The sequence below is a fragment of the Zootoca vivipara genome, chromosome 7, assembly GCF_963506605.1.
Source record: "Zootoca vivipara chromosome 7, rZooViv1.1, whole genome shotgun sequence".
NCBI classification, from domain to species: Eukaryota; Metazoa; Chordata; class Lepidosauria; order Squamata; family Lacertidae; genus Zootoca; species Zootoca vivipara.
The window spans coordinates 33,464,785-33,566,462 of NC_083282.1; the positions used below are offsets into that span (position 1 = coordinate 33,464,785).

General features: G+C 43.8%; 2 protein-coding genes across 2 annotated transcripts; both read left to right on the forward strand.

Moving 5' to 3' along the window:
- The first annotated feature begins 23,628 nt into the window (after window positions 1-23,628).
- On the forward strand, window positions 23,629-62,522 carry WLS (Wnt ligand secretion mediator). Its single transcript, XM_035123294.2, has 12 exons — window positions 23,629-23,897; window positions 38,679-38,951; window positions 49,106-49,230; window positions 50,308-50,469; window positions 53,058-53,194; window positions 53,545-53,713; window positions 54,902-54,999; window positions 55,310-55,373; window positions 56,791-56,934; window positions 59,023-59,106; window positions 60,478-60,631; window positions 61,710-62,522. Exons 1-12 carry the CDS (start codon window positions 23,792-23,794, stop codon window positions 61,817-61,819), a joined length of 1,626 nt encoding a protein of 541 aa, XP_034979185.1. The 5' UTR covers window positions 23,629-23,791; the 3' UTR covers window positions 61,820-62,522.
- A 15,862-nt stretch (window positions 62,523-78,384) lies between these two features.
- On the forward strand, window positions 78,385-85,924 carry DIRAS3 (DIRAS family GTPase 3). The gene is made up of 2 exons (XM_035122864.2): window positions 78,385-78,941; window positions 83,493-85,924. Exon 2 carries the CDS (start codon window positions 83,559-83,561, stop codon window positions 84,153-84,155), a length of 597 nt encoding a protein of 198 aa, XP_034978755.2. The 5' UTR covers window positions 78,385-78,941; window positions 83,493-83,558; the 3' UTR covers window positions 84,156-85,924.
- Window positions 85,925-101,678: the final 15,754 nt, after the last annotated feature.

Here is a 101,678-nt window from a genome sequence, read left to right on the forward strand (position 1 = left end):
GTGGGTTGCTCTCCGGAATCTCCATGTGCGGGAGACGGCAGGTTCAAAGCTGTCTATACGTAAATCTCTATACAAATCGCTGCTTCAGCCGGGAGTGTCAATGCAGGACCATCTCCACGAACTGCAGATGAAGTTTGTGGCTCTTCTGGAGAGGGGTTGTAATTTAGCAGAGGAAGAGAAAGTCTGCATTATTTTAAGTTCACTTCCTGACAGTTGGGACAATCTTGTTCTATCGCTGGAGTCAATGCGAGAACGGGATTTGACACTGGACTACGTCACTGGCAGGTTGCTTGAGGAGTGGCAGAAGCGGGTGTGCAGACAGTCGAAAACTTCTAGTGTTTTGACAGGGAGTCGGTCTGTCAAAAACGCCAGCAGTTCTGAAGTGAAGCTGGTGTCTCAGCGTTCTTCAGAAGCTGTCAGCGAGGAGTCTGCATTTGCTGTGCGTCGCTGCTATAGATGTGGATCTTCAAAACATCTGCGTAAAGCGTGTCCAGAAGTGGCAGGTTCCGAGGATCAGAGAAGTCGTCAGCAGGAGAAACGCGGCAAGTCAAAGCAGACAGTGCAGTACGTCGCCGCAGTGGTCAAGTGTCCAGAAGATGAAAAAAGCATCGAGTGGGTGGTCGATTCTGGCAGTTCAAGGCATCTGGTTACATCAGAGGCTTTGTTTTCCAAGAAGTTGCCTAATCCACGCAAGCAGGTTGTGCTTGCAGATGGGAGAAAGTCTGAAGTGAAGTCTGCTGGATCTGTCTTTGTCCCAAGTCTGCGCACACAGTTGGACAATGTTCTGTGTGTACCTTCATTGCAAAGCAATCTAATGTCTATATCATGTCTAATGCAGTCTGGTTTTTGTGTGCAGTTTAATGACAATTGCTGTGAGATACAGAAAGACGGTAAGACATTGGGAAGGGCTTTGCCAGAGGGTGGTGTGTTTGTGCTAAAAGACAATGACAGAGTTGAGGATTCTGTCCTAGCTAGTGGTGTTTTACAGCAGAATTGTAAAAACAAGGCGTTACACCAGCATTGTTTACATTTATGGCACCGACGCCTAGGTCATTCTAATTGGCGAAGTGTAATTAAAATGCCAAAGCTGAGTGATGGCTGTGAGCTGCAAAGTTGTGACAAGTTTTTAGACTGCAATGTGTGCAAGCAGGTTAAGTGTCACAGAGGTCCGTATCCTAGCAGCCAAAGAGTAAGTGAAAAGCCATTTCAGCTGGTACATGCCGATGTATGCGGTCCTTTCAAGCCTAGCAGGGGTAATTCTTGCTATGCACTGGCAATTATTGACGATGCTACCAGATTTTGCTGGGTTTATATGTTAAAGCACAAGGGGGAAGTTTTTTCTAAGTTTAAAAGCTGGGTTGCCTATGTAGAAAGGCAGTTCTCTTGCAAAGTCCAGAAACTTCAGTCTGATCGCGGAGGGGAGTTTTTGTCTAATGCGTTTCAGTCTTGGTTGGCAAGACGTGGAATTGGACATAGAAAAACTAATCCTCATTCTCCGGAAGAGAACGGGATTGCTGAGAGGAAGAATAGAGCATTGCAAGAAATGATGCAATCTATGCTAGCAGATTCTGGTTTATCTTTTGGTTATTGGGGAGAAGCCATTCTGAATGCGTGTTATATTCAAAATCGCTTATTTCATAGTTCAATAAGAACTACACCCTATTTCAAGTTGTTTGGGAAGAAGCCCAAAGTGGATCATTTGCGTGTGTTTGGGGTACAAGCTTGGGTACATGTGCCAAAGGCACAACGCAGAAAAGGGGATGCCAAGGCACAACAACTTATTTTTGTTGGTTATCAAGATCAAGGAAAAGGGTGGCGGTTTGCAGTTGGTAACAACGGGTTAATAGTATCACGTAATGCAAATTTTTGTGAGCACTCTGGTTGGGAGAAAATCCATGCAAACACAGAGGTTTGGTTGCAATGTTCCAAGAGTTTTTCTGGCAATAAAGAGCAGTCAGAAATTGTCAGCTCTGAGGGGGACGATGAAAAGCCTGAAATGTTTCCAAACTCTGAAGCCAGACAGTTTTCGTCTACTTCAAAAGGTGTTTTTTCTGAAAGGGAGCAAGTGTCTGAGGGGGATGACAGTGCAGAGAAAAGTGATTTAACTCCCAGAAGGTCAGAGAGGAGAAACAAAGGAGTTCCATCAGACCGTTATTCACCAGGTGTATCTCATGTTTGCCATGTAGCTGTAGAGCCACAAAGCTATAATGAGGTGTTTAAGTTACCAGAAGAACAGGTTTTGTGCTGGAAAGAAGCAATGCAAGAAGAAATGAATTCTCTGCAAGAGCACAAGGTGTTTACTTCTATGCCTCTACCCAAGGGTGCCAAGGTGGTAGGCAGTAGATGGGTCTATAAACTGAAGCCCTTAGCTACTGGAGGTTTCAAGTATAAGGCACGGTTAGTAGCACAGGGTTTTTCCCAAAGACCTGGAGTGGATTTTGATGAGGTGTTTGCTCCTACAGCGAGAAGCGAAAGCATGAGGCTGTTGCTTGCTATCGCTGCAAAGCATAAATTGGTGGCCAGTCATTTCGACATTCAAACAGCTTATTTAAATGCTGGTCTCACAGAGGAGCTGTATTTAGCTGAGCCACAAGGTTTTGAGACTAGGCCTGGGAATGTTTACAAGCTGCACAAAGCTTTATACGGTTTAAAACAGTCTGCACGTAACTGGAACCGTTGTCTGGATGACACACTGGTTAAGCTTGGTTTTAAACATTGTGTGGCTGACAATTGTTTATATATAAGAGGGTCTGGAAATAATATAGAGTTCTGTTTAATTTTTGTGGATGACCTCTTATATGTGGCCAAGAGTAACAAACTGGTCAATGAGTTCTATACTCAGTTAGCAAAGAGGTTCAAGGTTAAAAACCTCGGCACAGTAAAAAATTATTTAGGAGTGGAAATGTACCAGGCGGTTGATGGAAGCTATTTGCTCTGTCAAAGTAACAAAATCAAGCAGTTGTTGGTAAAATTTGGCATGCAGGATTGCAAAGGAGCCAAAACGCCAATGGAAACAGGTTTTGTTAAAGACTTAAATACAGAGCAAAGCCAAGAGTTCGAAAGTCCTGAACTATATCAATCTGCTATAGGTAGTCTGATGTACCTAGCACAATGGTCAAGACCTGACATCAGTTATGCTGTAGGCATCCTGAGCAGGCAGGTAGCAAAGCCAACAATTAATGCTTGGAAAGCGGTCAAAAGAGTTTTGCGTTATCTGAAACACACTGTTGACAGCACTCTAAGGATGAGTTCAACAGGGGAAGAGGTTTTACAGTGTTATACAGATAGCGACTGGGGAAATCTACCTGACAGGAAATCTGTAACTGGTATTGTCATCATGTTTGGGAAGTCGCTTGTTGGCTGGAAATCCAGAAAGCAAAGTTTGGTCAGTATGTCTTCAACAGAAGCCGAATACGCTGCGTTAAGTGAGTTGTGTAATGAGATTGTGTTTTATAAACAGTTTTTGCTGGATTTGGGTTTTGAAAATGTTTGTCCTGTTAAAGTGTTTGTAGACAATCAAGCATGCATAACTCTGAGTGGGACAGAACAGTTCAAAAGCAAAAGTAAACATATTCATTTGAAATACCAAAACGTCAGGTTCAATGTACAAAATAATACCATTGTGTGTGAATATGTGCAAAGTTCTGAAAATGTTGCTGACATCATGACAAAGCCGTTATCATTTGTAAATTGGAATATGCTTTGTCAGAGCATGGGTTTGGAGATCAAAGTTGGAGATAATACTTTGTCTATGCTCAAAGACTAATTGCACTTTTGTAAGCTGTGAGGGGGTGTTGAAGTTTTTGTGATAAACTGCAGCTTTAAAGTAGACAATTAGTGAGTTAGCCAGAAGCTAAGTTAAACAAGGGAGTTTTTGCCTGGAGACAGGGAAGTATGTTGACAGGCTGCTGATTGGTTTAAACTCCCCCTATAGGGAGACAGAGAAGCATGGTGACAGGCAGCTGATTGGTTTAATGTCCCCCTATAGGCAGCTTGGCACTAGCAGTTCTATGCTGAGGTAAAATGGAGCTGTTTAGAGAAGGAGTTTGTGAGGAGAGTTCTGAGAGTCTGTGTATATAGTAACTTGTACAAAGCAGCTTATAATAAAAGCTACTGTTCATCAAGTTCTGTTTCCTGAGTCCTGGATTACACCACCACACTATTGCGCTGCCTGCTAAATTCTCTGCTACACTTCAATAGATCTATGGGTGAAGGGCAGTATACAAAGTTAATATATAAAGTAATAATAATAGTTTTTAAAAAACAAATCAGCAAACCTTGGAGTTCCCATAGCACGCTGATACCTCCCTCTTTCTTTCTTAGTGGTTCAGGTGTTGTTGTTTTTTTACAATATTCTCTGCATTCTCCAGCTGAGTTTACTATTAGATTTAGAGGATTATAATTACAGCAAAAGAACATACAGTACATACAAATGAGATGAATTTGCAGGTGTTAGAATACAACATACTAAAGTTGTATACAAGATTAAGCTTTGGTTTGGCCAGATGAAAATTTCATACTCCCAAAGGAAAAGAGACATTATGGCATAATTTTTCAATCCAACTTGCATTTCATTAATTGTCCTGTAGAGGTCTCCATGACTTACTAAGTAATTGGTATAGTATTTCTTACAATTTTATTTGGTCTGCTTCTAGATTGTTGCTGTTTTGTGGGTGAGATTCAACTGCATGCTAGTGAAAAGTTTTTGTGAACTCAGCAGGGAAAAGGCAATATCTGGTGTTGCATAATTGGTACCTTCATTGCACAACAGTATTATGCTGGATAAAATGAATGAACAGACACTTTCTATTCATTCTTGCTGTCAGTATAACTTGTAAAAATATGTACAAGGGAGAAGCACACATTAATATGAGTACTGTCTGAAATACTACAAACTCATAACTTGTTAGCTATGTAGGGGAGATGGCTTATCTGATTAATGAATAGCACTGGAGCTTAATTATTTCCTCTGGAATCCTTTTTGCCCCTTTAAATAGACCCAGAAGTGAATATGCAGTAGCTTAGTCACTAAAGAGCTTTTCTGAAAATTAACTAATATAGCAATGAGAAGTTACTTAAAAATTCCTAAGGCTAATTGAGCACTGACTAATGATTGATAGTCTTTGATAGTAAGTTATTAGAATGATATTGAAGGCTTTTTTTTTTTGTACCGTTTGGGTGCTCTCTTGTCCAGTCATGAAGTATGAAGAGTGCTTAGTTGTCTTGGGTTAGGGCTGACAGTGTCAAGTTTTTTTTTTCAAACAGGAGAGGCAAAGCAAATATGGGGTTAGTTAAAGAGGAATATGCCTCCCTTCTGTCATCTTTTGTTTTGTTTTCTTGCCATAGCCGGAAGACGTTAGGCATTAGATATTCTACATCAGGCTTCCTCAACCTCGGCCCTCCAGATGTTTTGAGACTACAATTCCCATCATCCCTGACCGCTGGTCCTGCTACCTAGGGATCATGGGAGTTGTAGGCCAAAAACATCTGGAGGGCCGAAGTTGAGGAAGCCTGTGCTACATCCTTTGAATAGCAGCAGTTCCTGTATTTGGGGGCAAATAATACCATACAATTCTCAAGACCCCCTGAGAGTCAACTAAAATAACACCATCTCTTTTCATCTGGATAACCAACCCACTGACATGTGGATATTTTATGTAAATATTTCTCTTCTTTCTGATGCTTACAAGTTTTACATCAGAGTTCTTCTTAATGTTGTATTTCCCATTAACATATTTCAGTTTAATTAAAAGTGTCAGTTGTGCTACTCTTTCATCCCGGAGGCAACACTGTTATCAATAAGCTACATACTGTACAATTGTCTACATACAAGTTGAAAGCAGAAAATACTGTGTAAGGATATTTTTCTTCTAATAAAATCTGTTAAATAAATATTTATTTAAATTTATTTAAATAAATTAAATTTTATTTATTTATTCATTTATAAATTAGCACAAGGCCACAAATTTTCTTCTTGAAAACATTCAAAATCTATGTGAATATGCAGGAAGCAATGATGTTTTTGGCCATGTTGCATAAAGCACAACCGGTTTCTCTAAAATTCGTTTCTATATTCACTTTCCATTTGTCCTCCAAATAAGAAGTCATTTATTATTATTATTATTATTATTATTATTATTATTATTATTATTATTTTATTTAAACCATTCTTTGCAATGAGGGCATAATGTTATTTTCCATTGTTGAGCCAATAATATCTGTGCAGCTGTTAACAAATAGGAAATAATTTCCCTAAGCTCTTTCCTTATACTGGGTGACATGGTTCAACAAAATGTAAATGGTTCAACTGTATGTAAATGAATTTCATATTTCAAAATTTAGTTGTTATTTTAATAATCCTCTTCAAGTATTTTTGTCTGTACGATAATAGGTTCCATTTTCTTTTTTTACTCTAACCAGATTTTTTTTAATATGTTCTGTTTATTGCATGGAGTCTTGCTATTTCCTTGAAACAATTTTCTCTCACATTTGCATTCAGTGAAAATTTATGATCCTTTCTTCATATTTTCTCCCATACCCCCATAGCTATGCTATTTCCCATATCATGATCCCACTTTATCACATATTCCTTTACTCATTCCTGTTCATCATATTGTAACAACAGAGCTTAGATAATGGGTGTTTATCTTTCTTTTTTATTATATTTATAAATTACGTTATCTCCCTCAGTACCTTATTCTCTCTTATAAATTTTTGTTCTGTATTTTGTACTTGTAGACATTCATACCAGTGCAGCTAGTCATTCTTTGTTGGCTTTTTGACTGCTGGAAATTGAATCAATATTCCATCTTTAATCAGTTCTCTGTAACTATATAAATCATATTTTTTTCCAAATGCTAAAACCATGGTCCTGCTTGATTTCATCTAATGCCAGCCGGAAAGGGCAGATAGTTGGGCTTATTAATCATTTATATCAATTCCATGTTTTAAACCAAATGAATACCAGAAAATTACTTTTAGCTGCTATTACTCAATTTGTTATAGGCCTCCACAGAGCTTTAAGTTATTTAATTGTGTACTATAACAATGAGAAGCAAATATTTATTTATGGATTAGAGTTTTGTTGGTTGTTTGATTATTGTTGATTATTGTTAAGAGTTGTCAAAAGTGGGGTGGTCTGCAAATTTGCTGTTTCAGTTAGGAGGAAGATGTGGACAGAAAATATACTGTATTAGACACAAATATTCCACTTATGGTCATGTAATTTACACAGTTTTATGGAATTTATGCAAGCATGTAGAGTTTGCATTTGGAACGCTGAATAACAAGTTGGAATGTGCTTGCTTGGAAACCTCTTTCCCCCTTCATTATACAGTATTGCATACAGTACTGTATTCTGCATACAGAAGAGGAGGTCTGGAGATAGCAAAATGAGAGACACTAATAAGCTTCTCCATATTTGCAAGACATAGTTAGTGTAACCATTGCTTCACTTTTATTTAGTAACCAACACAAGTACGGGCACTAGCTGCTATAGTGGAAAAGGACATTACAATATCTTGTAATGTTCTTATAAAGTTAAGCATATTCCTGCCAAAATCTACTCCAAGTTGCTTATTTAGAGTGTTTAAATTTAAAAACAAAACACCAAAGGCCTTTCAGTCCCCTCTGACAATAATTGCTTAGAAATTGTGTCTAAATTAGAGAAGAGTTTTGTTTGTTTACCAAGAGAAACCCCAAAACCACAGCAATTTTGGCTCCTTGAACTCTACCAAGCAGTCCACTCAACTGATTGTACATGAATGCAATAATGAAGATGTTTGCCTCAGGGCACTTGAAGGCTTGGCAGTACTGGAAGATGACAAAATAAGAGTGAAAAAGATGTGGCCAAGGACTCAAATCTTTCATATAGTGCTGCATGTAAGCAGCAATCGTTTTTGAAAATACATAGCGTATATCACGTGCAATTATTTGAATTATGCAGAACCAATCTAAATAAGGAATGTTCAGCAATTCTTAGCAGTCCATATCCAGGTTGGAAGATATGATGTCTAAGCAGGCAGTGGAATTCTTCAGTCATTCCTTCATATTTGTTCAGCGTACCAGTTCTATACCCGGAGGGAGTCTTAAAACTTCTGAGGGAGTCTTTATTTTGGGGTTCAAGCCCCACATTGGCCAAAAGATTTATGCATTGCAGGGGGTTTGACTAAATGATTCTCATGGTCCCTCTATGATTTGTATAAAACAATTTTAATAAAAAATTAAACAGAGGTTCTCAACCAGGTCCATAAATAAAATAGAAGCAAAACCACCACCATCCTGGGCAATCCTTTCCCCCTCCAACCATCCACTTCATCTGCCTGGAATTCCTTCCCAGAAGACCTCTATGGTTGAACCACCTCTTTCTTCAAACCTCAACTCACCTTTCCTTCAGCTTTGGCAACTAGTCCTCTTCCTGAGCTACAACAAAAATCTATTTACATGTAACTTCACTGGCTTGCATTCATCCCTTGCTAGCCTTGTCATTCTCAGGCTGCTTTGGCTGTCTCTTAGTGCAAAGACCCATGTCATCGGTTCGCGCCTGAGCTTCCACAGCTGCTGCTTGCCATGAACCACCATTGGCAAGATTGGCAGCATCAGCGGCAGATATGTTCTGCGCTTATGATCATATTTGATTTTGAAATCTTTAGGGTAATATTTTAATTTCCTGTTAATTATATTGCTTTGAATGCATACTTTATACTTGCCTATCTTCAGCAATGTTTTATTCTGAATTGTTTTATTTGATGCTTTAATGTAGATTGTAAAAATATAAAGCGGTACAGAAATGAAATGAATAATAACAATAACAATTTGTGATACCTTTGCTCAGAAAAGCTCAACTGGGGCTATTATGAAACAGCCCTTTAAATTTTAGTTGATGTTTAGAAAATATCTATAGTTTCCATGCAGCGTTGGACACCTCCTTGTAGGCTTCCAAATACATTGTTCTTTGCTTTTCCCCCTTTCACTCTGAAGAGCAGAGTGACAGTGGACTTGGGATAAAAAGGCAGCTGGCCTCTGACTCCCAAAGCTACAACCTTGCTTAATATTTGAAGAAATGAAACCATGGCACTAATGGACTTTTCTTGTTCTCATTTCATGGTTAAAACATCTCTGGCTTAGAGGCATCTAACGGGAGAGCCATTAGTTCTGGTCAGAGAGTTATGTGGCTTCTCTCACCACCACCCCCAACATAATACCTCTTCCTGTCACTAACAGACTAAATGATTAGTTATGGTCACGGATTGTTAATCTTTCATGGAGAATAATTTTTAAAATTAAAGCAAATTGTTTTGCAAACTCAAATAGTTTAATGGATACCACTGTCACCTTTGTAATTTCACTGGTATGAAATGCCTGGTATCCTATCTTATTTTTTAAGACTCTATTGTTACCTTGAATTACCCAAAGTTTGCGTTTTGGGAGCTGGTCATGTCACAGAATAGCTTGAGGGAACTAACTACAACCATCGGTCAAAATGAAGATCTAGCCAAGCAGAAACTAATTTTTATTATAAATATTTCAAAATAGTGGGCTGAGGTGTGCTATCTTGGTATGTCTTTAATAGGGAAACCAGCTACTTGGCAATGTAGCAATGACTGGATAATTTAACTTTTCACCTAATGTTTAGTCGTGTCCGACTCTTCGTGACCCCATGGACCAGAGCACGCCAGGCACTCCTGTCTTGCACTGCCTCCCGCAGTTTGGTCAGACTCCTGTTGGTAGCTTCGAGAACACTGTCCAACCATCTCATCCTCTGTTGTCCACTTCTCCTTGTGCCCTCCATCTTTCCCAACATCAGGGTCTTTTCCAGGGAGTCTTCTCATAAGGTGGCCAAAGTATTGGAGCCTCAGCTTCAGGATCTGTCCTTCCAGTGAGCACTCAGGGCTGATTTCCTTCAGAATGGATAGGTTTGATCTTCTAGCAGTCCATGGGACTCTCAAGAGTCTCCTCCAGCACCTAATAGCATCACTTAATAGTTTCTAATAATTGTATACAGATGGAAAATGAGTTCCATAAATGCTGCTACCTCTGATGTTGCTGGGAGCCAATGGATGAACAATTCAGCCATAGAAGGGAAATGTTCTACACATTTTAATGCCAATACAAAACATTTATTCTATAAGAATCTTCATTTTTATGGATGTTTCAGGGCCCATTTGTATATGTCATGACAGCTGCTGGCCAATAGTTCCTTGTTAGATGGATTGCTCCCTAATAGTCCAAAAGCGTCCATGACAGATGACCATCCAACCTGTGCTTAAAAACCTCCAAGGATGGAGACTCCACGTCATTGGAGGTTTTTAAGCAGAAGTTGGATGGCTATCGGTCAGGGTTCCTTTATCTATTATTCCTGCATTGCAGGGGATTGGACTAGATGATCCTTTTGTGCATTATTTGGATCATCCTGTTCTGGTAAGCTTGATACAATGGAAGTGGAGCTAGGCAAGCATTTGTCCATCGGTAATTGACAGGGGAAATTCTGCAGGGATCTTGCCAATTGAACTGGAATGTAATGAAATACAAGAACTGCAAGAACCGTGCATGAAGGTTCTTAAAACATAGCTATGGCTTTAATGCACTGCATAAGATACATTATATAGAGATGTGGGTTTGAACTATTTTTGAACAAGGGTCACCTGTGGTTTCTTTGCAGCACTTAGAAATCTTTGTTCAGTAAAGTGGGTCGCAAGGTTTTCCCTCAATGTACCACTGAAGATTCTTCCTTCTCTGCCTTCTCTTTCCAGATGGTTTTGTAATCTTTCTGTATGGTTTTGTTATCTTTCAAGATGTCCAGCAGAGAGCCTTCACTTTGGTAAAAGAAAATTTTTGCTTCTGCGAACAAATGACTGTGCTGAGATAGAATAAAACCATCAATACAGTTTTAACCTTTGCCCTTAGCCAGCAGTTTTAGGTAAGCAAAACGGTCTTGTTCTGCTGTACCTCCAAATGTCTGGTAGCTGTCAAATACTCCATTTTGTAACAATGGGAGTCTTGTTAATGGAGTTATTGACAGACTTCAACAATTTTTTCCTGCATTATGACTCATCCGAGTGCTTTTTTCCCTTTCTTTTAATCCACACAGATAATATAAGTATTAAGTAGAAATGGCTAAAACCCATTAAAACTGGATTAAACAGAAGGAACTAAGACTACTCTACAGGTAGAAATAAAAACCAAGTCAGCCACTGGTCCTGATAGCTTGCCAGAATAGGAGAATCATCCTTATGGCTCTCCTAAGATATCATATACTTACCTGGGAGTAAGTTCCATGGAACTCATTGGGATTGCATAGGATTGTGGTCTTAATTGAGAGCACTATAGAGACACACTATGGTTTTGGATAAATGGAAGGTTTTGTAACCATGACATAGAGTTTAATTTTATTGAGGTTTGCTAAAGCCTGTTTCGAATGTTGAGGTAACACAGTTATTCAGGCTTTGGTGTGAAAGTCTTATCATAAGGATTCTGCCATCAATGTCTTTAACAAATATAATTAGTGTGACTTCCTGTTCTGAGAAGCTTACAAGCAAGAGATTTCCTAACAATTTACTGTATTTTGTAAAATTTATATGCCGCTTGATTGTAAAAAGAACCTCAAAGTGGTTTACAAAGAGAATGAAACAATAAAATAAACAACCTGTAAAAATAGTTAAAAGCAGGTATTTAAACCATCCAAAAGATAATTAAATTCAGTGATATGCAAAAGCAATGTATCAAGTTTGTGGGCTAGAGTGAGAAGAGTTTGATTCCAGGACTGATTTCTGAGATAGAGTTTGAAGGGGGATTGATTGTACAGTAGTAGCATGAGTTTTATTTGAAAGCGTTTCCCGGTATAGATGATACTGCACAGGAAGACAAGCAAAGTTGATTGAGGAAATTGTGGGCATGGACAGTGGGAGTTCCAAGCACAGACTGCGTTTCTAGGGATGGTATTCCAGTACAAGTTGTCCTTCCCATATGACCCAGGCTCTGATAAGTACCTCAAACCATCCAAGCTGTTCTCTCCAACCTTCCAGAGCCTTTAGCAAATGTGCACCTTCAGTCTAAAAGAGAAAAGGCACCTCCATGACCCATCCTGTGAGGTGTATTCGCATAGATCACGGATCCCAAAGCAAAATGTCGAAGAAGATTGTGTCTGTTCTCCCATACACACAAGTCTGCTGGTATGTAAGCAATGCACAATCGAGATCCAGGTTCTGCTTAAAATGAGGTTCAACGACATCATTTTAACAGGTTGGCTATTTGCTCTCTGTATAGCTTCCCCCTCAGGAAACTCCAAGAAAATCAGGAAACCTCCTGCATGCAGCTATCAATGCCTAGCACTATTCATTCCCGCACAGCATGAAAACTGTGGATTAATTGGAGAGGGGATGTTGTGGATTCTGGAGATTTCTTTCTTTCTGCTGCACAGCTGGTGTCCGGCGAAGTTGCAGCATGAAAGCAGCCCTGTCAGTATCAATCCTTGTTACTTGGTGCTGTTACATTCCAGTCAATGAATTGGCCTCATCTGGTAACTTAACGTGGTTGCAATGCTGAATAGGGGTTCTCAGAATGGCTAAAAGACAAGTAACAGTCCATAAGATTATAACTTCTAAAACTGCTACCTCATTCATTTCCTATAGTTAAAGTTATCTTCACATGCTTGCAGCAGTGATCTGTGTGTTCTTATGCATCATATTCCCTCCATTTAAATAATAATAATTAGCAAAGAGTTGCTATCTTGAGAGTGAAAATATAAAGCTTTTGTTCAGGCCTGGGTAGGATCTACTACAGCTCTTTATTTAAACATGTCCTGCCTGTCTTTGCCTGTGTGCCTCCAATTTTGTTTTGTAAAATATATTTTAGCTATTTAATTGAGGACCGATCCCAAATAATAATGCCTTTAAAACCAGTATATATTTTTAAACCACATAGATCAAGTACAGTACGCATAAATTACTAGTATTACACTCATGTTATTTCCCTAAAACCAAACTCCATAAACCTGGCATTTTGCTGTATATTTGAAGCCTTTTGGAACTGTATGTTTTTCCTTTAAGCATTAGTTTATTTCATGGTCTTATTCATTCTACATGACTGTAACCCAAAATATATTTTGTGATCATAAGCCCTATTAATGTAGGACAGCAACTAAGAATTTTGTTGCATTTCCTCGGATGCTTCCAGGCAGGGGTGTAATATTGCAGAATAGGTAATTCAGATATCACAACCATGTTGACAACAGTTTTTTTTTAATAACTTCTTGGATTTCCCCCCCCCCCAAAAAAGAGTAAATCAGGATTAAATGGGAGTAAAATAACAACAGGCTGTTGTTTTGATATCATCATCTCAGTTTCCTCATGGACTTCAGATGAGAACAGGGCTTAAGGGGAATACCAGTTTCTAACTTTCAGCCTGATCCATAGGTCTCTATTCCAGCAAAGTAATTCTTAATTCTAAATGAGGTTTGTAAATAGCCCAGTAAAATTGGCATGCAAAGAAGAGTTGACCCTTTTTTGCTTCTTTTTATCTGTGTACTATAAATGACTAATGTAAGGATAAGTGTGGGCAAGTAGTCGAAACAAAATTTTAAAAAATCCTTCCAGTAGCACCTTAGAGACCAACTAAGTTTGTCATTGGAATGAGCTTTCGTGTGCATGCACACTTCTTCAGATACCGAAGTAGGCAAGTACCGGTAGGTTAGTAAATTTTGGGAACATGTTTGAAATACCTTTCAATAGAAAAACTTTAGATGTTAAGTTTTTTAAAACTAATGAACCAAGATCTCACACGCAGTTGCCAATTTAATAATACCGGCAGTAATTTGTCATTGGGGGGGGGGGAGAGACAGTCTGACCGAAGGCTACTCATGAGTCACAAAGCTTTCTGAACTCCACCCAATATGGCACAGTTATCCCTGCTTATTTGATTGGGGTCATGCAGACACTTAATATGTTTCATCCTTTGTGAGTTCAGAATCTGACAACTGTTCTGTGCTTCACTATCACATGAAGCAAGATGTGACTAGACTTATACGTCTTAAGAACAATGAGGTGTGTTTTGGCCCCTTCCATGGCTCACAGCTAATAATTTTTGTTTTTCAAATTAAGCAGTGTTTTACACAATCCCACCAACCTACCCTTGCACACACGCAACATAAGGAGGAGCAGAGGATTTTGTTATGAGACCTGTTGGGAGACTAATATTTTTGGTGGGCTTGACTTTGCCAAGACATTAAAATTTATGATTTGGCTCTGCTGTTTAAAGCATTTTGGACTGAAGGCATTCAAGGCAATTATTAAACAGTCATTTCCTTCTGTGTGTAACGAAACCCCTCCCAATGAGCAAAACAATGGTTTCTGGCTTCATCCACTAGATTGTCTCCAATATTTGCCAAAATGTAACTTAATTTGTTGCTCTTTCCAACTGCTGATTACAAGCATGGAACCTGATCTTCTGCTCAGTATAAATATAGCCGATTTTGTGGGTGCTCCAGGGACCTGGCAAGAGAGAGTTGAAGTCTGTTGAATAAGAAATCCTAGTTTCACGAACTTCTCGTCAGCGGCGAGAGAAATTTCAACAAGATGACTAAGTTCTGTCCCTACCCTGTCATGCAGCCATGACAGCCCCACTTCTGCAAAAGAGACCATGGCTTAGCAAGGAAAAGCACTGCCACCTTTGCTTCCATCAGCCTGAGCCAATGTGCAGCCTACACAAATAGATTCTGTACAATTGCAACGGTACCGTCACCTAGGAAGAGACAGGGAGAGAAGAGAGAAACACTATGTACTGTATGTGTAGGGAAAGGACTGCATCCCTTTGTTGTTGTTGTTGTTGTTTAGTCGTTTAGTCGTGTCCGGCTCTTCGTGACCCCATGGACCAGAGCACAACAGGCACTCCTGTCTTCCACTGCCTCCTGCAGTTTGGTCAAACTCATGTTGGTAGCTTCGAGAACACTGTCCAATCATCTCGTCCTCTGTCGTCCCCTTCTCCTAGTGCCCTCAATCTTTCCCAACATCAGGGTCTTTTCCAGGGAGTCTTCTCTTCTCATGAGGTGGCCAAAGTATTGGAGCCTCAGCTTCACAATCTGTCCTTCCAGTGAGCACTCAGGGCTGATTACCTTCAGAATGGATAGGTTTGAACTTCTATCTAGCAGTCCATGAGACTCTCAAGAGTCTCCTCCAGCACCATAATTCAAACATTTTTACATTTATATATATATAGATGCATCTTTGGGTTATTTGTGGGGCATAGGAATTCGTTCATTTCCCCCCCCCCCAATATAGACTGGTCCCCCACAGGGTCTGAGGGACAGTGGACCTGCCCCCTTGCTGAAAAAGTTTGCTGACCCCGGTACACCCCCATCGTTCTGCCTGGACACTGTGGTCCAGCTCTGAGGGCCTTCTGGCAGTTCCCTCACTGCGAGAAGTGAAGTTACAGGGAACCAGGCAGAGGGCCTTCTCGGTAGTGGTGCCCGCCCTGTGGAACACCCTCCCACCAAATGTCAAAGGAGAAAACAAGTACCAGACTTTAGAAGACATCTGAAGGCAGCCCTGTTTAGGGAAGCTGTTAATATCTGAAGGACTATTGTATTTTAATATTTTGTTGGAAGCCGCCCAAAGTGGCTGGGGAAACCCAGCCAGATGGGCGAGGTATAAATAATAAAATTATTATTATTATTATTATCATTATTATTATCATCATCATCATCATCCATCCTTCCTATATGACTGGCCTGCTTTACAGAGCAAACCTAAGCCCATGCACTTAGAAGCAAGTCCCTTCATTTTTTTATCAGACTTGTGAAGGAATTAGTCTAACTCATGTCCTATATACCGTACTGGGGCAACTGGAGGCACATTAAGCCCCCCCCCAAAAAAAAACCTTGTTGTTACTTTGGGAAAAGAAGTGTATATATATATATATATATATATATATATATATATATATATATATACATATAGCAGGTTGCTGCTGCCCTATAATGCTTTCTTCCTTTTAGCATCGGTTTCTGTCAGTTCAGTCTGCATTACATTTCCATTCGGTCAGGCTCAGCTGAAGCAGTGGCACAAAATAATCCAGCATGTCTCTGCATTTGGAGCTTGGGTGAGAGATAACTGTCTGTGGCTTAATTGAGGCAAGAAGGAGATAACGGTTGGTGTGTTGGAGGAATCTGCTAAGAGAGGTAAAGAGCAAAATTCATATTGGCAGCTGTGATGGAGCGAAATGCACAAAGGCTTGGAATGGAGTCTTAATATTCTTAGCAGCAGGGGGTGTTCACATCATTATCCATCGAGACCACCTCTTTTTCTTCACATGGCATTTATTATTTCTGTCAGCAGAGAAATGCATTTAAACTGCCTGCACCTTCCCAAACAACTGCATCCCCACACTGTGAAATCCTGTAACACTTGCTAATGTGAGTTCTCTTAAAGCTATATTATTATGAAAAAAAATTCAATTCAAAAGAGGCAGTGGAGTTTGAAAGCCCATTTCAGCCCCCCCCCTTACTGTATCAGAAAATGGCATATAATTTAAAGGAAGAAAAATGCAATTAATTTTTGCCATGCATGTTTTATTCAGCCTGTGTAATGGAGGGATTTAAGATGCCAATTCTGCTTCCAGTTGTTGTTTTTAACCAAAGCAACTTACAATCAAAGCTTTACCATTTAATTCACTGTTGAGATGCAGTTCCTCCCCCTGTAAAATTAAAATGAAATGATTTGACCTCAATGAAGACAACCCCACAGGGCACCAGGTTGGGAAATGCTGGCCTACCCCTTTCTTATGTTGAAATATTCCTAATGGGCTAATGTGGTGAGCTTCACTATTAGCTATAGCAGGTTTTGTCTGTTTAAAAGAGAATTTTAGTATAGTGATTTCTAGGGGAAAGGAAATTTATCATACTCGTTGGATTTTGGCTTTCACCATAGCTTGTGTTTCAAAAGCAGAGGTGGAACCTAAATATTTTGCTCTGTGTGGAGTTGCTTACCAAGCATTCATGGAAGGTCCTGTCCTTCCTTAGAATTGGTGCCCATCCTTTTTTTGAAGAGGGGGAAAGAGGCACAGAGAGGATGCAGCTACCGTGACTTTCATGTCGCTGGTCCCTTTCATCTCTCTCTTTCTCTCTGCTGTGGAGAAGCAAGACTCTTGATGTAGTCCCAGAGCAGATGGTCAAGAAAAGTGGGCGAAGAGCACACAGTGACTGCATTCCTTCGAGTCTTAGAGCTTTTAATGTGTCAAGTGTGGGGGATATGAATGAGTACCAGCAGTCCTCCTTGAGCTTCACCTTATTTATCTTTGGGGCATCTCAGATCTTTTTTTGTTGTGGTTGTTGTTGTTCATTATCCACTGGGCCACTCTATTCTAGACCTTGCTTTAGAGTCAGGTACTGCCGAAAACCTTCCCAAAGTGGTGTGGAAACAGCAGTCCTACTTGAGCTTCAACGCTGCCAAGCATTGCAAATAATTTCACATTTCCTGACAGTTGAAATAAAGTCCAGGTGTTTCCAAAAGCAATGGTGAAGCTACTAAGGAAGCCATAGGTATGATGCATATACTGTACATAATAACAAAGCAATAATTGCTTTGCTAGGTCAGGTCCATGGTCCCTGTTGCCCAGTCTCCCAACAATGACCAGCCAGATGGCTTTTAGAAATCTTAGAAATGAGGCACAATGGTGATGCAGTGTCTTAGACACACATTGGCCATAATGTAATAAGCCCAAATGTGCACAAACTTCAGGTACCCACCGCATATAGATGCTGCCTTTACACAAATAGCAAAACAAGTTGAGAGACCACAGTTAACTATAGCTTTCCACTGTATCAGAACTGGGGAACTATAGTTCATGGATTCTAAACAAGCCAATGCATGAAGCAATTGTTTCAAATTGTCCTTGTTTGTAAGCCATCCACTTTTGTTCCTAGTTTGGTGGTACAGTAATGGGAAGCTAGGGGGAAATGTAGCTTCTGGTTTGTTTTGCCACTCCTGTAAAGGGAGGAGAGAAGTGGATATGTTTGGGCGCCTGAAGCTCATGAATACTTAGGTGTTTTATGCTGAGACTCACTCTGGAATGCAACCAGTGTGAAGCAGCAAACAATCGCTGAACATGAGACAGTGAATTCTAAAGATTTCACCTGTATGAGATAAGTTATCCTTAGTGTTTCAGTGTACAGGTATCTAAAAGCCCAAACGTTAGCAAGTGACAGAGTTTATTTCCCTGCTGCTGTTAAAGGCACCAAAGCAGACCAGCCCCCCCCCATTCTCTAGTTTCTAGTTGGCAACTATAATATATGTTTTTAGGAAAAGAATACGGTATTTCTTTAAAATGACTATTTTTATTGAGGTATCAGTTATCATTTTATGTATTTCATTTTATTTACGAATCGCTTCCCATGAAACATCTGAAAGCAATTAACAATAAAAAAATATAAAAATAATTTCAAACCCAGTACAAACGGGCTGGAAAAATGATGACAAAAACAACATAAGCAACACAAACAGTAAACATACAGTGCATAGCTGTCAACCCTTCCTTTTTTTTGTGGGAAATTCCCTTATTCCAAACCACAGCTGTCAACCTTCCCCTTTTTTGCTGGAAATTCCCTTATTCCAGCATCGTTTCCTGCTGCTATCCTGGATTGTTAGATATACTGTAGACTACGGGTAGGCAACCTAAGGCCCGTGGGCTGGATGCGGCCCAATCGCCTTTTCAATCTGGCCCACGGATGGTCCTGGAATCAGCGTGTTTTTACATGAGTAGAATGTGTCCTTTTATTTAAAATGCATCTCTGGATTATTTGTGGGGCCTGCCTGGTGTTTTTACATGAGTAGAATGTGTGCTTTTTTTTAAAAAAGCATCTCTGGGTTATTTGTGGGGCATAGGAATTTGTTCGTCCCCCCCCCAAAAAAATATAGTCCTGCCCATCACATGGTCTGAGGGACAGTGGACCAGTCCATGGCTGAAAAGGTTGCTGACCCCTGACGTAGACTGTCCCCAGGACAGGTGAGGCTGCTGATCCCTTATTTTCAAATCCGAAAGTTGACAGCTTTGATACAGTGAATATTGGAGTATCAAGTACATCAATATCCTTTGACTTCTTGGATAGGTACAAAAGGTGTGAATGCAGAACAGAATCCTTCAAATGAACCAGAAAAAGTCAGTAAAAATGTTAGGTGTGTATAGCTTAGTTTCCAAAGTGTTCTGTTAGCGCAATCCTATTAAAAGTCTGAGATCTATGAAGAGGTGAGCTTTAGCCAGTAACTTAATAGCACATGGTTCATCAGTCAAGGTTTTGTACTGTGTTGGTGCTATATGCGTGCAAACTGTTCTAATGCTTGATGTTGCATCACTTAGGCCTTTGGGCAATATTGAAGTCAAGTTAACTGCATTGTTCTTGTTATCTGCTGTATTGGCATAAGTACTTCTAAACTCCTGATTTTATCTAATGTTCAGTGGCTAATGGTTTTATGGATTGTTGTGGTCATCTGTCTGTCTCGAGAGACAATGGAGCGTGCCTCCAAGGTGAAGTCAAAACTGCTCCATTAGCAGCACTGAAGTGACCTCCCTGAAGCTAGCAAGGACAGTGTGTATGGAGGTCTTGGGCTGCCCAGATGACAAGACCTCCTCTTAGTCTTGCTGATGTGGGACCAAAGAAAAGCAGATTACAGTAATACATTTGGCACCAGCTTGGCTGCAGAAGTTGTCAGAAAGGCGTACAAGATGCCCTCCAAATCTCTTAAGACTTCACTCTGGATATGTGATGGGGTTTTGCTTAGCCCTTTTTTCTCCTGAAGATATCTCACAAGGCAGTGAAGGTCCTAGATCAGGCATCCCCAAACTGCGGCCTTCCAGATGTTTTGGCCTACAATTCCCATGATCCCTAGCTAACAGGACCAGTGGTCGGGGAAGATGGGAATTGTAGTCCAAAACATCTGGAGGGCCGAAGTTTGGGGATGCCTGTCCTAGATGGGCTACCTTTCAGGATTGACACGGCCCATCTGCCTCTCATTTCCCTCTAGCGCATGGGTAGAAACCACCTTCTTGACCCTTGGACCCACTATTGGTTTCATCTGCTCAATCTGCCAGATCCCTTGTCTTTGCATGCAGGGGAAGTCCCTAACTCACTGAGGGTTTGAGACCCATCAGCTACGCTCATGAGATTTAGCAGGCCACAGGTGAGAGCTGAGTGCTGGGTGGGGACCAAAGGTAGACAAACTACTCCAGAAGGAGCACAACATGTCTCCCACTCCTCCCCTTAACACCCCATATTTTTAATGTTTTGCTGTTGTATTGTGAACCACACTGTGATGCCAATTAGAGTTGGTTTACAAATGAATCATATAAATGCACGACCAAATAAAATCGTCTGAGCAACATTACCCCACACTTTTGCCCTTTGTAAAATAATTGGGAAATGTGTAAAATGGAAATATTTATTAGCCTAATTTTTGCCTTCATTTTGAGCAGCTTTCAGAAAGGTCCACAAGAGTGGAAATTTCCTTCTTGTTTGGAAATCTTTTACAAATTTTAAGCTGCAATCCTATCCACACATATGTGGGGATCACTCTTACTGAAAAAAGTTAGATGTACACCTGAAATAAACAGATAAAGTGTAAGGCTGCAGTCTTGTGTACTGGGAGTAAGTGCCACTGAATTTAGAAGGACATGAACCAATTTGAGTGGGAAAGAATAGGGCACATAGAAAGGAGGGAGTGGAAGACTTGCTGCTGATTTAATCCACCTTTTTTATTTAGTGATGTTTTGACAGAGGGTTGTGTCTCTCAGATATCCTTCCTCCTGAAGTGACTACTTTTCTCCATTGCTGCCCAAATGGAAATTCCACAGCAGGAAAAAGAAGAAATCCTCTTTAATATTTGTCTAGGACCAAAACTTCTGTGAAAGATGTAATATTATTCTAGAGCAGGCATCCCCAAACTTCGGCCCTCCAGATGTTTTGGACTACAATTCCCATCTTCCCCGACCACTAGTCCTGTTAGCTAGGGATCATGGGAGTTGTAGGCCAAAACATCTGGAGGGCCGCAGTTTGGGGATGCCTGTTCTAGAGTGCTTGCAATTATTCTTGTATTCAGTAATCCCTTTTAACAGCATTGTTTTCTAACAATATCTTTTAATGTACAATCCTGTGCATGTATACTCAAAAGTAAGTTCCACTGTGCTCAATCCTAGATAATTGTGCATGGCATTGAGCTAGCTAAAAAAGTAAGATTATTTTGCATTGCCCGTCCTCTGCCTTAAAAACATTCTATGCAACAAGAAACCAAAAAATTCTCAAGGCAAATAATGACATCTCCTTGGCATAAAGCCAGTCTGGTGTAGCAGATGGAATCTTAGACTAGGGATACCAGCTTTGAAGTCTGGTGGGGGAGCTTTGGCCAATCATTTGCTGCCTCAGTTTCTTAGCTGTAAGAATTGTGATTCTTCTAATCTACTACACACAGCAGTGACTGTGACTAAGATAGTGTGTTTGACATTTTAAAAATGTATACACCACCCTACATCCATACATGGATCACAGGGTGGTGTACAAAAAAGTAAAATTATAAAACATAATCAACAATAAATTTAAGAGAAATAAAACCATTCAACCCTCTAAAACTACCAGTATCTAGAATAATGGCAGGTCTTCTTCTTCTTCTGTGGCGATCACTCGTAGCCGAGTAAGACTGTCTTCCATAAACACGGTTTTAACAATGAGTCCCTAAGTGACTGTGGAGGCCAATTCTGGATCCACACTTCCTTCCACAGTGGGGACATTGGTTTCTGGGCGGGAGTTGATCATGATGTGGATTTGCCAAGCGTGCCTTCCTCTTAGCACGTTTCTCCCTTGCGTCCTGAGTTTGAGTGTCTTCAAAGCCCATGACACCTTTGGTAAAGGCTGTTCTCCAACTGGAGCGCTCGCAGGCCAGTGTTTCCCAGTTGTCAGTGTTTATACTACTTTTTTTAGATTTGCCTTTTACATTTTTTAAAGACAGTCCTTAAACCTCTTTTGTTGACCACCAGCATTACGCTTTCCATTTTTAAGTTCAGAATAGAGTAGTTGCTTTGGAAGATGATATCAGGCATCCGCACAACATGACCAGTCCAATGAAGTTGATATTGAAGAATCATTCAACACTGCTGATCTTTGCTTCTTCCAGTACACTGATATTAGTTTTGCCTGTCTTCCCAAGTGATGTGTAAAAATTTTCAGAGACACCGTTGATGGAATCTTTCAAGAAGTTGGAGATGGCGTTTATAAGTGGTCCATGTTTCACAAGCATATAGTAAGGTTGGTAGTAGAATAGCTTTGTAAACAAGCATTTTGGTTTCCCTGCGAATGTCCCGATCCTCAAACACTCTGCACTTCAATCGGGAGAAAGCTGTACCCGCAGAGCTCAGGCGATGCTGGATTTCGGCATCAATGTTGGCCCTTGTGGAAAGATAACTGCCTAGGTAGGAGAAGTGATTGACATTTTCCAATGTTACACCACTGAGTTGGATTTGTGGCGCTGCAGAGGGGTTATTTTGTACTTGTTGATGCAGCACTTTGTTTTTTTGGATGTTGAGTAAGCTTCTGCAAAGATATTTAGGATGGTTCGGAGGTCATCCTCTGAGCGTGCACACACTACGTTGTCATCAGCATACTGAAGCTCTATGATGGAAGTTACGGTAGCCTTACTTTTTGCTTTCAGCCTGCTCAGATTGAAGAGCTTTCCATCTGTTTGATATATGCTTTCTACTCCGGTGGGGAGTTTCCCTTCGACAATGGTAGGTAAAATGGTTTTAACCTAGTAAAATGGTTTTAACACATCAGCAGCATCAGATGTACCTCCTTCCAGAGGCCACCACAGAGAGGGCCCTTTCTTAAGTTTGTATATAATGCACTTCTAAAGATAAAATAAGGAACTATTATTATTTTTTGCAATTAGTGAATTTGTTATAGGTGGTGGTGGTGGTGAACATTTGGAAATGTAACCACAGCATTTGAAATTTGATGGTGTCACTTATTGAACCAAGTTCATGACAGATTATTTGTGGACATTATTGTGATGTCTAGAGTGGATATCCTTTTTCACCACTACCATTTCCTGTTCTGTCACCTCACCTGTAGTGACTATTGTTGCTGGATTGTACCTCAATGTGGTTATGTGGCAAAAGAATATGACAAGTGTTGTGGTTTTTCTGCCTTTCAAGCAGCTTCGGAGGTAAGGCAGAAGTCACCAACCACACAAAACGGAGGGGTAGCTAATTTTGAAACAGAAAGCGCAAAGTTTTCTCCCCGCCCTCGCTGAACTTGTAATAAAATCGTTTTAAAGGACACATCTTAATAGCATCTTCGTGTTATCCTTCCTTAACATCCATCCCCAAGTCTGGTGAACTTTTCTGGGGGCTTTTTGTTCTCGCCGGGCTAGGCCCCGGGAGAGACCCAGAGAACCCTTTCTGGAGTTGGGGGGAACCCGCCCTGTCCTTTTTCCACTTGTTAATTCCAAGCCCCCTTCCTCCGCCTTGCCCCCCACTGCTCTGCAAGACTTGACACCAATTGCTGCTGAATAGCACAGGAAGGCGGGAGGAGGAGGCGGCGACGGAGGGAGGTGGGTATCATGTGATCCGCTTTCCTGCTCCTTTAAAGCAGCCACATGCAGCCGAGCGCCGGCCACAATCACAGCTCCCGGCAGAGCGGGATTCGGATCCGGACTTGCCCGGGCAATCAGTGCAGAGGCGGCCGCCGCTCCTCCTCCCCATCCCTGACAGCCTTAACTTTTGCCGCAGTAGCTTGTGCAAAGGGAGCAAGCTGCAAAAAATGGCAGGGGCAATTATCGAGAACATGAGCACTAAGAAGCTGTGCATTGTTGGCGTGATCTTGCTGATTTTCCAAATCATCGCCTTTCTGGTGGGCGGTCTGATCGGTAAGTGCGTTGCAGGGGCAAACTTTATCCTTCTTTTCCTTCGCCTTTCTTTCTTTCTCCCTCTTTCTCTTTCTGGCTTCTCTCTTCCCTCTTTTCGAGACTTTGCTTCTGTGATCTAATTAGCCCGGCTATTGTAGTTAAGAAAACACCGCGCCACGGGCCTCTTTGTGCCCCCTGCACTCGAGTGGCTGCAAAGGAAGGAGAAAGAAGGGAGGGAAGGAAGGAGGGAGGGGCGCGCGCAGAAAAAAGTTTGTTCGGGGTGTGTGTGTGTGTGTTTCGGCCTCGCTTCCAGGATCTGCTCCAAGGAAGCGAGTGGAAGGGCGAAACCTCTTAAGCATGGCGACTTGGTTTCTTCAAGAAAGCCGGCGGGGGGGGGGGGAGAGATTGTGTGAAACGCGAAGTTGATATTCCCTATTACTTCAGCCTCGTCCCGACTATCTCCCTCCCTTCCCCTTCCTCTCCGACTGGGCTGCAGGGAGAGAGCTAATCTCTTTCAATTGCAATGAGAAGAGGAGCTGCTCGAGCCCACGAAAGGAATGTTTGCGCATTGTGCCTCCTTGACGGGGATCTGCCTTTCTCTTGCGTGTCTTTCTCGAGCAAGGCTTACATTTGCTTAGGCAGTCTCTAAGTTTGGATTTAAGGGGGTAAGGACGCTCCCTCGGGGGAAGAAGGAAGTGACACCCCCCCACACACACACAAACCCGGAGGGTGAAGGGTTATTATTATTATTATTTGCACACACTCCCTTCGATTCTTTGCTCCTGTCTCGATGGAGGCGACTTACCACTTACCTGAGATCTTGCTGGGGGGGGGCGCACCTTTCTTTTAACATAATGGGTGGACAAAAGGTTTTTTTGTTTCCTCCTTCCTCGCGCCTTCCTTCCAGGCGAAGTAAAAGTTGTGCTGCATGGATGCACAGTTCAACTGTCTCCCTCATAACCCTCCCATTCCTGGGATATAGGAAGATTGGCCAGGAATTCCCCCCAAAAGCGTCCCTCTGTTGTGTTTGACTGTCTGAAACTTATGGGGTTGCTGCTCTCCCAAGTCGAAATTCCTATGTTTACAGATAACTAAATGGTAGGAACCGAGGAAATGCTTAATTCAACAACCTGTGTTAACAGCTTGGGGGCATGAAATGGCAAACTAAAGTGGAAAGCATGTTCCATTCTGTTTGAGGGCTTTTTCTTTTCAGATCCCCGGGTGCTAATCCTTGTTTCTAGCTCAGACAGGTACTCACTATTTTTTATTATCTATCAATGCCCCAAAACTTCCATTTATTCTGACATCTGTCGTACGGTACAGGGAAATGATATGGCAAATACTGTAGTCTAGTAACCCAGTGCCCTTACTTTGCTTCACAAATAAATAGTTCTGTTTAGGGTGTGCTTGTTTTTCTTTTCTTTTTTGTTTTAAATTAAAATCCAAATTGCTAGTTACCTGCACACACTGTATCTGTTTAAGATGTAGAAGAAGAAAAAACCCTTTCCGGGCAAATCTACTTATGTCTAAGAAAAATGAATATGGAGTGACCTTTGTGGGAAATTAGTTACAGGTAGGTAGCCGTGTTGGTCTGAGTCGAAGCAAAATAAAAAAATTCCTTCAGTAGCACCTTAAAGACCAACTAAGTTTATATTTTGGTATGAGCTTTCGTGTGCATGCACACTTCTTCAGACATTTGTGGGAAATGTTAGTGGAGCAAATGCTTAGTGGAAGAGAGACTACAGTACTTAAAATCTTGCTCTCCTTAGTGTGCTCAGCACTCTGAAAACTCTTGCTCCAGGCAGTTTCTTAAGCAGTGACGTAACCTTTAATTGTTATGTCTCTGGAGCAAGCATACCCCAAATCCTTTGTTTTATTTCTCAGTTTCAAGGTTCATCTCACGAAGGCTTTCCCCAACATGAGCCTGCAAGACACCACTAATGGGTTGTTACAGCAAATCTGAGGCATGTTGCAACAAACTTCACAGAGGTTTTTATTTCAAGGATCCTGCCAGTCGGTTATCCCACCTCATCTTAACTACGTCATGTGCTAGGCTTTTCACCTAATGTATTTTTATTTTTGCAAGTGGATTTAGTGTGTCCTAATGCACAGTGCTTGCTTAAAATGCCTTCCACCTTCAAGTTCTGAAAGCCTGGGAAATATTTTAAGGCACCATGTTAGAACACTTAGATGAGGGTAATAAACCTGCGGTCCTCCAGAAGTTGCTGGACTCCAGATGTTGAATGCCCAGTTGTCCCAACAACCATGGTCAATAGCCAGGGGTGATGGGAGTTGTAGTCAAGTAACACCTGGAGGGCCACAGATTCCTTTGTTTTGGAACTACAGTTCCCATTATCCCTGACCACTGGTCCTGTTAGCTAGAGATGATGGGAGTTGTAGTCCCAAAACAGCTGGAGGGCCAAGTTTGGCCATGCCTGCTTTAGATCAAATTGTAGAATAGCAGCTACATGATTTTGCTGTTGTATGCCATTACGTAACTCAGGTTTTCTGGTTCGGTATGTTTGAGCCATGAGTACATCCTTCAGAAGCATAGCTTCCAATTCAAATACAAGACTGTGGAATACTTTTGAATACTAAATTTCCAGATAAAATTCTGCGCGCTGTTATGTTGGAGGTTGGGGCTTGTTGTTGTTGTTTTACTACCAAGTGATGCTTGTGTTCAGGGAGGTTTCAAACCACAAGTTACTGGTTTGGACATCATGGCAAACAGTGGTTTTGCAAACTTGGAAGTTTAGTATCAAGGAGGGGTGGGAGTTTGCACATTCTGAATCCAACAAAATATGGTTAGCTCAGTGAGGAGTGTGATTTCTGATCCCAGACTATGTGACGATACTTAAGATTGTTGCTTAATGAATTCATAGTGGTAACCTTGCACCTACATTCAGTCCCCTAATAGTAATTTCCATTCATCATTTTTTCAGTCAACTGATAGTGGTTTATAGTGTGTTAGCGATCTCCCATAGAAGATCCATGTTCATGACAAAATCCTAGATAGATCAGTTTGTTCCAGCATGGTGTTGAGAATGCCAAGGTTGCAGGTTCGATCCGCATATGGAACAGCTGCATATTCCTGCATTTCAGCGGGTTAGGCTGGATGATCCTCAGGGTCCCTTCCCATTCTACAATTCTATGACTCTCATGGCCAAGGGTGAGGTAGGACTGGCTTCTTCTTTGATCCTTAAAAGAAAGTCCCTAGAAGTTAACAAGGTGGTGTTTTACCTTGGTCAACACTTAACAAGTTCTGTGCTTCATGGATGACCCTATGTCAGATTGCCTATCTTTATTCAAGATTAGTTTTGCTTATTTTATTCCGTCATGCAGTTTTAAACACTGGGATCCCTTGCCACATCTGTGGCTAGGGCTGCTCTGCTGAACAGGTACATGCTGTACTCAGGGTATGAACGCTGCATGGGGGCTCTTCTGCTTGGAAATATTCAGCCCGCAGTCTTAGCATAGATTCTTGAGATAGGAAATAGACAAGAAAGGTCATGTCTACTCCCTTCGTCAGTGAATATCTGTTAATTGCAGCTGAATGGGAAAATGCACTGGAAAATGAAACTACATGGCGCAAATCTGTTTGTTTTTAAGAGTGGTGAAGAATAGATAATAAGGACTTGAGGTGGAATACTTTAGATCCTACCCAAACTGCATTGCCTTGCCTTGCCTTTATCTCATGTAATGGCATAACTTGCAGTAAACGGCTTTACAGCTATAATGGTGTCTTTGCTTGGTTTTATGCGGTACAACACTCCGCTGTAGTCCTAATAAGGATTGTCAGAGCTATTACTAGACACCAAAGTAAAATGTTACTGCTGGTTTCTTTCTCAGTAATCCCCCTCACCTTCTGAAGCTGTTAGTGAATCTGATTTGGGAGTCTAATGGGTTTGGTATATAAAAGATCCCGATAAAAAGCCCTCCACAAAGTCGCTCTTTTGTAGCCTAACCTCTATCATGGGAGTGGTTGAGAAGATAAAACAAGACTAAAAGTGCTATGATAGTGTCAGAAACCCTAATCTCATTTTAAAAATGAAGATTTTCCCCTGCTTTAAGGATCTTGGCATGTTTGGTAAGGGAAATGGTTTCTCCTCCAGCGAAGAAGGCTTCTGTTTTGCCTGAAGCTAAAATTCAAACTCTTTCTGTAAGCTAGGAATGCTTCCCTTGAGATGAAAAGGCTCTGTGCACATACCAAGGATACTTTAGTATTCCTTCAGGCATGTATGTGGTAGATGCAGACTTATGTCTAGGTGGGATAGGCTAGTCTAAATAAACTGTTTTATGAGGTACCAGTAGTTACCTGCGGATTAGACACTGTAGAATTGAAATGTTACAGCTTGAAAGACACTGTTTTTCCTCTCAGAGCTGTGCTCTTGCCTCTGCTGTGAACAATGTTGGATCATCACTGCTATTTAGACTTGTGTTGTGAGAGATTTAATAGTCTGGCTGAAGGAGCAGGAAATGTGTTTTTTATCCAGAGTAAAAATTGACAAAAGGAGGGCTTGGACCAAGGCCCAAGTATGTGATGCTGCAATTAGCAAATGTTTCCCGTGTGTGTGTGTGTGTGTGTGTGTGTGTGTGTGTGTGTGTTGAATTGGCTTGGAGGGTCACAGTGAAAATATGCATGCTACAGAAGTCAAATTGCAGTACTGTAGTCATAGGCTGCTTCAAGAAGTATATAGTAGAAAACTTGCTATCTAATCCGAATGCTCTCCTCATGGAGATTTGTTCGCCACCTTCATTGTACACCTTTAGGTGCCAGGCAAAAACTGTTCCTTTTCAACCAGACCTTTGGCTGATTGACATCTAATGCCCTTTTAAATGTGTTGTGGGAGGGTGGAATTATTGGTTTGTTGTTGTTTTTATTCTTGTTATGTATTTTGTGGTTTTTATATTGTAACTTTATGTTGTGAATGGCCCTGAGATATGGATGAAGGGCAGTATACAAATGTAATTCTTAGCAGCAGCAGCAGCAGCAGCAACAACAACAACAATTAATGACATCATTCATGGTCAACAGTGCCTCTTTAGGAAAATTTCAAAATCAACTTTGTCATAATGATTTCTCTGGAGAAACAAACAACCTTGCCTTGTGCTTCTGGTTGGGGGCAGCATGTTCCAGGAGAAAAGGATGTAGAAAATTGCTGCCTTTTGATACTTTTATAGGAAAGGCACAAACATGGGGAAATAACTGAACTAAACGCAGCACTGGTTGAGAATTGGGAGAGAGAGGCAGCAGAAAAAAATCCTATTGCTGAATCCAGTAAAAAGTAAGTAGGCCACTCTTCCATAAGTTCAGTGTACCTTACATCGATAAGTCACACTCACGAAAAACAACATACATAAGCACAATCCTAAACCTCTTTACTGGGAAGCAAGATCTTCTGATTTCAGTGGGACAGACTCACATGTAAGGATGTGTAGAAGTGTAGCCAGACTATGCAAAAACTACCAAAAGGGAAGAGCTTCTGCTAAAAGTTTGACTTGGTTGTAAAGTGCTATGAACTGAGCGAGTTGCAAGTTAGTGGGGTTTTTTTTAATTCTTTCCACAGAAACAGATTTGTGATGTAGGCTAGCGATGTGAGAGTTGAGGATGGTAAATTAGCTTGTTTATGCCTGCCCTCCTGTTGGTTAGTGTAATGAAGCAGAAGCCTATTGTATGCACTCATTTGGTAGCGATAGCTCTGCACAGAAGGGGGTAATTGAACAGAAAAGCAGAGAGCTCTTGGAGCATGGGAGTAGTTAACATCACACGAGGTCACTAGGCTTCAAGTTTTAATCAGTGTGGACACCCTGCGATTCAGATTTTTCTGAACGATCCATTGGGGTGTGAAACAAAGATCGGTAAATAATGTGAAACGCAGAAAGGAGCTGTAAAAAATAAAAGAAGGGCAAAATTCCAGCTGCAGATACATTTTAAATGTTGATCTGGGAGCCTGTGATGTATTTAGATTAAACAGTACTTATACAGGCCATAGTGGTTTGTGTTTCACTATTGAAGCAAACATTCCCCCCCCCCCAAATGGTTGAAAGTTTCCAGAAAGGTGTCTTGAGGTAAAACGGCGCCAATAAATTGGCTGCAGACATGTGGTGGGACTCTAGCAAAGGTTCAAGGGGCCTAGTCAGAAGAATCTGCCTGAGCTTCCTTCTTGGGAGGCTATGGACTTCTGGTCGCAAGAACTGTCCCCTCCCCTTGCTATCAAAACCAACATTTAAAGACAAAACTAGGGTGGAGTAGGGTCTGAATCACATATACTGTAGCTTGTAAACTGTCTGCATAATGCTGTTGGGAGTAGGTGTGGAATGCCAAACACTTCACTCCCAGGCAGACCTCATAAAAACATAGATTTGAAAAGGAGTTGAGAAGCCGCTGTTCTTAGCACAGCTTTCTCAAGGAAAGCTTCCTTCAAGAGCTGTGGACTGCGGACCAGGAATCACGGCAGCAAAGATTGGTTGAGGGGGCTATGGTGTAAGAGTTAGTGCTGTGGAACAACTGTCTGCAGTACCCAAAATGCATTTTTGCATGCCAGGGCATGTTTGTGTTTAATTTGGAGCCCTTGGAAGCCTTCTGACTTCCATTTCAGGAAAGCACATGATAAATGCCATTATTAGGGGGAAGAAGAATTTTGTTGCACGTGTCTACAAACATTTAGACTGTGTCTCTGGTGAGCTGCTAGCAATCACTTGTTATGACTTTGTGGGTACCATCATCACCAGACTGTTACTGACCAAAAATGGACAGTAACACAGAAGTACTTTAAGGACCAAAGCCCTGGGTTCCTTCTCCAGAAAATGTACAACGTGGGCAGCCTATTGTGTATGTTATAAGAATTTTAAAATCACATATATATTAAAGATAAGTGTTCATGACTATATATAAACCACATGTCTGAAACTTCACAGAAAAAAAGTCCTGAACAAATTGTCCTCAAATGTTTCTCTACCCTGAGTGCTCACTGGAAGTACAGATCCTAAAGCTGAGGCTCCAATACTTTGGCCACCTCATGAGAGGAGAAGACTCCCTGGAAAAGACCCTGATGTTGGGAAAGATGGAGGGCAGAAGGAGAAGGGGACGACAGAGGATGAGATGGTTGGACAGTGTTCTCAAAGCTATGAACAGGGAGGCAGTGCAAGACAGGATTTCCTGGCATGCTCTGGTCCATGGGGTCACGAAGAGACACGACTAAACAACAACAACAACAACATTTCTCTGCAAGGTCAAAGTGGGAGATCTCCCCATTGTCTCTTTCCTCACAAATCCTGTCTTAAGGGCACATTTAAGATATGAATAGGGTGTGAGCCTGTGACCTGGCTCAGGAACTAAGTATTTATCATTACAAAAGACTGGCCAGGCTCCCCAGGTAATCCAGTCAAATGACCATTAACAGGTAACTTGCCAGGCAGGATAAAAACAAGGCACTCAGATTTCTGTTGTAGCCACCTCTTCTGTGATGTATCTGTGATGTTTCTGGGGGTGGTCTTGGACTCCAAGGCGGGCAATTAAAATTGTCTATATAAGGGCTTGCATGCATGGCTCTGGGTCTCTTTCCCCCCCCCCTCCTGTGTGTGTGTGTGTGTGTGTGTGTGTGTGTGTGTGTGACTACCCTGTTGCAACAGCTTTTAATAAAGATCAGGCTTAACTAGCTGCCTTGATTTCCATTATAACTCTGGTCTGGTCTCTGTTACTTTTGCGCAGGCAGGGGTTTCAAATAATGTCTTGCCGGGTTCAGGATTCCACCCGAAATCGGACCCTTTATCTAGATCAGGGGTCAGCAAACTTTTTCAGCAGGGGGCCGGTCCACTGTCCCTCAGACCTTGTGGGGGGCCAGACTATTTTTTGGGGGGAAATGAACGTATTTCTATGCCCCACAAATAACCTAGAGATGCATTTTAAATAAAAGGACACATTCTACTCATGTAAAAACACGCTGATTCCTGGACTGTCTGTGGGCCGGATTTAGAAGGTGATTGGGCCGCATCTGGCCCCTGGGCCTTAGTTTGGGGGACCCCTGATCTAGATAATTCTCTTAAATTCTTACAACATGTAGAATAGCCAAACCCTGCAATAAAACCACATTGTTCTGACCCATCAAATAGCATTGCATCTTGACACTGGGCACATCTGATAGTACAATACCCATCTAATAAAGACTAACTAGGATTAATTGATGTCCAGGAATAGCCTCCTATAGGACAGACCCAGAAGATATAAGGTGACAGGATGCCACTTGTTGCCAGCTACTGCTCTCAACTAAAACTACCCCAATGTATCATATATCTAAAACCAATTTTGTAGAATTATACTTTCCTCTCTCAGGCTTTGGGTTGTAGGCTTGTTCTTGCTTAACAAACAGCTCCGTAACCTAAACCAGTGGTTTTCAACTGGTGTGCCATGGTACCCTGGGGTGCCTTGAATGATGGTCAGGGGTGCTGCGGGCAACACTGGCCTCTGTCCCTCTTCCCTCCCTCCTCTGATGCCCTCTCGCGTCTCTGCCTCCCAAAAGCTTGTGCACAGCCCTGGCTACAAGCTCTGCAGGCGAATGGTACCTCTGGGGCTGGCCAGGGAGTGCTGGTTGCTAGGAGCTGAGGTGGCCTTGGACTAAGCAAGCAAGCAGGTGAGGAAGCCCACCAGTCAGCCTGCCAGCCCTTGCTGTTGGGAATGGACAGGCAAGTCCCAGGCCCCTGTGGGGCTGTGTGAGGAGGCACCTCTCTTTGGGGTGGGGTAGGGCAGCTTAGAGACCTGGGATGGCAGCAACGGCTGCCCAGAGGACTCCCAAGGAGAGCAGAGAGGAGAGGAGCCTGAGGGAACACTCCACAAGGGAGGGTGTTTGAAAAAGGGTGAGAGGCTGCCAGCTCTGCAGGAAAGGGTGACATAACTGGGCTCCTGAGCCCCACAGGGCTGCTGCAGAAATAATATAGTTGGTCAAGGGAGCCGTGGACTCAAAAAGGTTGAAAACCTTTGACCTAAACCATCTTTCCAGTTGCACATCAGCATAATAATGAGACCCTGCAAAATCCAGGTAGCAAATGTGTCCCCACATTTTCTCTGTCAATACTATTATAGGACCTAATGATGTCAGCCTTGACGTCAGTGTTTTATTCCTCCTTGCTCATCTTCCATGTATGCATCAGCTGCATACAACGCCCTTCTGCATTCTGCGTAGGTCCATCAGGCCAATGCCTAAGCAATTGTGTCGGTGGACACAAATCCCATATGAGAAATGGCAGTATTCATAAGCCAGTGATATAAGTTCAACTCCTTTCTCAGGTCTCAGTAGGGACAATGGATTCCCTTTCCTCTACAGATGCATTGTAAGTTGATGGGTGATAAAGCAATCACTGCGGTTACTTTGCATGCATTCTGCTTCTGATTGAGTTGTCGCTATCTATATTTTCCCTCTGACCTCAGGCTTCCAACTTCCTCTTCCCCATCACCATATCCAAAGAGGAGTGTAGTCTGGAAAAGCTTGTGCCATAGTAACATTTCTTAGTCTTTAAGAAGCCACACAAGACTGTTGCTAACACTAACACTGCTATCACTCTAGAAATTATAACACTTTCTTCTGGAAACACAAACTATTCAATTCAGATTGATAATTCCAGTGAGGAAGGCAGATCCAGTGAGGAAAGGCAGAAAGGCTTGAGGAAAAGGGGTAACTATGCTTCTCATAGCTCACGCCTTCCCAGGTGGAGGGGGTGGGGTGGGGAGCACATGGGATGAATACCGTATACTCTGGCGTATAAGACGACTGGGCACATAAGATGACCCCCAACTTTTCCAGTTAGAATATAGAGTTTGGGATGTAATCGTCGTATAAGAAATACGACCCGGTGTATAAGACGACCCCCAACTTTTGAGATTTTCCTGGGATAAAAAGTAGTCTTATACACAGGAATATACAGTACTTATTTGCTAACTGCTGAACAGAATGGATGGGAATATAATTGAACTGGAGAGGCTGTTTTGTTTAGTGCTCTCTGACATTGTAGCTTCTCACTTGCAAGTTTTCGTTCTTAAGTATTTATTTACAAAAGTACCCAAGTTAACAATTTTGTAAACAAATTAAATACTTCAGCAAACGTTACGTTGTGTTCAACCAATAGTGCCAAACATATAAAATGCCGGAAACTAGGTTGAACTAAACAGAGCATCTCTCTGAGTGGGTGCTCAAGTTGACTGTCACCCAGATTTCTTCTGTCATCATGCTGTGTTTTAAAGGACATCTGGTCCAAACTTAAACAGACTCTTTTTTTCCCTGCCCTCGAGGTCTTTTGTTCCACCCACTTTGCTTTTAATTTTTTTTTGTATCGCCTAACAAATCCCCCAACATCTAAAGGGGAACATTACAGCCACCATTCTGCATGAATGGCTTGAATTCAAGCAATACTCTTTGAGAAGAGCCAGACATTCCAGACACAGCTCTTCAGATAAAAAACTCTGTGAGGTCTTTGTATTTGAAGTAGACAGTTCTCAATTAAACAAATGCTGTTCTGCAAAAAAAAAACCACCCCAAAAAACCCCACCTCCTCCTGCCTCCCCGATTTCTTACCCATGAACTCCGCAGGACTTTAGATGCCCTGCCATAACTTGAACACTGTTTGAAACTTGTGGCCCATAGCAGTGGTTTTCAGCCAGTGGGCCGTGGCACCCTGGGGTGCCTTGAATGATAGGGGTGCCATGAGCAACTCTGGCCTCTGTCCCTCTTTCCTTCCCTCCTCTGATGCCCTCTTGCGTCTTTGCCTCCTAAAGGCATGCAATGCTGTTTGTTGCAGCAGTCCTGGCTACTCCCCAGGTGAATGGTGTCTCTGGGGCTGGCCAGGGGGTGCTTCCCAGGCACCTCTCTTTGGAGTAGGGGGGCAGCTAAGCTGCGACTGCTGCCTGGAGGACTCCCAAGGAGAGGGGAGAGGAGAGGAGGCTGAGGGAACACTCCACAAAGAAGGGTGTTTGAAAAAGGGTGAGACTCTGCCAGCTCTGCAGGAAAGGGGTGACATAACTGGGCTCCTAAGCCTCTCGGGTGCCACAGAAAGAATGTAGTTGGTCAAGGGAGCCGTGGACTCAAAAAGGTTGAAAACCTCTGGCCCATAGTGCCTTTCCAAATAAAGCTAAACAACTGTGAAGAAGAGGTGTCTTGCATATTTTCTAGACTTGTTGGGGGTGGTACAGTAGACAAGCATCATCACCATTTGGCATCACCGTATGACAGAGCTGGCTTCAGTGCCGTTCAATGGGAAAGAAGTGTTGAGCCAAAAGGTGGTGGTGGATGTCTTTGGAATGGCAGCAGAGTCAGTGAACAGGATTGCAAAGCATGAGTGCTGTGCTCAGCTTTTGTGCCAAGCAGGACACAAACATTCCTTTACGAAACATTTTTTTTGCATTGTAGTTGCATGCTAGGTATTTGCTGCAGTTGGACATATAGGAAGGAAAGCAGGAACGTAAGGAAACCAATTACAAATAATCAGACCGGTGCTTTAAAGGACTGATTTCATTGCAGGGGACGGATGAATGGGCTGAGAGAAGAGGCGGGTGAGGACTGGAATCTGGTTTTGTTTCACTTTTCTAGTCCTTTGTTCTTTAAAAAGCAATTACTGGGCATTCTCTCCCCACCCCCCAGCCTGAGAGAATGCTTTTTGGGGAAAGTGCAAGGGGGGGGGAATATGCTTTTAATCCCCTGTCCCTGTATATTGAAAATTAAGCCTGGATATTCATACACACAGTAATAGGAACCTTACCAGAATACACTTGTGGTATGGTTTAATTTGCTTGTGACATTTAGCATAATCTGCAATGCCATGTGTGTGGCTTTAGGAATGGTCGGCTAACAGCCTGCAGACTTCCTTTGCTTCTGAAGTAGTTGCATAACCTATAGGCTTGTGGCTTAAGTATTGGGATACTTTGCTTATTCTTTTCCTGTCTGCCATTTATCTTTATGAACAAAATAAAATGAAGAAGTGTGCATGCACACGAAAGCTCATACCAAAATAAAAACTTAGTTGGTCTTTAAGGTGCTACTGAAGGAATTTTTTTATTAAAATAAAATGTATGTAGGTTTTTTTTTTAAGGCAGCAACCTTGTACAGGTGTCCACAAATCTGTGGTTGCCAGCATGCTCAGTGGCGGATTCCCTCCCCGGAGTCTTCTCCCAATTGCAGATGACTGTGGGGAGGTCTCACACATTGCACTGCCCTCTGGGATTTTGGCCTCCTCCCTCTACTGAGCAGCTCTGCATGACACAGGATCCTGGCCTCTTCCCTGAGTCCCCTGCATGCCAGAGGCTTTGTAGGCGGTAAGGATCGGTGGGAGCCACTAATAAGGGCTGGCTACAGAGCCGAGCCAAAATCGATGGACCCTTGACCATGGAAATGTTTCTGTATTACAGCATATTTGATACAATGAAGCACCAGCACCTTAGTGGTTTGCACATCCTGCTTTGGAAATAATTTTATGTGATCCAGCATCAAAAGGGAATAGCCCTCTCTCTGGTGGGCCAGAAGCACAAGAATATGCTCTAGTCTGGTTCATTGGAGCAAGTCATTGCTTGATGCGCAGGATTAGGAAGCTCATATGACCAGCTAATTGACCAGAGTTACTGATACAAGTATGTGCTCCGTGGGGCAAAACAAAAGGCAGGATGTGTGGAGCCATTCACTGCCGCTGACTTTTTGAGAGCTATGCAGCTATCTTCTGTACACAACTATAGCAGAATCCCTCTAATCCCATCCTGAAAGGTCTATTACTGGCATAGATTCAGCAGTATTTTGAGTTTCTTTTCATGGCCATTCTTTCACCATGGCCTATTGGGAGCATGGCATCGCCTAGAGACTGCGATCTACTCCCACTATAAATAAACTGGCAGTGATCTTCCCATTGGATTGAAAACCACTGGTTTATGGAGCTGTTTGTTAAGCAAGAGGAGTTGAGCTTTTTTTGAGGAGACTGACCAAAAGTATTGATGCTGGCTACTCTGTGCATGGGTTCCAAAATACAACATTTTTAACATAATACACTCATAACACAGTTTCAACTATTTTCTTATTTTTGTTGAATTCCCGCTCCTTTTCCCATGGAGTTGCTGTTTCTCCCCTTCTGCTGCACCCTGTTTTATTTATATTATTCCATTCCATTCTTCACCAATTTACGAAATACAGACAACTCCTGTTTTGCATGCGTTCCGAGAACATGCGCCCTTTCATGTGCGTATTGCCATAACCCAGATGCGGCTGGAAAAGGGGGGGGGATTATGCATGCTCCACCAACATGCACAGGCGTCAGGAATGCAACCCCTGCACAAAATGGTCATTGCCTGTATAAAACTACAATAAAATGCCAATATTCTTTTATTGGTCAAGGTGGCTGAAAGAGTACTGTGGCCACACAACTGCAGACATTGTTGGGATATGCAGGTTATGTTGTCTAACTTGATTCTGGCTTCAGAACTGGTTTTGGGATGGAATTGGCCTTGGTTGGTCTGATGGGTGGTCTTTATTAGGGCAGGAGGAGTTGCAACCCTGCTACTTTTTCTCTTAGTAGCTTTTGATACCATCAACCACCGTATCCTCCTAGACCAGCTCTGTCAGATGGAATTTGCTGGCATTGTCCTTCCGTGGTTCTGTTCCTGCCTACAGGACCATTTGCAGAGTGGCCTCCCAAATTCTTTTTAAAACCCACTTAAAAGCTGTTACATGTGACTGAATGGATCTCGCGCGTGTGTCAGACACTCTTTAACACCATTGGGAGTGGCATTAGGCGATTCTGAGCAGGGTGTCACCAGTTCACTGATGGCACTCACTCCTCTATAACATCTGAACCGGGTGAGACCATGCAATTCCCGGACCGATTTGTGGAGTGGATAAAGGGCTGGACGAGGACTAGTAAACTGAAGCTGAGTCCTGGCAAGACAACAGAAGCTTTGTGAGCGAGCGATTGCTAAGTTTGGTAAATTGACCAGTTGATTGTTCTTGATGGGGTTGCATTCTCCCAGAAGGAGTACTGTTAGTGCCATCACCCAGTAGCTAGGAGTGCTGGTTTCCAGCTTCAGCCTATACCACATAGCTGGGACACAAGCTACAGCCATGGAAGGCACATGCTTTGTATGCAGAAGGTCCCAGGCTAGTCTTTGGAATCTCAAGGTAGGGCTAGGAAAGATTCTCTTGAGAGGTGTTATCAGTGTAGACAGTACAGATCTAGATGAACCAATGGTCTGATTTGCTATAAGGCAGTTTCCTGCATTCCCATGTTCCATCTCAGGGTTTCCCAAGCTTGGGTCTCCAGCTGTTATTGGACTACATCTCCCATCACACCTAGCTAGTAGGGCAAGTGGTCAGGGGTGATGGGAATTGTAGTCCAAAAACAGCTGGGCAGTGTAATAGGTGTAAATCTTGGCTTTGTACAGCAGGCTGATTTCAACATGCCCCCCCCCCACACTGGATTTTCCATTCAGACAAGAAACATCACAGTTCAAGAAGGCATTCCAGCCAGGCAAAACACTTGAGGGGCAAAGCAGAGCCAGTAAGAAGTGTGGGCTGGGGAAAGTTGTGAGGGCCAGATAGAGGCCCGGAGGGCCACATGCACCATAATTTAAGGAGAGGGAAAACAAGAATGGGGTTCAATATTGTCTTCATTCCTCTGGCACATAATTGCATCCTTGCCTTTCATGCCTGTAGATCTGCTTCAGGTGTTCACATGAGATTGAGTAACTAAATTTTCAGCTTCAGATGCTGCTGGCCACTATTTAGTAATACAGTTTATAAACTGTTCTTTTGTGTTTCTTTTTCTCCTCCTCCTCCTCAGCTCCAAGTCCCACTGCAGCTGTGCCCTATGTGGCAATAAAGTGCATAGATGTCCGGAAGAACCACCACAGGAGCAAATGGCTTATGCCCTGGGGACCTGACCAGTGTGAAAAAATCAGAGACTTTGATGAAGCGATGAGCAAGCAAATCGAAGCCAACGATATTGTGTTTTCAATTCACATGCCGCTCCCCCACAGGGAGATGAGCCCCTGGTTCCAGTTTATGGTCTACATTTTGCACATGGACATTGCTTTCAAGATTGACAACCAAATTAGTAAGTACCCGGAAGAATTGTTGTTCACATAATTAAGGTAGTAACTTGAAAAAGAGTATTGATGTAAGTAGGACTGAGTGTGTATGTGTTTTAAAAGAAAGTGGTAAAGGAGAAGAGAACAAAGCCCCACCCTCTTCTCCTTGTATTAAGGCAAGACAACTTCACTCACCCATTTCCACAACTGTCATAATTCCTGATGCTATCTGGGGTTGATGAGAGCTGGAGTTGAGTGACATCCAGAGAGGCCTGGTTCTCCACCACGACAGTGATTGCTGCAAGGGCAAAATCAAGCAGAAGACCCTGCTCCCATTCAGATGTTGTGTTGTGCCATGATTTAATCCAGCAATGTGGTTGGGTTCAGGCTGCTTCCTATGAAATTAGGAATGTGCCATGGCACACATTTTTAATATGATTGCATTATAATATGCTGTTGTGAAAATTACTGTGAAGTCTGTGCTTATGGAAGGTGTCTTGATGGATGTGTTAATTGTGTGGTTTTGAACTGTTGTCCTGGCATTTGTGACAACACCATATACGTAGTAGATTGCCATGCTGCTTTTGTGACTTGCAGCAATCAGTTTATTTTCCTTAATATATAAGTGGTGGTGTCACAGATCTTAAGGCTGGCCTATTTTAGTTATAAGCATTGTGAATAACATGTGGAAAGTTGCTAGGACCACACGTTCCAGTCGAGTTATAATTCCACAAGCAGCGTTTCCACTCAGTTTGTAATGACTTCATTCAGTTTGACAAGCACAATGATCCTGAGAGATTTCCTTTCTGCATTGGCAAGAAATGTGTGGAAGCAAAGGAGATAGAGTCTTAGGATGATGGATGTCTTTCCTCTCTTTTTTAAATCGTTTTATTGGAGTTGGCTGCTAATGTTGGGGGGCGGGTGGGAATAGCTTATTCACATTGATCTGACCTCACCAGTCCCAAATAGCCTTTTCTTTTCTGTCTTGTTGACCAAGAAAAAAATACAAGTGTAGTTTTCTCCTGTAATCAAGGAGAAGCGTGAAGGTGAAAGTCATTGTGAGATCATTCTTGGCTTGGTTTTCCTGCTCTAATTTGAGTGACTGTAGCTCTGCCTTGGCTTTGCCATTTCTAGACGGAGGAAGAGTATACAGACTGGCCTGATTCCAGGTCAGAATTCACTCCAGCAGATTTCCTGATTTCTATAGAATTCACCATTCTTCCAAATGCTCCCCTTTTCCCAACCCCTACTTATCTTCTGTATTGACATTGGGTGATACTTGGTCATGCCTTTAACTGTATAACCCCCCCCCAGCTGTTTCACCTCGAGCCCCTGAAACCTGCAACCATTTGCCTCTGCTGTTCCTCATCAGTGGACAGGGGACACTTTATTTTGTATCCTGCTCTTCCTCCAAGAGGCTATCAGGTTGTTGTTGTCTCAGAAGCCCCGTGATATAGAATGATGCTGTGAGAGGCTGACCTGCCTAAAGCCTTGCCCAGTGAGCTGCTTTGGGCAGCACATCAATTTGTCAAAGTGTCCCTTTCAGTGTAATACAAGTGAATGTGTTGACAGCAGTTGTTTCCTTGCCTTTCTCTCTTCCCCTACTTCAAACGTTGGTCCATGTAAGAGCAGAGACCTTTCTGAGATCATTGGAACTGGCGTAGCATGGCATTTTAAAAAGCTTTGGAGCCCCGCTTCATACATTTGCACCACTCCAAGAATGTATGGAGGGGAGAATTGGATCCTCTCCAGCGCGTCATTATTACGGCATCCACAGGATGCCTTCTTTGATCTCACTGGGATACCTGTAATGGTCTGCAAACAATATTTGCTCTCCGGTGTCTCCATGTTGCCCCAATAGTAATTTACTGACTTGGCTTTTAACTTCTTTTGAACACCCATCCTTTTCTCCCTCTCAGGAGAGGCAGGGCAATCCCAATATGCAGCCCAGAGAGCTAGACCCAAGATGTCTGCAGCAATTCTTTGCTTCCAATTGTTTCCTGGTGGGCAGAGTTATTTTGGTGTTTGACATTCGGATTCAGAGAGGGTGTGTACAGGCATATATAGAATGCTTGGATTGGGGGGACACCGGAGGAATAAAATTGGCTGCAGTGACTCATTGTGTGACTCAGTCCAGTCACTTCTTTCAACCAGTATCCCTCGGCTGCTTGAACCACCAAATGAAGATGATTGGTGCCTTAAAAGTCACAGTTTTACCACAATTTAATTATTGTTTCTTTGTTTACTGTGCACAGAAACCCGGGAACCAGGCACTAGCATTGTTGGGTCCTTCCAAATTCATCGTTTAACGAGCAAAAGATTTTCTGGCAGTGGAATAAAACCCCAGTCTTGGCAGGATGCCTTGAATAGATCTTTGTAGTGGTTTCATTTTAACTTCAAGATAATGCAGATTGATTATGATGCTGTAACTGAAACATCTTGGAGGCTGACATTGGTGCCCTTGAAGAATGCTGTGCTTTTCTTTTTGAGGGATATGTTTGTTTTGCATGCTTATGGAAATTAAGTCCTTCCACTGACTAAATATTTATGCTGTTTATTGCAACAATTGCTGTGAACAAATTAATGGCTAGTATTTAAATGTGGGAATAAGCTACTCTTGTGGAAGTGACAGATTGTGACAAGACAATCTATTGTTTGGGGGCTTTGTGTATTTGTGATGGTTTGAGGTTTATGGGAGTGAACAGCTTCTGGTCTTGAGCCTCGTTCAAAAGTGTTTCCCCCCAACCACACTCCCACAGGAGAAATACTTTGGCGCTCACATGGACCGGCAGTAGGCAGGGCCACTTGCATTTCCCTAAGAATATTGATCAAGAGAGGGGAGGATTGATGGTGAACGTAGTGCAGAGCTGGGGAATCTGTGACCCTCCCAATGTTGTTGGACTGCAACTCCTATTGTTCCTGGCCATTGAATCATAGAATCATAGGATTGGAAAGGACCACAAGTACTGTATAACGATCATCTAGTCCAGGCATCCCCAAACTGCGGCCCTCCAGATGTTTTGGCCTACAACTTCCATGATCCCTAGCTAACAGGACCAGTGGTTGGGGAAGATGGGAACTGTAGTCCAAAACATCTGGAGAGCCGAAGTTTGGGGATGCCTGATCTAGTGCAAACCTCTGCAGTGCAGGAAACTTTTGCCCAGTGGGGGGCTTGAACCCACAATGCTGAGATTCAGAGTCTGATGCTCTACCAACAGGGCTGGTTGCTGATGGGACGTGGAATCCAACAGCATCTGTAGGGTCACACATTCCATTCCCACACCTGCCTTAACTTGAGATCATCGCCTTACCCCAAGTCTTTCTCACACAAAGCCCCATACAGACATGTACACCAGTGTCAGACTTTAGAGCTTTCAAATTTCAGTGGCGCCCTGTGCAGCGCCAAAATTCATCGCCTCTTGCCTTCCATTCTAAGTCATTGTTGCGACACCCTCTCGGCTCGGTGCCTAGTATGGGTGAACAGGTTGCGGTCCCCTAAATACGCCATGACGCTCTTTTGTATTTTCCTCCGGCCACATTTACCTCTGAATCTTCTCTTCCTCACTCTCTCCTCTACCTTGATCATAGAATTGTAAAGTTGGAAGACATTGGGGATGGGGAACCCAGAGCCCTGCAGATGATGCTAGACTACAGCTCTGAAATCCCTCCCTATTGACCGTTTTGCTGAGGCCAATAACCTCTGAAGGGCCACAAGTTCCTCAAGTCTGCACAGAATATGCGTTTCATATATGGCACCTCAACAGCTAAAGCAGCATCAATATCCAATTGGTTAATCCTAAATAACTATAATTGATTGCTGCTTTAATAGCAACCTCCAAATTTCCATTGATTTTGAAGTGTTTATTGTTTGCCTTGCCTGCCAGAAAGTGTACAGAACTGGGCAACAATCAATTCCTATGTCATTATAATAACTCCTGTTCCTTTCCAGGCAGAACCTGAAAACAGATACCTTTTTGTTTTAGAGTTGACTAATGCTCTTTGCCAAACAGGTGGAAGAAATCGCTTGGTATCCTCTTGGAAGTGGCTACCAGCTCTCTCAAATGCTTTTAACTAGTGAAATATGTCAATTGATTTGTGCAACTTGATAGTGATTTTAAAAGAGAGAGAGAGATCGATCAAAAATCTCCAAACTGTTCTCTAGTCCTGTTCTGTTGCAGCAGCAAAGCCTCCTTTCTCACAAGGCGTATGAAACAAGTGCTCTGTGTGAATAACATTGACCACCTTCCAGTAATAACACAGCTGTTGAAAGGGCTTAGTCACCCAGGCAATGCAGGCATTTCTGAAAGGGGAATGTTTGTATGCAGTAACCTGACATTTGACTAGATGGGACCTTGAATCGGAAGGGGTGGAACACAGGCGAGAGAAAGAGAGGCTCTCTCGTTCTCCAGCCAGAAGAGATCCCTGTTTGGGGCCTGGCACAAAAGGCTCATTCTGAAACAAGGAAGGCCACTCCAGTGTTTTGAAAGCAATCTTATTCCTCTCAACAAGTCAGAACTCCAGCTCTCTCCACCTCCCCATTAGCACTTCATCCCTCTGTCCCTCACTGTTTCCCTGGTTATTTCCAAACAGTAATTCTCTCATGGACTTTGGCGCAACCCAGATGCCAACTTGCCACTTCCATTAGCCGGGAATCAGCCTGGGGAACTGGCAGTGCTCCTGTGTAACTTGCAGGTGTCACATGCCTGGGGCAGGTAAACCCTCCCTTCAGCTTTTCCATTGGGACGGGAGGTGTCCCCAACACTGATGAGCCTTCACAAATGTGACCAAAACAAAAATTGGCTTTTGAGCAGCAGTGGTATTTCCCTTTTCATTGTGGCCTTGTATCCTGCACCTGGGGATGGAGATTGGGTAGGTTGATATATCAAAGGAAACTTGAGGAGTAGGGTTGCATTGATTCAGAATTGGTCTTTTAGGTGGATATGTCTCTGTGTATATATGTGCATTTGAAACTTTGCAAATAAACAACAGAGGGCAGAAGGGTGGACCTCCTTAATCCTAAGTGTGAGGGGCATTAGCTGCCTTCTCTGCTGATTGATGGTGGGGGGTTTTTCACGGGTGAGCAACACCAGAACCATTGAAAAAGACCTGCTTCATTTTTCTCCTCACCTTGTAAAGGTAACGTAAAGGGACCCCTGACCATTAGGTCCAGTCATGACCGACTCTGGGGTTGCGGCGCTCATCTCGCGTTATTGGCCGAGGGAGCCGGCGTATAGCTTCCAGGTCATGTGGCCAGCATGACAAAGCCGCTTCTGACGAACCAGAGCAGCACACGGAAGCGCCGTTTACCTTCCCGCTATATTTATCTACTTGCACTTTGACGTGCTTTCGAACTGCTAGGTTGGCAGGAGCTGAGACGGAGCAACAGGAGCTCACCCCGTCGCAGGGATTCGAACCGCCGACCTCCTGATCGGCAAGCCCTGGGTTCCATGGTTTAACCCACAGAGTTGTACCTTCTGTGAAATAAAACCTGTCCCGCTTTGGGTGCTGTTGCTTTTAGACCAGCAGTTTGGTTAGATCAACTATAAAGTCCCAATAATGTGTTCCTATTATGGGGTGTTCCCCAAGTTTGACAATGAGAGGGGATGCACACGTTTTGGGAGGGAGAACACACAGTCCCAAACAGACTTTCTACTCTGCTGCCTGGGAAGAGTTATCCCCATCTGGCTGTGTTTACCCTGCTCTTCAGGCCAAGAAGACCTCCCAGAGTGGCTTTAAAAAAAATCACAATCCTTGATTAGCAAGACTGGTGCTGTTTACAGTCTTATAATCAACAAAGGACACGACACAAAAGGAAAAAGTGAGGCAGCGAGAAAGGAACAAGGAAATGGGCAAACTTGAGCACCGTTTATTAAAGTTACAAAGTTCTTACTGTACCCAGCTTGAATGAGGTCAACCCATCTCTCTCACCTGACAAAATAGTTGAGGGGAGTGCTTCTACAATGCAGTAGCCGCAACAAACTAAGAAGAGGTTACTAAAAGTTTGACCTAGGAAAAGGACCCTTAGCAAGATAAACAGATAAAGCTTTGTTGTATTGTCTAGCATAGTACTGTACTGACTATTCTGTCAATGGTGTTCTCAATATCTCATACATTTTTTTTTCTCACATCACCTGCTCTTGAACCTTTAACTGGAGTTGTCGTGAATAAAACTAGGGACTTTCTGCTTGCAGAACATTTGCTCTGTTATTGGGCTGTGCCACCCCCACCCTATGGTGCACAGCATTGCACCATACATGTAGCACTCAATAAGTTGGGCTGTATCTGATATCCCACCACTTCCTTGTTCAATGAGAACTGGAGAGTATTCTTGGTTCTCCACCATCCTATTGAATATGCCCCTGTTCCTCTACCATCTTCAGCAAGCAAAACACATGCAAGCATTTGCTTACGTACAGTTACAGAATATCATCATGGGTTATATATCCTTGCAAACAAGGGTGCTTTCATCTCCGCTTCTGTAATTGGGCCACCCCAAAGCTACTAGTGGAAGGTGGAAATGGCCTCACTTTCCTCCATCTCCCCCTGTGCAGGACTTAAGTTTGTACAGTATATAGGTATCCTAAACCATTTACTAGCTTTAGTTATCATCCATGTACTAAATGTTAGTGCTGCCAGTCTGATACACTGTAACATGAACAGTGTCTCACGGGTTGGATGTCAACACTGCATGGTCCATGATCTGGTGGGATGCTTTTTTCCTTGAAAAATACTTTATTTGATATATTATGTCACGTGGATTCTCTTCACATGCAGCAAAATGACTGGGGAGTCTAAAGTTTTTGGCTGCTATTGCTGGCCAAGCTAAAGAAATTGTAGATGCCAGGCCACTTCTGTGCTGCATGCTTCCTTTTGTCAGGGAAAAGGAGCTGAGGAGAATTGGACATGGGTGCCTGAAGGAGTGTGGTGCACCTTCAGGGAACTGCAGTCATATCTTACATGCGTTTCCTGTTTCAGAACAGTAAAGACACAGAGGGAGGGTAGCGTTTTTGGCTCTGCATGGCCAAAGCAGTCCTGAGGCCTTGGCCATGTGGCTGCCAAACAGCTCTTGGCCTTTCTCCTGATTGTGGAGATGGTGAGGTGGCAGGTATCCCCACTCAAAACTTTCCGCCTGTGCAGCTTTGAAGTTGGTAGGAAGACTGATCACTCTCTGTGGTGAGCAGAATGATTTGGGGTCCAGAAATGGCCTGGCTCTCTCCTACTTCCAAATGTTGTGATTAGTATGTACTAGCTGCAAGTCCTGTCATTGTTTGGCATCTCTATTTTTAGATCTATGTGGTGTGAAAATTTTTTGAATGTGTAAAGCTAGAAAGGGAAGTGTTTGAAACATCTTTACCTGCAAAGGGAGGAAAGCTTTGTGAAATGTTAGGTTGAATTCAGAGGCAAGACGTTGTATATGTATATATTTTTTTAAAAAACAGTGAGTGTGAGAAAATGTATCAAGGATGTTTATTAGTGTCCAGTATAAAAAGGCAATGCTGGTCTTTACTCTTGTTTCACAGGCAAGTGTAGTGCAGTTAGATGTTCCAGCATTTAAAGCTGTCTGATCACACATGAATGGTTCTGAGGTAAAAGTTTTGTAATACAGTGGTACCTCGGTTTGCGAACGCAATCCGTTCCGCGGAGGCATGCTTCTGCGCATGCGCGAAGTGCCAATAGAGCGCTTCTGCGCGTGCACACACGCTGCGCAGATCGCGTCTGCGCATCTGACACCACAGAACCCAGATGTAAACACTTCTGGGTCTGTGGCGTTCGTAAACGGAGGTAGGCGTAAACCGAGGTTCCACTGTACGCATACTGTAACAGTTTTACTTTTGAGTTGCTGAACTGAGAAGGTTTAGCAGACAAGAAGGTCCATGGTACCCACCAGCAAGCTGTTGCTGCCTCTTAAACACTCCCTACAGCCACCCTTTCTCCCTCCTCTTGAGGACTGAGACTGAAGAATGTGCCAAAGTACAGCTTCACACGTTGGTAGGAGATGAGGAGCTTCCATTTGAGGACTTTTCAGCACCATGGAGTTAAGGAAGATCTTTTCCCGGGGGAGCAGGAGCATGCTAGGCTGCTTTAAGTCTTAGTGCTTCCCATTTTAGAAACGGTGCCCTGCTCTAAACCAGTGGGGTTAACTTATTTATTCGTTTGATTCCTCTCCGCCCTTCACCAGAAGGTCTCGACGATACAGGATTAAAATCAGTTAAAAGAATTTTCCACCAGAAGAATAGAGTGGGTCCTAACACACACACACACACACACACACACACACACACACGTACGTATCAGATGTCAAAGGCCAAGTTATAGAGCTACACAGTCAAAATGCAGTCAGATGTTGCAGTAATCTAGTTACCTGAGCAAAAACGTGGGTGGACAAATCATCTCTGCCCACAAAGAGGAGGTCTTGTTTTGTGTTGAGGATCTTTTTGCCCAAACAACAGCAAAACTTGCAGATCTCCTGCCAGTACTGTCCACTTATTAAGAATTACAATAAATAATAAATAATATATGCTGTATGTGTGGCCTGCATTTAGAGTTGTCCGTTATATCTTGCCATGCTAAGAGATCGGAGTAAACTACATTACTCATGTAGTGGTCTTTGACATTAATATTCTCATTTTAAATCTGGAATGTGCAGGTTGTAGATAATCTAGAAGGGTGGTTTGTTTGTTTGGTGGAGGGAGCGAACCAAAAAGCCCTGAAAAAAAGATCATTGCTCCCATGCAGAAGAGAACCACCCCCAAGCACTGTATAAATAGAAGGTCTGAACCACAAAGGCCTTCCACACCCGTTCCCAGCACGCTAGATGAGCGTCCCTCCACGTAATCCCAATAAATTATAACTTTGAAACCGGTAACAGATGTCTAGGCCGGCAGAGCTTCAAAGACGTTTCTTTCTCAACTGCCGGCTGCAAAGATGCATTTGTGAAGCATGAGGAACAATTGTCTTCTGCTTGGCACTGACTCTTGGGACTAGAAGTCTTAATCGGCTGCAGCGTCTTGCATGTCGAGTGTCTCTTGACGATATGTAACAAGGTTGAGTTTGCAGATGGATTATGTTTATGTCAAATCCAAGTGGTATTTGTGGTCTTGTATAAGAATGACAGCGAAGGTTGTAGTCAGCGGGCTGTAATTTAAGGCAGGCACAGGTGTTCATAAACATGTGCCATCTAGGATTCCTGTAGAAATCTGAAGAATGGGGGTAGCTAGGATTGAATCTGCATTAAAGAGCCCAGAAGGAATTCCCAAGGATGTATGTTCCCTCCTGCTTTGGTGGTAGCGGGGAGGAATGAATTTTGTCCCTGCTGGCAGCTGAGAATTATGGAGTGCCAAAGTCACTTGATTGGGTTTCTAATTCTGTCACAATCAGAACACATTGACCACATCCACACCATACATTTTAAACAAATTCATTCCACTTCTAAGTCATGGCTCCCCTCCCGCCGAAATATAGAGATGGGCAGTGTTCTTGAAGCTACGAACATGAGTTTGACCAAACTGCAGGAGGCAGTGGAAGACAGGAGTGCCTGGCATGCTCTGGTCCGTGGGGTCATGAAGAGTCGGACACGACTAAACGACTAAACAACAACAACAAATGGAATGTTTCTAAGAGCCTGAGGATTTCTTAACTTGGTTTGCATGACTTGGGAAGCCAAACTATGGCTTTACAGGGTCCAGCCAAGCTTGTACTGTAGATCACTTTGCAGCTCAACGGCAAGGCCAGGTTTGGCACAGCATGCCAAGCGAAACCTTGGCTTTGCTGAGTGTGACAGTGACCACAGGACCAGGGAAGGAGCACAGAGGCTGCAGACTCCTCTGGGAGTCCCACATGGTCCCAGGAAGCTTACATTGTTGTAAGAATCTAGGCCAATGTGTAGAGCTGTGAAAAAGGGCTCCATTCTAAATCGTGTACACAGCAAGTATTGGACTTTATCCCAGAGCATCATGGATCTAACAGCCCTGGATTTTTTCCCTTTCAAATGTGTGACAAGTAAGCTTTATGTATAATCTAATTGCCCAATGAGCAATTTTGTATGTCGCTTTGGGTTGCCTTGGGCAAGATAAAGTGACTAACACATTTTAATAATAATTTTATCCTGCAAGTCAGATGCTGCTTTCCATGCTCTACCTGCTTCTTTCTGTAACAAGTTTTTATTGCTTTGTCCTTACAGAAGAAAATGCAGAAATTATGCTTGATGTGTCCTTAGCGTACCGTGACGACATGAGCGAGGAGTGGGTAGAAATGGCACATGAAGTTGAGACCCGAAAGCTAAAATGTAAATTTGGAGCTCCAAAAGTAGGTTCCTTCTGGTTTTTGTTGGATATCGCTAAGATTTTCGGGTTTTTGTTTTTTGTTTTTTTAAAACTATTGGTCCCGAAAGACTTTATGTAGCTTTTGCTTTCAAAAACACTTCGGTTCTTTCCCCCCATTTTTGCACAGGTTCTATATAACACTTGGTTATAATAAAACCTCAAATTGATTTACAAAGAAAGAATAAAACAATAAAAATATCAGTAATGAACAGTTCAAAAGAGCTATTTAAAATGTTCAAAAAACAATTTAAAGTCAGCAATAAGCTGTTCCCAGAGCCCGCCTGCACAGTATCTGATAGAGAAGATCTTCTAGAACCTGCTAGTGTAAGAGCTTTGGAAAAGCTCTTGATGTCAAGATGTGTGTTCATCGGGCTGTAAAATAGGATATTCCCTCCCTTTTGCTAAAGATAACTGCTCTCCCCATAAGATTGTGCTTTGGCTTTTCAGCACAATCTTTAGGTCTCCCATCTCAGACAAAATGGGGTTCGGAGAACATCTCTTGTAAGCACTGGGCGACTTTACTCTGTCCATAAGTTGGGAACAAGTTCTCCTGCTACGTCATGGTTTATGAAGTAAATAGCAGAACCGTTTGCAGCAAAATCAACAAAACTGTTTGCATGGTGCTTTTTTCAACCAATGCTTACAACATCCTACACTCCTTTTGGATGTGGCTTTGGACTTCCCATATATTGAATATAATGTTTTCACAGATGTTCATGATTTCCACACCCCCAAGTGGGAACAGCAAGGATATTTCCCCCATCAATAGTTGTACCAGCTGATTTTTGAACCTTTAGTTACCATTTGTGGAAGGCAAAATTATTGAGGGGAAAGTATTAGTTAAATGTATTTCTTTTACGTTTCACACATCCTAAGCCTAAGCTAATGATGTGCGAAGATAGGGGAGGGGTTGTGTGGTTTTTTTAAAGAAACATCTCCATCTCTCATTACCCTCCCGGGCTAAAATAATCTGCCAGTTTACAAAATGTAGGCATTTTTAAGAGCACTTGAAAAACCAATGCTGACGGTTGTCTTTTTCCCTCTCCTGGTGTTCCAATAGACTATAGAGAATGAAGGCAAGTTCTATGACTGTGAGGTGCTTCCATTCATGGAGATTGGAACTGTTTCTCACAAATTCTACCTTATCAATATCCGTCTACCTGTGAATGAAAGGGAACGCATCAATGTGGGAATTGGAGAAATCAAAGATATCAGTCTAGTGGTAAGTGTTCATTTATTGATACGATGCTGATTTCCCTTTTCCCTGTAAACTTAAAAGAAACTGTAATCGCTAGGGCAGGGGTCAGCAAACTTTTTCAGCAGGGGGCCAGTCCACTGTCCCTCAGACCTTGTGGGGGGCCGGACTGTATTTTGAAAAAAATATGAATGAATTCCTATGCCCCACAAATAACCCAGAGATGCATTTTAAATAAAAGGACACATTCTACACATATAAAAACACCAGGCAGGCCCCATAAATAACCCAGAGATCCATTTTAAATAAAAGGACACATTCTACTCATGTAAAAACATGCTGATTCCTGGACCGTAAGTGGGCCGGATTTAGAAGGCGATTGGGCCGCATACGGCCCCCGGGCCTTAGTTTGGGAACCCCCGCGCTAGGGTGTCAAAACATATATTGTACGGGATAGCATTTGGAACATGGGTAGGCAAACTAAGGTCCGCGGGCCGGATCACGCCCAATTGCCTTCTGGATCTGGCCCGTGGACGGTCCAGGAATCGCCGCGTGGATCGCCAGCGTGTGTGTTCTTTCCCTCTCCCTCCCTCTTCCTCACACGGCGGCGGCGCCTCCTCCCTCCCTCCTCCTGGCTTCTGCCCGCCCTGCCTAGAGAAGGAAGGGGGCTGGGCTTTGTTGGTGCCAGCAGCAGCAGCAGCAGCGCTTGAGCAGCCACCATTTTAAGCAGCCCCTTTCCGGAGCCCTTTTGCGTGCTGCTCATTGTCCCTCCGCCGCCACCAGCCCCTGCCACTCACAAGACACAGGTAAGCAGCCACCGTGGCTTGTGGTGCTCTTGCATCATTTCCCCCCCCCCCCAAAAAAAATTGTCCGGCCCCCCACAAGTTCTGAGGGACAGTGGACTGGCCCCCTGATGAAAAAGTTTGCTGACCCCTGCTTTAGAAGGTGGAGACTCTTAATGAAATAAGATCATAATGGGCAACCCTGCCAACATGCCTTCCAAGTATTTTTGTGTCAGCTTTCTTTTTATTTAAAAAGTGTGTAAATCAGTCATGCCATGCTGCTCTGTTCTAGGGAATTTTGGGTAAGTTAACAGCAAAGTGAGCATGTAATACGGTAATCCTGTTTATGCACCGCCAAAATCCATGTGTAATAATTCTGCTCATGCAAGTAAAGTAAAGCAGTTCCCCCCCCCCCAGACACACACCTTGCTTTTAACCTCCTGTTACCTAATTTGACTGTAAACAGATCAAGAAGCCAGAGTTGTCAACCAACAGAGTAATAGTTAATTAGTCAGCAGGCTAATGAATGAACTCTCTGGGATGTTTTGATTCTGCTTCAAGATTCTTTTTCATGTTAAAATGGGCATTCAAGAGAACTAAGCCGCAGTTTTATAGTATGAATGAAAAAAAGCACAGATGTGGCTTCCTGAATCTTGCTTTAAGAAAGAACCAGATTACCAAAAATATGAATCCTTTGCTCTCTACAAAGAGTGCATGAAGTTACAGCTTCTTCAAAACAAGTGAAGGTGTATAATTAGGCAGTTTGTGTGGAATGCTGTCCCTGCTCAGAGCCTCCTTGTTCCCTGGGGATTTCTCCCTCTGTCATTGCTCCAGCTATTATCCTCCCCTTCCCCCACTGCATTAACTAGCTTGCCACTTGCTGTGCTAGGAATGGCTCTCTTGATTGCCAGCAATTCTGCCTGGCCACCAGCCTTTGCCTGTCACATGCCACCTGCCTTTGGGTGAAAGTGTGTGAATTCCACCTGAGAAACAACACCTCCTTTCTCCTCGAGGTCTCTGGACGACCTAAAACAGGGGGAGAAAGAGAGATTGAGAAAAATAGGTTTACCAGGACTGGATTACAACTGCGGGACTTAAATATTGGTCTCATTTTGATCCTCTTGTTAGGACTATCTAATATGGAAGTTAATATCCCACCCCCAAATTGACATTTTTCATAATACAATACAATACAAGCTAATCTAAATTGAAAGAAAGAAAGAGAAACAAAATGCAGCATCTTCTCTCAAAGGTAGATCTTGAACTCTTGTCTCACACAGAAATGGGTGGACTCTCCAAGCTCCACCTGGGAGCTTTCTTTTCTTCTCCCAGCCTCTTCCCCCACCCCACCAATATCTTCCCTTTCCTGCCTCTCACACACAGGGTCTTTCACCAGCCAGCCATTATCTTCTTGTGTGTACAATTCCCTCAGTGACCCAGAGTAGACAGACACACACACACACACACACACACACACACACACACACACACGGAAAAGAGAAGAAAGAACAATGTTAGAATGAAAGAAGAAAACGGAGTGAGAAATTAAAACTACTTCCGATTCTTTGTCGGTTACATATAAAAAGATTATTCAAAGTATTCACTCCAGGATGAAGTTAATCTGTTTTTCCAATATTTTCATTATTACACAGCTAATTGAAGAACTTGCTTCATGCGCTCGGCTTCTTCACAGGGCTTTCTTCCCTCCCCAAATATAGTTGTTACTTGAGTTTCACGATGTTTGTTGCAAGGCGCTGTGGTTAATGTCAAATGGATCTTAATGTTGGGAAAGTGAAGAAAGGCAGCGCTTTCAATTTGCTCTCGCTTCTCCAGGGTATCCATCAGAACGGAGGCTTTACAAAGGTGTGGTTTGCAATGAAAACCTTCCTTACTCCGAGCATCTTCATCATCATGATTTGGTACTGGAGGCGGATCATGCTGATGACGCGACCACCTGTACTCCTGGAAAAGTGAGTAAAGGTAGAGAACACAGGTGTAGCCTCCTGAATCTTGCTTTAAGGAGGAATCCTATTACCAAAGCTACGAATCCTTTGGTCTCTACAAAGAGTGCATTAAGTTATAGCTTCTTTGAAAAGAAGTCAGGTGGCCAGTGTATAATTAGAGAGAGTGTGTGGAATGTTGTCTCTGCTCTCTGCTCAGAGCTCTGCTCCTTCCCTTTGGATTCCCACCTCTGGCATTTCTCCTCCCCCACCCCCAGCACTACATTATTAAATTCCTTACAAATTTTTCATTGGGGTGAATGCAGCAGCAGTTTCTCTGAAAGGGAGCACTGAAAGCACTGTTGCTGTTGTTTTTCCAGGGTTATCTTTGCTCTTGGGATCTCTATGACCTTCATAAATATTCCAGTAGAGTGGTTTTCTATTGGATTTGACTGGACGTGGATGTTGCTATTTGGAGACATTCGCCAAGGAATCTTCTACGCTATGCTTTTGTCCTTTTGGATCATCTTCTGTGGAGAGCATATGATGGTGGGTATAATCGTTTCTGGGCATAATACTGTTTGTTTGTTTGTGCACGTGTGTGTATTTTTTATTGGCCATGGAGAAAATATTATAAGAGGGGTTTCCTCCCCCTTTCTGTAGAATAAAGGCAGGCAATCAGAAACATAGATGAATGTATCAGGTTTTTTTAGTCCATGGATTTGAAGCAGATGAGAAGGTAATTCTGTAAGTCGTATCAGGTGGGCAGAGCAATTCTACCCCTGGCCTGGCAGCAGCAGGGCATGATGGAGCCACACGGCTTCCACCACATCCAAAGCCCCACTGCTAATGATATCCGGGATAAGGGACTGGTAGAACCCCTGCTTCATTGGCATGGCATTCGGGGCCCAAATTGCGCCAGATGCCATCACAAATGGATCCCGGGTCATCTCAGTCCCACTTCACCCTCAAAGATGGTTTTGAGGAACTAACACTATTTCAAAGCGTGCTTCAGTAATACTTACTCTTCACCTGCTTTAGTGGCATACATTGGTTACACAGGTAAATCATTATTATTGTTTCTTTCCTACGGGTTATCTCCCACTTCGACTACTGCAATGCGCTCTACGTGGGGCTACCTTTGAAGGTAACCTGGAAACTACAACTAAATCCAGAATGCGGCAGCTAGACTGGTGACTGGGAGTGGCCGCCAAGACCACATAACACCGGTCCTGAGAGATCTACGCTGGCTCCCAGTACGTTTCCGAGCACAATTCAAAGTGTTGTTGCTGACCTTTAAAGCCCTAAATGGCCTTGGCCCAGTATACCTGAAGGAGCGTCTCCTCCCCCATCGTTCAACCTGGACACCGAGGTCCAGTTCCGAGGGCCTTCTGGCCATTTCCTCACTGCGAGAAGTGAGCTTACAGGGAACCAGGCAGAGGGCCTTCTCGGCAGTGACGCCCGCCCTGTGGAACGCCCTCCCATCAGATGTCAAGGAAATAAACAACTATCTGACTTTTAGAAGACATCTGAAGGCAGCCCTGTTTAGAGAAGTTTTTAATGTTTGGTGTTTTTTATCGCTTTATTATTATCATTATTATTATTATTATTATTATTATTATTGCCGCCCAGACTGACTGATTTACACCCGCCCAGGGCAGGGTGTAAATAATAAATTATTATTATTCTTACTACCCATTTGCAAATCATTCTGTTGTCTCCTAATTTTATTTTTAGGATCAGAGTGAACGAAATCATTTCTCCGCTTACTGGAAACAAGTTGGACCAATAGCTGTGGGCGCCTTCTGCCTCTTTGTCTTTGACATGTGTGAGAGGTAACTGTGGAGACTTTTTATTTTTAAGAGGGTTCACATAATCTTAATGTGTTTGGTTATAGGTTTTTTTTAGTTCTAAAAAACGGCTTATGATAATAAGAAAATAATTAATGCCAGAATATTGTTCCAGCTGTAAATGTTCTTTGAATTTTTCCAATACATATAGAGTCAAGCTTTGCTTGCATGAAACCAACAGAGCTCTCCTTGAGCATTGCTCTGCCTCTGGTCCTTCCAGATATCAAGTGGGGGGGGGGCTTATTGTATACTTTGGTGTGTATAATTTAATCTGCTTGTTCCTTTCCATTTCCAGAGGGGTACAATTAAAAAATCCTTTCTACAGTATCTGGACCACAGATGTTGGCACTGAACTGGCTGTATCCTTTCACTGTTCTCATCAACAAAGGCTGTGTGTTTCGCTTCTCACAGGGTGTTGGGAAAGGGGCTGCATTTTCTTCAGGGACTTTCTGAGCACACTGAAAAACCTGTTGACTCTGTTGACATGGACAAACTGATAGTAACTTTTCACATAAATATTATGGACCACCTCTGGTATCCTTTGAATGTATTTCATGAGTTGATTTGATGGTGATTCTCCTGTAGAGAATATTCTATGGGAATATTACTGGAACAAGAAACAAGCATGTTGTTGTTTCTCTGCCCGGGTAGCTAGTTGGAGGACACAAAAGTGACTAATCAAGCTACAAGGGCGGTGATAAAAGTTGAATAGCTTTGCTGTGCTTTTAAGCTTGCAGACTGAATCTGGAACAGGTAAACTCAGGCTTGTGGAATCCACTTGCTTTTGGGGTGGGGGTATTCTTGTTTGGGTTATTTTTGCTTGAACCTTAATGTTCGCCAACCATACCTGCTTCAAGAGAGCAGACATACACTGAGAGTTAAGGGCCAGGTCACATACTCAGCCCAGCCATCTTGTTTTAGCGCAACAAGGTGGCGCTGGAGTCTAAACCGCTGAGCCTCTTGTGCTTGCTGATCAGAAGGTTGGCAGTTCCAATCCGCATGACAGGGTCAGCTCCCATTGCTCTGTCTCGGCTTCTGCCAACCTAGCAGTTCGAACGCATACCAGTGCAAGTAAATAAACAGGTACTGCTGTGGCGGGAAGGTAAAGGGCATTTCCATGCGCTCTGGCTTCCGTCACAGTGCCCCGTTGTGCCAGAAGCGGTTTAGTCATGCTGGCCACATGAACCGGAAAGCTGAGCACCACAACCCGTATTCGCCTTTGACTGGACTTAACTGTCTAGGCCGGGGTCGTGTAGCACAACAGCATGCCTGTGAACCTAAAAACATCTCTGCTGAGCTTGCTCGTTTTTGGAAACCACATGCCTGGGCCAGAAGCACTTTCAAACGGTTGCTAAATTCTTACTAGGCTAATGTTCTGCTCTGGCTCCATTGCACCCCTCCATGCAGCAGGCCTTTCCTTAAGATTGCAAGGTGGCTGCTGCTTCTGAGCATCTTCTCTGTGTTCCAGCAGAATAGAACTGACAATTCCAGCTGAGGTTGTTTTAGCCTCCTGACGTTTTCAATATTTTATCCCACATTAATGCCATGTCAAGAGCCAAGGGGAACAATAGCAGCGCATCAGGCCTGGGACTTCCTGTATGCTCTGCCTCATTTTTACACGCATAGTAAATGTAACACACACTTATCCTTAAGCTTATCCTTAAGAACAGAGCCACGTTGTGTTAACTTTGCAAAGCCAACTGAATTGCCCGTTGTTGCTGTCTCCACCTCGTGTTTTACTGTGTGTATGTCGAGTAACTTAACTTTACTGCTCAGATGGCATTTATTATCGTTGCCGGAATATGCCTCTGCCTCTACTTCTTGTTCCTGTGTTTCATGGTGTTTCAAGTGTTCAGAAATATCAGCGGCAAGCAATCCAGCCTCCCAGCAATGAGCAAAGTGCGCAGGCTTCACTATGAGGTAAGGAGCCTGAGCAGTAATGTCTTCTTTTTAAAAGGCCACTTTGCATCAATATTCTGATCAGGTTGCTAGTGAATCATAACCAAAGAGCGGAGCTTGTTTTGCCACTAACAAGGGCTTCACGGGGAGAAGATACAGGATGGTTTTAACAGTGCCAAGTCTGGACCCCCTAAACCAGAGGTTTTTCACCTTGCCCATGGCTCCCTTGACCAACTACATTCTTTCTGTGACACCCCTGTGGGGCTCAGCAGCCCAGTTATGTCACCCCTTGCCTGCAGAGCTGGCAACCTCTCACCCTTTTTTGAACACCCTCCCTTGTGGTGTGTTCCCTCAGCCTCCTCTGCTCTCCTCTCCCCTCTCCTTGGGAGTCCTCCAGGCAGCGGCTGCAGCCCCCCCCCGGTCTCTGAGCTGCCCCACACCCCAAAAAGAGGTGCCTCCTCACGCCGCCCCACAGGGGCATGGGAAGAGGATGCCCCCAGCATTAGTGGCCCAACAGAGACTGGCCGAAGGTGGATGTGAGGCCACCATCTTGCCTTCGGAGGCAGCAGAGGTCTGCATGGTGGAAAGGTTCCCCTTCAGCAACAGGCACTCAGCTCCTAGGCAGGCCTTGCATGCAAGCAAGCAGAAGAAAGGCCAGAGCACTGCCTGCCTGCCTGCCTAACTTCCCACTTGTCCGTCCATTCCCAACAGCAAAGGTTGGTGGACTGGCTGGCTGGGCTCCCTCACCCGCTTGCTTGCTTACTCTGAGGCTACCTCACCTCCTGTCAACCAGCCCCAGAGGCACCATTCGCCTGTGGAGCTTGTAGCCACGGCTGCAACTAACAGCCACACCAGCATTTGGGATGGAGTCTAGTGCTGTCCATGGCACCCCTGACTGTCCTTCATGGCACCTCAGGGTGCCATGGCACACTGGTTGAAAAACCACTGGCAAGAAAAACTGATGAGCTCTGCGGAGTTGGCAAAGTTGACATATAAACTACATGAGAAGGACAACTGCGACTTCAAAGAAGAATGGGAACTTTTTACAAATTATTTAAAAAGACAACAAAAGGACCTGGACTCCATGGCAGGTTTTGAATAAACACCCCCAATTTATTAGTAGAACACATGATACATAAGGCTGTACTGTACAATTTTATAACATGCAGAAAATAATATGTACAAACTTAGAGGGGGGAGAGGGAGGGATGGGAAAGGGGGGGAATTGTAATTGGCTATGTATTGGAAATTTATACTGTTTTAAAAATCTCTTTTCTCTAATAAAAATATTTTTAAAAAGAAAAAAAAGAAAAACCACTGTCCTGGACATTACTGAAGGCATTATTCTTCTCCCCCTCCCCCAAAATAAAAACAAATACACCTGATTACACAGAAACTACAATCCTGTGATTCTGCAAAGCAGCCCAGGGGGTTTCACAAAGAAAAGAGTTGCGGTGGCGAATAAGCATCCCCAGCGAGTGATATCCATTGCGCTGCAGCCGCTGCTCAAGCAATTGTCCCAGGAGCCCCTTCCCCTTCCTTCATTCCTTGGCCATGCTTTTCAAGCTTTGCATTGGTAGCGGCTGGTAGGGCAGTGTGGGAGCTCAGTGTGATGCCTTCCCAATGCGTGTGTTGCTGCCCGTTGTGGAGCAGGGAGGCAGCAGGTAGCTCGGTGCAGATGCAGCAGGACCATTTGGCTGCTTCCCACTAGCTCACCTGCCCTCCTTTATTGGTAGCAGGCAGCAGCAGTGTGCGGCATTGGGAAGCCAGGGAAGCCACACCGCCCTGCCCTGTGCTGGGTGAAAGGTCCAGCACTTGCCGTGGTCCTCTTATATCCCTCTCATCTTACCTTCCATTGAGATGCTGCCAGGCAGCAATGGTTAAACATGCTGTATGTTGAATGCTCACCAAGCCAAAGCCTTAAGGGTGGCAAGCAAAACAAAGGCTTATCCCATCAGAAGAGATCAGGATATTGACAGCAAAGTTCTTTGAGACTAAAGGTGCTGACCTGACTGTCTCCCTCTTGCTTGCTTTCCCAGTAATCTTTGAAATATTTGAAGCGAAGTTCCCCCCCTAACACACACTTGTTATGTTTCTGTGTCTCCCTAGGGGCTGATCTTCAGATTCAAGTTCTTGATGCTAATCACATTAGCTTGTGCAGCCATGACCATAATATTTTTCATTGTCAGTCAGGTGAGTAAACTAAAAATGACTTTCCAAAGAGGTGTCGTTTCCCCCACCCCCCAATTGTTTCTATGTGGTGGTTGCGCTGTGGCCTTTTAAAACCTGCTAGAGAAACGTTATGGTGCTTTTGGGTAAGAGCTTTCATCTGGTCCTTCACCAATGACCTGTTGGAATCAACAAATAACCGTTGCATTCAGAATTTGGGGTGCTTTTTCTTCCGAGACAAGACCATGCGCATTTTGGGGGGGGGGGGATTTGGAGCTTTAACCATGTAGTAGAGATGTTGGAGAGCATGGGGGAATGGGGCCTGGAAGTGTTCCCCTATGAAACATTTACCCACACTGCATTGCTTCCAGAGGCAGCACAACGCATTGTGCTACCTGAGACTGGGCCCCCTCCATCTCCTCCTGCCCCCAGCTGACAAAACCGGGAGTACTCCACTCTTCTCCACCTGCTTGCTTGCTGTTGACAAAGCACAGGTGCTCCCTTACTAGGAAATAGCTCCTTCTTCCAAGTGACACACTGCAGAGAACGTCACCCAGAAAGTGCCAGCGCCTCTTTGCTGCAGTGGCGATAAATTACAGTTTGAAACACCGTTAAGGGAATTTTAAACTGTAACATGCCATTGGCAGTGCTGCAGATGACGTCACCTGCCGTTTGTTAAGGGCGCTGAAAGTTATTTGAAGACCTTTCCTTTTCCCTTCGCACAGGTATAATTCCCTGGGAAGAAGGATTAACTGTTAAGACCAGGAAACTTCTTCAGCAGGGGGACGGTCCCCTGTCCCTCAGGCCTTGTGGGGGGGCCAGACTATATTTTGGAAACAAACAAACAAAAAGGACGAATTCCTATGCCCCACAAATAACCCAGAGATGCATTTTAAATAAAAGGACACATTCTACTCATGTAAAAACACGCTGATTCCTGGACTATCCGTGGGCCAGACTTAGAAGGCGAATGGGTCAGATCCGGCCCCTGGGCCTTAATTTGCCTAAGTGTAATTTGCCTTAAGACACTCTTAAGAAGTGTAGTTCTGTGAGGGGAATAGAAGTCTCCGAACAACTAACTATCCTGTGAGTGTGGCTGTAGTGCGTGGCCAGCTCTGCAGGTGTCACATGGTGCATACAATTCCACCGCCTGAGCCACGCGGCCCATCATGGTTCAAGATAGGATTGGACCTGTTTACTTTTCTTCTAGTCATTGTATGTAGAGAAAGCAAACCAGTAAGGACACGCCTAGGAATGAGGAGTCTGGAAAAGGAATGGGAGTCGCGATTTCCAACACAGAAAGGGCCGTTTCTCTAAGGGTGCGGTTGGGATTCGGTTGTTTTTCCTGCTTGCTCTGTTCCTCACTTGGTTTTACCTTCTCTTTCTCCTGGGTAGGTGTCTGAAGGCAGCTGGAAATGGGGCGACTACACCGTCCAAGTGAACAGTGCCTTTTTCACAGGGATTTACGGGATGTGGAATCTTTACGTCTTCGCTCTGATGTTCTTGTATGCTCCCTCACACAAAAACTACGTCGAAGAGCAATCGAACGGTGGGCTGATGCAGCAGTGGCTTGGGTTGAAGCCACCTCACCTTTTTTTTTGTTTTTAATAAGACAGGGGCTTCAGTGTGTTTTAAGTCTGGGTACCCTCTCATTGGTATTGGCAGCATGGAGTTGTGACTGCTGGAGTTGGCGGCATGGAGTTGTGACTGCTAATGGATGTTCCTATGTTGAGGGTAGCCGAGGAAAACCTATATTGCGGTTTTGGGGCTCATTCTGCCTTCTGTTCTAATTATGAAGGGTTTCCTATAGGCATTTGGTGAGAACAGGATGCTAGACTTAGATGAGCCACTGACCTGATAAAGCAACGCTTTCCTATGTTTCTTTGAGTGTAAGGTGTGTGGAAGTTGTTCTGTAATTGCTGGTCGATCTCCGAGTGATGGGCAGTGTCACCACCAAGGCAGTGGCAAAAAAGGCTTTCTCTCCCTTGTCCCATCCCTTGTAAAGGAGGCTGCTGAGATGGTGGTGGGAAACCAGGAGTTGATTTTTTTTGTAACAGGACTGTTAAGTCCCTGTACGGAAAACAAAATCCTGAGCTGAACATGTATTCAGACAGAAACCCACTTTTCCTTTAGTGACGCGTAGGCCTGTTCTAAAAAGCTGGTTGCCAAAAGCATTCAGGGCTACAAGCCGTGATTAAGTCCATGGTAGTTTGGTATTTGAGGTATGCTATTTCACAACTGGCTCTATTTCACCTCAAAGTTTTAGTTAAAATAGTACACCCTTTTAACCTAAAGCCTGCCTGTGCCCAGTTGTGGCTAGATCATTGTGACCCAGAAATGTCATGTGGAATCACCTCTTTTGGCTTGTACTGATCGTGTGGACTGATCAGTTTAAGGATGTGTTCTTATGTACCAAATCCTGCCTCAGACAGAACTCTCAAAGACAATTCCTGAATTAAATCTCTGCTTTAAAGTTTGATGCAGACTTTTAAAAAGGTGTTCCCTTACTGCCAGCTTTTCAAAAAGAATATTCTCTTCCAAAGGCCCCATGGAGGCCTGTTCCGTGACTGTCCTCATGCCAAGACCAAACTTTTGTCTGAGACATGGCTTTATTTTATTTTTTCCAGGAGACCTGGGAGTAAACAGCGGAGAAGAGCTTCAGCTCACTACCACAATAACCCACGTGGATGGACCGACAGAGGTTTACAAACTGGCTCGCAAGGAAGCCCAGGAGTAACCACTAAAGCAGGACTCATCAGGCACAAACTGTGGGTGACACATGGAAAGGGTGATGATCTGTGTCTAAAATCATCCCCAAAGTGCCTGGCACTGATGGGGCATTTTCACGGAACGGTGGCAACCTGGTGGAAATGCTGCTTTGCTAGTAGTGTATCTTTCTTTTGACTCCCCCCCCCACAACACTCTTTAGTTTGTCTTGGGTGTTAACTGCAGAAGAAGCAGGGTGGGGTGGGGGATGATTGAGAGTGAGAGCTGGATGTATGGAAAGGAGAGGTGCCTGTTTCCATGTAGGACCTTTGGTTTAATACCTTATTCATTACCCACACACCACCTGCTCCTTCTGATATAGGGACATGATTGGGAAACAGAGTTGGAATACTTTGTGCTTCCCCAAGACAAGGTTTTTTTTATTCCACACTCCCAAAACCTACGTTCAGAACCATTTTTTGTTCTTTATTTATATCACACGTAATGGTTAATATTTACATGCTTTAATAAGCACATTCATGACTTCTTTTATAGTCTAGTATAAAACTACTTTTTGTAAAGTTTTGGTACAAATAAGGCCATTTCAGCTTTAAGTCGGGCTATTTGTGTGTGTGTGCGTGCGTGCGTGCTGTGAATACTAACAAGTCTATCTGGTGTAGATATCTTTTTATATGCCCTAAGAATCCCTGTTTACTTGTATGATACATAACCCACGGAGGTGAAAGGACTGTGTGTGTGCACTGTTTAATTCTTTCGTTCTGTTTCTATTTCTTTTCTTTTAAATAAATGCTCCACGTAACTTGGGGGACACTGTAGATCTTTTTTCCCTTTTTATACTATGAATAAAATATACAAATAATTCTTGCCTTTTGCTTATTTTATTTATTTTTTGGTAGGGAAACATATAAGCAAATGTTGCTGCTCTGTTTTAAGCTGTCTCCTTAAATCTATCTGCGGAAAGTGTGGCAGTGGAAAAGAGAATGCTGACATCTGCTGGAAATTGGGTGCATTCCAGTGGACCATTGCCCCTGCATAGGTTCAGAACTGTAAACCTAAGTCAGGTAAATGGATGGTGATGAGCATTTGTTTGTGAGAGAGGGGGGGGAAGACAGAGAGAGAGAAAAAAATCTTTCATTGCGCCAAGCAGCATTCCCCTTTTTTGTCTATTGCACAGAGCTGGACTCAGTTTTCTAGAGAAGAAAGAAGGGGGTCCCTTTATCATCAAGGGGGTTAGTGATGCAATTCAGTTTAAAGGGGCAGGTCTTAACCAACACCCCGCCGAAGACTTAAGAAAGGCTAAAACCAAAGCCCTCTGCAGGCATTATCTTCCACGCAATTGTAGGTCTGTAGGTCAAAAAATGGGGGATAGCCACTACCTCCACACACACACACACACACCGCCCAAGATGAGCCCTCTCCCAGAGGGGAATAGCACATGTGGCCTTGCTCTCCATGTGTTTATGATGTTATGGAGGATTTATTAAATTTATAGCCTGCCTTGCCTTCAAGGAGCTCAGGGTTTCATGGTTCTCCCTCTCGATGTGTTTTCATCCTTGCACCAACCCTGTAAAGTGGGCTAGTTAGGACTTCCGGTCTGTCGCGGCGGAGAGAAGGACGCAGGGACTTCGCGCGCCGAAGTCCCTGGCTTCGCGGAGGGGGGGGGAAGTCCGCAGAGCGAGCGGACTCCCCGTAAAAGCACCAGGTAGAGAGTCCCGGTGACTCACGCGCCCAGCGGCTGCTCCGTTTTGCGGATCCCCCGCTGCCCGAGAGCTCAGTAGAGCGATCGAGAGCCGGCGGGGTGGAACCACGGGAGCCATTTTGGGCTTAATCTTACCTCCGAGAAGTGAAGCTCCGAGTCCTGACCCGGCAAGCGGCGGATTCTTCCGAACAAAGTTAAAGGTTTCCATAAAGTAAGTGGAATTTTGATTACGGACTCTAAATTTAACAATTGGAAAAATAGGAGAGACTTTAAAGTAACGGAAGTCGGTCTCTTCCTAATGGAAAACTGGGAGGCGCTTTAAAAAATCTTAAGCCGAACGACGAAAAGCATTTGGAATTGTGGACCCGAGAGAAAGAAAGACTTTTTCGAACCCTCTCAACTCCCGAGTCCGGCACCCCTTGAGGTACAGCATTAAAAAGGGGGAGAGTGTTTTGACAGCTGTCAAAAGCTGTCAAACTGTCAAAAGACCGGTGGATTTATTGCACTGTTGTGATCAGTAAAAATTGACTGAAAATGCGTTAGAACTATTTAACATTGGAACTAAGAATGGATTTGTGATTGAATCAAAAGACAAAGGAAAAGAGCAGCCAAAATGGAGTCGATCGTCTAAGGAAGGAATTTTCCAGCACCCTTTGTTCTCCACCTCCTGTTTGTCTGCGGTTAGGAAAAGTATGAAAACAAAGTACTCTCGAGCCTTCCAGGAGGCTGTGCTAAACTATCTACAAACATGGGAGGACATTTACAAGGAACGGCAACATCCCAATTTACCAGCAGCTGAGGTTGAAGTCCAAGTCCAGGACTTAGAGGAAAATTTGAATTTGGAGACCGTGGAGATTGAGACTGGTTGCCAGGAGAAACAATTTGATGAAAATTTTAAAGAGGACTTGGACTTTAAAAAATATGCTTGGGATGAAGCAAAGTATGGACTTCAAAAGGAAGAAAAACAAGCAGAGCAAGAAAATGAGAAGCAAAGGAACTTGAGGTTTAATGGACTTGAAGATCCTGGAGGGGTTGGAATGTGGGGTGATGTCAGTGAGGAATGGGAAAGACAGGGGCAGAGGGGGACAAGGGCCTGGAGACGGACATGGGAAAGAATGGGTGTGGGATGAAAATTTTAGTTAAAAGTTTTACTTTTAGTTTTTGAAAGACGGTTTTCGAAATTTTGGCCTGTTAACGGAAATGCTGATCCAATTGGGGGAAAAGACTTAGGGAGAGGAGATGGAGTGTAAAAATGAAAGAAAATAAGCTGGGTTTTCTGGAGGGAGACATAAGAACGGCTTAGGAAAGTATTTAAGCTAATGCAAATTTTTGTAAGTTAAGTTAGGTTTTTAGGCAGAAAGCTGCCTACTCTCCTCTCCTTACTCTGAGCTACTCAGTGGCAGGGAGTGCTCGGAGGGGTGAGGAGGGGATATAATGGAACCTTGGAAATGCTGTGCCCTACAGGTTCCTCTTGTGGCAGGAGGGGACCTGTGGGAGGGCAGCACGGAAAAGGAGGAGGATTGAGTTAATATTATAAGAAAAGGATTTTAAACTGAAATAGAAAACCCGCCATAAGCTTTTAGATTTTGTTCAGGGAAAACCAGGAGGAAGACTATCGAGGAAGTCACAATTATAAGGTTAAGATAATAAGAATTGGGGAGTTAAAATTCTCCCCTACTATTGTTATGTGTATATTTAAGTATGTTTATGAAAGAGCTGGGGGAAACCAATCCTCAGAGCTCCTCCATTCCTGTCCCTTCAGTGGCAGGGGGGGGGGGAAGAGGAGGGAGGAGGGAGGGGGGAGGTAAAACCCAGCTCACAATGGACCCCCTTTGATTCTCAAAGCGCACGGGCTTCACTGGTGGCAGAGGTGGACCAGTGGGTGGAGGGAAAACGAAGGGACAGTGTTGTATTGTATGTTTGTGTAGTTGTGTAGTTTGTTTAGTTTTGTTTGAAAATTAATAAAAATTATTATAAAAAATAAATAAAGTGGGCTAGTTAGAGACTGACTGGCCCAAGTGCTCTCTCTCTCTCTCTCTCTCTCTCTCTCTCTCTCTCTCTCTCACACACACACACACACACACACAAAATATCTTAATGTCTGTGTGGGGATCTGAATTCTGGCAAGCTATGCCTGCTGAAATTGCTCCTGCACAGCTCTCCAAGGTGCAGGGGCCGCCCTGTCACGTGGAATCGGAAGTCAGCTACTTTGTGCCAAGATCACACCTCACCAGGAAGGCTGTTCTGCTATATCCATGGAGAAACATAACTGCATTTTGTGGTTGCTAGGCAATAACCGAAAGGTATGGGTAAGGATAAGAAGCAGGATGGGGGGAAAGTGGCAAGGAACGAGAAAGGGCTCTCACACTGCAGAGGTCCGATGGCTTGGATTTTGCCGCACCAAAGGCAGAGCCTAGCAGGGTGCCCTATCATGAGCACATAAATGTCCAGGGTTTGCTAGCAGCCTTTGAAAGGTTGAACATGTCCAAATTTTGAATAGTAGGCTGATTATCGTTCTTGTTCTTGCACCTTATCCTTATGCATTTAAAGCTGAACCATGCTGCTTTGAAGCCGTAGCATTACCTTTAAGCAGTCACAACACACCCCCAAAAAATCCTGGGAAGTAAGTTCTGAGTATTGTTATTCCTCCCCCTCCTCCTCATAAACAACAGCTCCCAGACTGGTGTAATCACCATTCCCTCTTCCTGGGAAATACTAGGTTTTAGTGCCAGAGCCCAGCCCTGGCACAGAACATAATAGCACTTTCAAGCATGTGCAGAGTGCCATTCTGTGGGCACGGCACAGCAGCATTTATCTCCAACATTTCCCTTTAAGAGAGGGAAGCTCTACATCTTCCTTCTTCAATAGTCACTGGAAATGTGGGGAGGCAATGATGCAAGAGTTTGAGGACTGCTGCTGCTTTTCACTATTCTGTAGTATTTCCAAGCAGTATCTTCTCCTCTCCCCAAGTTTGCAGACTCCAAAAGATGCAGTTATGTTTGGGGTATTCTGAAGCACCTGCCTACTTGATCCAGAGTTTCCAACCCATCCTCCAGCTAAATCCCTACGTCTAAATGAGTCCCCCCCCCAAAGGAAAAGAGACTCCTGAAAATCAAACCAAATAGATGTGTCTCTGTTGCAAAGAACTTTGTGTCTTCTAGCTGCCTATCTTGATTTGGGAAATCTGATTTAAAAATTAGTGACTCATCCTGCATGTCGAAGCTGTTTGCTGCCATCTGCTGGCAGCAGGGTAGTGTAACCTGGGATTTAAAATGAAACCAACACAAAAGGGAGTTTTATACCAAGAGTCGCCAAAAAACGGCCCGGGGGCCGGATGCGGCCCAATCACCTAAATCCGGCCCACGGACGGTCCAGTAATCAGCATGTTTTTACATGAGTACAATGTGTCCTTTTATTTAAAATGCATCTCTGGGTTATTTGTAGGGCATAGGAATTCGTTCATTTTTTTTCTTCTTCAAAATATAGTCCGGCCCCCCACAAGGCCTGAGGGACAGTGCTGAAAAAGTTTGCTGACCCCTGTTTTATACTGTCAAGCAAAAACATACTGCATACCGTCCAACATTTCCCTGATGAAAATAGGGACACCCCATTCCATAATGATAATTTCACGATTTATACCCCACACATCTTGCTGGGTAGTCTGGGCGGCTTCCAGCATATATAAAAGCAAAATAAAGTGTTGAGACATTTTTTAAAAAGAAAAGAAAAGCCTTCCCTATACAGGATTGCCTTCAGACAGCTTGGGGGTCGGATAACTCCATACCCTCCAACATTTCTGCAATTAAAGTAGGGACATCCTAAGGAAAATTAGGACATTATGGGATCAAACCAGAAACGGGGACAGCGTCCCTAAACCAGGGATGTCCCTGGAAAACAGAGACACTTGGAAGGGTCTGTTATTGTGATGGTTGGGTTTAGAAAGTTCCCATGTGCTGTAGGATCTTCTCCATTGCTCGGTGCCCACACAGTTTAAGGGTCACTTCTACAGTGCAGGAAAAACATGTGGTTTAATTTGGAGTGTTAATGTGGAACTCCCTTCCCCAAATGTGGATCCTTAGTTGGTCCCTGCATACAGCTGTTGAGCTGGGGAGATGGAAGAGTGAAGGACTAGCCTGCTGGGTGGAACCCTGCACTGGGCATCTTGTTTTGGTTTCTGGTTGTTTTTGTGAATGTAAGAGCCCTGCTGGATCAGATGAAAGGTCCAGCATCTTGCTCCCCACTCTTGCCCAACCAGTGGCCTTCAAGGAGTCCACAAGCAGGGCTTGGAAGCAATAGCTGCCTTCCACTGTTCCTCTCCTTTTGGCCTCAAAACGTAAGCCTGTTACTAGTTTAAGCCAATTCATTTACTGTATTTTTCTATTGATTTACATCTGTATCCTATGGGTGAACTCAATTTAGAAGAGTTACAGGAAGAAAACAAACAAAACTTGGAGCTCCCATGCAGCCATAATGTACTAGTAGCTATCTGTGGATCAATTTGTTACCCAGCTTGAGAACCTATCGTCACTTCTCTTGTGGCAGTGAGTTCCCCCTGTTCATTGGGGGTTAGTCTAGATGGCCCTTGAGGCCCCCCCCCAACTCCATGAGTGCTCACTTGATTGATTGATTGAATTTATATACCGCCCTATACCCGGGGATCTAAGAGTGGTTCGCAGAATAAAATCAAGATATAAAACCACAAAATACATAATAAAAATAAAAACAACAACCCAATTTAAAAAAAACCCCAAAAGAACCACATTCTAAAAGGGTGTTGGGTGTCAATAAGATCAACCCAAGGCCTGGTTAAAAAAACGTTTTTGCCTGGTGCCTAAATGTGTATAATGAAGGTGCCAGGCAAACTTCCCTGGGGAGAGCATTTCACAGACGGGGAGCCGCTGCAGAGAAGGCCTGTTCTTGTGTTGCCACCCTCTGAACCTCTCAAGGAGGGGGCACATAAAGAAGGGTCTGGGTAAGTTCATATGGAAAGAGGCAGTCCTTGGGGTATCGCGATCCTGAGCCGCATATTATGTGTATCAGTGCAACAGCTCATATTATGTGTATTTAGCAACAGAGCTAAAGGATACTGAGATCCCAACACTGAGCAGAGATTCAAACTAGTTAGCGTCCCCTGCTCAAAAACCACCACTACCCACTGCATCACCTTGGATTCCCAGCTATGCTGCATGTCATTTCCTTTCCTGAAATAATTCTTTTTAAAACACTGTTCATTAGAAAGGCCTATTGACTGACAGAAGTACTTTGGGCTTTTTTGTTGTTGCAGCTGCAAAATCTCTGAGTACTCTCCACATTTTCCATCGATGAGACTTAATGTGCCTGCATTAGTGTCAAGGGATAGGAAGTGTTATGAAGCCGAATGAATATTTTAAAACCATTTTACACACAAACACCCCCCCACACACCAATTATAAAAGAGGCCACCTCTAGCCAAGTACCATCAGCCCCTGCAAGGCTTTTGGGCATAGAAGCCAGTCTTCTGAGTAATTACTTGATGCTGTGATTCAGAAACCTTTGTTGGAATCAGAAATATTTTAAACAGAGCAGACCATCTAGTGGCAAGGTGAGAGAATAATGAGTACAGCTGCATGATATGTGCTTGTTTTCTTCTCAGCATCTTGGGGCAGAGTTGCTGGGTTACACTGAGTCTACAAGTTTGAATTCCTTAGTTAAGTCTCTGCATGCCTAGTCAGAGGTATTCAGTGGAACTGACTCCTGGGAAGTCGGTGAAATTGCAGCTGCTGCAGGTCCAGCTTCTTTGGGAAATGTAGGTATGCAGTGGCAGTCTCCAGGATGCAACCTAGCAACCTGATCTAAAAAGGAAGGAAGCCATAGGTGTGCAAAGTATATTGTGAAACCCAATGCACTTTGAGTTAAAAACACACTCTCCGGCAGAGAATATTTCATTCAAAGAAAGCTTCCATCTGAAAATGTGGCTGCAGAACTCCTGCAATGAATTTTGAATTAATTTTGAGGCTGTCTTCCAATCCTATCTCTCTCTCTTCTGTGGTTCTAGATCAGGCATCCCCAAACTGCGGCCCTCCAGATCTTTTTGCCTACAACTCCCATGATCCCTAGCTAACAGGACCGTGGTCAGGGATTATGGGAATTGTAGTCCAAAACATCTGGAGGGCCGAAATTTGGGGATGCCTGTTCTAGATGCTCTGCAATGCTAAGGGTTTAATAAAATAAATACAATACAAATACAATATGAAGGATGGCACTGCAACTTGACTAAGAATCAGAGTTGGAAGGGAACCCAAGAGTCATCTAGTCCAAGCCCCAGCAATGCAGGACACTAGCCTTCCAGTTAACAGCCAGACACATGGGCCTATTGTGCTGCAAAATTGAAGTGGGTTAGTTCTTTCAGAGGGAGGTAAGTTGTGGCTACCCAGCCTTCACTTATAAAATGGTCACAGTGAATCAGTGATGTCACTGGAGTTTATATGCTTTGGGTGGAAAAGGGGGAGAAAGCCCTTCGTGATCTTCCTCTAATTACATAAACAGCAAGGCAGAATTGTGTGGAGAGAGAAAACAGCGAGCCAGTGACGCCGTGTTTGAGGCACATGTGTGCTCACCAAAACCAGGTAGAATTAGCCTGCAGCAGCCTTCTGCCAATAAGTGGAAACAATCTCTGTTCAAAGGGCAGGCGAGAGAGGCTTTCAGTCACCATGGTTATGTACTCCCGCTCTCTGGGGAGAGAGCCAGCAAGAGCATTAATCAGCATTGATCGTGACCAGACTCACAGAGCCGGCAGATCGCAGGTGCTTTTGATCATGGTCCAGAGAGGAGCAGGAAGAGCAGAAAAGGAGCTGGGAATACAGGCCCCTTCAACCCACAGGCAGACACTGGCATTTGTCTAACCCCAGTAGAACAGCAGGGGAACCTGTGGCTCTCCAGTTGCTTTGGGACTACAACTTCCATCATCCCGATTAGCCATGCTGGCTGGGGCTGATAGGAGTCAGGAGTCCAGCAACTTATCCATTGCTGTGCCCTAACATATTCATGGTGCATATTAATTCCAGTAGTTGTTGTTGGCATCTGTCTGTCTCGGGAGACAATGGATTAGTGCACCTTTGGGGTTGAAGTCAAAACGCTGGAGATTTACAGTGTCTGCTGTGGCTTTAGAGAACGATATGGGAGAGACATGTTTTGTTGCAGCTGGGGCAGATGAAAGGCGTCGGGTTGTGCTGCTGCAGATACACCATGGTATTTCTTCTCACCGCGCTCCTCCCAGTGGTCATTCCTCCTCTGGTCACTGCTATACAGTAGATGTACAATGTGACTGTCTGACTCCAAACACTGCGATCATCTTCCAGGGATTCTCACATGGCAAGTTTAAAATTGCCAGGCTTCGTGTCACATTTGCAGACATCTTTGAGTGGCGGAGTTTGTCTGGTTCTTGAAGCCTGTTCCCTGTAGAGCACATCCTTGGGGATCCTACCATCTTCCATTCTGTAGACAATGACCAAGCCAGCTGAGACAGAAGTGCAAACATGCTGGGCATCTGAGATTCCTGAACTGCAAGAACTAGATGAGTCTCAGAGTGCTTTTATGATCGTATGATTATTTTTAAAGTAAAGCAAACCAAGCTACCATCATGCTCAAGCTCATCTGGTCTGCATATGGTCAGGGCTTGGGGATCCATGACACAAGAAAAATAAATAGATAAGAAAATGCATGCACACATAATGCAATCTACCACAATTAACTTTGACCCTCAGAAGACAATCTAAGCCTACAGTCTCATGCACACTTACTCCTGAGCAAAAAAGGCATAGGCTCCAGCTGTAAAGGTATGCTTGCAACCTGAGCCTATGTTTTTTTTTTTACTCAGAAGTAAGTGCCACTGAGTTCAATGGGTTTTAGATCTCGTAAGGATTGCAGTCAAAATATGTGCTAGATATAAATGATTGGTAACAGCTGTGTTTATCCTCTGGGGGATGGCCTTAGAAGGATGTGTTTTCAAATATTACATCTTTTGTTAGGCCTTATCTGAACTCTGTCCAGATAACTATGCTAAACTCTTTTGCTTTGCACAGGTAATTCCTGACCCTGACCCTCCTTGGACCTGCCGGGGATGTATGTGGCTCAAGCTCAGCCACACCCTGCCAAAGATTATGCCCTGTGCCTGATCCCTTCCCACATCTACATTGATTAAATTATACATCACAGAAGAGGACAAGCTTTCCTCTTAATAGATCCCCTTTCAATTAAAAAGAAGGGAGGCCAAGAAGCAGGGTCACTCAGGTCAGGCTCCCTAAATTTGTTCCCCCTGCATAAGGACATGGACTGCTACCGGTCTATACCCGCTGCAAAATAGGAACAGGCTGAGCTGCTACTGTGCAGACGTAGACATGGAGGTAAACTCAGCAATTCACACCATTAGGCAGAGGTGTCTGTGGCTGATGTAGCTGGCAAGATAACCGGCTTCACTCTACAGCCCACTGGAGTTGGCAGCAAATCCCAATGGCTTTAATAGCTCCGAATGTAACACCTCTGGCACAAGACGCCTACTAAAATCAGTCCCCGATGACAGCTTCCTTTCCTTGCTCCAACATTAGTAGGGGATTGCCTTTGATGAATTAGCTCTCTGCTGCTGGGCTTCTGCGACATTTGGAGAGGAAACAGGAAATATATTCCAAAGCAGCGTGTGGGAGCCTCTTTGCCCATGCTGTTACGTGGTTTCGTTTCTTTTTCCTAAAAGTTGAAGTTCTATTAAATATAGAACAGTGCCTATGCCTTCAGTCCCATATGCAAATCAGTTCTTCTGGGATGTTATATAAAAGAGGAAATTAATGAGGATATTTTCTCTCCTGCCTACTATAACTACAGCACGCAGACCCTGGTGAGAGGGGGGGAAAAGGAACTCATGATAACCAGTTACAGGTTCCAGAGGGTTGGCAATTCACGGCGCCTGTTCAAGAACGATGTTCACATTCCCTGTTTATTTTTTGAGACAGATGATGGATACTGAACAATTTAAACCAAAGCCTTTCAGAAGATCATCTCAACTGTCCTGTTTCCCCTCACACACAAAAATAATAAAAAGTAAAAAGTACTGCTTCCTCTGTGTAATTAAGGATACACACCCTGTGCTCTGGGGGTACTTATTGAGCATATATTAGCTGCAGTGACGTATTTTGCCAGCCTGGCTTTATGGCTCGCATATCAAAGGTGTGTGTGCTTGAGAATCAGTCCCGCCTAGGCCTCGCATACAGTTTCCCCTGAGCAGGCCTTTCCAGGAAAGGGTTTCATATTGGCTGTTTGCCTGTCCTCCTATTTCCTCCTTTTTGTAATGTTAACCAGGCAGAGACGAAGCTGTCTAGCTTGGCTTCATGACACCATTCATAACCCAGATCTGAGGGGCTTTTCGGAAAGGTGATTTGGCTCCCATCTTTCTATCCCTCCCCCTCTCCTTTTGCCCCACTGCTACGGTAGATTGAGTCGTAGCTTCTCTGAAATTATTGCAAACTTTGGGCTCCTTTGTCATGGAAGTGTTTGGGCTTCAGATATGTTGCTTTATGAGGAATCTGTGAGTCTGTAGAGCAAGCACCCCCAAACTTGGCCCTCCAGCTGTTTGGGGACTACAACTTCCATCATCCCTGACCACTGGTCCTGTTAGCTAGGGATGATGGGAGTTGTAGTCCCAAAACAGCTGGAGGGCCGAGTTTGGGGATGCCTGATCTAGAGGTTGCTAGATGACAAATCCACCACACCTGCACATTAGCCATGCTGGCATCTCCCAGTGGTGCAGCTGGATTTTTTTAGATCCTGGACTTAAACAGACATATGGGGACCTGCCTTAGACAGCCATGTTGTGAAGCACACAAGTAACATTTCTTTATTTCTCACACATCCACACCCATTCCATTATTTACAATGAAAACTGTCTCCATGTTTCTGATACATTAGAGCAGGCATCCCCAAACTGCAGCCCTCCAGATGTTTTGGCCTACAACTCCCATGATCCCTAGCTGACAGGACCAGTGGTCAGGGATGATGGGAATTGTAGTCCAAAACATCTGGAGGGCCAAACTTTGGGGATGCCTGCATTAGAGCAAATATTCCCCACAAACAAATGGTCAAACCTGACTTTTTTTAAAGGAATATAATACTCTTTAAAAAAAACTCACTTAAATGGCTGCACCATCTTGATTACAGGGGGGGGGGAGTAGTCCTGGCTTCTGCTGACCTGATGTTAAACACATTTACTTGATAGCAAACTCCATTTTGTTGTAGACAAAGATAACATATTTTTGCAATTTAATTTTAAAAAAAACCTCATGAAATTTCATCAACATTTTACTGCGGGTTTCCCCCAATATACACATTTTTAGGTGCAGTTTTGACTAATTTACACATTTTGCAAGCAATTTCCTCTAATTGAATGCAATTTTTTGTATGTTCATTTCACTAAGGCATGTATTTTGTGCACACTTCCCCCCTAATATGTATGCAATTTTGCGCACGTTGTTTGGTTGGACAACTGCACCGCAAAATTTGAGGAAATGTAAATTTCAAAAAATTATTGTGTTTCAGTTTGTGGATTGGTTTGAGAAGTGCAAATTAAGTAGTTTTTCCTTAAAATGCAAACAAACCCAAATTTATCCTCCATCCTTGAGGACATAGCTGTTGCTCTATAACAAGGGTGGCCAACTTCCAAGAGACTGCAATCTACTCACAGAGTTAAAAACTGGGAGTGATCTACCCCCTTTTTGGGGGTTCAGGTCAAAGTTGTTGAGCTTCTTTAGGGAGGAGGAAAGCGATGCTGAGCTTTTTTAAGGAAGGAAAACCCTGTTTTTGGTGGTTCAGGTCAAAGTTGTTGAGCTTTTCATAGGGAGGAAAGCCCAGTTTTTTAGGGGTGCAGGGCAAAGATGTTAAGCTTTTTTAGGGGAGCCAGTTTTTTTAGCTTCTTTGGGGGGACCCACTGATCTACCACAGACACCCAGTGATCTACTGGTAGATCACGGTCTACCTGTTGGACATGCCTGCTCTATAATTCCCCCCCCCTAATATTATTCAGTTTTGGTCACTCTCTGTTTTCATCTCATCCACCCATCCAGCAGCTGGTCTTGGACTCCATCATGTGGAGAGTGGATTCTTAAATCCATGTTTATTCCATTCATCGTGCTGAGAAATCTCTCAAAAGATTAATCTGCTTGATGGCTTTGGGTGAGTGGGGGGGGGGGGCAGGCATGGCGAACAAGGCAATATTCAGGAGGCACTGCCAGCTCTTGAATGCTTTCAAAACTGCATTATAAAAATGAAAACTCTTTTAGGGCCATATTCCTGTGGTTGTTGTCTATTCCTTTTATATGTCTGGAAATTTAACTGGGCCAGGCTGGCTCATACTTCAAAATAAAATGCCGGTGAAATTCCACTTACATAATTTCTCTTGTATCTCACTCGGGTTGTCTTTTCAATATTATTTCCAGGAACCTTTTCCTCTCTCTGCAGAGTTCTTCCCTATAGAGCTAGTGAAATTCAGAAGAGGTGGGCAGATCCAATAACACAACTGGAAAAGAGCAGAAACCTTCCTTTGTCAATAAGAGGCAGCAGGACTCAGGAGAAAGACTCAAACCTGCAGTTTTGCACATGCTTGAAAGGTATGAGCCAGTGAATCCACAGAGCATGTTTCAGAAGCAGCAATGTCTATGTTATTGAAGCCCCTGCAATATAGCACTGAGGATCACAGAAAAAGCAACAATTGAGAGCCCAGTGTTCACAAGCTGAACAGGAAGAAACCAGGAGAGAGGGGTCATTTTCTATCTCAAGGGCCGCATTCTCTAATGGGTAATACTCTAAGGGCCACATGCCAGTGATGGGGGAGACCAGAAGCGAAACAAAGTAACAGGTGCGGTTCTTACCTTTGTACAGTAGGTTATATTTGAGCCATGCAAAAATCAGAGGTTTCTTCCCTATTACACTGGCAACCAATGAAAACCATTCATTTTGTTTTGTTTTGTTTTGTTTTGTTTTACCTGGTCCTACTTCTTCTCTGTATCTATGATGATAATTCCAAATTACTACAAATCGCACCAAATTACTTTAACGCAATACAATTTCTTAAAATCGGGTTTCCAGCTCCCGTTGCAATCATATGTTCAAGATATTCCCCCATAGCTGCTTCCCTTCTTATTTAGTCTCCAGTTGACACCCTTCACTTGCCATTAAGCCATTCTTACAGCTGCCTGCTGCTTTTTCACCTTACAAACACCTACCATGGTTTCCTCTTATATGTATAGAATCCATTTCACGTGTGTAGTTCTTCATCTAGTGCTAAAGGCGTAGGAGAAGGTAAGAAGCAATCCCAACACCCAGTGTGGGATGGTGCAAAGTTTGAAAATACGGGCTTCAACTACAAAGGCAGCTGTGCTTCTTTAAAGCCTAACCAGACATGTAATTTTATTATGGACATTGATTTTATCATCATTTCTATTGTTTTGTTGTGCCTACTGTTTAAAAGTCTGCTTTTATTGCTACTTTTAATGATACTTCTGGTGCCATTGAATGTATACCACTTAGAGATTTTAAAAATGAAATGCTACAGAAGTCTTGTTATAATAATGTTGATGATGATGATGCAGTGCCTAGATCTCAGCATTCCACAAGTAGCTTCATATGAAAGTAGAACTAGAAAGAATTCTTCTATCTTTGTGGGGCGGGGGAAGAGGTTTATGTATGCTGCATCTCCACTCTCTGGGGGAAACGGCAACTTCAAAACTGCAGCTGCCCCAAATAATAAATGCTGGGAAACAGCCTAAAAGCCAAGATACAGACTGTAATTAATTGGTCTGCTTTTTAGATGCAAATAAATAACCATGAGTATGAGTCAAGGGGAAATAAACCGCTTGACAGCAGCACTGGACTCCCACAAGCTCAGGCGGGGGAGAAAAATCTTGCTTCTATTTGTAGTAGTATCTAGGATGGTCTGTAACAGCTGAGTGGCAAGGAGAAATGCCAGGGGGGCAGTTCACTTCATCAAGGCGTCCTCATACTGGGAAAAACTGCACCCTGGTTTTGGGGGGCTTGTTTCGCCATCATGCAGCTTTTATAGGCATAGATAATCTAAATACTAAAATGTCAAAAGCCTCTTTCCTTGCCTTTTTATTCAGAGGCATATTGCAGCTAATGAAAGAGAGGAGCCTCCATTTCAGCATGATGGGATTCAAATTCCTAAATCAGTGGAAAGGGGAATCTCCAGCCCTAATTAATTTTGCCAGGTCTCCCCAAGCCATGCCCACAGCTTACAGCTTACATCACATATAATATCGGGGGGGGGGAGTAAAGACACCGCTAGGACCAATCACCAGCCCCTCCAAAACCCTATACCATGCACAACACTTTGCAAGCACCAACCTTTTTGTGTCTGGCCTTGGGCTTCTCCACAAAAACCTCGTTTCCACCTGTTCCCAAGCTGTACATATTCAAAGACACAATTTCCCACTCCTCTCACCTCCCTGCCTGCCCCACCTGTTTTCTCTCTCTCCTTACTTTCCATCATAAGTAGTGCTAGGATAGATCCATTGGTAAAGATGAACCACCCACAACTTCATCTCAGGGTTGTGGTTTCAAGCCAAATTGGGCAAAAGATTCCTGCATTGCAGGGGGTTGGACTAGATGACCCTCATGACCCCTGCCAACTTTACAATTCTATGATCTATGCAGGAGTGGAAAGAAGGTAGATCTGTACCTAACAGTAGAGACATGGACAATTTGCAGAAGATTGGCATAGATTTCTGACTCCCAATTGTTTGACAAGAGCAGCAATAAAATGACTCCTAAATTTCGCTGCTGAAAGGAAGAACTTTGGAATAAACCCAGGAGTAGGGGTGTGGGTTTGGTATGCATGTGCGTGTGTGTAGAAGAACTCCATTCAGTTCTGGTACTCAAACCAGATTCCTGGGCTCATCATTCTTTAATTCTAAATGCATGTCTTTGGCTCCAAGCTTTTGTCTGAGGATCTTGGGGTTCTGCTGGATCCTGCAAAAAGTAGGTGTTTCCAGCCTCAAGTCTATCCACACCTGACCTCTGGGATAATGAGATTGTAAGTTCCTTGAGGGCAGGGCCCCATCTTGTTTTTGTCCATGCAATTCTGTAAAATTCTGTAAAATTCAGAGTGTGCCCTGAGAGTGCAGAGAATAAGGAAGGCAGGAGAAATCAAGTTCATAGTCAATGTGGGACAAAGGGAGATTGGGATTTCCCACTAGTGGTACCGGTACATCACTGATGGAGATGTGGCAAGGGAAATGGAGCTGTCTCACTAGCGGCATGCCATTGACAAATAAAATGAATGAATGAATGAATGGCAGTCAGCTACCCAAATGGAATTTATCAATATTTTAAACACAAACATTCTCCATGCATCACTAAGACTCCACCACAGACGTCTGTGTTGTTATTTATCGCGTGTGGCCCCCCTTTTTTTGTTTGTTTAAAGCTTTGTTGATGCTAATAACGTGCCCGATTTCTTCCCCCACCGTCCACTAATGGATAATGTGCAGCTGCGCTTGCAAGGACTCAGGGTGGCACGTATGGAAGTCCTTTAAAATGTGTGCGTCTTCACCTAAAAGTTGCAGGTGGTGGGCGAGCTCTGAAACAAAGAGGTTGCTCCCACACCCCATTTCCTTTCTTTCCGGCCGTGACTCTAAATATATTTGACGACAAAGCGGAAATTCAACAGGTGCAGCACAAGAGATGCCGCACGGAGACGGAGCAGGGTAAAACAGTGGAGGTGGCGGGGGGCGGGGAGGGTGTCACCTGTGTGGAGAAGCTAGATTAATGATTTTCACTCGAAGCAGCCCTGGAGATCTTAAGAGCAATTCCTTTCCATTGCAAAGAGCGTGGTGGTGGTGGTGCTTGTTTATTTCCCTGGAAAACAGCCAGCCCCCGAAAACTCCTCGGCCAAGAAAGAGACAGAAGGAGGGGGGGAAACAAGCCCCCACCCGCCCAACAAACTGGGGCGCACTCTTTCTCTTTCGATGGAAAGGGAAAGTCTCCTCCGCCCCCGCCGCGTTCGGTGCCTTTCAGCCATTGTCCTCAGCTTTCCCCGGTGACGCTTGCCTGGGGATGCTCCGCGCAGCTGGAACGTGAGAGTGGCCGGGCGGGGGAAAGTGGGCTGCTGTTTCTGGAGAAGGGTTATTAGGCAGAGCAAGCTCCACCGGGGCGACGCTTTGCTGCCTCCGCCGCCATCGCGGACTCACTCAGTTGGGGAGCTCCAGGGCAGCAGCCGGCAGCACCAGGGGAGAGGCAGGCCGCCTTGGTCCCTGGGCGCGATGGCGCCGCCCTGCCTGGGTTACCCCGCCGGGGCGCAGGGGAGCGCATTTCCCGGGAGTGCCTCCCCCCCTGGTGACGCCCGGCAGGCAGCGAGAGAGGCTGGCCGCCCAGGCTTCTGGAAGAGCCAGCGACCGAGGTAAAGAGAGCACCGAGAGGGTTGCGGGTGGAGGGGGGGGTCCTCATTTTGGGGAGGGGTGTGTGCGATGCGATGTTGTTGGTGTATGACAAAATCTGCGTCTCTTGACAGTCCTGGGGAGCTTTGCTCCTCTGTGTTTGTGTGTTTGCGTGTTGCTGGGCTTCCTTCTCGGATGCTGCCTCGCCCCTGTGGGCTACTGAGCTGCCGGGAGACCTGGCCTGCTCGTTGGCTGCCTGGAGGCTGGGAGAGAGAGCCCTTTGGGGGGTATTCTTCACTCCTGGCTGGTGGAGAGGGAGTGCTTTCTGGAACGCATCCGCACCTGTTTCTGTTTGGTTTCCCCAAATCCGAGTCCCACCGTGACGCTTCTATCTTGGCTGATCCTGCCGAGACTTGCCTTCGCCAGCGTGGTGGGGTCATCATCCACCCTCCCCTCCGACCCCCTTGGGATAGGGTCTCGGGCTGCCGCAGGACAACGTCCCCGCTTTTGGGGATTCCCACCGCTGCATATAAAGTGTGCGGGAATATGTGTGTGCTTAGGCGGAGCAGCGCCTTTGCACCTCGGCCCTGAGCAACAGTTGCTTGGAAGAAAAGCCTCCATTCCAATGAAACTTGAGAGGTTTAAAGAGTGGGGGCGTTCCTTGCAGAAGCTTTGAACCTGTTTGCAACAGGACAACGTAGTGAGGTAGGTTGCTGTTACTCCTGTTCCTTCAGCTGGAGGAACACACACACACAGAGGGGGAGGGGAGGGATCATAGCTCAGGACTAGAGTACATGAATTGCATGCACAATGTCCCTCGTTCAATCCTAGATGTCTCCAGTTATCAGGATCAGATAGCAAGTGATGGAGAAGACCGCTGCCTTAGATTCTGGACAAATATACAAGCTAGTATTAGGCAACTTCCTAGGTTTCTAGAGAGTGCTGTCCACCATGCTATTGGCTACTGTTGTTGGGACTACTAGATTAGGGCTGTGCTCCTACTCTTGTTAATGGTGTGCGCTCACTGTGTTTGCAGTGCTGAGTTTTTAATCTGTTTTCAGGCAACATTCCCCAAAATGCATGTATCTCTTGTATTTTGTTGCAAGATGCTACTGTTTGATGCTTCTGGTTCTTCAAACTCCTTAAGACACCAGTTCCTTATTCTCTCTAGCCAAGGTGTGAACACCATTACATAGGGGAAATACATCCACACCCACTTCCATACTTCCTGGGTGTGTCCACAAACATAAATGAATTTAAGTCCTGCTGATTTGAGCAGATGAAGGGTGAAGCAGCAACTTGACTGCACCCTAGGATTTGAATTCTGGTCTTACAGATCCAAGTCTGAAATCTTCTTGACTCTGTTGGGCTTGCTTAATGGCAGACATGGATCTTCCCAATGAGCTTGGGGAGGAAGTTGGCGGCGGCGGCGGGGGGATATTGGGGGCAGAGCAGCACTGGGAATTGCCTTTTTATAATCAGCACATGGGTTCCAAACTACCAGTAACTCCAAGCTCCAGGAGATACTTGCGTAGGTTGGACTCCTCCTACCCCTTTGAAGGTTGTGTGGTCAACAGATGAAATGCTTTCAGAATGTGGATGTTGCAATGGCAAACATCACCTGCGGAATTTCCTTCAGTCCTGTGGCTGTTAAAGGCACAGGGGCCCTGTCACAGAAACAGCTGGCGCACCTGTACCCTGCTCCCTGTTCTGTTCTGTTTTACCATTCTTGCTTTCTAAAACCCTGTTTCTTCTTATCACCTGGCAAAAGTGCTTCAGATTATTTCAATACTAGTGTTTTCAAAAAGCGTTGGCTGTCCTCCATGCTGTTTGAGGAAACAACACAGAGGAAGAGGAGACGAAAATGAATTTGGAAAGGGGCTTTGGCAGATTTAAACTTGTACAGTACTATGTGGAGTTCGGTTATTCAGTAACCCCTAGCCTTGTTGATAGTGATTTTTTTTATTTTACTTTTATTTATTAGATCTATATAGTACCCTTCATTTGAAGATCACAGTACACCAATAATACATGCTTTAGTACACTTTTTTAAAAGAGATGTTAAATCTGCCGCTAAAACAACGGCACAAGTAATAAATGAATTAATTGGAAAACATTCTGATAACTTTACCTTCAGAATTGTCTCACTGGAAAGGAACCATAAGGTGATTCAACCTGAAGGCTTGAAAATCTGCGACTTCTTTGCTTGGATTTTTGGCTGGTAGAGTCAGGAATGAAGGGAAAAGCCCAGATGCCTAAACTTCCTGAAGTAGAAATATTTTCCCCGCCCGAGCAACAGTTTGATGCAGTCATCTTGGCAAACAGCATAGCCAATATCTCCTGTGCCAAAAGTATTTTGATCAGTCTATTTTTGTTGTTGTTGTTTTAAAAATGAGGTGTTGGTGTTATTCACATATTGATGAAGTGCTGTGGATGCCAGCACAGCACAAAATGGCTGCCATGGGGAGAGAGAGAGAGAGAGAGAGAGAGAGAGAGAGAGAGAGAGAGAGAGAGAGAGAGAGAGAGATGTGTGGCTTCTCTGTACTAGTGAGAACTGCCATAAAAAGACCTGGCTCTGATACTCTTGAGACAGCCCAATCCTGTGTGTACTAATTCAAAAGTAAGCCCCACTGAATTCAGCAGTGTTTACCCACAAATTATGGTTCATGGCAGGTCTGCAGGATGATGCTGAGAATATTGGCTGGGCTGAATGGAATGTTTCCATGAACGTCTCGTCTAGACCTTGAGGAAACTGATAGCCCAGGTGTGGGGAACCTGTAGCCCTTCAGATACATTAAACTCCAACTCCCATCAGCTCTGGCCAGTGTGGCCAATGATCAGAGATGATGGGAGTTGTAGTCCAGCATCATCTGGAGAGACCCAGTTCCCTGACCCCTGTGGCAATGGATTAGTCTGCAATCCTAACCCCACTTGTCTGGGAGCAACCTCACTGAATTCAACAGGACTTACTTCTGAATGGACATGGTTAGGATTACACTGTTATTCCAGTAGTCCCAGAATTCCTTGTAATTAGTTAAAATGAATGTCAACAAGATGAGGTGTGACTGCTTGTGATTCATTTTTTCCTTTTATATTTCCAAATACAATAAACCAAAAGAAAGAGCATAAAGTACAAACAATTATAAATACATTTCAGACAAAAAAAAATTCAAATAAAAAATCCCCAATCCACCCACACCTTCCCCCCCATGTGACTTCCAGCCTTTTCTCCATTGCGCTTTAAATATCCTAGATTTTGGGTATTCTTTTATGCATTTTTCCTTCCTTTTGTTTATCTTTGGCCCCTTCACATGTCTGCTACAAGGTCAGCTTTTTTGACCAAATTTGCTAAATATTCCTTGAACATTCTCCAGTCTTCAACTATTTCCTGATTAGATATCCCCTTTAATTTCCCTGTATTTTTTTGCCAGATTTTGATATGTTATCAATTTTATTTGCCATTCTTCCTTGCTTGGTATTCTCTTGCTTTTCCAATTTTGGGCGATTAGAAGTCTAGCGGCTGCCATTGCATACATCATTATACATTTATCTTTTTCTTTAATTTCATCATTTAACATACCTAACAGAAATATTTCTAGGTTCTTTCTGGAGTTCTTGGATATCTTTTTCAATTCTTTATAAATTCTTCCCAGAATCCTTTGATTTCTTTACAATGCCACCAAACATGCATGAATGTTCCAATTTCTTTATGGCATCTCCAACATGTGTTGTTACTTCCCTTGTACATTTTTGCCAATTTCGCTGGTGTTAGATACCACCTATATTTGCTTGCAATTCATTTTTTTTTTATAGTGATTTTACATCCCATGCTGCTGAGAATCCGGGGGCATATTCCCAACTTAAGTACTTACAGCACAGGAAATTTGTGATCCTTGGTATACTGCAGAGGGAAGGTGAAATAATAGTTAAAATTCCACGGTCTTCCTGTCTGGCCATGTAGGTCGTAACTTTGTGGTACAGCAGGCTTGTGGGTCAAACCTACAAGGGGCCTGAGCTGCCTGCCTGTTGGTGGCTGTGATTACGCCAGGAAGCAACATGCTGGGGTTGTCTGTATTCATTTGCACCGGTCCTTCTGAGTAATGCAGCTGGATTGCTGAGCCTGTTGCTTCTTGAGAGCCAGTGTGGGCGTGTGCAGAAAACAGGAGAAATGGAAGCAACAAACCCCTGGGATTTACAGCCAACAACATCCCCCACCACAGCAGAAAATGAAAATAGCTGTGTGCTGAGGCTAGCTTAATGGGGAAGGGCGATCCTGAAGGTTTAGCGCCAGCTGCAGGGCGTTCTGTTGCTTGGGGATCGAAGAGCATTAATGAGGAGGGTTGATTGATCTCCACTCGCATAGGCAATTATAACCTTATTTCTCCTTACAGCTGCAGGCGGATCAGATATTTCACGGCTAATAGGAGGTCTGCCTATGGAAAGTGGGAGGTTGGCTTGGCTCTGCTGCTTCCTTGAAATGTGGAGGGTTTGGGAGGGGGCGTTGTTGAATTCAGCAACGTTGCGGAACCTCTTGTTATGCCTAAGTTTCTGCCTTCCCTCTTCTCTCTCTCCAGACCTGTTCCCCAAGGGGGTATGTAAACACACAGAACTCCTCCTTGGTTTCCAGCCGAGCGAGCAATATGCCTGAACAAAGTAATGATTACCGAGTGGTCGTGTTTGGAGCTGCAGGGGTTGGCAAGAGTTCTCTGGTTCTCCGCTTTGTGAGGGGAACCTTCCGGGAGACGTACATTCCCACCGTCGAGGACACGTACCGCCAGGTGATCAGCTGCGACAAGAGCATCTGCACCCTTCAGATCACTGATACTACCGGGAGCCACCAGTTCCCAGCCATGCAGAGACTGTCCATCTCCAAAGGCCATGCCTTCATGTTGGTTTACTCCGTGACCAGTCGGCAGTCCATCGAAGAGCTTCAGCCCATCTACGAGCAGATCTGCCAGATCAAAGGAGACATCCAGAAGGTCCCAATCATGTTGGTGGGGAACAAGAGTGATGATTCACAGAGGGAAGTGCAGGCCAGCGAAGGGGAGGTCCTGGCCACCAAGTGGAAATGCTCCTTCATGGAGACGTCGGCCAAAATGAACTACAATGTGCAGGAGCTTTTCCAGGAGCTCTTGAATTTGGAGAAGAGGAGAAGCGTCAGCCTCCAGGTGGACGGCAAGAAATCCAAGCAGCAGCGCAAGAAGGATAAACTGAAAGGCAAATGCTCAATCATGTGAGATGCCTGGGTTCTGCGCTGCCTTTGTGGTTGAAGCAGGACTTCTTCTTGCGTTGAAAACTGTCTCGCCTGTCCTGAGATGCGCCTGGAGTAGCTATTTCCCAAGGAGCTGACCCAGGATGTTTTTGCTTTATAGTCTAAATCAGGCATCCCCAAACTTCGGCCCTCCAGATGTTTTGGACTACAATTCCCATCATCCCTGACCACTGGTCCTGTTAGCTAGGGATCATGGGAGTTGTAGGCAAAAGCATCTAGAGGGCCGCAGTTTGGCGATGCCTGGTCTAAATTTTGTTTAGGCTGTTTGAATATTCACTTGATGGAAGTTGGTTTGCATGTTTTGTTCTGCACTAGCAGGCTTTTCCAAAACAGCCACTGTTGCTCTCCATGCCCCCACCCCCACCCTGCAGCAACCAGTATTAGCCATTTATGTCACAGGACAAGCCGCTAGGGTCACGAGCATTGAGGAAAAGCAACAGAGGGTACTCTTGTCCTGCATTTTACCACTGCTTCTGAAACCATCTCCAAGTTGCCATAGCCCCTCCTGCCCTTATGCAAATGCTCAAGGAACCAAGCAATTCTCAATTCTCACTAGGGCTCCGGTCAGTAAGCCAGAAACAAACAAAAATAGTACTGTGTCTGATGTTTTGTTCATACTTCAAGGGCACCTCTTCAGATGGATGCATCACCAGGGTAAAATCAAATGTTGATTGCGGTAAATGATGACTTTTGATCATTTACCGTATTTCTTTGAATCTGCGTGCTTGTAGGGAAGGAGAAGCTGCATTCCTCACCAAAGAAGTGCTTGTTGTTTCCTATTACATGTTAAAACGTCATTTGTGGTGTTTGTATATTGGCGAGGATTTTATGTGAACGATTAAAGTGATTTGAGTACCTAGTGTGCATCTGTTGACTTCTTAACCATAAGCAGATCCAAGGTTGTCTTCTCCTAAAAGCTAGAATTTGTGGTCAAAAATATATACTCTCTGTGCTTTTCAAATTGAGGGTGGCCAAGAGGTGAACTTCGGTGTGCCTTGGGCAGGGATGGGGAAAGTGTGTCCCTCTAGGCATGGATTCCAACTCTCATCAGCCTCGACCTCCATGACCCACCAAGCAGTATCTGGAAGGCTACAGATCCACCATACCTGGTCTTGAGTCATGCTGCACATTAAACATTCTCCAATCTCCATTTTGCTACAACTGGCTGCAGACGTATTCCACTGTCGTCGTTGTTTTCTTCTTCTTTGGCGATCACTCGTAGCCAAGTAAGATTAATGGAGCAATGGCTAAGTTGTAGAACGAAGATGTGGCTTCCACACAAGACGTTTAAGGTGGGATTGTTGTGCCTCCTTTGCTCACATTTTACAGGGCGCCTATTTTGTGCTGTCCATTTTTAATCCTCCTGTGTTTCCCCAGTGCTACTTCTACCTCTTTTCTCACCTCAGAAGGTCTGGTGTTTGTATGAAGGTGGTGGGTGGTTGGTTGGTGGTGGAAGGTTAGCACCCAGAGCAGGGCATCTAAGGAATCTAATGAGCAAGAGGCTTCGTTGGTGTTTAATCAAGTCTGTCCAGCGATCTGATGAGATGAAGTGGACAGTTTATTTCTGGGATGATTGAGGTTCCTTATTGTTACTAACATTCTGCCATACAGTTCTAATAAATCCATCAGAACTGGTAAATGCATAATAACCGATAACAAGCAACGGAATGGAAAATCACAAGCAAACTTTTTATACATCACAGTTGACGTTTCAGCTTGTAGTTATCATTTAAATATTTCATTCATTGCAGTAGACCAGCTGCAGTCAGACCTTCAAATATATCTGAATGGCAGATATTCCATATTAAAGGACATTTAGTTTGAACATATGTGAATAGGGCAGAGCGGGGGGGGGGGGATTATCCATGCAAGCCCGCAGGCAGTTTGCACTAGAGATGATGCATTTAACATGAAGGTCTGAAGGAGAATCTGAAAGGAAGCTTATCTGCAGTTAGGAACCTGTGCAAAGGCTGGCTGAGGCGGACTTAGGGCAATGCAACTGGCTTCGCTGCGCTGGGCGCTGAGCCTAGGGGGTGCTGCAGGGCTATGACATAGTGAATTGAACAGAAGATGAGGGGCAACAGGCACCGGATTTTGGGCTCGGACAGGGCGCTGTTGACATTTGAAAGACCAATGTGCACCCTTGAAGGCTGTGAGTAGAGGGGATGGTCAGGCTCAATGTCTGACTGGGGCGATAAAGTATGTCAAATCTAGGGAGAGTACTCAATAGCTAGAACACCTTAATTCTCTATGACCAGCAACTTAAAACAAAGGCATCTCCTAATCCCCTTCTGAGGTTGATGATCTGCCGTCTGGTTAAATAAAAAAATATATATGCCTATAATTTTGAGGCAACAAAAATAAAGGACCAATGCAGTGAAGCAAGTCCGTTCCATTTTGGGGTACAATGTACCGTAATTTTATTTCTTACAAAATGTGTGGAGGAAGTGTAGCCCCTGCTGACTGTGACAGCTGGAATCCTTTTGCAGCCAAGAAAGTAAAACAACAACAACAACACACACACACACACCAAAATTTCAGCAAATACCAATACTAGGCAGTAATACATTATGGTAGAGGGAGATGTAAAAAAAATTTTTAAAATTATTTTGCAGTGAAGAAAGCATAATACATTGGCAGAATATAGTAAGCAGAAATTAGAACTCTGATGTGCAGTAAAATACTTTTGAAGTGTTATGACTTCATCTGCTGAAAGGCCTGATTCTGCAGTAATATAAATGCTAAATAACAAATGTGTCAGCATCCAAAAGCACAGCTCCCCACAGCCAAACTGGCTTTAAAGCAGTTTAATTTTCTTGGCTTTGTAAATAAAAAGTGCAGTGCGTTTTTTTAAAAGTGGTGCAGATGAAGGCATTTTGGCAGTGTGGCTTGTAAAGGAGAGCTGGAAAATCTTCCATTCCCCCCCCCCCCACAACTGGTAAATGTACAGGAGCCCTAACCCTTTGCACCAGCTCAACATACAGTATTTTCGACAAGCTTTACCTCAAATATTTTATCTCTCAAAGACCTCGTACCAGGCATAGGTAAACTCGGCCCTCCAGATGTTTTGGGACTACAGTTCCCATCATCCCTGATCACCGGTCCTGTTAGCTAGGGATCATGGGATGTCAGGGTGATTAAATCATGGTTTATTGGCCTGAGCCAATAAATGTGCTCCCTCTTCTCCACTAATGTGTCTGGTTTCAGTTTCTTGTTTCTTAAAGCTACAGTTTCTGCGTTACATATGGGAAACTGTGGTTTAATCTTGGCTTAGGCCAAGAATCCAGGATCTGAGCCTGGCAGGGGCAATCTTGCAGTACTCATACTAAGGAACGCTACCTTGCTCCCTTCCTCTGCAATACATTACTTTAAGGCTCCTCTCTCTCCTTGCTGTATGTTGTGCTTATTTAATCTGCAATAAAGTTGGCAGCCTGCACATGCATAAATATGCTCATGTTGCCCAGTGCCAGGCTGCAGGCACACTGTAAAGCACAAGCAATCTTACAGCAGTATTTTGAACTACTCCAAATTTTTGGACCCCTCATACAGTGTTTCACAGCAGCCTGATGTCATGGAATTGCTTGGATGCAGAGGAACCAGCTGGGAAACCACCAAGAGAAGAAGGCAGCTCAGAGCTCAGGAAGTGGTGGTGGGACAACGATGAGTGGTCAGAGGGAGAAGACTGGGAGGAGGAGATGTCAGAAGCTGAAGAGGTAACAGGGCTTAGTGAGCTGGGAGAGTCAGTGGCAGAGAGCAGTCCAGAACCAGAGATAGAGGTGGAGCTTGGAGGAAGTCAGAGAATATGGAGACCAAGAGGTAAAGTCAAGCTGGTGAAAGAGTCACGGGTGTCCTCCCCATCCTGCTGCAACAAGTTCTCCTCTCCTACATCTCCAAGAACCAGAACTGGCATGAAAAGGACAGAGGAGAGATTGGTAACACAGAGACGCAGTCTCCAATTTCTTGGGGAAAACCCATGGAGAGAAGAGGCAGCTGTGGGGAGGTGGGGACCGTGCATCTCACCAACTGCTTCATGGGGGCAAGACTTCCAGGAGATGAGTTGCTGTGCTCATTAGGCCTGGCGCTCCTGTGCAGATTGTGTTCTTGCTAATCAAGAGTTAACTCCAACTTGCACAATGTGATTTACTGCTGGCTCGTTCCTGACACCCACATTTCCTTGCTAATTCTGTTGCACACACTTAGCAGAGAGAAAGCCCCAGCCCTTTCTCAGTGGGGTTAAGACAGACTCCTCTTGGATACCTAGAGAGCAACTGACAGTCAGTGTATATGAGGGATGGTGGGAAACTTCAAGTCAGAGGTCAAATGCAGTCCACCAGGCCTCCCTAACCATCCCATTGGGCAGCTTCTACGGGCCACAGCCCTCGCCAGTCTTGCTCCATGTCCTACTTAGGAACTTTGCTGAGTTGAAACATGCCTTGAATGGTGGTGCTGCTTCCTGTGGGATGGAAAAAGGGGAAAAAACACCTTAAGAGTGACTGGAATGTAACCTACGGTACAAAAGGAAGAGAGTCTGCGGATGGCCATCAGGCAACTGCTTTTTTCACCTGCCTTCCCCCACCCTCCAACCCTAGGAGCCTTTCCCAGTCCATGACTTTAAGAACAGCTGAAGTAGCTGGGAAGAGAGCAGAGGAGTTCAGGGATATTTTTTACATAAAAAAAATTATAAGTTGTGTGTCTTTGTTTCTCACTTTGATCCTTTTATGTGGTTTTGTATGTGTTGAGGTATTTTATGCATTGTGACTTGCTGTTATTTTTATTGGTTATAGTTTAGCAATTATTTTACTATACAGTGGTACCTCGTTTTTTGAATGTAATCCTTTCTGGAAGACCGTTCAAGTTCTGAAACGTTCGAAAACCAAAAACTCAATAGCCTACAGCTAGGCCTCAGGATCTTGCACTCAGCGGAAGCTGTGAAACATGTTCGACTTCCGAGGTATGTTTGAAAACTGAAGCATTTTACTTCCGGGTTTTCGGTGTTCAAAAACCGAAACGTTCGACTTCCAAGACATTCGAAAACCACTGCAATTTTAAGAGTGAATTTCTGTTTAATTATTGTTTGCTGATATTTACTTTTATTGTGCACTGTTACATTCTAATGGGTTCTTGAATGTTACTTTATTTGATATCTACTTACGAATTTAATGCGTTCCGAACACACATTTGTAAGTCGAAAAAAATTGTAAGTTGAATCCCATAGGAATGCATTGGGAGAAAAAATTTGTAAGTCGAAGCAACTGTTATAATTAGGACCAAATTTCCACGACACAACCCTATCTAAAAATTCGTAAGTAGAAAAAATCCTATCTGAACCGCATCCAAGATGGCGGACGGAGCTCCATTCGTAAGTAGAAACATTCGTAAGTAGAGTTACCACTGTAAGTGGTTTATCTTGAAGTTATGTTTTTTATTATGACTTGTTTGGTATTGGACCAGGTTGTTCTAAGGTGTGTGGTTGTTTCTTCAGCTCGTTGACCACCTTACATATAGTAATGTAGAAAGGCGATATAGAAATTAAAAGTGAAATGAAATGAAAGTGAAGAGTCAACATCTTTGGCCCCATCCACCACTAATATTCAGTCCCTGGAAAGTTGCTCATGAGGGACTGCAGTCCATGGGTTGAAAAATGTTCCTCATCCTAGATGATACCATTGGCCAGACCCAGTCAATAGCAGCCTCCTATTGAAATCTCTTTTTGATCTATGCCCCGTTCTGCTAACTAGATGCAGCCCAATTAATTGTTTATTTAACATGTAGCAGGCAGCTACCGGTACATACCTTGTTTTTCCTAAAATAATTGGAGGCGTGGGGGATTCTTGCTTAACCAGTTCTTACAAGGAAGGCAGTATGCAGAGCAGAGAGGCTAATCTCTTCCTTCCCCTGCTGGGATTGGAATGGAGATTTTAAGGAAAAGTCAATTGGCATTGATGGGGATTTTCCCCACAAAGCCTCCTGGTTGCATAAGGAGCCTTCTGCATTACAGAGCTGCCTGCTGCATATTAAGTGAAAGTCTAGTTTGGCTCTCAGCAGTGAGAGAAAATCAATCTGTGCCTTATCCAAAGGAAGCCTTTGTTAATATTTCATATTTTGCAGGACTGAGCCCTGGAAAGGACATTTGTTGCTAGTGACTCCTAGTGAGCCCTGGTATGAATTAAACACTCTGGATAAGCCCTAGAAGTCATCTGATGGGCCGGGTGTGAGGGAATCTTTGGCAATAACTTTTGGGGCTGTTATAAGAAAAAAAAACTGCTCCTTTTCCCTTATGGGGTATCCAAGAGATCGTATAGAGTCTTTAAATGGGTTCCCTATCAGTAGGAGAAAATAACAGAGGCCAACCAGAGAATATTGAGAAGCAAAGCAGCTAGTAAGCCTGATCTTTATTAGACTGTTGCAACAGGGTTCTCACTCACCACACGCAGGAGGGAGGAGAGAGCCTGGAACAATGGTGTGCAAGTCCTTATATAGACTTTTGAAGTTGCTCTATAGCCACTCCAGACAGCAAGAGTGTGGCAACATGGGAGAAGCATCAAGAAGCAAAGTAAAGCAGAGAAACTACACCACTTACGCACTATTATTGTGTCAGGAACATGTTGCAGAATATGTTCCTGCAGATAAAACAGCAGTCTGCAGGGACCCACAGTCTATTCTCAGAGCATGCTCGAGCTACTTCAATTCCACTTCAATGTTATACTGACTTTCCAGCTGTGCTCACAATCTCACAAAGCCGAATGATCCGCTGATGGGATGCTTTCTCACACAGGCAGGCTTGAGTTTGCAACTTACGGTAAGCTCAACATGGCCCTGGCTAAGTTTGAAAGGTTGTGTTTGTTGCAGTCACACTTTGCATTTTTAGGTGTAATCCTACCCCGCAGAACTCTGCTGGATCACACCAAAGGCCCACCTAGTTCAGCATTCTGTTTTTATCTAGTGGATCCAGACTCCGGCCAGATGCCTCTGGAAATGCCTGAAGCAGGGCATGAAAACAAACACCCTCTCATCAGGGCCGGCTCTAGGTATAGTCCCGGTGGTGCAGGGTGCTAGGGCGCCGGGCCGGCAGGTGGGGCACTGCGCGGGTGGGGGCGCCGGAGCGATCTCTGCGCCTCAGCGCCAGGGCGCCCTACCTGCTCGAGACTGCCCTGCCTCTCATACCGCCTCTGATGTGTAATGTGTGTGAAGTGACTCTGATTCACTGCTGTATCACTAGGAGGGGAGACAATGGGGTAACATTGGCAATGAAATTGCCTCAAATATGACACAGTATTTGACAATGGATCTGAAAGTTTATCATAAGAGCAACAAAAAAAGAAGCCTGAATCAATGCTTAACATTGTGTTTTATGACCATTTCAACTAAAATGTGAGTACAGTTCTGAAAACTTGTCTATTTGGTCACAGGTTGCTTTTTTACCTTTTTGGATTTCGCCCAGAAAGAGTAAATCTGAGTTAAATGGGGGGGGGGTGTAATGGTCTGGCATTTTGATGCTGAGATCATGTGGATACTGCCAAAAAAAAAACCAGAACACTTTGCATGCATGAGAAATCTGGAATCACCCACTGTAATATGTTCTGCCTATATCTTCAGTTTAATAATCCAGAAAGCAGTGGCCAGATTGGCAAAAGGACTGGGCAGGCCCTCAGTCTGCAAATCATGAGTATTCCAAAAGGAACAAGCACCCCAAATACATGTTTAATAGATTATTGTGTTTTATTTTTCTGTTGGAAGCCGCCTAGAGTGGCTGGGGAAACCCAGCCAGATGGGCGGGGTATAAATAATAAATTATTATTATTATTATTATTATTATTATTATTATTATTATTATTATACTACTACTACTACACTTCTCACACAATGTGGTAGATTTACCGGTACATTTTGCTAGGGGGGGGGTACATGTACAGGTGAAACTCGGAAAATTAGAATATCGTCGAAAAGTGCATTTATTTCAGTAATGCAACTTATTATTTTATATTTTTCTTTCAATTTTTACAAATGCTTTCTTTTGGAAATTCCACAGTAATCAAACAAATAGTTACAATAATACAAAAATAAACACCGCTATTACATTTCATTAATTCCATTCCATTTATAATTGACCCGCCTAACGACAAATAATTACAATTACAACAAATAAAGGCTTGACATGTCTTGCTTTGCATGTCATGCATCTATCTCATATATTGGTTTCACCTTTTAAGTTGCGTTACTGAAATAAATGCACTTTTTGACGATATCCAAATTTCCGAGTTTCACCTGTACAGCTGAATACAAAATCTATATGAGAATTGGCTTCTAGGCTCTATGAGGAACCTGCAGTTTGCTAGGGAGAAATAAAAGGAATAGGGGATGACATCCCTGCTCACTTTGCTTGCCACCAAAGCCCCTCTCCTCTGAAGCCCCCTCACATTCTCCTTACTGCTTGCCACAGTCCCTGCCCCCTTACTCCTTGCCCAAGCAATCCCTTCCCAAAGCCTCTCCCCTCTGCAGCTCAGTCACTCCACTGTGCCACCTTGCTCAGACCGCCCAGCCATTGCAAGTCCAGTTCGCTCATGCACCCCCTCCAACCCCATTCACATCTCCATGGATCTTCTCACTTGACCTGCCCCACAGCTGCATGCCCACTTAGCTCACCTGCCTCACCTGCCTCCTTGCTCTCCCGCACTGCCACACCATTCCTCTCGCTCAACTGCCACAAGACAACCCCACTCACTCACTTCAACCCCCTGCTGCAAGACCAGCTTGCTCACCCATCGCCTTGTCACTTGCCTGTCTCAGATGCCCCCCTCACCCTGGAGCATGCACAGACCATCATCAGCCTGACGACAGACTAGTACAAATGTAGTATAGCGAGAAAGGAACTGCTCGGGCAGAGGGAGGGGGGGGGAGCCTTGGTTCAACTGCTTCTAATGCCAAAATCCATTTCCTGAGATAAAACACACATTCTGAGCTTCCGGGTAAGACTAGAAGATAACCCTTTCTGAACTACTGGAGGACCTGTGCTGCTGTGCATAGACAATATTGAACTAGATGGAGTAAATGTCTGACCTGGTATAAGGAAGCTTCCTATGGTCCAGAGATCTACATAGATCCTTATCTACCTTCTGCCCACTCTTCATTTATGGAATGGGAGGCACAATGCTGGAGTGAAGGGTTCTAGGAGAATCAAATACAGGGCAATTTGCTAATCTTATAGACCTCATTTGCAACACACGGCTATGGAATGTGCAACTACTTAATTAGTAATACAGTATTTAATCAGTCCTCTCTTTCTCTAGGGGTCCTTTAGCTCTTTGCTTAATCTTATGACTTCAGAAGCATCCAAACTCAGGAACATTATAAAATATAGAGACTGCTATAAAGTAATTACTCATATAAATGCAAATTGGGGAGGATATTTAAAATGCAGCTAACTTGTTTTTAAAAGTAGGGTTTTAAAACTGTATAACCAAGTTGGAGAAATTTCCCACCAAGACCTATTTATTGTTTTTAAGCAATTGCACCCAGTGGTAAATCAATATTTCTGACAGCACGATTTAATGATGAGGCACGGTCTGAGTCATATTTCAGCATCGTGCGCACGCTTTGCTATTATTCACAGGGTTAGCTCCCTTTGATACACTGCAGTTCATAAACATGAATCAGACAGGTTTTCTCCAGAGGACTGGCTCCTCTCTGACGCCTGCCATGATTCCTCCTTGCGTAAGTTCTTTTTAACAGTAGTGTGATCCCAGCCCTAGAGGCTTGTCATGAATACAGATTCTTCAGCCTCAGAGAGAAAGCAAAGGAAACATTGTGAAAACTGAAGTTTGAGGGCTGCAAATCATAACTGTGCTTCATCCCCAAACTCTTAAGAAATGTGGGTTAACGCCTCAAAGGTTGGTCCTAGGAAAATCAGAAGATGATAGGCCCATGGCTTCTTTCTCTGTCTCTCTCTTTTTTTAAAAAAAGTAGTCCAACTGCATTTAAGAAATGATGCAGCAGCAATTTCCCACTACCTGTACCAATTGGTAATTTGATTCACATTGTCTGATGCTATTATATGCTTACAGCACAGTTCTATACGTGTCTGCTCAGAGGTCAATCCCATTGTGTTCAATGGAGATTACTCCCATAAAATCACAGCCCCTGTACATTTTATATTGTCTATGAGTTTGGATGCTTTTGAAGTCATAAGCCTCTCTTCCCCGTCCATTCCCAGATTCTGTTTCTCTCACTGATGCACCAGAAAACCACTGATGAACAAAATTTGAAAGCAAGCTTCAATTAGGCAAAAACAGGATGTTTGTGGCTTTCGTTTCTTCCCCATAGTAGAACCAGGCAGACTCCCTGATGACATTTATCTCCAATTTTCCACCATTGTCCTGTTACTAATCTTCATACATTTTCTGGGCTAAGAGCCACTGATGACAACAGCAAGCGAAATGCTATCAAGAAACTGGACAAGGTTATACCGTCCCCTTGTCTATTTTCAGATTGCAACTTCAGGCATAACCTTGAATACTTGGATTGGGACTGTGTAGCTGTCATCTAGTCGTCATCTTCACATGTAGGAGTGTGTTGTGAATTTACAGGTGATGTTCTGAGCACAAGGAGTTGGCAGGGAAGAGAAGTGAGTGGGTTTTCAGAACAGGAGGTGGGGAATTTAAGAAACATGTATGAGCGCATCGTTCCTAAAACTTTCCTAGCTCTGAGAAAGGAAGCAGCGCAGATGAGAAGTGGTTAGGATTCGGTGCCTCAAGAACATGAAAAAATTCTCTTGTCTTTCTCATTCCTGTGTAAAACAGGAATAGAGAATTTGTGGTCCTTCTGAGGCCGTTGGACTCAAATTCCAGTCAGCCCTAGTCAGCATGCTCAATAGTCCGGGATGATGGGAGAGGTAGCCTAGCAATATCCACCCGGAGTGGTCACAGGTTCTCCAAGCCTGCTCTATAGGGAATCTATTTACAGCTACTTCCAGAAGATTTTATTGGGTGCCTGCCAGGGGTACTTATTCAGCGCATCTGATGCCTTTATATATACCTGCAAGCTATATTTGGATGAGAGGAACCTTGCTATAATACAAGGAAATAAACTAGAGGACCATCATGTCACCTTCAGCTGTACATTTTTATGATCAAGCGCTAGGGAGGTGAGAGAGACAACTGGAATAATCATTAAATTTCAGTCATAGGGTGAGTCAAACTCTGGGAACAGAGAGTAACAAAGGAAGCTCTATTTTTGGCAATGGAAACTCTGGGAAGGGATTAGTATACACCTGTGACCTTTTTTTCATTGAAAAACTGTGGGACATCGCTTGTGAAACTGGCACGCATGTGTAACCCCCTCCCCTCCATGTCTCTGTCTCAGCTGGTGTGTCAATGGTACAACATGCCCCATGCCAATCTTTACATAGATTAAAAAGGTAAAGGTACCCCTGACCATTAGGTCCAGTTGCAGACGACTCTGGGGTTGTGAGCTCATCTCGCTCTATAGGCTGAGGGAGCCGGCATACGGCTTCCGGGTCATGTGGCCACTGGCCAGCATGACTAAGCCGCTTCTGGCGAACCAGAGCAGTGCATGGAAATGCCGTTTACCTTCCCACTGTAGTGGTACCTATTTATCTACTTGCACTTTGATGTGCTTTCGAACTGCTAGGTGGGCAGTAGCTGGGACTGAACAACGGGAGCTCACCCCATCGTGGGGATTTGAACTGCTGACTTTCCGATCTAAGCCCTAGGCTCTGTGGTTTAGACCACAGCCACCACCCGCGTCCCTTTACATAGATTAGTGGCAAAATAAAAACATAATCCTCCCTCATAATGCAAGGAGGGATTTGGGGGAGGTGGGCGGGCTTTGCACACCTTCGGGTATGCAAAGGGAACCTCTCATAGCAAAGCTCTGTTCCCTGAAGTAATTGTCTCCTCCTACTCGTGTTTAAATGTGCGCTGCAAGTTGGATATTGTGTCCCTGGCAGTGGATCCCTGTTACTGCTACATTACCACTAAAGTGTATATTTTGCATTTCCCACCCCTGTGCCGGGGAAAAGGCCCTCAGATTTGATACTCATTTTACTAGCCCCGCTCCTATAACAAAGTGCCAAGCTCTTCCTGAGTTCTTAAAATCTGAGATCCCACAGTAAATTCCACAACCTAATTTGAACCTGTCATCTTTGGGAGGTAAATATTGTTTCTCCTCTTATTCACGAGACAGTAGCACGTGAAGCTCAAAAACATGTCCATCTCAGCTTCTTTATTAACTAGATCCCTAGGAAGTAGCTTTTATATTTGTATGACTGAAAGTGCACGTGGCAGAAAATCGCTATTGAAAACCAAGGTGAAGGGCCATCCATAGAATTAGTCTGAACCAATGTACAGCTGGGGCCAGTTCTTCCGTTTTCAAGGTTTATTATGCCAACATGTCCTTTGGCTGAACTCAACCCCCTGTTACATATGAAATAATAAGGGTTCTGCGAAGGGGAGTAATTGCAGCAAAAAATGAAGGAGGCCGAGATGCACTTCTGGGGAGCACCAAATCCCAAAGGAGAGTGACTCACGCTCAAAACTGATTTTAGGCTCTGTCTCCATCATGTGCAAACAAGAGAAGTTTAGAGGGGGCCAGGCAGAATCCTGTAGCAGCCTAAAGGTTCTGCAGCAGCTCAAGAAGAGATATAATTAAAGGCACGTTTGATCTATTCATTTACTTACTTAGGGCTAGTTTACATGTTATCATAGCCATGTGGTGGTGGCCGCTTGAAGCAGTGTGTGATTATTGCTCCGAGCGATTGCTGTAATGTGCTACCTGCTGTGTGGAGACTCTCGGGCGGCTGGCAGTGCCATGGAAACTCTCCGCGCAATCAGGCAGGCCACTTTGCACGTCACAGCAGCCTTGTAGAACACCTGCCCATGGAGACTGCAGCCGCTCCTCGGAGGGCAAGAGATGCAGGCTGGAGTTCGTGAAAATGTGCACCATCATGAATCTGACACAGAGCCACCACTGAGTCTTGCATTTCGTAGCTATTTGGCGCCAATGTTTATTCTGCCCCCTACACACATACCCATGCACACACACCCTTCTATGCTGTACACAGTTTTGGATTGCCGGGAGGCAACACCTTGCAAAAGAGTTTCAGGAGCCTGCCAATGTGTTTCCCTTGGAACTAATTTTTAGACTGGTGGCCTGCGGCTGCATCTCATGCGGTCCACAGAATCCCCGGTGGCCCTGTCCCTTCCGTCCCAAGCGATTCCAGATAGAGGTGAGCCCAAAGAACTTGGAAAGGCATCCCAGATAGATCTGAGCTCTCTGAATGCACGCATCCGGCATTGCATAAGAGGATGGTCTAACATCCACTTCATTTTGTTCCCCTATTGCAGAGGTTAAGTGATTTAGAACTGCCTGCATTAAAGTGCAATGTCTGTTTTAACACAGCAAACCATGAGAAACATTTCACGGGCTTCCTGCAAGAGGTATTTGGCTGCCTTAGAAGGGGAGGGGAAAGCCTGTCACTCATCGGCGACACAGACACTGTCCAATAGGTGTCAGCGATATTGGTCCAATGTCATGAACACACAGCAACCGAGTTACCAGCGCGAGTGCTATCTGGATGGAGAGTCACATACAGTTTAGGCACTGAGAAACTCTGAACAGCCCAGCAGCAGAACCATAACTTGGGGTGGAGAGTATCTCTGGCCACTGTGTTTCTGCTGGCCTCCAAAAGCCCAAAGAAAATGGTAAAAGAGTTTGCAATCTTTTAAGTTAAACAGAACATTCCCTTGTAGACTGCGTAAGTAAATTCAACTCCCTGCCTAGATGGCTGCCTGGGGCACTAATAGTCACTAGTAGTAGTTTCTGGCTATGGAGGAGTTGTGTTGCTTTTTGTGTGTGGTAATGCAGAGGCGATATGGTGGGGTCATATCCCTTTCATTGTAAATTCACTGGCTCCATGTGTAAGAATGACTTGGGTGTATTCACAAGCAGTCCCTGACTGATTGTCACTGATGGTGTTTCAAGGTCACTGGGGGGGATGTGCGTCTGTGGTCATTGCAGGTTTTTGTATTTTCCAGCTGTTTTTCTCTTCCTTTCCTGGGCTTAACATGACATGGCAGTCTTTATGCAGGCAGTAATCCAGTCCTAGAGGAATGAGAATATACCGTAGGATTGTTCTTCCCAAGGAAGGCATCTTCTGAGAGGGAACTCTAAACTTGAATTGACTTGTTGATACAATAATGCCAATAATCTATGCAATATTTCCCGTAGTCTCCACTATCTGAAGATAGACTACCCGATCTATTCAGAGGTTATCTTTTTGCCTCAGTAGATTAGCAATCAGTAACACCAAATATTCTATTCTGAAGGAAATCAGCCCCAAGTGCTCTCTGGAAGGACAGATCCTGAAGCTGAGGCTACAATACTTTGGCCACCTCATGAGAAGAGAAGACTCCCTGGAAAAGACCCTGATGTTGGGAAAGATGGAGGGCACAAGGAGGAGGGGACGACAGAGGACGAGATGGCTGGACAGTGTTCTCGAAGCTACGAACATGAGTTTGACCAAACTGCGGGAGGCAGTGGAAGACAGGAGTGCCTGGCGTGCTATGGTCCATGGGGTCACGAAGAGTCGGACACGACTAAACGACTAAACAACAACAACAACAACAACAACAACAAATATACCTGCCTTTTCCATTGTTGGATCTAAGAGGTTTGCATACACGAAACTGTAAAAATTATTTTTTAAAAAATACTTTTTAAAAATTCCATTCAACTTTTAAAATGTTTTTCACATTTATTTACTTGAAAAATAATAACAGACAAAAGGAAAGGGGAAAAGAACATCATATAAACAGGAGGCCACAATCTATCCTGGCCGGTGAAGTAAGGCTACAAAAAAACAGTTCCAGGATTTCATGCGGCCTTTGCATGAGATGTTTAATTGCACATGCACACGCACAAAAATATCCAATCAATTTATTTATTTTAACGTCATAGATAAGCTTATTTGTATTCAAGACATGTACAGTGTTTAGACCCCATTGCATCAAGCAGGATTTCGTTGTCTAGGCTTGTGGGTTCGGGCTGACATCCAAGTGCTGCATGTGATTCTGTGCGTGCACACAGAGGCTTTTCAGTCTCTTCCTTTACACAACTGTTTCTCTTTCCCAAATGCCACATCCAAGGTAGCAGATTCTCTAGGGGAGTATTCTATGGGGCACTCAAGGGCTGCCACTGGAAGGAGGAAAAATGGCACTCCCAAACCCATCAACGGATCTGTCTGGATCCTATGTATAGTCATGGTGTTGGGGAAATAACCAATGAATAACAGTGGATATCCGTTTAAAGGGTTTAGGGAAAGTATTTTATCTCTAAAACGCACAATACTCCACACTAATGTTTAAGAAGAACATGCATTCCACTTCCATTTCACAGTCAGTATCCAATTATCTTTGGGAGAAAAAAACCTGCCATGAAACTTTATGGGGTGACAAAAGTAAAATGCAGAATTTGTAGTGCTTCCATCTTTGCTATAAGAATAAAAACAACTGTTTACATGTACTTTTGCTGAAGAAACTTCTCTAGACTACCATTCTGTTTGAGTGGAATCTAGCAGCTGTTTCAAAAGTATTTCTGGAGTTCTGATAATCTTCTACTACTTCTGTTATCACTAAACATGTGAAACAAAATTCTAAGTCTTACAGCATGGCCAATTGTGAATTCCTGCCCCCCCTGTTTTTTCTTTAAAGGGTCTAGTCCTCATGATTTCTGAGAACAGATGGAATAAGGCCAATGCTTGGTTAAAAACTCACTAACTTAAAGAAGCATTTGGAATGGACAGTGGTAAGGAAATGGGAGGCCATGTTTTTCATTCCTTCAGGCTGCAATCCTATATCCACTTACCTGGAAGCAAGACCTATGGTACAAAATGGGAATTACTTCTGACACATATAGGCAACCCTATACATCTGACTTGTAGAGCATTGCACCTTTAGCTCCTAAATCTTGTCCCTGATATCTGCTGTCCTTGCACATGCATTTATTGCCTTCTATGACTCATACTTTAAAAAAAATCCATTCTGCAAAAACATTTCCCCCGTCAGAATAATTTATGTAAATAATATACTTATCTGCTGCAATCTTCGTAATTTTGGGTAGTCTATTTTGAGCGCAATATTTGGATTCACTTGCAGGAGTGGTTGACTTGTTATATATGGCATGCGTAGTTCAGGATCATTTTATATCGGTGGTACCCAGGGCTAGCCTGAGATAACCACAAAATTGTGCCCCCTACCCATCATGGAGGAAATGGTGAACTAGGATCTACATCAGGAACCAGGAGGAAACAAAGATCTACACTGGGAATAAGAGGGGAATAAAGATTGACTTTGAGGTCTGCTACCCCTGTGGATCCTGCGGCCAGATGTGTTCACCTCACCAGGCCTTATGTATGGGCTGACCCTGATGCCACCCAACCCCCAACTCTGGATGACCTTTTCCAGCTGTTTCCTGTAGATGCTAAATAGGTAGCATGGGAGAAGCATGAAACTGAGAGAGACCCTGAAGGCCAATGGGCCAAACCACAGTGCCCAGCACCACCTTTCAAGAAAGCCCTACATGGTTAGGGCTCATCTCCCCACACCTTAATAAAAGGTTAGTTATTCTTGCCTTTTTCAGGATAGTCAACTAGTGGGCTGAATGGTAACTTTTCAAACAGGATAGTGCCATCTCCTGGCCAAATGTGATTATTTGCAGAAAGTACTGTACTACCTAGGAATAAATGTAAGAGCGAGCCTTTGGGTTGCATTCAACTTGCACTCAGGCTACACCTATTGAAATTAACGACCGTGACTAACTTAGGTCCATTCATTTCACTGAGACTACTCTGAGTAAAAGTTAGTTGAGTGCAATTCTTTGAGAATATTTAAATTATAGTAGTTTAAACACATCAAAAGCGTTTATTTATTTATTTTTAAAATTAATTTATTAAAGATTTTATTGGTTTACAAAAGTATGTGCATTGTCTGAGGGATCTAAAATTTAATGCTTTGGCTTAAATGCCGTTATGTGTAGATTAACTGCTTAAAGCAACACCTGGCAAATAGATATCATGAATGCAATAGAACAATGGGAGAATTTTGGATTGAGATGGATCTCCTGTAGTACCTTCCTTATTCAATTGAGAGAATATTTGCACCAATTTGAACAATCCCTTGCAGAAATTTAAATTAAGCACTTAAACAAACCACACTAACAAGGCTACCCTTAAAAAATACCGTACTTTTCCGTATATAAGACTAGGGTTTTCTACTTTAAAATTATGTGAAAAACTGTGGGCTGTCTTATACACAGATAGTGAATGATGGGAATTTCTTAAACTGGAGTCCCTAAAAATAGGGGGCATCTTATACACGGAAAAATACGGTATATATTATGAAAGTGAACATTGACATTATTTCTCAATTAAATTAGATTAGATGTGCCTTCCACTAACATAGTTGTTGTTGTTCTG

Excerpts from the sequence above, each read along its gene's own strand:
- WLS (XM_035123294.2), top strand. The coding sequence starts at position 23,792 with ATGGCAGGGGCAATTATCGAGAACATGAGCACTAAGAAGCTGTGCATT. Across the intron at positions 55,000-55,309 it reads GTCTTTGACATGTGTGAGAG|AGGGGTACAATTAAAAAATC; the intron begins GTAACTGTGGAG and ends TTCCATTTCCAG. Across the intron at positions 55,374-56,790 it reads ATGTTGGCACTGAACTGGCT|ATGGCATTTATTATCGTTGC; the intron begins GTATCCTTTCAC and ends TTTACTGCTCAG.
- DIRAS3 (XM_035122864.2), top strand. The coding sequence starts at position 83,559 with ATGCCTGAACAAAGTAATGATTACCGAGTGGTCGTGTTTGGAGCTGCA.